Genomic DNA, 121,896 nt, shown 5'->3' with positions numbered 1-121,896 from the left:
GCATGTAGATGTCCAAGGCTGATATCAGAAATCTTTTTTCCTCACTCATACATCTTATTCACTTGAGGCAGTGTCTCTCTGTCTAATCCAGATTTTGCTTACATAACTACTCTTGCTAGTTATCTTGTTCTGTGGATCCCATCTCTACCTTTCCACACTGGAATCACCAGAGAGTCAGCGTGCCAACCTGGCATTTACTGAATTCTGGGATCTGGACTCCTGGGCACCTTAAGAGCCCAGGTTTTTGTTGACTCAGCTATAGCCCTAGCCTGATATGATTCATATTAATGGAGAATAAATCTTTTCAATAATTTAGCAGAAGATAGTCAACTGATGGGTTGAGGTTAATAAGAATAGTGAAGCCTTCCGATTTCCACCCCTCAACCTCGGTTTCTCTGAGGACTAAAGGTTCTCCCTAAACTCCTTTTGGCAAATTATCTGTTGGTTATTGCTCCTCACTCTCATTTCTTGTCTTGAATTGTCACACAATAATTTGAAGGACACCTCAATTAAAAACTTGATTATGTACCTACGTGAAAATATTTATATAAATGGTAATAGCATTGTCCTGAAGGACAGGAGTGAAGGAAAATGTAAAGTCAGAGAAAAGGAAAAATCAACACAAAAAACTGGAGGGCTTGTTTTTTTCCCACTGAGTTTTTATCGTTTTTGCATAGGCGGTGGTTTAGTGTCTGGGAACACGGAAGGAAAGAGACTGGGCAACTGGCCATCGGAGGTGTCGCACAGACTTCTGTCAGGAGGTGAAAGCATTTATAGTTTAGGGCACCATTAAGACTTGACTCTAAGGAATCCCAATGACTGTCCGTGCTGGGTCATTGGGAACATGACTCAAACTTACTGGGGGAAGTAGTCCAACTGGACTGGTGACTTCCTTTTAGCACCAAATTTGTTTTAAAAGATAAGTTTAAAGGATTCTCTAGAGTTTAAAAAGGAAATTTTAGTTTTTTTTGTGCAAGTTATATTTAGATGAGTATTGAATTGGCAGGTAGGAATTGGGACTGGGGTAAAAATGAAGGATCATGTTATGTTTAAACATGTTCATTTGGGTTTAATCTTGGGGGCTCTTGAAACAGTAACAGATCACTGAATATAAGAATCTCAATCCCTAGGTTAGAAATACAGGTTGAATTGTTATCAGGTATTGTGTGGGTCACATGAAAGATGGAGACTGCTCAAAGAGGGTGGGTAATTTAAAAAGGAGCTCTGGGACCTTATGAGGGATAGCAGCATTTAACAACACAGGAGACCAACAGACAACTGAAAAGAATCCAGGACTGTAGGTAGACAATTCAATGTTGAGCACATCAATAAGTGGAATGCTTCAGGAGAAGAGAGTGGTATGGTAGGGTGGGGTGATTAAGACAGTGCCCATTGTATTTGACAACTTAGATGCTGGTGACCTTGGTAAAATTATATTCAGTGGAATGCAGGAAGCACAAGCAGTGCCAGTAATACACGAGGAAGCAATAAGGACAGCGTGCAATAGTGTAGAATTATGTTGTTGTTGTTGTTGTTTTCTGTTTGGAGACAGTCTGATGTTGCTCAGGCTGGTTTCAAATTCACTATTAAGTAGAGGAAAGCCTCGAACTTCTGGCCCTCCTGTGTCTACCTCTCCAGTGTTGAGATTCCCGGTATTCTGCCTGTTTGTGCTGTGCTGAGGACTGAACTCAGAGCATTGTGCGTGTTAGGTGAGTTACATTCACAGCTTAAGGGTGACCTTCTGGAAGGATAGCTAGGAAATGAAAAAGAAAGTTGAAATCGTAGCTACAGAAGAACAGATTCAACGACATCTCGAGAGACACCATGATTAGAATAAGCAGATTTGGAGGGGGAGCTTGACAATACCAGAAAGGAAAGATTTGACAGATGGAGGATTTTTCTAGCTCCAGTTATGAAGGAGCTAGAAAATAAGAGCAAGAATCAAGCTCGGACAGGAGAAAATCATCTTCCACTGAGAACATTGGGAGAAAGATTGGAGTTGACTCAGCTCTGCATAAGTTTTCAAGAAAAGCTTGTGCTGAGAGGCAGGAGATGAGGTAATTTCTGTAAAACAGTTACTTTTCCTTTGTGGAGATGATACTGTGTAAGAATAAGATGGAGATAACCACAATTGAACATTTACAGAAGGACTTGAGTTTTAACTGATGCTCTGAGAATGAGAGGAGGTGGGAAGACCATCCATCCTTGGGTCACAGGTGCAAGTTTTGGGGGGAGGTGATGAACCCTGGTGACATCTATGTTCAGACAAAATATCAATACAGAAATGAAGGCCTGGCTCCTTTTTCAGAGTGTATATTCAGTTACGATATAAGGATAAATTGCAAATTATATAACAAATATTGAGATGTAGGTCAGTCATGGGTAAGAGCTAGAAATTTCTGAGAGTACAGAGAAACAGAAGCCTAGATGCTGTTAAAGAATAAAGATTTGCCCCTGTTCTAGTTTCTTTTCTGAAGCTGTGATAAAACTGTTGGAGATCTCTCCTGGAGCTTCCCTCTCCAGACCCCACTCTTCAGAAACCCTGTCAATAGTCAGCTCCTCCCCTGGGGCTGCTCAAGACCATCCCTAAAGGCTATTTTAGACCTGGTCTTCAGACCTGCCATATGCTCTCCCTCCTGCCTTCCCTAGAGTCACCTGGGAGTTGCTTTGCTTTGTTTATTAAACCTGGACTTATTAATTTGGCTTGATTGGCTTATTGCTTCAGTGGAGGATACCTAATGACTGGGGATCCAATACTTATCAAAAACTCCGTGACCAAGGCAATGTAAAGAAGGGAGAGTTTGTGTGGGCTTATGGTTCTAGAGGGACCCAGGTGTCCATTATGGTGATGAGACATGGCAGCAGGCAGTCGTGGTGGCCAAAGGAGGCAGCTGAGAGACCACATCCTTTGCTGTGAGCACAAAGCAGAGAGAATGTACCAGAAATGGGGTCAGGCTATAAACTCTCAAAGCTACCCTACCCTCTGATGGACTTCCTGCTCACCTGTCACCCTCAATAATCTGAGCTGTGCACTGCTAAAAGTTAGTTGTCTGTGGAGAGTCCTTGGGTATTCTCATTTGTGGTGGCCTTTCTCCAGTGGCCCATTTAATTCCCAAGACAAAGATCACCTTTAAGAATCAATCCATAGTGTTTTTAAGACCAAATTGAGTTCTAATTATGCTGTTGCTTGATTTTATATTGTTCTAAATTTGAATAGCTGTTTACTGCTAAGTCATGACAATTTATTTTTGAAGGGGATGTTAAATAAACCTGAAACTCCTATAGTAAAGGAATTGAGTATTTTTTAGGGGAAAAATAAAGTATGCTTTTGTGGCCACAAATGGGTCTCTGATTTTAGGTGGCAAGCTGGGTTTTATGAAGAGAGATATCTCTTCTTGGACTCCCACTGAGGACAAGGGCTTCTTGTCTGTATTTTTCTGCCAGACCTTTGGGTCAGGTGTCTGGGAGACAGCCTTGAACTCCTGGAAGGACTCAGTCTGTCCTCTCTCCAGTGGCTCCTGGCATTGTCTCTCAGGGCTCTAGGCTGTGGGCTTGTAAACACAGTGACTAGAGGTTGTTTACTATGCATTATTCAGCACCTCCCCAGCCAGAGGTGACCTCTGTTCTGTCCAAGACGCCTCCCAATGGCACTTGCACTACACTCCCTGACCCACCCTGCAATATCTGTCCTTGTCCTTCCTTCATCCTCTCTTGCCCTGCTCCTCCCTCCCTCCCTCCCTCCCTCCCTCCCTCCCTCCCTCCCTCCCTCCCTCCCTCCCTCCCTCCCTCCCTCCCTCAGTCATCTCCCTTTTCATTCTTTTGCTGCATTTCCTGGCACTTGCCCTAGACATTCAGGGTCAAACAAGGCTATTCATTCTCCAGTGTGATTGCGCTTTTTTATTAGCGATCTGTAAAGTTCAGCTGAACACGAACCCTTCCTAAGCTTCTTCCTAAGAATTCTGTTGACTGAAGTCTGCCACCTCTCTTCAAGGTTTTAGTGGATGGTCCTACCCCTTGAGGTTACCCTGAAAGGGTGTCATGAATAAAGTCACCTCTGCTGGAGATGTGTAGCTACCTGGTTTGGGATTAAGATGGTCAACTACCATCTTGTGACTTGTCAAGTACAGCTTGCTAGAGCTGAGGTCCTAAGCTCACCTGCCTAATTCCAGAGCTGAGCCATTTGCTTGTGGCAGATAAGGCCCCTCTGTGGGTACCAGTCCTAATTGCAGAGGCTCAACCGATGGCTGGTTCTAAACTGATCTGTGTCTTTATCACTTTGAGCACCACAGGTTCTGACTGCTGCTTTCCCCAGAAACCATGGTCTCCTGAAAGAGCAGGTGGACTCTGCACAGTGTATGCGTAGATTGCTTCCCCATGCTTCAACAAGGTCATTAAAATGGACACTACGGCACTGAGTGGAATTTAATGAAATGCAAAGGCCTCTCCTTCTGTCCCCACACTGTGACTCGTCCAAAGTCCCCTAAAAGAAAGGAGACAAATGTCCCAAATTGTGTCTGCATGTCCTCCTTTGCTCTTAAAACAGAATTATGCCATTGTTAAAGTTTGCTCATGTCAAGTACACGGCTGTGGTCAGAATCAAGGGGGAGTCTCTTTGGCTTGGTTCTTCTACATCCTTTCCTTACAGTGCTCTCGAGGACTCCTCGGGCCCAAGGCACAACCAAGACATGGGTGGGGCTGCCGGTTTTCACTGGGGTCCCACAGGTTCAGAGAGCGTTTCCTTCCCAGGGCGCTTGGGACCATGGTGCCATATGCCGTGCCTTTCTGTGTCTGTCATGCTGTTGAGGACTTGGGTAGATGCCTTTGGGGAAGGCACATTCAGGCAATGGCAGTGCTCTTAGAGGCCTTCAGTGTGACGGGATCTCCACTGAGTCTTTGGATGTGGGATGGCAGAGCGACAGTACTCCTTCCCTAGAGACAGATGGTGTATGGAAATGTGTGTGTTCATCATACAGTTAAGGGCTGTATCTGACCTTGGTGTTCACAACAGATGATTGTATTCTCACCTTTTAAATGTAGAAATATCAAAGAACATACATGAGAAAACAATTTACGAAAACCCACGAAGCAAACAACAAGATGTAAGTAAGGCAGTAAAAGAAAGGAAAAAAAAAGACATAAAGGCTCGGGAGATGTCTCAGGGGGTAAAGTGCTTGCTGCACAGTTACGAAGACCTAGGATTTGAACCCTAGCACCAACATAAAAGCTGGAATGGAATGTCTATATCTGTCTGTAGCCTCAGCTCTGATGGATGCTGGTAGAGACAAGAGGACTCCCAGGGCTTACTGGCCTACATATCTAGCCACAACAGAGGGCTCAGGTTCAGGGAGAGACCCCATCTCAAAAGTGAGAAGAAGGTACCTATTACCCAGCTCTGGCCTCAACATGTATACTTATAGGAGTGGGTATTGTACACATTCATGTACGTATAGGTATAACACACACACACATACACACACAGAAATGGGTAAATTATGTAATTATATTTTAATTAAAAAAATATTATAAAAGAAGAAAAGGGGCCGGGTGGCGGTGGTGCACGGCTTCAATCCCAGCATTTGGGAGGCAGAGCCAGGTGGATCTCTGTGAGTTCGAGGCTAGCCTTGTCTACAGAGCAAGATCCAGGACAGGCATCAAAACTACACAGAGAAACCCTGTCTTGAAAAATCAAACAAAACAAAACAACAAACAAACAAACAAACAAGTAAAAAACGAACAAGAAGAAAAGGGCATAAGCTTGTGAACAATAAATGAGTAGTGTTTAGGACTCCCAAAGTGCAACAATTCAAGAGACTGATGAATTCTGTGGTAGATCTCAGGTGTGGGTGTGGTAGACAATAATAGTGATTGGAGTTGAGGGGTTCCCTGGAACCATAAGGTGATGCTGAACTTGCTACAATTGGGGCAAAAATGTGTGACATGGTTCAGAGTCTGAACTGGGTTTTGTAGATGAAGGGACACAGGCCCAACCAGATAAACCACCCCTCTGTTAGGAAACAAGGGACACAATTCACGGCCCTGATTCCTAGTTGACGCATTCTCCAACACTGCAAACATTTTAGCACTTAGGCCAAAGCATGGACCCCAGGCTTAGGTAAAACTACCAAACATACATGTGTTTGTGTGCCATGAATGTCAACACAAGCATTCTGCTGGGATCAGGATCAAGTTTATTTACGTTATCAGGTTCTTATAGGTTCAATGATTCACTGTGCACCTCAGCACCATGCCATGGGAATCGGAAGGAGACTTGGAATTGTTCTTTCTTGATTCTCTTCTCCCTAGTTGTATCATCTTTCCTTCTACATAGGGTGAGTGTAAAGATCATCCCTCCATCCTAAGTACATTTGCGCTCTCTCTCTCTCTCTCTCTCTCTCTCTCTCTCTCTCTCTCTCTCTCTCTCTCTCTCTCTCTCGTTCTTTATGTTTTATTTGCTTTTCCTTGGAAAACGACTGATATCTGGGATGGAGATGGCTTAACAGACATTGGCTCTTGCAGTTAAAAAGACTCAAGTTCAATCCTGTAACCCGCATGGTGGAACTAGATAACTGATTCTTGTAATGTGTCATATTACCTCCATATATGCACTGGGGAGACAAACGTTTATTGAAGCAATTTTTCTGGTTTATGTAAATAGAAAAGCTGATAATCAAGTCTATTTTGGAAACACATTGACTTCTGTGTATGTATCTGTGTGTGTGTGTGTGTGTGTGTGTGTGTGTGTAGTGTATGTGTATACACGGGTGCAGGTGTATATGCATATGTGAACATGTGTATGTAGAGGCCAAAAAAACTAACAATGGATGTCTTTTTCTGTTGTTCTCCACTTTATATTTTGAAATAGTTTTTCTTATTGAATCCTGAGTTCAAAGATTCATCCAAACTACCTAGCCAGCAGAACTCAGGATCTTTCTGTCTCTGCCTCCCTAGCATGCCCAACTGGGGTTCCAAACATAGGGCCTTGTGATTTGAACCAAGTACTTTCATGACCAAGCCACATCATCATTTTCACGTGTTGACTATTTGATCATGATGTGTCCTCTGGCTGGCGGATGAGCCTCTGTGGTTTATGTTAACCTGATTTTCTGTTTCTGTCTAGATGGCGAGAAAGCTCAGTATATTGGAAATCCTTCTGATCATCTTCAATATAGTTGTATTGGCAGTAGACATCCTTTTATTGCTTCTTGTGCTGGAGAATCCTTCAGGTAAGGGTGATGGTGGGTGCCACACTTGGAGGATGGGCAAAAGAAGTCCTCTCTGGATGCCAGAAATGTCATTTTATTCATTCATCATCATCCCACATCAAGCTATTCAAAATCTTTCTCCATGATTCATTTAAGTCAACCTTCAAGATAAGTGTACTTTCCTTCCTTCCTTCCTCCCTCCCCTCTCCTTCCTTCCTTCCTTCCTTCCTTCCTTCCTTCCTTCCTTCCTTCCTTCCTTCCTTCCTTCCTTCCTTCCTTCCTTCCTTTCTCTCTCTCTCTCTCTCTCTCTCTCTCTCTCTCTCTCTCTCTCTCTCTCTCTCTCTCTGCAACTAAACTTTGGATGTAAATGATATTTTGGGCACTCTGAGCCCATCTGATGCAGTTTCAATAGAATACAAAATTAGGCTCACCTGATGCCCAGTCTGCAGTATAGATTCATAAGTAATGAAGCTCTTGATGAGAAGGAGCAGTACCAACTCCATCACCATGGAAATGGACATTAGCTCAGAGGAAGTGGAGGGCCAATGAAGCCAGACTTGTGCACCAATTAACATTAGCCTCTAACCTGTATCAAGACTGAACAGCTGAGATTTCTTCACAGATGCCTTTGAAACTTGCCCTCCCTTTCTCTTTCTCTCTTCCCCACCCACACACTCATGCAGGCATTTACACATAGAGAAGCATCAGAGTAACTTCTCCTCAATGCAAATGTTATATTTTAAATAGTAAAATAACATATATAACACTATATATAATATAAACAATTGTTTTCCTCAGGAAGCTGAGGTAAAAGTGGCATGCATTTTTTAGTACAATGGGTTACATAGTAGTGAGTTCCAGGCTACACTGTAATATGAGATCCCATGTCCCCTGCCCCCAAAGCAACAATAATAACATAAAATAAAGATCTATGTTACTGAAATTTGAATGTGGGGATTCTGTTTTAGAAAGTTCTTCCCTGCTGTAGATTAGACACAGTGAAGATGAGCTGTGCTTCCCCGCTGTAGATTAGACACACAGTGAAGATGAGCTGTGCTTCACCACTGTAGATTAGACACAGTGAAGATGAGCTGTGCTTCCCTGCTGTAGATTAGACACAGTGAAGATGAGCTGTGCTTCCCTGCTGTAGATTAGACACAGTGAAGATGAGCTGTGCTTCACCACTGTAGATTAGACACAGTGAAGATGAGCTGTGCTTCACCACTGTAGATTAGACACACAGTGAAGATGAGCTGTGCATTCCCGCTGTAGATTAGACATAGTGAAGATGAGCTGTGCTTCACCACTGTAGATTAGACACACAGTGAAGATGAGCTGTGCATTCCCGCTGTAGATTAGACACAGTGAAGACGAGCTGTGCTTCCCTGCTGTAGATTAGACAGTGAAGATGAGCTGTGCTTCCCTGCTGTAGATTAGACAGTGAAGATGAGCTGTGCTTCACCACTGTAGATTAGACACAGTGAAGATGAGCTGTGCATTCCCGCTGTAGATTAGACAGTGAAGATGAGCTGTGCTTCACCTCTGTAGATTAGACACAGTGAAGACGAGCTGTGCTTCCCCGCTGTAGATTAGACAGTGAAGATGAGCTGTGCTTCCCCACTGTAGATTAGATACACAATGAAGACCAGCTGTGCTGACTGCAGGGTCGCCTGTGCATTGTCTTCCCTCCTCTCTCTCTCACCCTCCCTTTTTCCTTTTATTTATTTATTTTTCTCTCATACAACCCATCATGACCACAGCCTCCTCTTAGTCTCCTCCACTCCCCTCAGCATCCCCCACTTCCTCTCTTCCCGAGATTCACTGTTCCTCCATTTCCCTTCAGAAAAGAGCAGGCCTCCCACTAATATCAGCCGAACACAGCATAACAAGATACCGTGAGACTAGCCACAAACCCCCATGTCAAGCCTGGACAAGGCAACTTGGTAGGACAAAAAGGGTTCCAAGGGCAGGTAAAAGAATCAAAGAACCCCTCCTCCTCCTGTTAGGAGTCTCACCAAAACCTCAAGCTAAGCAACTGCAGCGTGTGTGCCGAGGGCCTGGCTCACATCCTCGCAGGCTCCGTGACTGCTGCTTCCATTTCTGTGAGCCCCTATGAGCCCTGCTTATTTGATTCTGTGGGCTGTGATCTCCTGGTGTCCTCCATCCCTTTCACTCCTACAGTCCATTCTCTCTTTCTTCTTTGGAGGTTCCCCAGCACCACCTAATGTTTGGCTGTGGTCTCTGCATCTGCTCCCATCAGCTGCTGGAAGAAGCCTCTCTGATGACAACTGGGCTAGGCACAGATTTATGAGTATAGCAGAATATCATTAGAAATTATTTCATTGACTTTTTTCCAGTCATGTTTGGTTCTATCCTAGGCCTCTGGGACAGGCAGTGTCATGCATGGGGTCCCTCTTGTGGCTTGGGCCTCAAGTTAGACCGGTCATTGGTTGGCCACTCCTACAAGCTCTCAGCCACCATTGCTCCAGTATATTGTGCAGGCAGGACAGGTTATATAGATCAAAGGTTCTGTGCCTGGGTTGGTGTCCCAGTCCCACCACTGGAGGCCTTGCCTAGTTACAGAAGGTGCCTGGCTCAGGCTCCATATCCTCCAAATTAGGGTCACTTTCATAGGTTCTAGGAAGGTTACACAGTACTAGGTTTCCACGTTGCCCCCTAGATGCTCCCCAATTTCAGTTATCTCTCCCCATTCTCTCTCTCTCTCCGTTCTCTCTCCCCTTCACTCCTCTCTGAACAGTAAACATGACATCACTTTCCAGGAAAAACTGTAATTATCAAAGAGAGTTGGAAGGTCATTGTGGAGTATATCTTGAGCCCATTCCTACTTCCTTGTGACATTTTAAATAACAAAATAGATTACTACCTAGTGTAGGTATCTCTTCTTTTACTTAGTATAAAATTGAATTTCATGTACTCATTCATGTTAAAACACACTCTGATTCGTCTAGAGCAGTTAACTCTTTTCACTGTTGTTACACAATTGACTCTTCTATGATATTTTTTGAAGCTGTGTACCCATGAGTTGAAAACAGAAATGTTGTTGCGTGTTACAGGACTTCTTTCTTTCCCCCAAGACTGCATATATTTCACTGTTTATGATACATTCTTTGTCCATTCAACCTTCACTGGGCATGGAAGATGTTTGCACATCTTGGCCATTGTGAAAAGTGCTACAGTTAATATGCAAGTGTAACATTTGTTTAAGAGCTAGATAGACCTCTAAGTATTCAGAAGTGGTATTAAAGGATCGTGTGGTAGTTTTGTTTTCAATTCTTTATCAGTAGCACACAGGATTTAAGTTTTTCACATTCGCACCTACAGCCATCTTGTCTTTGGTTTGGTCATAGCCAAATGGACTTATGTGAGATGGTACCTTTGCTATGATGAGACAATGGTTTTGATTTTCAAATCCCTGGCAACCAGTGATGTTCAGCATCCTTTACATCTGTTGGCCATCAGTAGGTTTTCTTTGGAGAAATACTAATCAGTATCTTTATCTAATTTTAAAGCAAGTTAGTCATTTTGGGGAAAACTAACTTCTTATCAGGCATCTGGCTTACATATGCATATAGATTCCCACTTTCTCTGTGTGGCTGTATCCCTTCCTTGATGGTTTCTACTACTCAGAAGACTTGATTTTGTATAGTCCCATTTGTCTAATTGCTTTTGTTGCCTGCATTCTTTGCAAAGTCAATTATGATGTTATTTCCATATTTTTCCAAGATTTCAGACTTCATGTTTCAGACTTCATGTTTAAATAAATCATTAATCCAGTTTAACTGCCTCCCAGAGAGACATAAAATAATAGAAAGATATATGGAATCTTTTTTAAAACAGTAAACAAAGGCACTGGAGAGTCCCTGTTATACTCACAGTAACTGCTGCCTGGAACTGGATGAAATCCTGGTTTGGAAAGCTCATAAAGCCTCTGACTCTGTTATTGTTAAGTGGAAGAAGGCTCAATTAAGTTGATAAAGACTAAAACAATAATGCTAAATTTGAGTGAAAGTGTACATTTAAAGTAATATCAGAAATATTTTTCCATTCTGTTTTACAGATGACTGAAATGGGTGGAATAAAATTAAAGTTAAAGCCCAGTATGGTGACTCATTGTTAGCATTGCAGCATTGGGAGGCAGAGGCAGGAGTTTGCCATGAATTCAAGATCAGATGGGCTACTTAATGAGTTCCAGGCCAGCCTGGACTACGGAGTGAGAATCTGTTGAAAACAAACAAACAAAGAAATAAGTAGACAAACAACCCAAGCATAAACAAATAAACCAAAAATCAATTGGCTAATTCAACTGGATATACTCATGCAATAATGGAAGGGTTCAAACTATAAACTTTTAGCAAACAAGACAAATATAAGAACATTCAAAACCTCAGTTTAATAACTGAAACTCAAGTTTAGAAACCAAAAGGGGTAGAGGGAAATAGCAAGATTGGATTTTTTTTTAAAAATTGAAAATTATTGGCCTTTAAATGACATTATCTAGCAGAGAAAAACATAGGCCACAGGAAATATATTAACATTTTCAAATGACACATATGATACTACTGAACATCTAGAATACATAAGAAATACTACAACTCATTTAATACTGTTCTTTTTCTAAGTGGATGCAGTTATTAATATGACTCCTAATGACTTGTTGCTATTCCCATGGATCAATGCATTACTCAACCTTCATCAGAGAAGCTTCTTCCTGCACTAGATGGCAACACAGAGACCCTCAACTGGATGTTCAGAGATAAGAGATTGTGGAATGCTCAGCCCAAAGTGGAATGGACATATCACACTGCTCTCACAAAAGCTCAGAGTACTTTGCATAAGAGGAGGTAGAAAGATTGTAAAAGAGCCAGAGACTTCAAAGAAACAGTCAGTTCAGGACACAACACAGAGGTTGCACATGGGAACTCACAGTGTTCTGAGAGCATGCACAAGACTCATGTAAACTCAAGCAAGACAAAGACAAAAATCCCAGCATGGAGTGGGGGAGTGGGCACAGAATGCCACTGCTAGCCGAGGAGTTGTTGCTATTCAGTAGTTGTTGCTATGGAAGGGAGAGCTCTTTTTTTCTTTTTCTTTCTTCCTTCCTTCCTTCCTCCCTCCCTCCCTCCCTCCCTCCCTCCCTCCCTCCCTCCCTCCCTCCCTCCCTCCCTCCCTCCCTCTCTCTCTCTCTCTCTCTCTTTCTTTCTTTCTTTCTTTCTTTTTTCTCCTCTTTTCTTTTTTTTAAGAGAACTTTCTTTAATGAGATACCTTTGTTAGGTTGGCCACAGTGTAGGGCAGGCCTTTGTCCAAGAGTAGCTGGGCAACAAAAATGGATTTTATGGGAGGGGGAAAAAAAAGAAAAAACTCAAAGTTGGGTAGGTAGTGAAGAAAGAGTAGAAAAAGTAGTATGGGAGGAATCTGGGAGGTAAAATGATCAAAATACATTGTACAAAATTCTCTAAGAATAATACTAATGCAAAAATCATGGTTCATAAACAAATAGAAAAGCAAATTTTTAATAAACAAAGAATATAATTAGACCATACTCCATAGAAGATCTACAAATGACCCTAAGACTAGAAAGCATATGCAGCATCATTAATTATTTGGAGAAAACAAGCAATCAATGAGATTATTCTTCATTGAGCTGACTATATTAAAAAATATGTAGCTAGTGGTGATCTCAGTTCACAGAATCTTGGAGTCTTCATATAGTCCCAAGAGGAAAATAATGATGCAGTCACTTCCGTAGTTTGTAGACAGTATTAAAGAATGACTCAGCAGTTCCATTTTCAGACTTGTAACCTCTAAGAGAACTAAAAACAAAACAAAACAAACAAACAAGCAAACAAAAAACCACTTTCACACAGAAACTGCTGCAGAAGAGAATCATGTGTAACAGTCACACACATGGTGGAATCAACATAAATGTTCACCAATTATATTATGTTTGGATAATAGAATATGATTTGCTCACCAAAGGAAATGAAATAGCAATACAAGGAAGAACATTGGAAAGCCCATGAGAGACACATTCTGTTTATATAAAATAACCAGAATCGACAAATATAAGGAGACAGAAAATAGATGCATATTTTCCTGAAACCAGAAGAAGAGGTGAATAGAAAGAGACTGCTAGTAATTGTGTGATTTCTTCTGGATTTGATGAAAGTGTTCTAGAATTATTGGTAGTTAATGCTTTTCCAACTTTGTAAAAACTAAGGAGAACCGCAGTGTCTTAGTTTCTATTGCTGTGATAAAGATCGTGACCAAAAGCAACTTCAGGAGGAAAGAACCTGTTTTGTTTTAAACTTCTAGATAACAGTCCATCACTGAAGGAAGTCAGGGCAGGAACTCAAGCAGGGTAGGAACCTAGAGGCAGGAGCTAATACACAGGCTATGGAGGGGTGCTGCTTACTGACTTGCTCTTCATGGCTTACTCAGTCTGCTTTCTTATAGAACCCAGGACTACCAGCCCAGGGATGGTACCACCCACAATAGGCTGAGCCATCTCACATCAACCACTAACTGAGAAAATGCACTATGGACTTGCTCACAGACCTATCTTGGGACATTTTCTCAATTGAGATCATTCTAAAATGACTCTAGCCTGTGTCAAATTGACATAAAAAACTAGGTAGCACATAGAGAATTACATGTTTTAAGGGGTTGAATGTATGGTCAGAGGATTATATGTCTTAAAAAGTCAACCAACTAATTTAAAAAAATAAGTGATTTAACATTCAAAGAAGTGAACATCATGCACAAATACTGGTGTCAGCTACCAGTGATTAGATTGGTGAACAGACCTAGAATTTGTACCTGTGATTATACTACAAGTACCAACTTTGGTCTCTACTCTCTTTACAGGTTCCTTTACTCCCGAGTGTCCAAACATCGCTGTGTCAGAAAGGATAGACTGTGCACCCGGCCAGGTGGTGACAGAGGTCAGCCATGGGGTCCTTGCTGGTAGCCTACAGGGTTTTATTTTAAATAAATGAGTATGTTAATCAGGAAGGGAGAAATGGTGGGCGAGTCTTATGGGTCTGGAATTTCTTGTCCTGATGTTAATAAAATTAACATGTGCACTAAGGAAGTAACAGGCCAGAAAGTGAGGTGCAGGTGCAGACACGTTCCAAAGTCTGAAGGAGAAGAAGGGAGAGACCAATGCTGGAGCCACTGCCAGGTGTGGGATGACCTTGGAGAGGTCAAATGTTTGTGGACTAGCCTACCGTTCCTCTAGAAGTGGGCCAGCATGCAAGTGTGGTTGACTAAATACTTGTTACTCCATGTAACAAGAGCCTCTGAAGTTGAGTAACTGGCAACTCAGCTCCCAATGGACATGTGTGAAAGAACAGATTTCCCTCTTGGATGATGCCCATGAGAATATCAAATACTTGAACCTTGTTTTGTAGTTACTGTTGACTTATGTGGTAATAGTAGTGTATATTTGGACTTCATTTCTGTAGCCTATATTCTATTGTCTCTATCCAGTATTGTTATATTTAGGTAGGAATTAATACTGTGTTAAGTTTTAGGTTTTAAGAACTGATATCTTAGTATATCTTCTTACTATAAAGAGATAGACAGCCTCTCTTTTATTTTTATATCTATCTATCTATCTATCTATCTATCTATCTATCTATCTATCTATCTATCTATCATCTATCTATCCACCCACCCACCCTCTCTTCCTACCTATCTATGGTTTTTCAAAACAGAGTTTATCTGTAGCTCTGGCTGTCATGGATCTCACTATGTAGACCAGGATAGAATCAAACCCAGAGATCTGTCTGCCTCTGCCTCCTGAGTACTGGGATTAAAGGAAATCATACATTTTTGTGTGTGTATGTTGTCCTTAATATGTGTTTTATTGTGAAGTTTTGTCGTAGTGAAGTTCTTTCTGGGTATTTCATAGCTTTAGGGGTTTTGTTTTATTATTTGTTTATAATTTTTTATTTATTATTTGTTAATTTGATAAAAAAACAAATTTATGATTTGTTTTTTGGGGCAGGGTTTCTCTGTGTAGCTCTGGCTGGCCTGGAACTCTGTAGACCAGGTTGGCCTAGAACTCACGGAGATCCACCTGCCTCTGCTTCCTGAGTGTGAGTATTAAAGGTGCACATCACCGCTACTACCCAGTCATAGCTTCAGTTTTTATTGCAAATAGAATTCATTGTATTTCTAGCTGATGCTTATTTTGATTATAATGATGTTCTTACTAATGATTATTTTATATGTATTACCTTTAATTTAAATTATCATTATTTATTGTTTAATTGTTGATCAACTTAAACTTGCTAGCTACCATTTCTCAAAAAGTTTTTCCTAATTTTTTAATTTGAGATACTAATTATAGTTACATCCTGAACAAATAAATGGTGCCCCTGCTTTGTTTTAGCTTTTGTTTTTCATTCATTCATAAACTCCCTTGCACTTTGTAGTTTTGCCAGATGCATTCACATAAGTGATGATGTTCAGAAACCCCGTTGTTGCACAAACTTTAGGGAAAGTTCTTTTTTTTCTTAATTTTGAACCTCCTTTCTTCTTTCATTGAAAGAATTCACAGTGTTCAGGAGAGGACCAAGTTGTAGTAGGATGGTTGTCGTTTTCTTCTGGGAAACTGGTGTTTAGGGCCAGGGTTTTCTACTGACAATCGAAAGAGTTGTCCATGTCCACTCAGGCCGCCTGTCTGGGTCTGTAGCTTGCTCTGAGAGATGTGGAACTCCATGTGACCCTATAAACCTTACCCTGGGTCCCAGCTAATCCCAACCCCAGGCCAGTGGCTTTCCCCGGCCCCTGTATGGGTTATAGAATTGTCTGTGTGGCTGGGGGAATTATCCTCAGTCAGATCTGGTCCCCATCCTGGGCCTGCAACCTCTGCTCAAGGCCCTGGGAGTCGCTGACCCCTCACTCCTGTGGAGTTCCACCGGGCCCCACCCTGAATCTGCAGTGACGACTGCCTGTGGAAGCCACTGTCAAGTGTGAGATATGGCTTTTTATTTCTGGATAGCTGTGGTGCCTTCACCGAAAGAACATAGTTCGTAAGTGTGGACTGGCTTCTGCTATCCGTTTTTAAGTGGCTCTTCTGTTCTTTCACACTGCTGTAGTTACAATAGGGTTGGAATAGCTCTTATAAATCTGGAAAATCACTCTTATCTGCAGCGCACCACTACTCATTGCTTTAGTTTTTAAAAATTATTTAATGTTTTAATCCAGTTAAATATTATTTTTAGATGGAAAGTTTCTGCTTATTATTAGTATAGATTGGAAGTTGGTTTTGCAACCAGAAGTTTTCTTAAATTTACTTCTCAATTCTCCTCTTCTTTATGTAGAGCTTTTTGAAGTCTTATAATACAGTAATATTCTTTGAAAATAAAGATAAATTTAGTTTTAAAATATATATATATATATATTTCACTTCTTTTTCATCTCATGCACACACAAAGAAAATAATTTTTTCCTCTCTGAAATCTCAATAAAGTATTGAGATCATTTTTAAAGCCAATAATTCAACCACAGTAGCTTTTAGAAAATTAAACTATATAAAGTCCAATTTTTATCTAAGCATAGGAAATAGTGTGGTAAAATAATATCTATATATAAATAAGATTTCCTGATTTTGAAACAAGTTGTATACATTGTTAATAGAATTTAATCATCTATCAGAAACTCTGTTGCCACAATGCTGGCATCACACAGGGGTGAGCTAGCTGATTTCCAGGTGATTTCCTTGTCGGTTGTCTCTTCTTAAATTCTTTTAGCTATTTTTATCTAATGGCACAGAATCTATTTGGGAGATAAGTTAGGGACACGGTTTAGGGTTATATGGTATTATGGGGTAGGAGTGGGGAACAAGGAGACTGGTTGGGAGTCAACACCCATAGTCCAGACATGAGTTTAGGAGGGCTTTTTGGTTAGTGAGAAATGAGATGGAAAACAAAGGAAGCTATTATGGGGAAGCAATGTATGAAAGGGACACAGAGTTTGATTTATTGGTAATTACTCGTCTCCAGGGTTTGACCTTTGGTAAGTGGGGCTGAAAGAAACTGGCAGAACTGATTGCACACACAAAGATTATGTTTAACTGGATATTGATTTTCTTTATAGAGGCCTGTAGACTTTGACATAGTTTACTGCAGCGAAACTGAACTTTGGGGCTTCATGGACCTCAGTTTCAGAGGTGGTAGAGGTTCTCAGTGTCTGCCCCAGAGGCAGCTGGGATACCCAAAGTCCTTCTCTTCTAATCTGCAGGGTTTTTTTTTTATGTGAAAAGAACAAACAAGGTGGAGACTGTTTAATCTGGGATAATAAGTGCATATTTCAAAAGACTGTATGGCTAGAAATGCTAGGATTTTCTCGATAAATATTTACATTATAGTTATAAAAGTCATTCTGGCTTTTCAGACCAATTACATCTATTGACACCTAAAAATCTTGTCAGTAGTATTTGGAAATAAGCAATGGTATGACATCCTCTTAATCTTTATAGAAGAACCCAGACCAGATGCATTCTTTTAACAAGAGTCAGACATTCTAGCTGTGTACATAACAAATGGTGGAGTCCATTCATATTTTTCTTCTACTTCCAAATTCCTTCCCTAAAATCAAGGCAACAGCTTAATGTGTGCCCATCTCTTGATCTTGCCATGTCCATTGCTTTCTGTCTAACTTGCCCTGGTGCTTTAAGAACAGATTTACCTCTTACCTACCTAAAATGCCTCACCTAGACTATTAGCCTGGGAGAAATGGTTGGCTGTGTTTCCTTTGCCTTGGGAGATATTCTATTGGAACAGTCAACTCATCATGCCATCATTACTATTTTAATTGTCTAGACTTCCAACTAAACAGTTAGTTTAGTGAAACACAAGCTAAATATTACTTATCTGTGTTACCATTTTCTTCTCTGGTAAATCTAGAATGTGTGTTGTATGGCTAGATAACTGTATGAATAAATTGAGGATGACTACATGGATGAGTTTAATTATAACCTATCTCAAATCTTCCTTGTCATAACATGGGTTGTAAATTGGTAGGTAAGTAACACTTTTCTTTCTTTATTTTATGTAATGGTGGCCCTTTTCTATTGTTATAGGATGTTTGCCGATGGCAGTATAAATGCTGCTGGAATCCAGTGGCAGATACCAAAGTCCCTGGATGCTTCTTCCCTAGGAACTGGGGTTATGAAGTCACCAATGTCCTTACAAATACAAGCAAAGGTGAGCACTGCCCGATGGTCCCAGGAAGTCACTGTTTGTGGTCCAGCCAAGGTAGCTGCTAAATGAAAGCTAATACTGTCTCTTGCCCTCGTTCATTTACCTTAGGGTTGACTGCTCAATTGAAAAAAGTTGCATCTCCATCTCTTTTTGGAAATGATATCATTGATGCCCTCTTGACAGCTGAGTATCAGACATCCAATCGTTTTCACTTTAAGGTTAGTAAGGAGTTTACCGCTGGACACAACTCTTTAGATAGTGCAGAGGTCCCCTTTCTGAGGGCATCTCTGGAGGAGACAGGCAGGCATCTTGACTTGACTTGACAGGACACACTGTCTGGATGATTTCATTTCAGAAACCAAAATCTACAGGGCCAAGGTTTGGAGGCATTCCCATGGGCCACTGCTTCCAAGGCAGCATTATCCACAGCACTACAAGGGAGTGGTCTTACTCAGAATTCTATTTTCTTCTCTCAGATCACTGATTTCAATGAGATGCGCTATGAAGTCCCTCATGAAAACATCAACCTCATGAATGGGACTGCCGATGAGTCCGTTTTGAGCTACTATGTAGAGGTCATCAATAAGCCCTTCAGCATCCGAATAATGCGGAAGAGCAACAACAGAGTCTTGTGAGCTCCACACTCTTTGTCCATCTTTGAATACAGAGTCCCCATGTAACTCATCCTGACTTATACAGCAAGATGAGTAAGACATGGAAATGCATTTGATCCTCAGAAAAATGCAAAATTAGTACCGTGCCTAATTAACAATGGCAATCTGTTATGACTGTAAAGCAAAGAGTATGAAACTATAATGATACTGCTTACTAAGTTTCAGATATACATTTACAGTAAGTATCCACACATGCTTATTTATGGTTCTCATATGTTATGGACTAGGGAATTTTGTTGTTTTGAGTTACCAAAGTATCATTACCTCTGAATCTTACCTAACACCAATTTGGGCTTACACCACAAATTGCATGGCATGAAATATGAATACTAATGTCAAGAAAATCTGCACCCAAATCCTGATACTAGCAAGTCCCCAGTCACCTGTGTGCTATAAGGCCATATACCTCACTGCTTTTCCAGAGGGGCCTGGGCTAGCGATACTTAGCATCCACAGTCATATCTGGAGATGCACTTTGGTTCTTCCTCCAGTTATAAACCTGTGATGATGGAGTCCCATCCTATGATGCTCTACTAAATTCAAAGAGTTGATGATACCATGAGAACACCCTGGGGGCAGCAGGAAAATTGTTGCTGAAATCTGAGGTCACTCATCTCTGAGTGCATGTGGAGAGGCAGACACAGCTTTCTGCAGAGCCAGAGCTTCTGTGACTCTTATTCTCTCCCCATTGTCCAGGTTGGACACAGGCATTGGGCCTCTCCAGTTTGACCAGCAGTACCTGCAGCTGTCTTTCCGACTGCCCAGTTCCAATGTGTATGGGCTGGGGGAACACGTACACCAGCAGTACCTCCACAACATGAGCTGGAACACCTGGCCCATCTTCACCAGGGATGCCCTTCCCACAGAAGTGAGGCTCTGCCTACCCTGACCCCTGTTCATAGCTCACAGCCGAGAATACTCACCCTCCATTCCCAAAAATGGCTGACAAAAGTACAGCCATGTCTTATTTTTCACAATTTACATGAATTTGTTTTGAGGACTACTTGTTCTTAAGTTTAATAGATTTTTAAATTAGAAATACAGAAATTAAAAAAAACTTTCTTGGAAAAATAGAATTTAATGATAATAAGATAATATCAGAAAACAACCAGGCCTCTTGGTGCAAGCACATAATCACAGTTATTCGGGAGGCCGAGACAGGAGGCTTGCAACTAAAAGGCCACCCTGGCCTACAGAGTAAGTTCAAGACCAGCCTGGGCTAGAAGTAAGACCCTGTCTCAAAATTAAAACCATGAAACGGACTGAGTATGTTAGCAGTAGAAAGTTACATTTAAGTGTATGTGGGGTTCTGGATTCCATACCATTATCACAAAAAGACGAGAAGAAAATGCTTTTGCAAAAATGATGCTTTCTCGCTTTAGTAACTAAGGTGAGTAGAATATCAATCGAGGGCCATTCTCAGTGGAGTCAGTAGATGGAAAGTTCCTCGTTAACTGTTTTTGTATGGCATGTCAGCATGTTTCAAAGACAGCAGTATTGGCTGTTTCTTCCATTTCATGTAACATTTTGGGCTGTATTATTGCAGTATATCCTTTCTGAATAGTATTCTATAGAATACATGCACCATATTGTGTTTCCCCATTTACTATGATAATGCCATTTTGGTATAACATGATTAAATGTTGAGCAAGTATATTCATGAATTTTTGGTCCTGTGAGTCACATTTATTATTTATTTGTTTGTCTATTAGAGACAGAGCCTTGTTGTGTTGATCAAGCTGGCATGGAACTCATTGTGTATCATGGGCTGACCTAAAAGTAGTTATCCTCTTGCCTGTTTCCTAAGTACTGGAATTAAAGGTGTGTTTCAGGATAAATATTTTAAGCACATAATCCTGTTACTTCTGTTTTTCCTTTCTTGTTGACAGGGAATGGCTAATCTTTATGGAGCACACACATTCTTCTTGTGCCTTGAAGATACCAGTGGGGCTTCTTTGGGAGTTTTTCTGTTGAACAGCAATGCTATGGGTAGGAAGTATTTTTTTAATCTTCTCTGGATAGAAGTAGATTTAGATATGATGTTTTTATTTTTAAGGATTACCTTTATCATGAGAACCTCATATAATCCTCATGTGTTGCATGTAGTGCTTCTACTGAAACTAGGACCTGAGAGCCATTTAGCTGTTCAGAGATCCAGCTCAGACTTAGAGACACTTGACCTAAACCTCCTTCAGGGACTTCCTCTGATGGGATGCTTCTCCAAACATTGTGTGGATAACAGCATCCATTGATGTACACACTCCAAAGATACCTGTAGACTTGAGCATGTGTTGTTCTGTCTGCCTGTAGGCAGCAGACCGTGTTTGTGCAGTGTGTCTCAGCCTCACTCTACACCCATCTCCCTTCAGCTTTCTAATCAGTATGTGCCAAGAAGCACTATTGATTTAAAAATATAACTGTCATATATATATGTGTGTGTGCATATATATGTCAAACTTACCTGATAAGTTTCCACAATATTTTTCATTGGGATTAAACGATTCATATATCATAGAATTTATTCTAATATAGCCAGATAACAATAAAATTTTCTCTTTTTCCTCATAAGCAATATGAAACAAGACAAAATTTCACATTGATGGGTATCTTGTTCAAATTAACAAAATTCAGATAAAGTGAATGGATGTGATTCATTTTCTCTTGAAAATGAAACAGAATTTGTGACAACTAAAGCTATTCAAGCTTCCAAGAGGTGTATTTTCAAAAGATTCTAATCATTCATTTTAATCCTTCCAGAGGCCACACTTCAACCTGCTCCTGCCATCACTTACCGCACAACTGGGGGCGTTCTTGACTTTTACATTTTCCTGGGGAACACGCCAGAGCAAGTAGTTCAGGAGTACCTGGAGGTATGGCTCTGCCCTCCCTACTCTATTGCTACTTTATCATCTATTTGTTTGAGTTAACAAGAAGAAAGTTAAAATTATTAGTACATATTATGGATATAAATGCTGAGCTTACAAGTATTTCATTTTTTTCTTTGGTGAATTGACTGGATGTTTTTTGCATTACTGTAAGCACCATACAGGAAGCCTTGAGAAATGCCAGCGAAAGCTTAATTCTGCTTCCTAGGCATGCCCATTGTCTATCTCCTCTTGTTCCTCTGGGTATAATTATTCCAAGGACCCAAGGCCACAAATCCAAAAAGTGCATTCAATCAACAAATAAATAAATAAGAAGGAAGGAATTATATGAAATGGGAGAAAACTTATGATTAGGGGGCAGGGACTCTTAGAATGATACGGGACAGGGTTCTTCTTAGAGTATTGGCTTGAGGTGCTCAGAATTTTGAATACTTCAAGCATACAGTATTTTTTCACCCATCACACTCTTGAGTCATAAGGTATTACACTTTCATCATTGTCAAACACCACCATCTGCAGTTACATGAGTCATCTTTACACCATTCAAGCTCTGCGAAGCCAGGAATACTGTTGGCTTTGTGTCATTGTACTCTCGGTGCTTATGAGGGACCTTATGACACTGCAAACATTAAGAGATGATTGGATGAATAAATATTACTGTTTTTCAGGGCCAGAGTTATAGCTCGGTGGTAGAGCGCTTGTCTGCCATACATGAGACTCTGGCCTCTATTCTCAGCACCACTCAGCAACAGAACAAAGCACCAACCATGAGGGTTAGTGTTAATGGTCAAGGTGGCAGAACCTAGATTATCTAGGAGATGGGCCCATGGGAATGCCCATAGAGAACTCTCTTGAATAAATTAATTATATATCAAAACCTACCTTGACAGCAGATGAGACTATTTCTTAGGAGGATGGAGAGAACAAGGAAAGCGTTAGAAGTATTCATTGCTCTCTTTCTCTCTCTCCCTCTCTCCTTCCCCCTCCCCCAGATGCAATATGATCAGCTGCTTCAACCTTCTGCTGCTTTGACTTCTGTGCCATGATGGGCTGTAACTTGGGCCAGAATAAACCTTGTCCCCTTAAGTTGCTTTTATTAGAGGTATTTTATCACAGCAAAAAGAAAAGAAATTAAGACATCACCTTCCGACCCAATAGGACAATGACTGCTTTCCCCTTCCTCCATTTTTTTTTTTATTTTACTGTTGGGAATTCAACCAACACTTTCTTGCGTGCTAGGTAAACACTCTACCAACTGAGCTATATCTCCAGCCCATTTCCTTTTCTGTTTCTCAACCTTGCTAATGTTGCAGCCTTTAGTTCCTCATGTGGTGGTGACCCCTCCACCATGAAATTATATTGTTGCTACTTCATAACTGCAATTTTGCTGCTATTATGAATTATAATGTATATGTCTGATATATAGACTATCTGATATGTGACCCTCAAAGGAGTTTCAACCCACAGGTTGTGAACCACTGCCACAAAATGACATTATTAGTCCAACATATTCTGAAAATCCTATTTTGTACCACTGCTGCTGCTTTTGGGACACATTTAGTTATTTTAAATGATGAGAGACATGATATTTGGAGTTTTGCAGCAGGAGACTCTTTTTGTTTCTGACAAGACCTGGGGACTTTATAGAAAATGAAAAGGAACAAATGATTCAGATGGGCTTGCTGCTGCCATGTTCATTTGTGTTTGTTATAACTGCTCAGGTGCTTTTGCTCCTCTCTTCTCAGGTTGTTGGACGGCCATTCTTGCCTTCCTACTGGAGCCTTGGTTTCCAGCTCAGCCGCAGGGATTATGGTGGCATTAATGGGTTGAGACAGGTTGTAGATCGAAATCGTGATGCTGAGATCCCATATGTAAGTTGAGGCTTTTCTTATCATGTTTAAGATTCGATTTCATTTCTTTGCATTCCATTCAATTAAGATGGAAAAATAGGATGATTAATAGAGGCACACACAGCATCAGGAATTAGTATACTGAATTATTCATATGCCCATGCAAAGGGCATAGTTCATAGAACCAAAGGACTTGAATTTTAGTCTTATCATTTTACATCTCCATGCAGTCGTGGATTAGTTAACTAATAGTTGTATATTGTGGTTTCTGTCTTTAAAAAGTAAAAATTTTACACCTACCTTGGAGAGGGGTGAGAAATATTTTACATAATGCATGTAAAGCAGATAGCCCTGAGCATGAACACCATCAAACTCAGTTGTCATTTTATGAGTGAAATCAACACATGGTGATGTGGTCAGCAAGAGCTGAAGATGATAATAATGATTTACGGTAAGCTAATTTCACAGCTACCTTGTAAACTCCTTCCAGATTAACTCTGGAGCTCTGTGGTTGCAAAGTATTTATGATGTTCAAAGTTCTCCTGTAAATCAAAAGACAACTCCAAGTGTCTAATGTCTGATAAGCTCCTCACACAGTCAATGAAGTTGTGGAATTTCCTCAGGACTAACTCTTAAAGCTTCAGAACTTCAGTTTGGACATATGTCTATGTGGTTAGCATTTGGTGGAAACTATATGGGTGGAAATGACTGGCCTAATGCCAGAAAATCCAAGAGGGCTGATACAGTGAGCAAGTTTTCTTAGGAGAAATATTCCTAGCATGTTGTTTGGTACTGAGGGGAAATTGGTAGTATTTAATTTTACTTTCCCTGTGTATACTGTCTGAAAACACTCAACTTCAGGAAGAACCAGGCCAATGCTTTGCATGCCTGTATTAGCTTAAAAAGGCTTTCTCAGGCCTGGCTGGCTCTCAATTTACCACTGTTTTCCGAATGAGGAACTGTATGGTTCCCCTTTTCCAGGATGGCACTACTCATCAGAAGGGCCGATTTGTACAAACCGTTCTTGTCACTTGACTTGTAGTAGTGCTCCCTCTGCTCTGTCCCCCTGCTTCCGTTGGTGTTATGGGAACAAATGTGCTCTTCTGTCCTGATTGGGAGTGCCCCCCTCTGTGGGTATGTGTGGCACCTAGGACCTAACTAACTACTAGAGATCAGAGCAGATGATACCACATTGGGCAACAAGCCTCAAGCCATGTGAAGAACGTATGTGATACTTTCATATGATCATGGAGTATATGGAAGATTGGAAAACAAAGAATATCCAGAGTCAAGTGCCTATACTGAAGCTGCAGTCATACTTTACATCTTTAACCACTAACCTTTAACTTTTAACCTCTTTACATTCCAGTCACATTAATAATGGCATCTTGTCCTCACATGTTGATATGCAAACACACAAACAATACATGTAAGAGAGTTTGGTTTGTCAAATGTCTATATCTCTTTGTCACTTAACATTATTAATCATTCCTTTAGCAGTTTAATAGATCAAAAGACCCCTTTCTTCTCTTACAAACTTACATTTTGACTTGATGTTTGAGATCCAAAGTGTTTGTGGTTAAGTTCCCTCATATGTTCATTCAAATACACATTTCATGAGTACCTGCTACATGTCCAACATCCAAATCCTCAAATTACAAGGATAAACAAGATACATGCTTCCTATCTTAAGTCCCCCAAGGTACCTCATGACATACTTCTAGCAGGATGTGGACACATTGCTGCAGTCTGAGAGCAGAAGCATCTTTCACAGAGGGCTTATTTATTTCTAGGAGCCAGCCAAGCTTGGAGAGTTCCTGGACTATGAAGCTATACGGCTTCTCTTATAATGGTTAGGAACTGAATTGAAAACCTTCTAATCAGCAAGGTGATTATTTCCTAGGTTCTAACTGCCCAGAACTATCTTTCAGGATGTGCAATATTCAGACATAGACTACATGGCTGGAAGGAAAGATTTCACTATTGATGAGCAGGCTTACCCTCAGCTCGCAGAGTTTGCTAAGGACCTGCATGACAATGGACAGAAATATGTAATTATTCTGGTATGTTCAAACAATGTGGTGCCTCAGTTTTCCTTTCAAGTTGCAAAAGACACTTACCAAAATAACATTTATACTCTGCTTATTTATTAGAACCCTGGCATCTTTAAGGACCCTGACTATGCGGTCTATGACAATGGAAGCAAGAGCAGAGTGTGGATCATGAGCTCCAGTGGCTTTGCTGTTGGGGAGGTAACTTCTCAAGAGATTCAGAATAAATAATAGTTTGGGCAAAGGTTGTGCTTTTTATATGAAAATAAGTGGGAGGCAAGTTGCAATATTGATACTTTTGTGGCTTTAGTAGTTTTACTCTATTTTAAACTAATAGATAAGATAATAAAGTTATTAAAATTCTAAGAGATATAAAACACTAGCCCCAAACTCACTAATATTTTAGATAATAGAAAACAAATATGTCATTAGTAGAAAATTCCGTTAAGTTTGATTGCCTCTCAATTTCTCTTCCCTGAGATGTTAAGTTCAACTTCAGTAACATGGCAAGATGCTTGTGATGAACGTGGAATCTGGTTCAGATAAAATATTTCTTTTTTTTTTTTTTTTTTTTTTTTTTGGTTTTTCGAGACAGGGTTTCTCTGTGTAGCTTTGCGCGCCTTTCCTGGAACTCGCTTTGGCTTTGTAGACCAGGTTGGCCTCGAACTCACAAAGATCCGCCTGCCTCTGCCTCCCGAGTGCTGGGATTAAAGGCGTGCGCCACCACCGCCCGGCATGATAAAATATTTCTTAATTTACACAAAACTCATAGTTAAAGCCCAGGCTCGACTCTGTGGTGTCAGGTTCAGAAACTGGGATAAATGACCAAAGAGCTGATTTTCAGAACAACAGTGCTTGTAAGACTACGTACTTTCGCCGGGCGTTGGTGGCGCACGCCTTTAATCCCAGCACTCGGGAGGCGGAGGCAGGCGGATCTCTGTGAGTTCGAGGCCAGCCTGCGCTACCAAGTGAGTTCCAGGAAAGGCGCAAAGCTACACAGAGAAACCCTGTCTCGAAAAACCAAAAAAAAAAAAAAAAAAAAAGACTACGTACTTTCAGATGATTCTCATAGCTAAGCTTTTATTCCAATCATACATAAAGTTAACCCAGATGACTGAATTGTGTGACATTTATAAAAACTGCAACGTAATCTCAGAAATCTGTGTCGTAGTACAGCTTCTGAGTTGTTTACTTTGCAAAGCTATCTTTTCGGTGTCGTAAATGCCCTGTCCTCCATTCAGCTCTTTTTCCTCACTGACTTAGTTTACTTTAATTACTTGTCCTTCCACTGCTCTTAATTTCCTCTGAAGCTGTACAGAGTTCTTCTCCAAACCAAGCCTTTGCTTTTACTGTTAGACGTGAATCTCTAAAACACCAGATGGACCCATTTTCATGTATTAGTAGAAGTCAGAGGCCATAGTCAAATAAAAACTGTGGTTATCTAAAACTAATCCCCATTGGATGAGCCATTTCCGTAGGGTGGGGTATTTGGATGGGCTGCAATGAAGAATTTTTATAATTAAGGCAATTAATTGGGTGACTGCTTGGATTGACCAGCAAATACGAAGAACCATTTGTTCTAAGGCCTAGGCAGAGATAATAGTAGTAGAGGAAAGTTGTGGGATGTTGCAAACACATTGGGTTACAGTGGAGTTAGCTTGGCCTCTCTTACGCTGCTGTTGGGATTCTATTGCTAAACTACTCATTCCTTGGGATATGAAAATTACCCCATCCTTCTTTGGTGTCTATCAACTAAAACAAAGAACCAATAGCCCAAATAACCCAACATATTCAAAAAAGGAATTGTAAGATTTTTTTGTTAATTTATTGTTGTTATTATGATTATTAGTTTTTTTTTAAGACAGGATTTCTTTGTCCCTCGCTGTCTTGAAACTCACTCTGTAGACCAGGCTAGCCTGAAACTGACTGAAATTGGCCTGCCTCTGCCTACTGAGTGCTGTAGTTAAAGGCATGTGCCACCACTGCCTGACAAAGAACACATTTTTAAAAGAATTCTTTGCAGTTTACTAAATATAATGATTAATTGTGTGAGTACAAAATTATTCCAAATTCTCAAACTATAAATTTATAGAGAAAATCAGTAAGAATGTTATACTTCAGTTTATATTCTAGTAAGCCAGATGTTTTAATAATTTGGCTATGTATATATCTTTGTGTGTTTGTAGAAGATGCCTAGACAATAGATGTGGAAAAGACAAAGAGACAACATTGCACACTTTTGATAGGAGTAAGAGTAACTTTATTCAAGCATTTACAAAATATTGTTTATATGATGAAATCAACAATTATTTATAACAATTGCCCCAAACATGTTTTATATAATCTCAAATTATCAATATATTAAACATACATCATTATTATCTTAAAATATTTAACATTTGGAATTTCCAGAATTTATTTTAATTTTTAAAATTTTATTTTTTGAGAAATTTTATGTGGCTATATTATTTACCACCTCCTTTTCCAATCTCCAACTTCTTCCTGGCCCTTCCTAACTCCTTCTCAAATTCATGGCCTCTCATTCTTTAGTTATTATTGATATGTATTCATAAAGATTATGAGTATAATCTGCTGAGTTCATTTAGTGTTTTTCTTATGTACATGTGTTTTGGGCTGACCACTTGGGATTAGATGATCTGTTTTCGGGGTCATCATTGGGGAAGACTGATTCTTCCTCTCTCAGCAACCATTGATTGTAGCTCTTCACCTAGGAGTCGGCCCTTGTGAAATGTCTCCCATCCACGTTTATATGCCAGTTGGTGTTGTCATTGCACAAGTCTTGTTACCGCATCCATGTTGTTGATGTTTCACGGGTGCAGCTTCCTAGTCACAGACAGAAGACTTTATCTCGTATCTCCTAATTGGCCTTACATATGGAAAATTCACATTTTTAGATAGGAAAGGATGTATGACAGACTTTCATTTAATCAGTGAGCTTTTCTTCCTCTGGATCCTTGCAGGCATTTTACTGCATATTTGGATTTTGCTGGAAGAAAGGCAAGTCTGACTCTAAATAATAAGCAGTATGAGATTTCTGGTAAAAAGAAATAGCAGCGAATAATCAATGATGAACAGAACCATCATACACACTGCCACGGCCTTCCTCTTTGTTCTGCAGGGCTATCCAGGAGAGTCAGTCTTTCCCGACTTTTCCAATCCAGCCTCTATTCTGTGGTGGACCCAGCAGCTCACTCAATTTTACAAACTTCTGGAGTTTGATGGTGTGTGGATTGTAAGTTATCGTTCCAAACTCAAATATCCATTGGAAGTGGACATGTCAAAATTTCATGTAGATGTTGACACTGATCCATAGTAATATAGTTTGGTTGACATACTGGCATATACGATTTTTTTACTCCGTGCCCAGTATATATCTGGGAAATTGGGCTCCTAAAACACTACGTTCTTATTCTACATTTACCACCAACTGATTGTTTCATTTTGATAAAGTTCTTTGTTTTCTTAAGAAATTAACTTTTTTCTTTATAAACTCAATTTCAACTCACAATATGGCCTCATTAAAAGTGATGATTGCTAAATTTACTGCATTAGTTCATAAAGATTTAATCATTAAAAATAACTTACTGAAGGCTTTGTGGGTTTTGTTGTAGAGTATTGAGGAGGTTTCTTTGAAAACTTCAGATATTTTTGCTGGCAAGATTAGACATTATTTTTTTAATTCATTTTAGAAAAATGTATTTGACCTCAATTATATTCTTTTATTGTTCCCCAGTGGAAATAAGACAGAGAAAATTAAAAGACCAAGAATATCACCTTGTCCTCAGTTTTTCAAATACATTGAAGCAGTAACACCAGCAATAAAATATTCACAATTTGTAAGGCCAAGATCAACCTTTGAAATTATACATCTTAATTAGGAGATTGAATAAGTTTATAAAATTAAAATATGTTCAATATCTATTTAGAACTGTAATATAATTTTGATACAATTTAATCCAAACTACTTATTTTTATTAAGAATGACAAAGAGGCCAAGCGAAGCTGGAGAGGGTGTTTAAAATCCTGAAAGCAGCTAGGAGGAGACCTGGATATTCTGGCTTCTAGTTATAAGCACTTCCTGCCCAGCTAACTTTATGGCAATACATTTTTCCATCTTGTGGGTTTTGTCTTGAAGGAAATGGATGAACTGTCTACGCTTCTCCAAGGTTCCAACCTCAAGTGCGAATCCAACAACCTGAACTTCCCTCCTTTCACTCCCAGTAAGTGCTCCTGTTTGCCTGCGATCCTGGAACTGGACACATTCAAGTAACACGAGAGCCATGCAGCCTGGCCAGGAGCAATTAGCTTCCCAGCTCAATGAATCTCCAGACATCCCAATGATTCTTACTAAAGTCTATGTGGCACCCCTTGGCCACTAATTGCCTTTTACTGCAAAGAGCAACATGTGGTTAAAGTGTTAATCTGACACTCCCCCATGTCCCCACCCCCCACCCTGCTCCCCACTCGGTGGCACTTCCACAAGAGCTCTAGATTCTTTTTTCCACCTCACTGCATCCAAAGCTCTCAGGAGATTGTGTTTTGTGTTGTGTGAGAAATTTTAAACACTCTAAGGTACAAACTACATATCTGTAATTCATATTCTCTCTCTCTCTCTCTCCCTCTCCTTTCCTCCCTCCCTCCCTCCTCCTTCTCTCCCACTGTCTCTTTCCACCCATTTTTAGTAGCCATAGTTTAATGATTATTTATTTATTTTTATTTTATGTGCATTGGTATTTTACCTGCATTTATTTCTGTGTGAGGGTGTCAGACTCCCTGAAGTTGTAGCTACAGGCAGTTGTGAGCTGCAATGTGGGTGCTGGGAAATGAACCCAGGTCCTCTGGAAGGGCAGTCTGCTCTTAATCACAGAGCCAACTCTTCAGCTCTAGCCAAGGTTTAACACATCAATGGTCCCCTGTTTAATGGAGATTAACATTAAAGTAGCTTGATTTTTTTAAACCTTCTGAGAATTTTGTAATACCTCATGATAAGACTTTATTGAATTAAAGTAAATCTATAATTTTTCCTTCCTTTTTACTTCTCTTTTCTCATTAAAAATACAGGTCAAGCATCAATTGTTCTTTCAATGTCTTATTTATTGGTCCTATTTCAAGTCAAAAGTGATTTTCTTGCCTCCTGAAGAATATGTGTATTTGCATGGAAATGAGGAAGTGTATTAGTTGACTTTTTTGCTTGTGTGACCAAATTCCTGGCAAAAGCAGTTCCATGAATGAAGGGTTCATTCTGGGTCCCAGATAAGAGGAATGCAGTGCATCACAGCAGCTGTTTACCATTGACCCCTGTAGGAAGGCAGAGATGAACGCTGGTACTCACCAATTTTGGTTATTCAGTCTTAGCTCCCAGGCCATGGGATGGTACTACCCACTTTCAGGTCTTCACTCCTCAGTTAAACCTCCCTGGAAGCACAGATAAACCTTGAATTGTGTCTCTTAAATCCTGGATTCTAAATCCAGTTAAGTCTATAGCCATACTACCCTGAATGCACTGGATCTGATCTAATCCAGTCAAGTTGACAATGAAGATCAACCATGATAGACAGTGTAGAATATACTGTCTATTCTATTATGGCAAGAAGGAAACCCCAGAGTCTTAGTGGATTAACTCTAAGAAAGTGTGTACTTGACTCAAGTCACACAGTAGTGAGGTATGGGGGCCTGAATCCAAGCTGAGGATCAAAGATTTTGTTTCTTGCATTGTCTGGTTCTCCCATGATGAAGGTCTTTGGTTCAAGCTTTGTAGGTGAAGGGGGAGAAGGTAAAGAGGATTTGATAAGATGGACTGAGTCTCTTACCTAGGGTGCCTATATTCCTTTGCCAGAATCTGACCCCCTAGGCATACATCAACTTCCAGATAAGTTAATCTTCACAAACAAGCCCCAGAACTTATAGAATACTACTGGGTGGACAGGCATCTGGACAGTCTCTAACAACTTTATTGTGATTGTCCACCCTTTATATTCTCGGGAGACCAAGGTTTTGTTGCTTCTCACCTCCTCTCTGGTTCCTGAAGGAGTTCTGAATTTCTTTGAATTTAGACCATTTACACTTTTGCAAAATCTTCTCCACAATCACCTAACAACTTCATTCTCCTCTACTCAGTCTGTTTCCTACCCTTTTATATTGTCATTCTAGATCAATTTATCATTTTTGTTTCTTAATCTTTTAATATTATTCTTTTAAAAAATAATTTATTTGTATTTCGTGTGTATTCATGTTTTGCCTGCATGTATGTCTGTGTGAAGTTGTTGGATCCCCTGAAACTGGAGTTACAGTCAGTTATGAACTGCCGTGTGGGTGCTTGGAATTGAACCTGGGTCCTCTGGAAGAGCAGCCAGTGCTCTTAACTGCTGAGCCATCTCTCCAGCCCCCTTAATATTATTCTTGTTAAGGTTTTTGTTTGTTTGTTTTTGTCTTTCTATGTAAAACCTCATTATATCACTGTCTGCTTGCTCTGACACACATCTCATTCTGTCCCTGCAGCCTTTTGTCATTAACATGGGACCAGCCATGTTCCCGCCTGACTGAGCCACTTCTCATGATTTTATGTCCACATAGTACATGTTTTCATGATGATGACACAAGTACAACTACCTTTAGCGTTAGAAAAATGTTAGTGTTCTGCTCATAATTAACATAGTCCAGAAATATAACTTTCCTTACAGCTTACCATGCAGTTAAATTTCCTGCTCCAAATCCTTACCCTACATGGCTGGTGGGAAAGTTTTAACCTTAATTTGTTCCTTCTCACATGTCTTTCTGGAGTTATGCCTCCTAGTAAGGACTTACACAGGACAACACACCAGGTTTGCTTTCACAGAAAGGAGAAAAAAAATGAGTTTATAAGACATGGACTGTCTTAGCTTTAAAAAAAAAAGCAAAAATAAAAGCCACAGTTTGGATTCTCAGGGTTGGGATTTGAGTTCTCATTCATGAAAATATCCAGTGTCACATGACTCCTGCTTTACCTGTGAGATAAAAGAGGATATCCCCCTATTTACATCACTCATCCTTGAACATTGTACATGTAGTTCTCTTAGATTAAGCATATGCAGATAGACAGTAGGGGCTTCATGTTTATTTTCCTATCAATTGATCAGGGCCTTGAGCAGGTTTCTTAGATGCCTCTGCTTGCCACCATCCTTAGTGAGCTCCAGGGAATCAATGGCCAGCTCTGCTTAGTCCTGATGTAGGAGGCAGTAAAGAGTAACATTTAAAAAGTGGAAAGGGTTTTTTTTTTTATCAAGTGGGGGTTGGTGAAGGTATGATAATACAGAGGAAAAGGATTAGGTGTCTATTTTGTTACAGTTGCTTGATGGAGAATTGCCACACTGATGAATGTTTTCTCTAGGCATCCTGAATGGCTCTCTGTTGGTAGGAACCCTCTGCATGGACACAGAGTTTTACTCAGGCCTTCACTATGATGTCCACAGCCTGTATGGCTACACCATGTCAAGAGCCACAGACTTGTAAGACTTTGGTTGTCTACCTGGTTCTGGATTTGGGAAGGTGGGAAATGGAATGCGGGAGGTGACAAATAGATGGGATTCTCTTGCATAAATGTGTTGTTCAAATTTTATGTGATTATGAGAATACAGAAACTGGCATATAGCAATACTTAAGATGCACAAAGTTTGGTTTTCTGTGTCAGTTTAATTTTGATTGGTTTATGGCTCAGGCACGATGTCATTCCAATGATAATCACAGGCAATAAAATACAAGGCAGTTGAAGCTCCTGGCTGGACAACAGCCATGGTCCCACTACTGAATTGCTAAAGTTACCACAGACTGTAGCGAATAAAATAGTACAAAATGTGAGGTTAAATTTCCATGGAACATACTTGTAATAAAAATTATTCATTGGTTTTCTGAAATTCAAGTTTAACTGGGTGTCTTACTTTCATATGACATACGCTGTATTTCACCCTTCTCCCTTGTCTCTTTTCTTCTTGATCCTATCTTTTCAATTCTCTTCTTTGTATGTAACACACACACACACACACACACACACACACACACACACACCACACAACCACTCTTTCCACCAGTACTACCCATTATAAGGAATCAGGTTTATAAGGTAAAACATCGCATCCTTTTCAGACCTGGTGACAAAGATTTTAGCCATGACTTTGTGACTAGAGAAACAGCTACCCTTCACTCCACTCAGTTCTTCTTCTAAATGACAGTAAAATATAATCATTGTACCTAAGAGAGGAAAAAGTTGGGCTAGAGTTGAGAAGGTTTAACTTTTAGATTTGCAATGGAGACGGAGAACTGAAATGCATTGGGTAGCTGTTGAGACTCTTCAAGAGGTTTGGGACAAGGCTAGGCTGACTCTTCCCACGCTGCTTTCTTTTACACTAGTGTCAACTCTGTGACAGGGAGTCAGCCAGGGCTCTTTCATGGACACATCCCCATGCTTTCCTCACTTCACTCACCTCACGTCTCTATGTCTCACGGCCTCCCCTCAAACCATGGTCCTTTAGTTCTTGAGAGGTGTGTCTACATAGCATCCCGTGCTCTTCACAGCACACCTTCTTGTCTGCACATCCGTTAGTATCTGCCTTTTGTTTCTTTTCATCTGCTCTTCTACTGATAAGCCACAGCAATAACCCCTGGACTTCCTTCTTTCTACTCTAGGCCACCACAGCGAATCTATTCCTTACCATGGATTTTACTGCATTTTGTCAATTTTAACAATGTGTATTTTTACCTGTGCCTCACCTTGATTTGCTGACACAAATATACAAAACTGGAGCTGGAGAAATGGCCCAGTGGTTAAGAGTGCACACTGCTCTTGCAGAGGACTGTGGTTCAGTACAAGGCACCAATGTTAAGTGACTTATAACCTATCACTTCAATTCCAGGGTATCTGACACCCTACCCTGATCTGGCCTCCAGGAGCACTTACATTCATACACACACACACACACAGAGAGAGAGAGAGAGAGAGAGAGAGAGAGAGAGAGAGAGAGAGAGAGAGAGAGAGAGAGAGAGAAAGAGAGAGATATATGCACAGACATTTGTGTGTATATATATATATATATATATATATATATATATATACATATATATATATGTACACCAATATATATACCATAAGTATCTTCTGGCTGTCTCTCTCTTCAGTGTCTCATGCCAGTCACATAGCTCTAATTCCTTTTTCACACTAACCACCACACTCTGACTAGTATTTTAAATTCTGTGTCTTGGTTAGTGTCAACACCATTGTTATCTCCCAGACTCTGAAATGATAAACTTCATATGATCTTTAAGTATTTCTACTTCCACCTGAAATCAACCTTTGATTATTTTGTTTCTACTTTAGAAATTTAATCATAATCATCTCTTATTTTTTCCATAATCACTTTTTAATTAAACTCCTCACTATTTCTCTCATTAATGCCTATGTATTGCTTACCTCTCTGACTTTAAACTATCTCCAAATAATCTATCCTCTACCAATTCAAAGTATGGTTAAGGCCAGGCAACATCAGCATCTCTGGGAATGATATTAAAAGCTCAACATCTTGAGCCTCAATCTGAACCCCAGGAATCAAAACAGCCTTCACCAACACCTCAAGATGTGTTGAATGGATGTCAAAGTTTAAAAAGAACTGTTTATATTGCTGTCAAAGTGGTCCTTTTGAGTTTTCTCATTTATTTCCCCAGGACATTTTTTTTACATTATACTCTTTTCTATATGATAAAATGTCAGCCCCTAGAACAGACCGAGATACTTCATAACCTAGTCTCTCACTCCTTTGCCACTTCTCGTACTTTATGCTCAGATAATGCTTAATTTCTGTGTGTTCCAGACCTAAATACTTCTTCCACATAGTTCATGAGCTATTAGTCCCAAACTAGACAGCCTTTCTGATCTTGTCCATTTCCCAAGTTTGAAACTTACCTGTGTTGTCATTTCTGGAAACTTTCATGACTATTTTATATGTTATATTTTTTCATATTGCGATAAACAAAATTATTTTTGCTTTCATTTTATAACATGAAAATCACTGTTCCATAAGTTTAGATGCTCATTTTCTTCTTGCTGGATTATAAACTCCTTTATTGAAATCCTTAGCTTGAAGGACAGTACATTGAATATATGCGAATGGAGTAAATGCCTGGCTTGAGAAAAACAAGTGCATGATGGGACCTATTGGATCAAAGACAGACTTTCTGTTTTTCAACACTGTCATGACTTCCCATTACACTGGGCTGACCAGGAGAGAGAATCCTGTCTAGAAAATGCGTATGTTTGTACGTCAGTGAAAGCAAACTCTGAGAAGATCTCTGGTTCCTGATCACATTTCTTCTCTTTTCTGAGAGAGAAGGAATAAGGGAGTGAATGAGAAGAGGAATAAGGGAGTGAATGAGAAGAAGCAGAGATGAGAAAAGAGAAGAAATGTGATCAGGAACCAGAGATCTTCTCAGAGTTTGCTTTCACTAACATCCAAACCTATGCATTTTCTGGACAAGGACCCTTTCTCTTCTGGTCAGCCCAATGTAATGGGAAGTCAAGACAGTGTTGAGAAGCAGCCAGATGGTCTCTGCCTCTCCTGCCCTTTCTTTTTCTTTGTTCTCCCTACCCCCTGCTTCTCCTTTTTCTTTCTTCCTTCTTCATCCCCTCCTCCTCTCTTTTTCCTATCTTTCTTGGAAAATAGACCAAATAAACAAGACTCAGTTTGCTCATCTCTGAAATGGTGGAACTGCAGCGAGTTCCCATCAACCCCTCCCTGATCTAATATGCTTTACCTCTTAGATTACCTCTTAGATTTACCTCTTAGCAGGACAGTGAATGAGTCACACGAGTCAGAGAGTGTTGAGAAGGAAAAGAGTTCCAGATTGCTTCACTGCCAGTGTCTCCGTGTGATAAAAGTGTTATAAAATCATAATTGGTTTGGTTAGTGTGCTCTAAAAGTTCTGGTTAATAGTTAAAAAGCAATTGTGACTCGGTAAGAACTAGATGTCTTTATGACATACTTGGTCTTGGGAGAGCAGGTTAAATTTCTAGAAAACAGTAAAGATAAATGGACCTTGGCCTTTGGACGTGAGGTACTGTTAGATCTAAAAAGTAAATATCTGGGTCATCCATTAGTTACTTCTTCATACCTGACTTTGGTCTCCAAAAAGTCATAATTTTTCATTCAGTGAGGTCAGCACCTCAGAACTGGGGGCATTGATCCGATCAAGGCATAACACAACTTCAGTTGGAAAAATAGTTTGGGGACAGCAGCCAGAGGGCTAAGTTGAGTGAAATTTATCTCTCTCCAGGCTGAAAGGAGGCAGATCTCAGAGATCATAAAATGATCATAAATAGGCCAGTTCCAGACAAAGAAGGAAGAGAAATAAAAGGATCTCCAATACGTTGTTGTTGTCTTTTTCTCTAAACTGTCAATAAGATGCATGTTATATAGTCTATGCTACATAAATGCCTTCTCTCAACTGTAACCTCTCAACTGCTTTCCTGATCCTGTTTCGGTTTCACTTTGTGTAAGCTGAACACATCTTTCTCTTACCAATGGTGCTATAAAGGTAATGAGTGTAAAGAGTCCACACCAAGACACAGCTTGAACCTGAGCCAGGGTTATTATGATAAGCAGGATTATACACCAGGCAGTAAGGCCTGGAAGGAAAAAAAGAAAAGAAAAGAAAAGAAAAGAAAACACCACAAAAAAAACAAAAACACAAAAAACAACAAAACAAAACAAAACAAAACAAAACAAAACAAAACAAAACAAAACAAAACACCTAACCCATTGGAGTAGATGGAGCCAGAATCCAACTCATTGTGATATGTGACATATATTCTTCTTCAAAAGAGCTAGACCAAAATCAGACCCAACAAGATGCAGAATTCATAAAAACTGTAATCAGAAGTATAGATGCTGAAAGAAATTTCTTTGGAGGCTGGGACTGATCTGTATTATCTTATACAGGATGTTAAGCTTTACTCAGAACTGGGAAGCAACTCATAAAATGGCAGATTTGTTTGCAAGTCTAGTTTTTGATACTTGGATTTTGTTGTTTTCCATTTGGTTGAAAAATCCATTGCTGCATTTGGCATAAGCTGGGTTCTAGGTGGTCACAAGTCACCTCACACACAACTGGCTGAACTTTTTCAGGGCCCTGGGAACTGTCTTCTCTCCCAAGAGGAGCTTCATCTTATCACGTTCTACTTTCGCTGGGTCTGGCAAATTTGCTGCTCATTGGCTGGGAAACAATTCAGCCACCTGGGATGATCTCCGATGGTCCATCCCCAGCATCCTTGAGTTTAACCTATTTGGCATCCCCATGGTAAGCCTCATTCTCAACCTTTGTCCTTTGTTACTCTTTCTATTACCATTCATTAATGTATTTGTAAAACTAATGGACATGTCTCATGGTCTTTGTTTTAGCAAAATCAGTTTCTATGTGTGCTGTAAGATGGTTCTGAAGACAGAATGATATAAATGTTAACATTAGTTTCTCTTCCATACAGTCTCTGTAGTGAGGAAAGAATTATTTTAAATCAAATGTATGAGTATAAGAAAAAAAATCCTACCAGGATCATAACAATGAATAGGAAAGTATGAGATTGGGGACTGAATGATGAGGAAGGGCCTTTGATACAGGCAGCCTGTCTAGAAAGTTGGCTTAGTATATCCTAAAATGAGCATCCTCTTGTTTCTCTGGGGCTTGCTTTGAGACTTTGGGATATTTTAAGTGTTAAATAGTATCAGAAAGAGATTCTTTTTCCTTCTCTACATAAGAATATAGCAAATGATTTTTGCCTTTCTAGTAATCACTTTTTTGCATATGTGCTAATTCTCCAGGTAGGGGCCAACATCTGTGGCTACAGAAACAATGTCACAGAGGAACTCTGTAGGAGGTGGATGCAACTTGGAGCATTTTACCCACTGTCCAGGAATCACAATGGTCCTACATACATGGTGAGTTCCTCTAAGAAAAGAAGTAGGAAGTTCTTGAATATTATCTACTTGCTTTCAAAGAGGGGTTATAGAAAACTCCTACATACTAGCCCTTACTTCACAAAGGTAGCCAAATCTTGAGTGGCATGTCTAAAAAGCAGGGAATAAGCATGAAAATGTGAGAAGGATGAATATTTATATATTGAATCACTGTCAAAAACTCATCCACAAAGGTGAGCACTTTTGGCACATCTTTTGTGCTGGGAGTGGGGCATGGTGGCACATGCCTGTAAATCCCAGCACTCAACAGACAGAGGTGGGAGGATTGTTGCATGTTTTATGTCAGTTGGGCCTGCATAAGACTTGTCTCAAAACATACAAAGGTAACTCATGTGAGGCCCTGGGTTCAATGCCTAGTACTACCACCACCAACAACAAAAATCTATGCTGTTTCCATCACTTGCTATCACCTTGTATAAGATGGGACACTGGGAGGTCAATTTTTATATTAATATAAGTTATTAACATAACTATTAGCTATATCAATGTATTATGGTAACCTACATAATATAGTATATCAATATAAATATTAATATAATATGATGAGATTACTCATACATAAGAGAGAACAAGGAAGAAAGATTATGAAGGGATAAGTCAGTGATCTAAAATGTATTTTATTTTGTTATAACATTCTGTTTTTTATGAATAGTTTGGAAGACCAGCCTTCTATTATGTCCCATTATTCTTTCTACCATTATCCCTTTTTTTATCTAAAATAATATTTTTTGATGGGCAAGTCTACAAAAGTAGTTTAAAGTCCTTCTTAAGGTGTTTATAATGCAGCAGGACCAAAAAAGTGATTTCTTTTAATAAAATAAGTTACAATTGAAATATTTCAAACACAATGGCTTTGGTTTTAATAAACTCATTAAAGTGGCCTTGGAGACAACTAATGGATAAAATGCTTGCAGCACAAATGCAAGGGGCAATGTTAGGATGACCAGAACCTGGTAAAAGCTAGGCAGGTACGGCAGTGGTCTGTGGTTCCAGCATTCTGGAGGCAGAGGCAGGGACCTCCAAAACAAGCAGGCTAGATAGACTATCTTGAATGGGTTAGTTCCAGTTCAGCAAGAGATCCTGCCTCAATAAATAAGTGTACCAAGGAAGATACTGAGCATCAACTTTGGATCTCTAAACTCACACTCAAACAAGAGTGTGTGTGTGTGTGTGTGTGTGTGTGTGTGTGTGTGTGTGTGTGTGTGTGTTGTCTAGTTTTATTTGACAATTTGATAAAAGATAGAGACATTTTGGAAGACAAGCCTCAAATGAACAGCCTGTGGGCAAGCCTGTGGTGCATTTCTTGGTTGAGGATTGACATAGGAGGACCCAGATCATATGGGAGCTACTACCCATAAGCTGCTAGTCTTGGATGCTGTAAGAAATGAGGCTGAGAAAGCCATGAGGAGCCAGTAGGAGGTACTCCTCTGTGGTCTCTGCATCAGTTCCTACCTCAAGGTTCTTGATTTGAGTTTCTGCCTTGACTTCTTTTGATGATGGACTGTGATGCGGATGTCTAGGCAAAATAAACCCTCTTCTCCCAAGTTGCTTATGGTCATAGTGTTTTATCATGATAATTAGAAATCCTAACTCAGACAATGTATCCGCATACAGGAGAACACATATACACACATGCATACATAACACACACACACACACACACACACACACACACACACACACACAAAATAAAAAGCAGCTCATGTGAGTAAGTTCATTATCATTTTGGTTCTGGCTCTTGACTATGTGTGATGACATGTCTCTTCTGGGAAGATGTAGAGTCAATTCTTCAAAGTATTTTATTCGTGGATTCCTTTGTACATTTGTGTTCTGGAGAGAGGCGAACTATTTCTGAAGGTCTCAGTAGGTGATTTGGGGCAGAGAAGGTAGGTAGTGTTCACAAATCATGACCTGTCAAGACTCATGTAGATAAGAACACTCAGCTGCCCCAGGTGACTAGGGTAAAGATATAGTTATCTCCTAAACTAGCTCTTTCCAATGGAATTATAACTAGAACACTGCATGCCCTTTTAAATTTAAATTTGGAAGTTGAAACAAATAGGAGACACTCAACATATATCTTTTGTGACTCAATATATTCATATCATTATTATTTAACTAGTGTTCAGCATAAGGGATTAGTGGTTGAGCTACTTATATCTTGTTCAAAGTCTTCAAAACTTGGCTTGTAGTTTTGCACACTTCAGTTTGTGTGTTAAAGTTGTAGAAGTTGAGATAAAATATAATCCCACAAGGCAGTCAAAAAGCCAATGGAAATAATATTTTACATTGATTCAGCCTCAAGATTTGCACTTGAGTTAATCATCAACCAGTTGGGTAGAGTTGGATTCTGCAGTCTTAGAAACCACGTCTCAGGGTCTCAGCCAGCACAACATCCAGTACAGCTCTACATTTTTTTCAGCTGGAAACAAGATGATGGAGGCTGAAGAATACTCTTTTCTTCCGTGTTTAGCCTTAGTGTTTTCATGAACTCTATACTAGGGTTGTAGAATGGCTATATTTAGGAAAGGGTTGGGCCTCTTATCAAGAAACACAGAGGAATAGATTCACATAATTTTCTCCAAAATTCAGTTTCTATCATGTGATACAAGATGAGAAGTCAATTGTGATATATACATCTTTCAGGTCTTCTGAACTACAAAGAGTGAGCAAAATGAGTGCGTACTACTGATGGCAAATGTCTACCTCTAGGTCCTAGGAAAATTAGGTTGCTCTGCTCAATGGTTCTTTGTTTTCTCCTTGATAAAATCTGCTAAAATCAGTCTTTATTATCTTTCTACATGTTGTATTAATATACCAGGGAAGATATAAAGGCCATTATCTTTGGGGTGTAGAAAATGAAATTAACTGTGATGGCTAAGACAATTACAGAGGAAACTACACACACACACACACACAACAACAACATCAACAACAAACAACAACAACAACAGCTTAAAAACTGCAAATTCACTAAATTCCAGAGAAAAGAAAAGATTTGGAATGGAGATCATAGTTAGGCATTGTAAATTAAGTAAATGGATTTTTAAAAATTGTAAAAGTAAGTTTAGATCAAATGATTATTATTGTTCTCTCCCAAGTGAAATATGAAGTATCTCAAATATATATTGGCATGTCTCTGAAGGTAGCAGATCCCCTTTGGCTTCTTTATGGCCACTGAAACCCTTGTGGTATCTTCTTGCCACTTGGGATGTCTATAGTCTGCACTGAGAAGAACCTGTCAAGTGAAAATTGCCTCTTGAATACATGTCTACATTGGAGAACTCATGTGATCTCTGATGTTTTTCCAGCCAAGAAAAAAGGGAGCAGGACCAAGATCAATTGAGTTCTGAAAATATCCCAACCTTCTCCAAACTTTATATCATGATAGAAAGAAATATTCACTAATTGCTTGCATTTACTTTTAGGACCAGGACCCCGCTGCCTTTGGCCTTAACTCTATGCTGTTGGAATCCTCGAGACATTATCTGAACATCCGTTATACCTTACTGCCCTATCTCTACACCCTCTTCTACCGTGCTCACACACTCGGAGAGACAGTAGCAAGGCCCCTCGTACATGAGTGAGTTTCTAGACCTAGGTCTTCCATTCAGATCACAAGTTCCCTTTCCCTTGCTAGTGTAACAAGGTCCATTAAGATATGTGATGTGTTGCTGTCTCCTCTTGTAAATTACACTCACTTCACTGTGAATGTACTCTATGTTTTATAGGTTCTATCAAGACCCAGCTACATGGGAGGTGCATGAACAGTTCTTATGGGGGCCTGGACTCCTTATCACACCTGTGTTATATGAAGTATGTTTGTAATCTGAATAATGGAATAGGATGTTCTTGTAGCTTGATAGCTGATAATCTAACTGCTGAGTATATGGTTGTGCTTAAGTCTAAATATAAATATAAATGAGAACAACCATGAATGTTTAGAAAATAAGAATTCTTGGTTACAATGATGCATCAACTAAAACAGTTTCTATGCTGTAAAATTACCTTTAAAAACTATGTTCTTAGGCATGTGGCCATGCACTGGGCTTTGAATGCCTTGGTGTGTGTAGGTTGGTGCATGTGCACAAACTATCTATATATCCTCTTATCCAGGGGAATCAGGTTGAGAAGATAGAATAGGTTGTAAAGGAGTAAGGAGGGAAGTGGAGTACAGGAAGGAATGACCACAGGCAAGGGTAAAGAAGTCAAGTGTGGAGGAAGGATTGCTATGATACTGATCCTCTTGTTAAATACTGCCAACATAGCACTCAAGAAAAAAGATAGCTAACAAAGGCTCACTGAGCTGTTAGTGTCTCAGCTACAACTGGCTTTGCTCAACAAGTAGCTTTGCTTCCTGTGGATGTGGTTGGCTTAGCTTACTCTGAACTAATAGAGGGCATATCTCCAAGAATGAAACTCTCTGCTTCTTCTAGAAAATTCATGAGCACAGAGGCAAAATGAACTTTATTTCTAGGTATAGCTTGGCTTTGAATAAACTGTTTGGCCTTTCTGGGTTCATGTGATTTCACTGGTATACCAGGATAATCTCAGATGGCTTTTAGGATTATTCTGAGTACCAGGGGCAATGATGTGGAGGGGTTTTCTAAACTATAAAGAGGTGTGTGTGTGTGTGTGTGTGTGTGTGTGTGTGTGTGTGTGCTAATATTGCTTACTGATTTTATTTCTTTAGGGAATGGAGCAAGTAAAAGCCTATATCCCAGATGCCATCTGGTATGACTATGAGACAGTAAGTAAGGTGGTTTCTATTATTTCAGAGACCTCTTCTAGAAGAGGACAATTCTAAAACAGAATTCTTGGGAGTTCATGGTAATATTTCACAAGCCTTTACAGTCAGTAAAGTATGGGTATGTTTTGAGGCATCTTAGTCTATTCAGGATGGTATAATAAAGGACCTCACACTGCATAATTTATAAACAACAGAACTTTATTGTCCATAACTCTTGGAGGTTATAAATTCCACGATCAAGCTCTTCTCAACTTCATCAATGGGAGCTTCTCACCACTGAATTGTCATAACTCAACCGCTTGTCCAGAGGAATCATCTCTTAGTAATATCACATACAATATTAGGTTTCAACATATGGACTTTAGAGGCATATTAACATTCATGCCACAGCAGAAGACATTTCCAACAGCTGCAGTAGGTTTATAGGATCTCACTGGCTCAATCCTCTCAATTTGATTGCTATGCTGATAATTAGGGCTAATCATTGCATTAATTGTTGTCTGTGGAAGCAGAGAATTCAAGTTCAGTGAAATTACAGTGTGTCAGTCAACTTTAAGTTACTATAACAAATACCCAAGACAGTAAGCTTATAAGAAGAAAGGGTCTCTATATTTTTACTTTTAATTTCAGAAGTTCTAGTCCTTGTTCTATCGCTTTGGGCTAGTGGCAGGCTATTTTTGTGAAAGCAGGAGAAGGAACAAAACTACTTTAAACAAACAAACAAACAAACAAACAAACACCTCATGGCTACAAAGTGACAGAGAGTAAAATGAAGAGACCAGGGTCTTGCAATTCAAAGAAGAGACCAGGGCCTTACAGTTCCCATTAAGAGCAAAACTCTAATGACTTAAAAACTCATGCTAAACCCCACCCGTCAAAGTTTCTATCAGCCCCCAATAGCACTGAGCCAGGGACCAAGACTTTAACACAAAAGACTTTGGGGGACATCTAAGATACGAACTATAAAACACAGTATGATGAGAAGTAAACAAGAGGGGAGGTTGGCGTCTCAGCTCTTATCTCTACTACCCATACACCTTGGGGAAATCACCTCACTTTGGCAGTCTCCATCTTCTTGTCTCTAAAGTGAGGACTTGACTAAGGGGTCTCTATGGTCCTTCTTGTCTGCAGTCCTCTGTCTGGTCTGTTTTCCTTTTGTTGCTTAGGAACTGGCTATCCAATGGAGGAAACAGTTTGTAGACATGATACTACCAGGTGACAGGATAGGGCTTCACCTTCGAGGAGGCTACATATTTCCCACCCAGCAGCCAAACAGAACCACAGAGGCCAGGTAAGACCCAGTGTCTTCTAACTATTCTGATGCTCAGTGGGCATTCACGGGGGAGACAAGCAAAGCCCAGGAGTAGATGGGCCAAATGAATGCAGCTACTGTCAGCCATCTTCTCCTCATTTCAAGGGCCCAAAATTGTCTTCAGAGGGAGTAAATACAGTCTCACTTTCCTTCTCAATTTTATAGTTCTTCTATTTGGATGAAATCAGATTATAGAAATAGTCAAAATAAGCCGGGCGGTGGTGGCGCACGCCTTTAATCCCAGCACTTGGGAGGCAGAGGCAGGCGGATCTCTGTGAGTTCGAGGCCAGCCTGGGCTACCAAGTGAGTCCCAGGAAAGGCACAAAGCTACACAGAGAAACCCTGTCTCGAAAAATCAAAAAAAAAAAAAAAAAAGAAATAGTCAAAATAATCTTCATGAGGATTTCCTCAGGGACAGAAATTATCTTAACATGTATTCCCCAATACATGAGAAAAATTTAGAAGGAAGCAAAGGTCAGCATGACTTGGAGTTTCAGGGCTCAGATTCTGGAGAATTTGAGTTCAAACTCTGGCCTGACAGCGTCCTACATACAGTAAGCTTGGACAGCATCTCTGTGTTCATACTTGTTACTGATGAACTGGAGAAGATGACGGCCTGATCTTTTAGCACCTGTGTGAGGATTAAGTGGATTACTACAAATGACAGGATCTGGACACATTCTGGAGAGTGCCTGTTACAGAGTCCTAGAAGCATTGTTAGAATGACCACAAACCTAGTTTTCAGGAACCACCTCACCCTGCCATTGTTCTTACATTTTCTCTTTTCCACAGCCTGCTATCTCCCCATACCTGTGTTTCCACAGTGCTAGTATCTCCTCAGTTTCTGGGGTGGACTCTGGAAGATCCATCGCTATTCATTAAAGGGTAGACTCATCAAGGGGTGCATTCATCAAGGGGCAGATTCATCCATTTCTGCTTTTCTTTCATTGTCTAAAACTTGTAATTGTTCTTCCTCAGCCGGAAGAATCCCTTGGGACTCATTGTTGCCTTGGACTATAAGCGAGAAGCAGAGGGCCAGTTGTACTGGGATGATGGTGTGTCTAAAGGTAGACTTCCAAATGGAAACATAGTGGTGGTTCTTAGTGAAAATTCATTGCAAATAAAGCACCAACCCCACTATCACTGTTGTATATTTTAGTATCTTAGGAGGTTTTAGTAGCTTGGAAAATTAAAACTCATTCTGAAAATTCCATTAGGCAACTTCACATGTAGACCTTCCTATGTTATTGACATGGCCAATGGAATAAATAGTATTGCACTTGATTTCATTATTCTTTTCTACATATCATCATTATCATAAAGCAATACCTTTTAGTTAATAATTTAGCAAGGCACTGTTTCAGTTACCATTGAGAAAGACATATCTGGTGTAGGTCTTGTGTTTTTCATTGTAAGATTTGATATGACTAAAACATAGTAGCTTTTAGGCTGAGTGGATTTAGAATTTATTAATATTTGATACTCATTATTGCTCTGCATGGAAAGCATAGATAGAGATGAATGTGACATAAACTTTGACCTTGACAAACTCATGGTATAATAAGATAGAGAACCATAATGAAAATCAGCATATTTAAATGCTGGCAAGTGGAGCCACAGAGTGCCATGTGACTTCAGAGAAAGTAGTCCATTAAGGTTCTACACAGATTAAAAAACGTGGGATTTTGGATGAGCAGAACTATGTATGATTTCATCTGTTTGGATGAGCAGAACTATATGCAGAAGAATTCCCAACAAGGAGGATGTTCACTCCACAGTTTCATTGTTTCCCATAGTAATGATACATACATGTCTACCCATCTCTTTCAGGCACAGTGGTAGAAAGGAAGTACATTCTGTATGATTTCTCTGTTACATCTGTAAGTACCATTTTCAAGGAACATATGTTTCATGTTTCCTATTGTGATTATGTTTTGAGGTTTTGGTGTTCTATGTATGCTTTTATTTCTCTGAAATTCAGACTGAAGTCTTAAATTAGCACATGCTTTTTAATGTATGAAACATCTGAACTGTTTTTGCAGAGTGGCTGTGTAGTTTATAATTCTACCACCAATATCTAAGTGATGCTGTTTCTCTGGATAATTACTTGCATTTGAGGCTGTTGATGTTTTTCCTTTTAGCTATTCTGTGTGACCATTTCTTGTGACTTTAACTTTGTCTTATTATTTCTCCAATGACTAATTATGTTGAAATCTTTGCATATGTCTATCTGCCTTTTCCATATTATCTTGGCTGAAAAATCACCTCTTTGTCCATATTCTGATTTGGATGTTTTTTGGCATTGGTTAACAGCTCAGTTTTAATGGTTTTTAAATGTCTGTGATACCTATCCTTCATTCAATATTTTTGCAAGTAATTACTTCTATATGTAGGCTTCTCTTTTCTTCCTTTTAAAGACTTTCACAAAGCAAATATTTAAATTTGGATATACCTAATTATCTTTTTCTTCTGGATCATACCTTTTAATGTCATGTCTATGAACTCTTTGCCTGGCCTTAGAATCTAGTGTTCTCTGAAATTTTATTATCTATATCTAACTCTAAGATCTATATTGGACTAATTAGTATATGTCAGACTTAGATCAAAGTTCATCTATTTGCCTATGTAGGTCCAGGTGCCCCTGTACCTTTGTTGAAACAGCTCCCTCTTCCACTCTATTGCTTTTGAAATCCTGTCAAATACCACTAGGTCATATTTGTTTATAGGAAACTATATTCTTTGTACTTAGCAAAATGTGCCCCTCTCCCTCAGAGTCCAGTCCCACTGCCTTCTGGGCTTAGCTCAGCTTTGCTGCTTTTCAACTCTATTTCTATAAAAGAATCGTTTAATTTCTCTGTGTTTTAGTATTGTCATCTGAAAGAAATGGAGATTGTGACCTCAAAACTTGCTGAATCATCTAAATGGGATAGTATATGCAAGATGCTTAAGCATATTGTCTGGCATACATTAAGCATTCATAAAATTTAGCTTTTGTTATTAATGTTAAAATAAAAATTAAAAATTATTGTGGCGCTTTTATGTGTGTATGATGGTTGTGTGTCATTTGGGTTTTGTGAGTGCTTGAGTCTTTCTTTGCTTTGTAACTACTTAAACATGCTACATATCAGGATCATATCTTCTGAATAGTAGAATCAGAAAAGAGCCAGTTAACCAAAGGAAGAGAGTGCTGGTATCTGAAACAACACCTGTGCTAGGGGTGGTTATTGATGAAGTTAGAAAAGAAAACAGGCTAAGAAGACAGCCTGTGTGAGGAGATGTTGATGTGTACATTCAATCTCTAAAATGATTTTCTTCCCCCTCCCCCAGAATCGTTTACAGGCAAAAATTCTAAACAATAATTATGTGGATCCCAATGACCTCATGTTTACAGACATCAGAATCTTGGGGCTGGACAAAGAGCCAACTGTTCTTAAAGTCTTACTTAATGGCAATATCATCCCCATTTCAAGCTACAAGTACAATGCTTCAGCAAAGGTGAGAGATCATTCCATCTGCAGGACTCAGGCTGAAAGCACTGCCTGGGATTCTGACAGCTTTCCCTCTCCCACTTTCATGAGTTTGCATAGTCACAGAGACAATTTTCTTGCTGAGACAACTACCAACCATATCATAGGGAGGATCTAGGAGAAAAGTGTGCATGCGAGTATGAATACTTTCTCTTGTTGACATTAGGGCTCTAAGAGTTGGCACCCTAAGAGTTCTTTTCTGTTCATTTAAAGCTAGGTAAGATGGTCTCAGATGGAATAGTAAAAATGAGGTTCAATAAATTGTCCTAGTTCGGGGGAGTATTTACAGTTTGTTATTGTTAAAGTTAGAAGTACCCTTGAGACACAGCTGATGTTTTCCCTTGCTGCTATTTCTACAAAGCTATTTTATATTATCACATAAAATATAAGTGGGAGAAAACCTAAGCTATACTCTGATTAAGTCATCACTGAGTGATTATCTTACTTGATAGAGAGGATTTTAGTTATTGGCTTACTCACTTAAGACCTGAGAAGTTCATTGTTTCTTACATAAACCATCTTCTTCCAGAAAATACATGTAACATAGGATAGGAACAAAACTTCTAAGCAGAATGGGGTGCTGATCTTGGCTATTCTCTCCCCATTGTGAGATCTTATACATGTTATAACATCTGTATCATGGAGACAACCACATTACTCATAGCCCTGGGTCACTCTATAACATTAATGTGCACGACCTATAATATGATGGTCATAGTGTTTGGCTCACATGTATGCTCAGTAAAACTGATCTATTGATTACTGCCATCATTAGTCATATTAACAAGCACCATACCAAAAGGATAATAAGACTAAAAATGACACCCACACTGTGATACTCATACTTTAACGTGGCTAAATTGCTCCACGTTCCATACTTTCACAATGGGCCCAAAAGGTCAGGAATCAAACAACTTCCAAGTATTCTTAGGTGATATTGGAGAAAGCTTGGTCCTGACTTCCTGGCCATCAGCCAATAACACTGTCTCCATAGCTCTGAGTCACCTGGTTTGTCATTGGAGTCTCTTCTCTCCCTAGGTGTTGGTCATCAATAACCTCACAGGTCTGAAACTGGGACAAGAATTCTCCATTGAGTGGACTCTTGTAGTCAGTGACCTGGAGAAGTTTAACTGCTTCCCCGAGGATCCTGCAGTCTCTGAGGAGAACTGCAAGCAGCGGGGGTGCCTCTGGGAGGTAATGACCACAGTGACCAGGAAGTTGTAGGAATTTTGCACCAAGTAGTTGAACAACTGGAAAGCACTTTGAAAAGGTTGATGACTTGACGGTCATCGTGAAGGTGTGATGATATGCATTTTGTGAATTCCATGTGATGGGTGATCTACATGTTTCCCACAGATATCCTGCATCTAAAAAAATTATAGCCAGTCTAATTGCATCTTAAATGGTATCATTCAAAAATCCTATTTTGAACTATTAGAGAAGATAAAAGGATAAAAAGGAGGGAAGGAGGGGATAAAAGGGTAATACAAGGATGATTATGGTCAAACTTTATTATATAGATTTATAAACATATCACCACAAAACTTATTGTTTTTAGAACCAATACATGCTAGTAAAACAGTCTTACCATCACAGTATATACTGTGCATTGAATATTGTAAGTGAACAGCTTTTGTTTACTGGAAAACCTAAACAGAAAGTGTTAGTCTTGTCCAATCTGTTTGGATGATGGAAAGAATAAAATCAGAAAGAGTTAGCAGCTGCATTGGAAGCAGGAGACACAAAGAGGACCCTAACTGAGGGTTGTGGTACCTGATTAGGCTTCCTGTTCCATCATCATTCACATTTCACTCTTTACAGAAGGTGTGTGTGTGTGTGTGTGTGTGTGTGTGTGTGTGTGTGTGTGTGTGCACGTACTTGTGAATTTAATTGAACCTGGACCTTTGCTATGGCTTGTATAGCACTAGAAATCACTTAGAGAATACCAATTTTATTATCCTCAGGTAAAGAATCATGAAGTCAGAGATCAGGGTGTTGTGACAGGGTTGGTTCCTTTTGAGGATCGTGAATGAGATCTGGTCCATTATTCACCCTTAGATTCTGGTGGTTTGTTACTAGTGTTTCACGTTTCTTAGCCTGTGTAAGATCTCTGCTTTCATGACTTTATGGTGCTCTCCTAAGTGTATACATGCCTATTTGTCTGAATTCTCCCTGCTAACAAGTGTACTAGTCATATTGCATTAAAGCCTACCCTAATGACCTCATCTTAACTTGATCATCTGCAAAGACCTTATCTTCAACATGTCACATGCATACTACCAGGGCTTAGGACTCTCTCTCTCTCTCTCTCTCTCTCTCTCTCTCTCTCTCTCTCTCTCTCTCTCTCTCTCTCTCTCTCTCTCTTCTCTCTCTCTCTCTCTCTCTCTCTCTCTCTCTCTCTCTCTCTCTCTCTCTCTCTCTCTTGTTAAGGAACATTTCAACCTATTTCAAAGTTCTTAGAAGCTTACTCTTTGTTAACTGGTTTCTTCAGTGATTAGAGTTTCAAAATGTTGTGTAGCAGCTCACCAAGAATTCTTTTTACTATTCCAGCACACAACTACTCCTGGAGTGCCTACCTGTTTCTACGACACCATTCCCCAGTATGCTGCCAGTAACATTCAGTACCAGCCCACTGGCATCACCATGGACCTGGCCCTCCTGGCAGACTCAACATCTGCCCGGGCAGCAGCAGCTCCAAGCGTTGTCTCTGATCCTCTTTCTGGAAAGATCAGCTCTCTTAAACTGAATGTGACCTACCATACAGAAAACATGCTGCAGGTCAAGGTAATCCTCATGTTATAGTTGCTGGTTCTCAACACGGATGTTTTTGACTCAAGGCTCTGTACACATGAGATCATTGAAAAGACTGTTAATGGCCAGTCATGGTGGTGCATGCCTTTGATCTCTGTACTCAAGTGGCAGAGATAAGTGGGTCTCTGTGAATTGGAAGCCAGCCTGGTCTGAATAGCGAGTTCTAGGCCAGCCAAAGCTACACTGAGACTCTGTCACAAACAAAGAAACAAACTGTTAATGCAAATCCCTATGTTACAGATGTATAGACTAATTTACAAATAGTCTTATTAATAGAAAACAGGGAGCCAGATATATGGGTGAAAACCTGAGAGAGATCAGAGAAACAGGGAAAGCCACAGTTGACCTTACCTCACCAACTCCACAGCTTCCAAAAGCGAGATACTTCCTTTTGACCCATGCCTATATGCCTTGCTGTTCTGCCATCTGATTTGCTCTCTCTGTCCAGCTAAATCACTTCCTCTTCCTGCCCAGCTCTGTCACTTCCTGTCTGTCTGTACAGACCTCCAGACCTCTATGGTTGGTGCTAGGATTAAAGGAGTATGTCACCATGCCTGGCTCTGTTCCCCAGTGTGGCCTTGAACTCACAGAGATCCTGACAGATCCCTACCTGCCAAGTGATAGGATTAAAGGCATGTGCTACCATTGCCTGACTTCTGTGTTTACTATAATGGCTGACTTTTTCCTCTGATCTCCAGGCAAGCTTTACTTACTAAAGCACAAATAAAATATCACCACACAGATGCAGAAGTTGAGTCCATCAGAGGTAAAGATCAGAAAGGTAGTAGATAGCTAGTCAGGATGTGAACTTAGATCCACCACAGTTTTGCATATTCTATTATGATCAATATTCTATATCACACATGTCATTAAAACCCATCCCATCTCCCTGAAAAGCATGAGTCTGCTTTGTGGGAAACACACAGAAAAGACACTAACTCACTTCCAGCAGTTTTAGTAACTTCTGTAATGGGAACTCTCAACATGCATTAGTGTCAACTGAAGATACCATTAAAACTTCCTTTTCTCTTTCCCAGATTTATAGCTCCACTAACAAGAGATATGAGGTCCCAGTACCTCTGAACATCCCTCCTTCACCACTTGGCTCCTCTGAGAACTGCCTGTATGATGTCACAGTTAAAACCAACCCATTTGGACTCCAAATTAGACGGAAAAGCTCCAGTACTGTGATGTAAGCTCTGTTTATTTGGTCCTAATCAAAGCAAATGTAGATCTAATTACAATGATTCTAATCATGGCAAGTGAACCACTAATTTCTGAGACAACATAGAATTATGAGCATGTTTGTTAAAGTAAACATCAATTTCTCTTGATTCTTTAGGGAACTGATTTTTCTGCCATTCATTAACTCAGAAATAAATGATGAAAGATTTTCTAAAAAGATATGTTATTTGACTTCAGAAAAAGAAAATTTGTTCTGTTTATTGTAATGCTAACGAGGACAGAAAACTCTAATTGATAAGCATGACAGATTTCATAAGTCATGAGTCTGTTCTCAATTAAGCATCATTAAGAAATAGCTGAGGAAGCAGGAGAGAGGGACAGAGGTCCATAGGGAGAGAGAAATGGCTTCCTAGGATCATTGCTCCCATTCTTAGTATAGACAAAGCCTTTCCATGGTGTTAACTATGCAAGGATTGTCAGTCACCAATGATGTCATCTCTAGGTCTTGTCCTGCTGTTAAAGGTCTAGATTTTGCCTGAGAAGAAGGTCTCTGCCCCATTAGAGATTGTCACATACATGTGCATGTCTGTTTTTTTCCTGTGTGTGGCTTTTGGTGATTTAACTGTGTATTCAATGTTCGCTTTCTGTCTTCAGGAAATTTCCTGCAATCTAATAGTTGTTCTAAGAGTTTCACATTTTTTTATTACACAGTAGTTTTGTAGACCTTATTAATAGGTTCCCACAAGCTGGTGTACCAGGCTCTAAGAACTGGTAACAAAAGAATGAATGAGACAGGGTTTTTTTTTTTTTTCTCTCTCTCTCAATGAGAATTCCCAGTTCTCTTAACTGGAAATAAAAGGATGAATAAGACATTTTTTTTTTCTTTCTCTCCCTTAATGACCCAGCAAAAGGACTCTTAGTCTTGCAAACTAAGAATAGAGATGTAAATGTGGAAACTTGGAGCTGAATTATGGCCACTCTTATGACCTGGTTCATTTCACAACACTTGAACCAGGATCAGACGTCCAATAATTGGAAACTTCCAAGTGAATTAGGCACTAAAACATGTTTTGTGTTTTCTCTGGCTTGTGATTTGTAGTTCAGCATTGAAGTCTGCTTTTGCATTACAGTTGGGATTCTCAACTCCCTGGCTTCACCTTCAGTGAGATGTTTCTTTCAATTTCTACTCGCCTTCCATCTCAGTACATCTATGGCTTCGGGGAAACAGAGCATGAATCTTTCAGAAGAAATATGAGTTGGAACACGTGGGGAATGTTTGCTCGGGATGAGCCACCAGCGGTAAGGACAAGAATAAAATTAGCAATCGTGTTCTCTTTATCTAAACTTATTCAAATTCTTGTGTCCGTAAATGATTCTATATTCATCAGCTTTTCCTTGCACTGATAAATTATGCTTTCAGATCCAAAAGGGCATATGCTCTCATGCTCCTTTGCTTATAAAACATTTAATTTCTCTACTCCTGTGGAACACAACTTTTATTTATTTTAAGTGCTCAGCTGAAAATTTAATGAGATATTATCTATGCCCTGTAAAGATTTATAATGCTGGGGGAGACAGATAATAAAACAATGATAGCATGGTGTAATCAATGCTAAGATAGATTTATGTAATAGGGAAAAGGGCACCGAGTGTGGAGGGCACAGACTTTAGGCTTGTGGTAGAAGACAAGGTCCAGCAAGGCTTTTTAAAGAACACCACTGGTGAGTTCAATCTTCAATGTTGAGTATGGGTTTACTGTTTGCTTTGTGATATGGACACAATTTATTGGGTTTTTATTTGTAATTACCTTATAGTTCTTTCTTACAGTACAAGAAGAATTCCTATGGTGTTCACCCTTACTATATGGCATTGGAAGAGGATGGCAGTGCTACTGGAGTGCTCTTGTTGAACAGCAATGCCATGGGTAAGACGGGGATGCACATGTACATGCCATCAGTGACAACTGTGACCACCCTGTCAGAGTCTAGGATGTTACTATTAATAAGGACATTCAAAGGCAAGGAAAATTGGATGCAATGGCTTTCACTCAATCATCTATTAATTCAAGATTTATTAAATATTCCAAACCACATATTAAATGTGAAATTTTGGCTCTCTATGTTCCCTTATTTTCTGTGACACCTTAGCTTCTTTTCCATAGGGTGACATAAGTTGTTGGGATTGTATATTTTATTTTAGGCACATGGAGTCCATCTCAATCCCACTGCCTAAGAGAAGACTTTCCAGAGGAGGAAGCTGTTAAGGCATGAGGGTGAAAATGGAAAAGTTTAGGATAGATTCTCCATCAGGGTAACTTATGGCTACTTACCAATTTGGCTTTTTCTAATCTTTACAGATGTGACACTCCAGCCTACCCCTGCCCTGACATATCGCACCATAGGAGGGATTCTGGACTTCTATATGGTTCTGGGGCCAACACCTGAACTTGTAACTCAGCAATACACCCAGGTTGGAAACCTGTCTATTCACTGATAAACCATCACGTATTTGGTGCATATTGCTACCATGTTCTTAATGCTGAGATAAGATCCTTTGAGTTCATTTCACTCATGGATGCTCCCATGAGAGGACTGCTATTCTTCTTGCAATATAAAACAGATGTTCAAGGAGTTTTACAGTTTTCTATTTGACAATGGTTTTGTAGACCTCACTCAAGCTGACACACCAAACTTTAGTGTTATGAGGTACTGACAGCATATCAATAACCCATGTATGTCTTGATTGCTTGCTCAGTAGTCTATTGAAGATTTTCTGATGAAGATTCACTATGAATGTGTCAGGTTTTCTGAGTGAATTGGAGGCAATGGGAGGAAACCTCAGCTACAATGTTTCTATGTTTCACCTCCCTGGCTGTTCTATATTTGACTAAATATTCCTTATTCATCTTGAGAGCTCTTATAACTCAGTAGAACTGTTCAAATTTCTTCCTTAAGAAGTCTAGTAGCATCCATTTATTTCACTTAGACTATTTTAAACAAATGTAGACTTTTGTTTTAATTAATTAGTTGATCAATTAACCACTACTATTTTAAACTAATATAGACTTTTAAAAATAATTGTGGTGTGTGGCATGGTGATTAAGTGAATGTGTGCAACATGGAAGGTTGAAATTGTGATAATTAGCATTTTATTTTTATTCCAGCTGATTGGTCGGCCAGCCATGACTCCATACTGGGCCTTAGGTTTCCAGCTGAGTCGCTATGGATACCAGAGTGATGAAGAAATCGCCAGTTTGTATGATGCAATGGTGGCAGCCCAGATTCCCTACGTATGAACCTCTCCCTCTGTTTCTGGTTTTTTAGCTTACTTGTGTAATGAAAACAGGGTTCATACAAATTAAAGCAGTGGTTAGTTTAGTAGAAGAAAAGTAGCTGTGGCAATCGTCTTCTGTAGAATGCTTTACATTTTAAACATACTGCATGCTACCGTTTGGCATGTTAAACCTTGGTATGTAAGGTTCATAACTAAGAGCTGCATATGCATCCTTCAGGAGGCAGTGGGACGGTTGCAGTATGCTGTCACTCATTGCCTGCCACTGGGGATTGTTTGCAGTAGCTATGACTTGTTCGAGCTGTGACTTTAGAAGCTCAGAAATGGGCATCTTGTAGAGATGAGCTTTAAATGACAGTATGTAAGGAAGCAGTTGAAGATCTAGACTTTGCTTTCTTCGTAACATACATGTGCATATCCTATAATCTAGCTCTCCAAGTAAATCCTGAGAAACATAGCTGCTGTCAACAAGCAAAAAGACACGTGTGCTCTTTCTGCTCGTACAATTGTCAGTTCTCTGGCACTCCTCTTTCTCGGCTTTTAGATCATCTGCTGAGATTTTGGAGGGAAATTAAGGATTATAAAATGAGAATAAAGTGATCCTCTCACTGAAGATAATTTGATACTTATGTACAAGCTGCACTTTTGTCTTTTTATATACATTGTATAATGTACTTGTTAAACAGAGATGAGAAAAATAGAAGAAGAATGCAAGATTAAAAATTTCCATAGTCCTAACTTACCCAAGTCATCAATGTCATTAGTATGTTAGTTCATTCTTGTTTTAGTTTTGGCTTTTCTACCCGTCTGAGCTTCTCCAAATGCATTTCACATAGAGTCCTAAGGCAACACAGGAGAATTCCACTTTGGGGCTAAAAAGAAGTAGCTTGCTTTCTTTTTTCATCTGAATATTAACTTTACCTGTTGTTCAGTACTCTGGCGCTAGCTGAGTTTCAAGTGCAGAAATCTCTTTTGGGGCTGTGTAGAGGCAGTTAAAAATAATACACTTCTCTAGTGAATAAACTCTGTAAGATTAACTGAAACAACCAAACAACCACCAGGTCTACAATGTGCTGTTTAGGAGAGTTTTTACTATCTATCTTTGAGTGCACTTTGATGGGCTCACCACATATGAGATTTGAAGGGTTAGGAGGACAGGAATTGAGGAAGGGAAAGGAGAGAGGGAACAGTAGTTGATGAAGCAGATGAGGAATGTGGACCAGTGAGCTATGAGCAGGAATCAGAAAGTGATTTCAGCATATGAAATTGAAAAGTGGTGCAGGGGTGTGTGTGTTAGGAGATGGAATTTAGAAGGAGCCCTGGCCAGGTCAGAAGTAGTGGCAGAGCCTGCAGAGCACTGAGTGCACCTGCAGAACATCTGTTACAGGACACCGAGTGTACCTGCAGAACATCTGTTACAGGACACTGAGTGTACCTGCAGAACATCTGTTACAGGACACTGAGTGTACCTGCAGAACATCTGTTACAGGACACTGAGTGTACCTGCAGAACATCTGTTACAGGACACTGAGTGTACCTGCAGAACATCTGTTACAGGACACTGAGTGTACCTGCAGAACATCTGTTGTTATAGGACACTGAGTGTACCTGCAGAACATCTGTTACAGGACACTGAGTATACCTGCAGAACATCTGTTGCAGGCCACTGAACACCTTGCCTGTCGCTTCCTGTAGGACGTCCAGCATGTAGACATCGATTACATGGACCGGAAGTTGGACTTCACCCTCAGCTCCAGCTTTCAAAATCTCAGTGTCCTGATTAATCAAATGAAGAAAAATGGCATGAGGTTTATTCTTATTCTGGTGGGTATTATGACAGACTTTTGGCTCCTGTCTTTATGATTCCAAAATAATACCACTGGGAGAAAGTGGATGACAGCTACAAGAAAACTTCTTGTACATTTTGGAAATTTCCTGTGAACATTTAAATATATATATATATATATATATATATATATATATATATATATAATTTTTTTAAATTTAAGCAAATGAAGTAGGAAAGAAAAGTGAAAATTACTTTAAAGAAGTGAAAATTTTTTTTATAGCTTAGTGCCACTGGAAGCCATCTATTGATAATTTTCTCTTACTAAAGTTAGACCTGTGGAAAGAAAACAATGCATGTAGCAAATAAAATGCCCCCCTGCTCCTGGCTGTGCCTCAGTGGAACAGCTGTGTCTCGGTTGCATATCTTCCCAGGGAAGAAGGGGATGTCAAAGACTGCCTTGGGCTTCTCTCTGTGCAGTCTGGTGTGTTCATTGGTGTTCTCCTTGTTCAGCTCATGTTTGGCAATCATGTTGGTGAGATTTGATGGGTGTAGCTTCTGATGTTCCTAGGAGACACAATCTCACAGTGAAGTTCCTGATCCACTGGTTCTTACAGGCTTTCCACCCACTCTCCTGCAATGTTCCCTGAGTTGTAGGTGTTGGGGTGTTTTATAGATGTATCCACCAGGAGGGTTTGGAGGAACAGAAGGAAAGGGAAAGGGAGGGGAGAGGAGGGGAGGAGGGAGGGGAGAGGAGGGGAGGGGGGAGGGGGGAGGGGAGGGAAGGGGAAGGGAGGGAAGGGAAAGAAGTGTAATTAAAGTACAATCTCAAAAAGTTTGACCTCCTCTCTGCTCCCCCCTAAAAATCCATTTTGGTATCATCCTCAGAAGTGATGAATCTTAGGGATGTTATTGACATTTCATTGAACTCACAAGCAGATTCAGAATGCCAGCCTAGTTACTTGCAAGTGAATCTTCCGGCTTCCAAAATTAGAATATGGCTTTTGTTACTTGTTAATTCAAATATCTGTTGAACATTGGTGTTTGTAGGGAGAGGGTGGAATCTGAATTAGTAAAGAAGACAATGTTCTTTTCTTAAGAAGGTATGTATTTCAGTGGGCCGAGGCAATCAAGAGACAAATATTAGAAAAGTAATTTCAGATAGTGATGTTTTGTGTGACAGTTATGAACCAGCATACTATAGCGATGAGCTGGATCAGTATGAGATGCAGTAGGTGGGAGTGGCCACGTTAGATTTGAGTAAGTTGGACCACAGAATAAAATTAAGTTTGCTTTCCTAAGGCATACTGCTATTACACAGTAGAAATGGACCCTCCTCTTGAAGGTAATGTCTTACTAATCTGGTTTACTCCTGGAATTGTTTTCCAAATATAACCATACAGAATTTATGGCTAACCATCAATATATTCCTTTAATTCTTATTTCTCCTTCCCTTCTTCCTTTTTTAAATGGATTTATGCATAATTGGAAAAAAATCACTCATGTCATGTTGTAGTTCAGTTTCTGTAATCCCCTCCCCCATTATATTAGTTATACCTCTGGGTAGGTACATTCTATAATATATGAAGTTTTGTTTATTGATATAGATTTTTATTCTCTTTGAAAGAGATTGCCCTTAAGAACTATGCATCTTCCCTTGGGTACCTCTGGCAAAATGTTCTATTTTATTGATTTTGATAATATACTCAGTAAAGACAAGTCTAATTAAAAAAATAGTATTACTTCTTGGGTCACCTATTCTTTCTGCATTATGAATTGTCAGTTTTTGGAGTGGAATTTCCTTGGAGATATTTCACTCATATTTGTGATCTTAAAACTGTCACTACAGGACCCAGCCATTTCTGGCAATGAGACACACTATCTAACATTTACTCGAGGACAGGAAAACAATGTGTTCATCAAATGGCCTGACTCCAATGACATTGTCTGGGGCAAGGTAAGGCTTGAGAAAGGTACCTATAATCAATCTACCTCACAAGAAGTCCCTATAAATTCTGTAAATATATGCTGTATAATGAATACATTGCAAAACGAGCAGTCTTCCTAATGCTACCTAGCACAGTAAGCATTACGCTCAAAGTTACAGGTCAAATTCTCTAAAACATGGAATGCTGCAACTGCATACACATATTCTGATAGTCCCATTGCTCATATTTATATTTAGCAGAATGGTTTTTAAAACAAACATTAAAAATCCCTCAAGGCTCTATGTGCCTCTGTCACATAAATGAAAAACAAGCATTTAGTTTTGACCAATGATGCTTAATCAGGCTTAAAAAAATTCACGAAGTCTATCTTGTCACTTTGGATTCCTTTCTATGGCCTCAATCCTCATCTCATATGGATGATATGATATCAATGGTAATTTAGGCAGATTCCTGGACCCCAGATGATAGTAGCTCTCAGATTCAAGCTCCCCTCGTAACCTATTGTGCTCTGGCCTATCGTCCTGTGTGTACACTCTGACCATTTTGAACACTGCCTTCTCACCTAACCCAGTGGACTTACACTTCAAGACGTGACCTGACACACCTGACCTCTTGTAAAGCTCTCAATGACTGGTGTAGCTGTGTTATAGAAAGTGTTTCTGTGCCATTCCCCTCAGGAAGTGTTGCATATTAACTTTGTAAGAATTCTGTGAACTCAGAGAAAGCAAGCAGTGTTATGAATTACTGCGTGGGGGGACCCCCGAGGTATGCTGAACCTCCAGGGAAGCACAGTGGGCATGGCGGCAGCAGCGGCCAGTGATTCACGACCCGGATGCTGCATCCACGTGGAGAGTTGATTATAACAGAGAGAGATGAAGAGAAAGATAGGAAAGGGAAAGACAGAGAGAAAGAGAGAGAGAGAGAGAGAGAGAGAGAGAGAGAGAGAGAGAGAGAGAGAGAGAGAGAGAGAGAGGAAGGGGCGGAATTTTTCCTAAAAAGAGACTTTTAGGTCAGGATGTAGGGCGGCGCCAAGGGGTGAGATATCACGGGGCATGTCATAATATTAACAAGCAGCATTTCCTACTGAAATTTCAGAATATATAGATTCTAGAAGAATGCTCATTTAGTGTTTTCTGGTGATTTATCAATGTATACAATTAATGTACTGCTAGTTACAAACAAAATTGACTAATACTATAGACTGTTAATTCTACATATACTACTCAACAAGTATTGATACTGCTCAAAAATATTGAGAACAAGCCTGAAGGATTGAAAAGCTTGTATGGAGGAGTATTTTTTTTTTAAACAAAATCTCAGTTGTTCAATTTTTACCAATAGTCAATAGTGACTCAGGAGCCAGATGCTGGGGTGAAAGCCTGCTAGCTCAGAGAGGCAGAGAAAGCACCTGACTAACCTTCCTCCTCTGCTGACATCCCAGAAAATTCTCTCTACTAGCTTCTCAATCAAGTGTCCTCAAATTCAATGTCCCTCCCTTCTACTTCCTGTGTATCTCTCTATCCGTCCTCCTGACTCCCTCTTACTCTCTATGGCTTTTTCTTAATAATCCTATGTTCACTTCCTGTCAACTGGTTGTTTGCTCTGCCTCTTGACCTATGATTTACTTTATTTAATCCTGTTTACATTATTTAAGAAGAAAGCCCTTGGATTAAAGGTATGTGCTAGGGTTGAGCCGCACCACAATGAGAAGCAGGTTATTCCAGTAAATAACACAATCTTAGGGTTAACAGTATGATCAAATATCCTGCAACAGTATGTAATGAGACAGGAATTTAGGAGGGGCCTGACCTTGGTCAGGCAGCAAGATGGAATGTCAACCAAGCATGTCTTTAACATCATATTTCACATTTATTTGTAAAGAATAATTTTTATAGGTAAAAATAAAATATAAACAAGAGCCAAGGACTCATTTGAAATATTATTGTGCCAAAGGTACACTTAAAATGTAGTTTGTTACTTGAGTTCAAATCTTAAAATGTGAGAACTTATGGAATAAGCGAGGAACCCCTGGGCATTGTCAGCTGGGTGAATTCCATACGTTCAGCCTCTACACTTCAGTTCAAGACGAAGATGGAGGCAATGGTAGAGCTGCCTCCATTAGAGCTTTGCGGGCAGAACACCTCATGGTTTGTGTGCAGTAACTTTTAAAGGTTTCAATTTTTTTCTTGTTTGTCTAGGTTTGGCCAGATTTGCCCAATGTAAATGTGGATGGATCCCTTGACCATGAGACTCAAGTTAAGGTAAAGGTGAACAAAAATTTTTGGAAGTATCACCCTAAACATCTGAATGCTTGTGTTTTCTCTTTTTTTTCTTTTCTTTTTTTTTTTTTTTTTTTCGAAACAGGGTTTCTCTGTGTAGCTTTGCGCCTTTCCTGGAACTCGCTTTGGAGACCAGGCTGGCCTCGAACTCACAGAGATCCACCTGCCTCTGCCTCCCAAGTGCTGGGATTAAAGGCGTGCGCCACCACTGCCCGGCTTTGTGTTTTCTCTTAGTGGACGAGGCACTTTCCCTTTCTGGTTAAGTAACTGTAACTTGAGTCTGCTTGCTATAACTTGACCTGGTGGTCAGTTTTAGCAGAGGAGATGCTCAAATGAAAAACTTTACAGGCAACCAAACTGGAAGGATCTAAAAAGAAATCCATGAAATCCCTTATATATGCACTTACTAGCTTGTGATTCAAATATAATGTTGCTTGAAAATAATGAACCAAAGTCTAGAATATTTTCCCTGGTAGAGAACTAGCACAAGCAAATGGTTTCTGGTGAATTCCTTGAGGACCAAAGGCATCACGAGCAGGCTAGAAGGAGGAAAGTTCTTGGTTTCACACCTTCTACCCCATCAAGCCTACACACTTGGTCACCATTCAGTGCGTTTCTCTGTCCCACCCCCACCAAAGACAAATAGGACCTCCTTAGTTTGAGCAATCTATAAAAAACAAAAACAAAAAATAAACAGAAATAAAACAAAACAAAAAAAAAACATGCATCTTTACAGTTCAACTGTTTAGATACTGGCAAATAGTTTTCTATTGTCCACAGTTAATGTTTAGTCATAAAACAAGTCCTATGCTTACAAGGGGCTTTAAATCTACCCTACCTCTTCCTAAGAGATTAGAGGGCTTTTCCCTCTCTTTCCAACTTTGTGTCCATTCGAAACCATGCAGCAAAAACAGTAGCAAAACCAAGATTAGATCAGAGACTGGACAGGCCTAAATGCTTGCCCATTTCCCCTTTTGGCTTCAGAACGAGATCTTCCCATGAAAGTGTGTGTTGTTCTTCCAGCTATACAGGGCCTATGTTGCTTTTCCCGACTTCTTGCGCTCCAGCACATCTGCATGGTGGAAGAAAGAGATAGAGGAGCTCTATTCAAATCCTCGGGAGCCAGGGAAGAGCTTGAAGTTTGATGGGCTGTGGATCGTAAGTGCACCTTTAATTCTTTGGACATGTGAGCAGTCAGAACTCAGGGAAATAGTTTACAAACTAGTGGAATAGGCAGCTAGGACTAGATAGCCAGCTGAAAGGAAGAAAATTTAGTGTCTAGAACCAGGAATAGCAAAGATTATTGTTGGCCTTCCCAGGGACATGTCCAGTAGAGGAGTCCATTGTGGAAGTTTGTCAGCTGCTGAAGATGCTAATACATGGGCAACAGGGATGCTAATGCATGGGCAACAGGGAGGAACATCCTGTTACCTCATATTTCCAATCGGTTAGTCTCTTGACTTTGTTTCCCAGCTATCAAGGCCACTCTGAAACCTCCAAGTACACCCAGCAAGACAGGGCAGGCCTGGGAATGGACAAAGCATGAACTTGGGAGCCCAAAAGACATTCACTATTGGACTAGTATAGATGACTACTCTGAAGGAATGTCTTTAAAAGCCTGTTCTAATGTGTGTTGCACAGGTTTTCTGGGCAGGGATTCTTGGGATGTTTCTGGGAAAAGTCTCTAAAGGACTCCTCCATTTGCATCTTCCTAGGGGTGGGAAGCACATTCATTAGTGTCATGATTTCCTCCCATACATTTAGTCCCCTGAAATCCTAAGCAAGTTCCAGTCCAGCTCTGAAGAGCTGCCAGACCCTGGGTCAGATAGAAGAAGCTCACAGTTCGCACAGAGCTGCTTTTTGGCTCACTGGCTACTTGAACCTTCAGGCCACACAAGCATATTATAGATTTGTGGAAAAGCACAAGTTAATCCAAACAGATAAGTCAAACAGTGAAGAAATGTAGGCAGCTTTGAAGAAGAGATTCTGAAAACTATGAGATGTTTATCCTACAGAAAGAAAACTGTTGTTGGGTAACAGAACAATTTATAGTTAGTCTCAAATGCTTGCTGTTGCTTGTAGTCTTACTTAATTAAGATTATCTTATTTAAGATAGACCAATTTTATTTTTACTCTGCTGGCAGACAATGAACACTGTCCCTCAGGGCCTCTCCTGCTTCCACTTGAGCTATACATCCTGTAATGTAAGGTTTTATTTCCAGCCTTGTTTCTGAGTTACTACAACTGCTCAGAGTATATTCAGCCTATGTCAGCCCCAGAATAATTTCCAGGTTAGGGCCATAAGAAAAAGTAGAGAAAGATCATAATTGCCACTGACTATAAATACAAAGTAAATAATCTATGAATAGAAAAATTAAAACAGGTTTGTTGGATAGGGGGATAGACTGAGATAATTTTGTTAGGTTCAGGATCCAATGTTACCTCAGTGTTTTTGCTATTTTTTTTTTAATTTGAAAAGGCCAGGTAAACGGGAAGGAGTTTTCACTCCACTAAGGTGGCATGGGTTTTTAGATTCCATTTTTTTTTGTCAAGCATAAAGGGGGGTTAAAGGTCATTTCTTTGAGGTTAGTGTTTTATGAAGAAATGACATACTGCCCCTGACTTGACAGAATCTTTTCTTTGCTTGCTTACTTCAGGATATGAATGAGCCTTCAAACTTCGTGGATGGATCTGTCAATGGCTGCCGCAATGAAATTCTCAATAAACCACCCTACATGCCATGTATGAGTTCTTTCCTGCTCAAGATCCTCTTTCTTTTTATTCTCATATAAAGCCAAAAGTTTTGGAGTGCAGGGGTAAACATACTCTCAACATGGCATAAAATTCACAAATAATCCCAGCACTCGGGAGGCAGAGCCAGGCGGATCGCTGTGAGTTCGAGGCCAGCCTGGGCTACCAAGTGAGCTCCAGGAAAGGCGCAAAACTACGCAGAGAAACCCTGTCTCGAAAAACCAAAAAAAAAAAAATTCACAAATAGAATATCTCCGAATGTATTCAAATTACTAAGTTAGTAATTAAGTATTAAAAATAATGACATGTGTCATAAAAGAAGCTAAGCAATACACTTGATTGCATTCACAGCTAAAGTTGTAAATACACCCCTCTATGTGCAGGTGTACCTCTCAATACACAGGTTCATTTGAATAGAGCATGAAAATCTAGTCCCCAAGCTTTCCACCCATGTTCAAACACTTCATGAAAGATGCTCTTTGTGCTAACTACACCAGAAACTGGAATAAGAGGCTGTGGTCAAAGACATCTCAGAATATTGAGTCCTCTCACCACAAAGAAGCCCAAGGAATGAAGCCCCTATAAACAGTTCATCAGCAACTAGAATCTAGGTCTTTTAATGTCTAGATTATTGATCACATCTCCATCCGTCTCCTCCATTTATCCATCCATTCACCCAACCATCCATTCATCCATCCATTCATCTACCCACCCACTCACTTACTCCTCCATCCTTTAATTTAATATTTTTCAGTCAAGTGCTGACAAGTCAGAAAGATTTAGAAACATCAATATAGAATTAATTTGCACAAGGCCTATTTATTCCCTTGAGAACATTACCATCTAGAGGAAGAAACATTCCTAACAACAAAAGAGTTTGTCATGGTGAAAAATCATCTGAAACATTGAGTTAGAGGTGGACCAAAAGAGGATGTTTCATGGAGCCTGCATATTCTTCTTAGCCTTAATTATGAAATTATAGGATGTTGCTTTTCTATATTAAAAATCTCAAGTAATTTGACTTGGTATGATAGACATGCCAACATATAAATCAAGATGTCTGGAAATTAACTCAGTATTTCCCCTCAGATTTGGAAGGCAGGGACAGAGGCCTGAGCAGCAACACACTGTGCATGGAGAGTGAGCAGATCCTTCCTGATGGCTCCCGGGTCCAGCACTATGATGTGCATAGCCTTTATGGGTGGTCCCAGACCAGACCCACCTATGAGTAAGTATGCTTTTGTTACTGTTAGCAAAGATAAAGGCTGGCATGGGGATGCAGGAGGCCTTGGTGGGTTGGGCCACAGTACTCCACTGGGTGAGGGAGACACAACATGCAGACTCGGTGGTGGGCTGTGGTGTGGAGCTGCGGAAAGTTACTCACACCATGCAGATACTGCATGCACATGGAAAGTTTTATTATTAAAGGGAGAGAGGAGAGAGAGAAAGAGAGAGAGAGAGAGAGAGAGAGAGAGAGAGAGAGAGAGAGAGAGAAGGAGCTGTGGAAAGTTACCATGCAGACATGGCATCCACGTGTAAAGTTTTATTATTAAAGGTGCGGGGGGGGGGGGGGGGAGAAGGAGATGTGGGGCTACCTCTGGTGAGAGGGGATGGGGGGAGAGACGGGGGGGAGTTTTTTATTAAAGGGAACCAGGGGTGGTTCAGAATACTAACAATATTTTCACTATAAGCACAGTTAATAATCTTGTTTGTGAAATTCCTAGATATTTCAGGTTCACAAATGAGAAAGCAATAAGGTTCTTCTAGTCAGAGGTCATATGTGCTTAGGCCATTAGCCCGGCCCTTTGCTGCTTTATCATCTTATTTAAAATACTTCTATGTAAAAGGAATAATGCCTCTAAGCAAATTTTGTTAACTGGGCTGGAAGTTTTGACTCTCATCCAAGTTAGGCACCTTTCCCATCTGGTGTCCCTATAATTTCCATCGTGCCTCATTATCCATTTAGTAATATGACAAGTCATATTTTTCTTTAGGAAGTAAGACATGCTTTTTTTTAGTTCTTTGAATATATTTACAATATCTTGTGTAAACTCCTTCTCTACCAAGTCCCTTCGGCAACATTTTCTATTGGCTACTTTTTTCTTATGTATCTTTCATTTTTTTGTTCTAATTTTTGCATGATGTGTTTGTTGTTATTGTTGAATATTGGGCATTTCTAATAATAAATTATAGCTCTCCCACTTTCCTTAGGGTTGGCTGCTCTTTCTGTTCTTATTTGATCAGCAACTTTTCTGGATTCTGTAGCCATTTATTTCCCTCCCTTCCCCTCCCTTTCTCAAAGGAAAAGTACTTCTCTGGTCTTTGAGGGAGGAGGTGATTCTCCTTCCTTGAACCAAGACTTGTTGAAAACTGGCTGCTACTCTCCTTCAGAGCTGAGGCGGTGGACCCACCACCTTCCTATTGATTGCATACAAAGGGATACATTTGGCCTTGAGGAAGACATTCCTGATTCTAAATTCCACACAACCAGCTTTTAAAAAAAGATTTGCAAGTCAGGCAGTGGTGGCACACGCCTTTAATCCCAGCACTTGGGAGGCAGAGGCAGGTGGATCTTTGTGAATTTGAGGCCAGACGGGTCTACAGAAAGAGATCCAGGAAAGGTGCAAAGCTACACAGAGAAACCCTGTTTCGGAAAAAAAAAAAAAAAAAAAAAAAAAAAAAAAAAAAAAAAAAAAAAAGATTTGCATCTTAAAGGGGCAGAGAACGAATTCCTAAGGTTGGCTTTAAAAAAAAGAGAGAGAGAGAGATTACGCCAAGAAAGTTAGTTCAAAGGCTTAGAGTCTGGAAGGTGACTGTCTTAATGAAGCATACTCCAGTCACAATGGATGCCTGGCCTCTTAAGTCCTTTACTGCTTAGAAAGGTGAAAAAGAAAATCCTCGCCTATTTAAAAGACAAAAGGACAGCCTTCCTTTTCATTTCAGCCTTCTTTCATGGTTCTTGTCTGGAAATGTCCTGGAACCTGGGCATGCACAATGTTTAAGATGCCCGATAATATGCATTCCTTTTACGAAGTTCTGTATGAGTCTAATCCTCAAAAATTACTTTTAAAATTGAGCCAAATGTTTTACCTAAGCTGAAATCCCAGCCTTAGCACCCATGAGGGTGCCAGCGGAGTGTTGAAGTTTTGGCAACTAATTTTTTTTGTTGTTTTGTTTGTTTGTTTGTTTTGAGACAGGGTTTCTCTGTGTAGTTTTGGAGCCTGTCCTGGATCTCGCTGTGTAGACCAGGCTGGCCTCAAACTCACAGAGATCCACCTAGCTCTGCCTCCTGAGTGCTGGACTTAAAGGTGTGCGCCACCACTGCCCAGCTTTGCAACTAATTCTTTAGAGGTGGGATTTTTTTCTCAATCTTGATCTGAGGTTTGAGTCATGGAACCCTCAGAAGAGACATTGTCTAGAGGACTGAAGTATTTGGGGGAGAATACTTTTAACAGACCGGAAGGGGGTTCAGATTTCTTAGTTTACTGTAAAACTGCTGGCCCTTTGCTGACAAAATGGCAGGGAATGGGCTGAGGTGGGAGAAGCCTTAAGGGAGAGTGTTATAAACCTCACTGTCTTGACAAGATTTAACAGTTTCTCTTAGGAAGATGATTTTTATCCTTTATTGACCAGTGGCCCCTGAGTTCTGAAATGCTTGCTTTCAGCAGTTCTGCCTGTATAGTTGATTGCTTTCTTGAAGAAAATATTCATAGACATCCTCTTTCACCTTTCAGACTTTGGTCTAAGACAGATTTTTCTGTAAACATTCATATATATATGAATATGAATATGTCTCATTTATATATATATATACATATATATATATATCTCATATGTATTTATCAACATATCACTAAGAACCTCTTTCATGCAGGAAACTCCCCTGCAATCTAAGCACAGCAGTGATGGCATCATCCCCACCTCCCAGAGTTGTGAAAAATTCCAGATTGTTCAGGTTTTTTTGTTTTTGTTTGCTTGTTTATAGGGCAAAATGGTATTTTCTGCTCTCACACTCATTTCTATTCAAAGGCTCTCATCCTCAGCCCTCTTTTTCTCTTCTCAGGGCTTAGAGGAATATATCGTGTTTTGCAGGAGCTATCAGCAGGTTGAGGTGATGCACACTGATACCATGGTTTTCCCAGCAAAATTCTTGTCATCTTTTCTGCTTTCTTTGTCATTTTTTCAGTGTTCTTTCATAATGCCACTTCATTTATACAGCCCCAGGTTCCTCTCATCAGATGTAAACGTTTGGGATCACAAAGAGAGAGAGACCACCACTCCAGCTGAAGTGTTAGGACAAGGCACAACTTTACTCTTGATCTAAAGGGTGTGCTCAGCAGAGTGAGCACACTGGGGTGGTGTGTAAACATGGCAGCTCTGTGGTATGGTTAAGGGAACATTTTTATTGTAGATATGAGAGAGAACAGCCGGAGGCATCTGAAAGAGTCTGGAACAGAGAGAAAAGCAGACTGGACATAGCCAGGTCTAGAGAGGCAGGAGAGAATGGAGATAACAAGAAACAGAGCATAGCATGAGAGGCTAGACCATGGGAGAACAGAGACAATAGAATAGCTGGGTTTTAAAAGGATGAGTAGCTGGGAGGAGGGAAGGACCAGGAGACTGGTGTGGGGGTTTTGATATGTATAGCGAGTACTTTTGAGTGGGCACAGAGGGATCTTGGAGGCTAGAATGGACCACGCTAAGCTATTGGTGCCACAGGTACTTGTTAATGGGAGAGCCACATGTCCCTTTGCCAGAGGTAAGGAAATGACTCCTTTTAGTAGAGGGGAGCCAGTTTCACAAGCTCCTGAGGAACTATGACTTTTAACCAATTGCTAGAAATCATCTGATAGTCCAGTTTGAGCACATTTCTGGATATTTGGATTGCATTTTGGAGTTTGGGGAATTGGAGTTTCCTTTGGAATTGACAAGTAGTAAGTATACTTGGTTTTTATTCTAACTCAGGTGTTGACTATACCTTTTCTCATTGGTTGTGGTCCAACCTCACAGTCTTTCATGATTGGCTAATCAAGAAAAAAAAGTAGCACCAAAGGAAATGAAGGGGAGGGGAAAGAGATGGTCTACCTTAAGTTCCAAGAATGCGGGGGGAGGGGGGCTTTGTGTAAAGCAAGGTTTTACTGGGAGTGGGGTGGGGAGGTGATTGAAACACTTGAGTAAAAGTCTTACAAGGAGGGGGACTTGAATTCTTAGTCACAAACACCTCTTTACAGTGTTCTGTAAGACAAGATTAATATTTAATATTTCTTGCACTCTGACCAAGCAGAAACTGGTTCTTCCAGAAAACAAGCTTTTCTTCCCATGAAATAAGAAAACAGGTATTTTATATCCTCAAGTGTAACCTTACCTCAGACCTCCAGGAGGATAAGTGGGAGTGAACCCCTTACTGTCAAGGAGCCCCTCCTCTGTTTGGAAGAGCCAAACAACCAGAAGGAAAAGTATAGCTAACAAATAATCCAGAAGGACTTCATGGAAGAAGTGGCAGTTGAGTGGTTCTTAGAAGAGCAGGATTTTCTCTTGTCAGAGAGGGGGTTTGCAAAGCTCAGACTGCAGCACAGAGAAGACATGAGCCATTGCTTTAGCTTCTGACTGAACCTTCTTGCCAACTCCTCCTCTCTCCTCCAGGAAACTTTATTGGTCACAGATCCCATCAACTCCATCTCCTCCCTCAGGGAAGCTCAATCTATAAATGATCTTTCAGGGATGTAGCAGGCTTTCTTCATGACACAGAGACATTTTATTAATTATGAGTGCTTGGCCTTAGATTAGGCTTGTTTCTAGCTAGTTTTTTTTTTAACTTGAATTAATCCATTTCTATTAATCTATGTGCTGCCCAAGGCTCGTTTACCTCATATACTCACTGTCCACCCTGCTTTCCTGCTTCCTCTGTGTCTGTGTCTGGCCCTGGCTGGCTAGCTGGCTGGCTGGCTCCCCTTTTCTCTCTGCCCACCAGCCCTGCCTATCCCTACTCTGCCTACCTATTGGCCATTCAGCTTTTAATTAGAACAGTCAGGTACCTTAGACAGGCAAGGTAAAACAGCAACACATCTGTACATAGTCAAACAAACTCAGCATAAAAACAGATGGAACACATCTTCACATAGTTAAACAAATAGTCTATTCCTCAGCCCAGAGAAGCTTGATCCTCTATGAATGGCTTTTGATTGCTTCCTTTCTGTTTGTTGTATTGGTTTAGAACTTGGGCCCTGGTTTTTAGATTGGTGGTTCGCAGTCGTAACGCCAGTTCCTAGTTAGCCACCGCCACAGCCCCTCCTGGCTTGTAATTGCCATTCAACGGCAAAACGAGTCCACAAATGTTTGAAGCACTGTGAGCACTTAGCAGTGTTTCTTTTCTTTTAACCATTTCATCAGCTCCGGAACTTGAACTGCTCTTGCTGACCTTGACCCACATCCTCCTCAAACTGTCAAATCCCTTTAGTATTCGTGTGTGTGTGTGTGTGTGTGTGTGTGTGTGTGTGTGTGTGTGTGTACCTTTTAATAGCTTGGGAGACTATACTCTTAAACCTCCATGGTTCTCATACACCTTTATGTTTCCTGCTTTATCAGTCACCTATGCTGACCATACAGACTCTGTCTGGGCTGACCTCTCAGCACATACACTAAAGCCTAGCTTAAACCTACTTCCTTCATAAAAACTTTTTAGCCTGGTCTATCACTTCTATTCACTCCATTCTCTTACCTGGTGACCTTACGGAATAACCCAGAGTTTGGTGGTTCTGTACACCCAAGGGCAAGAATCATGTTTTACCTCTTTTGAAATTAAGTTAATTTATTTGTATGTGTGTGTTGGAGAGAGAGAGAGAGAGAGAGAGAGAGAGAGAGAGAGAGAGAGAGAGAGAGAGAGAGAGAGAGAGAGAGAGAGAAGGAGAGAAGGCACACATGTGCCATGGTGTGTCTTAGGACTTTTTTTGTGAAAATACCTTCCTTTGTCAGGTTTCCAGTACATTTGTGGGCCAGAGATCTTTCAGTAAGGGAGTGTTCATTTGTGTCTCCTGATGTGTGATTCTTTCTTTAGCAAACCTAAAACCACTAGTGTGTTTTGAAAACACACTAGTCCTAGTTATGTGTGTGACTATAGATAAAAACCATGTTTACATAACTGTCTACATACCTTTTACACCTGTATGCCTGTGAGCACAAAACATACTCTGCATTCTAAAGTATAGTGGAGTATGTTAATAATACCCCAAAGCATATATACCATACTTCAGATCCCAGGTCTGTCTATGTATTCCTTGAATGATCCTTGGTAACTGTGCTGGGACTCAAGTAGTAGGAACTCAAGAAAAACCCCCATTGTAGAGACTGTGCAATGATACATGTGGAATTGATTGATTGATGTGTTCCTGGGTATGGAATTTGTTTCCTAAATACTTGTTTTACCAATCTCTCCAGCCCCTCCTCTGACCTCCACATATAGCTTGCTAATTGGGCCTCTTATGAATAAGATCCTCTACCAGAAAACCTACAGAATCAACTAACCTGGGTTCTTAGGGGCCCACAGAGACTGAGCCAACAATGAGGGAGCCTGCATGGGTCTATCCTAGGCCCTCTGCATGTATGCTATGGTGTTGTAGCTTGATCTTCTTGTGGGACTCCTAACAGTGGGAGCAGGGGCTGTCTCTGACTGTTTTGCCTGCTTTGGGGACCATATTCTTCCTGCTGGGTTGCCGTATCCAGCCTTAATACAAGGGGAGATGCCTAGTCTTATTGCAACCTGATATGCCGTGTTTGGTGATATACCTGGGTGGCTTGCCCTTTTCTGAAGGGAAACTGAGGAAGAGTGGATGGGGCTGAGGAGGGACTAAGAGGAGAAAAGGGTGAGGGAATTATCATTGGGATATAATATGTGAGAGAAGAATACATTAAAGCAAGTTTAAAAAAGAGAGTAAGTTTCTCACTTTAGGTGCAGGTATACCTCATGTGCCCTGCTGTGAGGTTGTCTGGGACTCTTGTCATGCATGACTTCTAGCTTCTTTACTGGAAGATGTTCTCTGACTCTTAGAGCAACATGCACAGAGCTGCAGCTACTCTCTGTCGTGAAATTCCATGGCTGTCCTCTTCAAATTTTCCTCCTTGTTTCCCCACCAGAGCTGTGCAGGAGGTGACAGGAGAGAGAGGGGTCGTCATCACCCGCTCCACATTCCCCTCTTCTGGACGCTGGGCAGGACACTGGCTGGGGGACAACACAGCTGCCTGGGACCAGCTGGGGAAATCCATCATTGGTGTGTGGTTGTGCCCAGGGGCCTCTGCTGGTGGTGGGGTTGGAACTGTAGTGTGTACAACGTGGCTATACTATGTATATTTAGATTGGCATCTGGGTGGCAGTGAAGTCAATAAAAGTTGACTGTTCTGTCAGTGTGAGTTTTAGCTTATGACCATCTCTCAATATATTCAGCAGGAATTGCCCAGGGCTGTTAATGAAGTAAAGGAAGAGGCAGGTTGAGCTTTCTCTCTCCGACCTAAGGGTTGTCTTCATTTAACATGACCATTTTATCTCATTGCAGGCATGATGGAGTTCAGTCTCTTTGGAATACCTTATGTAAGTTGTATCAGAACTGCTGCACCTTGCCCAGATTTCAGTGTATATGTGTCTGTCTTGAAAGAATACCCAGCTGATACTCTGATTTTGCTCCTTCTCAGACAGGAGCAGACATCTGTGGGTTCTTTGGAGATGCTGAGTATGAGATGTGTATCCGCTGGATGCAACTGGGTGCATTTTATCCATTTTCCAGGAACCACAACAATGCTGGGACTAGGGTGAGGCAGCCATTGTTTATGCTGAAGTTGTATTATCAAATGTCAAATCACAGCTTATATCAAAATTGCAGGGGCTTTATTTTCTTTATTGTTCTTATTTCCTGACAAATCATGAAGACTACCAGGATATCCATGTTTTAGAATATCCACAAAGTTCAGAACTCCAAGGTTATCAATAACTCTTAATAGTGCAAGTTTCTCACCTCTTGGAGGCATTTTTGCCAAGAAAAGTTATTTTTCTAGCTACTGCAATGAACTACAATATGACATGTTCCTTTGCTTGACAGAATATTAAGTTGATATTTTGCTCAAACCATCTTTGATAAGTCAGTGCTACATAGGGGCCTATTGGTAAAGCTTCACACACACACACACACACACACACACACAAAGCCAAAGCTAGACTGTGCAAAGGACCTGAGAATTGGTGATAACGAGGAACAACATCTACACTAGTTTTGTAGGTGACAGAGGGATCAGTAGGCTGGAAATGGAGAGAGAAGTGACATGTGACTTAATCACGTAGTAAGTGTCCAGCCATCCTCTTCTGAGATCCCTGGGGTGCAGTGAAGAGCTTACCATATGCTCACTCACCCCTCCAGAGACAAGATCCTGTGGCCTGGAATTCAACCTTTGAGGAGTACTCAAGGAGAGTACTGGAGACCAGGTACTCCCTGCTGCCGTATCTGTACACCCTGATGCACAAAGCTCACACTGAGGGCAGCACCGTCGTTCGAGCGCTTCTCCATGAGTGAGTGTCGTCTCTTTCCCCAAACAGTGAGCGCGCGCACATCTGGGAAAACACTTCGCAATGGTTGTAAGCCAAGGGATGAGTTTTTCCATTGTGGATGTTTCAGGTTCACAGATGACAATAACACCTGGGATATAGACCAACAGTTCATGCTGGGTCCTGCTCTCCTGATCAGCCCCGTTCTGAAGAGTGTGAGTTCCTCATTGTAGACCAGATGCCTTCCAACCACATGACCCAAAGACACAGTGAAAAAGAATATTTTATTTAAGACTAAAAGAAAATATTGAGCTCGTCTGTGCGTGCACATGTATAGGTATTAGAAGACAACATTTAGGACTGAAATCTTTCCTCCTACCACTTGGCCTTAAGAAATCAAACTCAAGTTTTCAGGGTTGGTGGCAGATGCTTCTACCCACTGAGACAACCTCACTAACTCCAGGGAAAACATTTTGAACATTTTCTTGTCTTGCTTATTTCATTATTTTTAAGTAGATAACTTCCAACAAAATCAAAAGGATGTTTGCCCCCAAGATATTAATGAAAGCTTTTCAACACTGATTTCTCATTTGGGAATTCTGTGATCCACTACTTTTATAATTTCATTAATTGAAACATTTTTTTCTGTATATTTGAAGAGGAGTTTTCAAAGTGTGTTCATTAAGATTTCTTAAATTCTTGACATCACTAATAAAATTCCATCTTAATCTTAATTCTTTGGAAGTGTTTTAAAAATCAATATTGCTTCCCAGTTGGGATATTTATAGTATCATACTGATTTTATGTTTCAGAACACATTTGAGATATCTGCTTATTTCCCCAGAGCCCGGTGGTATGACCATAGCACGGTGAGTTATAATTATTTTAGGAGGAATCAGATGGCTCTGTGCAGGCTAGAGAGGTGGCTAAAACTTTTTCCTTACTTCCCAGACCAGAAACATTTCTACCCTAGCTAGATCTGTATAAATGGGGTCTGCATTAGGGCACAGGAAACATCTGAACACCTGTTTCTCCTGTTGGCCACCCTATACCTTCTGTAGACTTACACAGAAAACACTAGGTTTTCAAAGGTTTAAGCAAAAATGAAACTAGATTATTTTTTCTCATTTTTATAGTGCTTTGCTGATCTTCCAACATGCTCCCTTAGTAAGGAAGAATTTGTAGTAAAATATGTAACTCATTTCATTGATTTCTCCTTCAGCATTTCTCATCTATATGTTTTCTTCTAGGGATCTGGCCAAGAATCAATAGGTGAATGGAAAACATTGGCAGCTCCTCTGGACCACATCAACCTTCATGTCAGAGGAGGCTACATCCTGCCTTGGCAAGAGCCTGCAATGAACACTCACTACAGGTATGATGAAGCAGTGTTTGGTAACCTGGCCCTTTACCAGGACATATGGATAAATAAGAAAATTGCATAGAAACTAAATTGCAGAGTTTCATTGGTTGGATTCTGTGGGTGACTTCTGATAGGAGCTAGAGGAAGACAAGTTCATGAAGCTATTCCCTGGGAGATCTTTCACCTGTGGTCTTGAGTCAATAGCACAATTCTCCTAAGCAAAACTTTTCTTGAGAATAGAAACCTATGATTCTCCTCATGTTATTGAAAAGGGGGGATATTAACAAGCACCTTCACTTGCAGAGGTTGCACAGGAATATAGCATCAATTTCCAGGTACTTTTGATGAACTCACAAAGAGATTTCACAACACACACACACACACACACACACACACACACACACACACACACACACACACACACACTCATTAGGAAAACATGTCAAAAGCATATAAAAATGGCGCAGAAAAGCAGTCTCCTCTCAGACATGATTTTATCAGAACAGAGCCAGAGATGGCTCTTGAATAATAAATAGGATTTGTGGATTTGCATGTGTGAAGACAAAGAGAGATATTCAAAGAAATAAAGGTGAAAATGAGTTGGGTACATAAAATTGAAACAGTTAACTCATGGAAGGCTCTGAATGGTATCATCAGTAGTTTGGGTTTTATTCCTTGGCACCTGAAAGCTGTTGAAGTTTTAATTTTCTGGGATTTTCATACTAAGGAATTGTACTACTGCAGCAGGTATGTTGGAAAGTGTGCCTATTTGAGTTGTGAAAGTTAAAGTTGACAAATGTTTAATTAATCTTTAAATGATATTCTGTTGACTTGTATCTTATATTTTAATCTTACTTTATTTTTGTCATTTTATGTACATATTTAATACCCGGAGCTTTGAGTTTTATTTCTGGATAAAGAATATTTTCAGCAGATGTTCTTTGTTCTTACAGCCTACAACCAATTAAAAAATAATGATTTTTTTTATATAGTCGACAAAATTTTGTGGGATTGACTGTTGCTTTGGACGATAAGGGGAAGGCTGAAGGTCAGATGTTTTGGGATGATGGACAAAGCATGGGTGAGTATGAACCCCCAGCGAGGCTATATGTCACTCAGAGCACTCTGTCATAGAAGCTCACCATGTACAGGTGGCATCCAAAAATCTGTGTTGTCTATTTCCAATAAGATAGTGGTGTTGAGGAGACTTTGGCTAGCTCAGATATTCTACTGCAAGTTATTGTAGACCAAGTATGGTTCCCCAGTCTTGGAAGTTCATGAGCCTGACATGATGGATTCAGCCAGTATCCTCACAGAAATATCTCACTCTGATAAGACAGTATAGATGGAGATATCAGGCTGATCATGAAGTCATCCTCATGGGGCAGGGTCATAGCTCTACTCAGGTCAGCCAACGATATCAGGCATCTTTTCCCTTATAAGTAGGGAAACTCAGGAGAATCTTGGTGACACAAAAATTGAGAATTATGAGTTGCCAGGATGCTTAATACTTGGTATGTTTTCTGTCTTCAAGTTGGGTTTTCACTCATTCTATTGTAGATAACTGCCACCCATCATTATCATCAGAGTACCCTCTTGTTCAGACATTTCTAAAGAATACTGGCATGCTGCTATTAACCTGTTCACACTTTTATTACTATTTGCAAAATGACACACTTTCTGAAATTGTAGCCTATTTTCCTTCACTAATATACCTAAGGCTTTCTTCCTTGGTTTTCTTCACTCTCATTGAAGTGTGAAATATTCACAAAAGCTTTAAGGGTACAAAATTAGAAAACATACAACCACATTTAGTTATATTGCTGTATTGTCTTTTGTTTTTCTGTTGTTATATACCTAGGAAAATGCTTGATTTTTTTTTTGTTTTTTGAGACAGGGTTTCTCTGTGTTGCTTTGCACCTTTCCTGGAACTCACTCTGTAGCCCAGGCTGGTCTCGAACTCGCGGAGATCCACCTGCCTCTGCCTCTGGAGTGCTGGGATTAAAGGTGTGCGCCACCACCACCTGGCTTGATTTTTATATAGCTGAAAACATGGCAAATTTATTTTGTAAATCTAGTTTCTTTTTACTGAATGAAATAACACACACACAGCTGGATATTAACATGTTCTCCTTGTAAACATCATTACTATGATCATATCCCATGAAGAAAATATTGTAATGTTTATCTAACTGTAATTATTTTCTCTATATATGATGTTAATTTTCATTGTTATAAATTGTATTTTGAGTATTAGCTTTATTTGCATTTTATATTGTTTTCCAGAGTATATGACCTTAGCTGAAATTTACATAAAAATATCCATTTAAGAATATAGTTCCTTGAATTTTTATTAAAAAATTTAAATTAAAATATAATTATATCACTTCCTCCATTTGTTACTTCCCTCTAACCCCTCCAATATTTCCTCCTTCATTCCCTTTCAAATTAATGGCCTCCTTTTCCTTTACTTACACACACACACACACACACACACACACACACACACACACACACACACACAATTTATAAACACCTAAACAGAATCCGGTGAATCTGTTTCTTATGGCTTGTGTATATGTGACTTCAAGGTTGTCCACTTTGTATTATACAGCCAATTAGTGGGGTCATCCCTAGAAGAATCTATTTTGTTTTTCAGATCTCAGCAGGCATTAGTAGCCTGTGCTTCTTGTCTAGGGGTGGTACCTCATGAGATTCCCTTTTTGTGTTAGCTAGTATATTGGTGTTATCATTGTTTAAGTCTTGTTGAAACAGCCTTGTTGAAATAGCCATATTTTTAGGTATCTTGGGCATAGCTTCTTTTTGGTTCTAGGAGAAGCAATCTCACAGCAGATTTTTTTGATCTGGCACCTACAATCTTCCTGCCCCCTCTTCCAGATGTCACCTAAGAAGCTGTATTGTAGATGTAGGTTGAGGTTGGGCTATCCATGAGCCACTGGTCTCTGCATTATGACCATCTGTGTTGTTTTTTCTTTTTCTTTTTCTTTTTTTGTTATGGTGTCTGTTTGCTGTAAAAAAAGAAGCTTTGTTGGTGAGGGTTGTGAACTACATTTATCTGTGGGTGTAAGGATAGATTTTAAGATGCAATTAGGAATTACGCTGATCTAGTAAAGTGATGGTAGTAGGTTCTCCTCTAAAATCCATCAACTCATTAGGCCCAGGTAGTTGTCTAGGTTTCTAGTACTAGGTATAATTTCTAGCCTATTGAGTAAACCTGAAGTCTAATTGGACAGCAGCTGGTTGCCACCAAGCCACTATTGTACCTTTAGGGATATCTTGTCATACTGGCCATTGTTCTAGTTCCTAGATGTCACAGCTGGATAGGAATATTGATTATTCCCCTCCCTTGATAGTTCACTTAGTACTTACTGGTGCTCTGAAGGCTGGATCACGGGAAGGAGATTTTCAAATCTTCTGAGTCCTATGTCCAAAGTATGCAGTGTCTTCAGAAATAGTGATTTGCCTTTAGCCTCTGAGAAACAATCAAGGGCAATAGCAATAGTCTATTGTTAGACTACTCTGACTCAAGTGGGGGTTTCTCATGCTGGTACTGGGATTTTTGTCAAATAGTTGTGCTATCTAGTTGATGTTCAGTTGATGCAAGACACAGTCATGTTAGAAGAGGGAACCTCAATTGAGATAATGTCTCCATGAGACTGGCTTCTGGGAAAGCCTGTAGTACATTTTCTTAATTAGTGTTTGATGTGGTAAGGCCCAGACTATTGTAGGTAGTGGTCCTGGGTGTATAAGAAAGCAAATGCCAGATAATAACCTGAAATGGAAAGTGGAAGAAAGAACAGAGGGAATTCAAAGCAAGCCTGGGCTACATATAAGTTCCAGGATAGCCTGAGTTAGAGAATGAGAGCCTTTCTAAAACAAAAGGAAACAAACAAACAAAACACAAAAGGAAAGTGCTTGCTTAGTATCTTTATTGCTTCTCAGGAAGATGAAGAATACCTTGTCAGTCATTGTGATCAGTTTTAGATATTTCAGACTCAACATGAGATTATCTGCTACAACTGAAGCAGGTAACTGTTTATTTTCTTCTTGTTTGCAGACACATATGAAAAGGGAAATTATTTCTTGGCTAACTTTATAGTAACACAGGTAAGATTACCTTATTGAGTTTATAAATGATATTACCTACAGATTAGACATCACCTGCTGTCTGTATAAATATAACATTTACATATTAAGAAGTGTTTCCTGCCTTTACTTCTCTAATTTATGTTGTTGACAATGAAATAAGGAAGGAAAATAGTCCTTATTTTACATTTATCCATAATACCATTACTATGTGAAAAGAAGTTTGGAACTCATGTTAACCTTGGGGAAAATGGATCCCTCAATGTTCAGCTTATTCCTAGAGATAAGAAGCTTTCTGGCTCTTAAATTTTGAAGTGTAGATGTTATATAAATAATCCTATGTAATACTGCTGTAGAGTTGATAACTTCATAGCCTCATTGTCATGTGACAGCAAAAGTTTACTGAGATCATGAATTTACAGAGTTCAGGTGATCTTATCAACACTTAACTGACCTTGGCTGGAATATATATATATCTGTAGATAGCCATCTGTCAATTGCTCAGCTTGGATGAGCTTGATTAGACTTACATAGTTGGTGGTCAGCTGACCTTATGGGTGGTGTCTAATAATGATTTTTTCATGATTATGATATAGCATAAAGTGAAAGTTGAGGGGCTTGAGAGAGGGCTCAGTGGTTAAAAGTGCTTACTGCTTCTGTAGAAGAGCCATGTTTGGTTCCTAGCACCACTTCAGGCAGGTCACACCCACCTGTAACTATAGTTTCAGAGAATCCAATGTTTTTTTGCCTCTGAAGGCACTTGCATGTACATGGTGCACATAAATTCACACAGGCATGCACACACATACATAAGTAAATAAGCACATCTTAAAAAATTAGAAGTGAAAATACCAAATTATTATGTAAAAATTACATTTTTATCAAATTGATAAATTTCTCATTAGCAAAGTAAAGCATACATGACCAAGACCAGAAGCAAAAGTGGGTCAGCATATCTTATTCAGAAAGGTAAAATATAAGAGTTACATGGGAAATGAAAATTATAGAGGAATAAATAAATTAGAGAAAAGAATACTTTGCATGTTGGATGATTCCATTGACAATCTGTCTTCTCTTGACAATTAAATAAACCATTCTATGTCAAGTCCAGAATTTGCTTATCACTTACCCATTGACTGAAAACATGGGCTACTGTAGAACAATTGATCACCTCTTTGTAACAGTGCTTCAAATGGTAGATGTCTGTTCATTACTCCTCTGTGCTCTCTTACTATTGTGTGTACCTCTGGGGTAACTTGGCATTTTCTTTGTTTTGTGTTTATCTGGTTCCTAGATCTGATCACTCTGAGTGCTAGTTAATCTAGATTTCTCTTAAAACACGGTGGCTGGGATCAAGAGCATGATTTAGACTTCTGTGTTTCTTTTCTTTTTCATTTTGGTGAAATAGAATTTTTATTGCAAATAGAGTCTTCTCTTACACTATATATCCCAACCACAGTTTCCCATCTCTCCATTCCTCCTAACTCTGCTCTATCCCTAGATCCACTCCCCTCCATTTCCTTTTCAGAATAAAGCAGGCCTCCAAGAGACAATAGCCAAATAGGACAAAACAAGATACAGTAAGACAAGGCCAAAGTCCTCATATCATTATGTTGAAGCTGGGCAAGGCAACCCAGTAGGAGGAAAAGAGTCCCAAGAGTAGGCAAAAGAGTCAGACACGCCTGCTCCCACTGTTAGGAGTCCCATAAAAATACCAAGCTAACAGCCATAATGTATATGCAGAGGACCTGGTGCAGACCCATTCAGGCCCTGTGCTTGCTGCTTCAGTCTCTGTGAGCCCATATGAGCCCTGCTTTGTTGATTCTGTGGGCTATGTTCTCTGGGTGTCCTTCATCCCCTCTGACTCCTACAGTCTTTCCTCCCCATCTTCTGTGGGGATCCAAGATCTCTGAGAGGAGAGGCCTGATGGAAACCTCCAATTTAGACTCTCTCTCCTTATAATGTCTGGTTGTGGGTCTCTGTGAATATTTCTATTAAGTAGCTTTCAAAGTTGAAATAAATTTAATAATAAGCTCTCCTAAATCAATAAGATACAGTTTAAATAGTTCCTTCAAGTTATATATTTTTTCTTGATTTTTCTTCTTGGTTCTGCATGCCCAGTCAGTCACAAAATGTGCTGTTGCTTATTTATTTTTAATAACATTTTTATGTGTATGTGTGTTTGAGAAGGTCAGAAGAAGGTGTCAGATCCCTCAGAACTGTAGTTATAGGTGGTTGTGAGCCTAACATGGTGATAGGAATTGAATTTGGGTTCCCTGGAAGAGCAGCAAGTACTCTTAACCACTGATCCATCTCTCTAGCTCCATATTTATTTGTTTTGACATGGAATCTCATCCTTTCCTGCCCAGACTGATTTTGAACTTGCTGTATAGCCAGAAGGCCTTCAAAGTGTGATACTTCCTCCTTAGCCTCTCCGGGGTCTGGGATTACAGTCATATACCATTGCATTTGACTCTGTTTGTTTTTAAAAATGGAATGGAATATTTTTATTTCTCTTTCTAATGTTATCAGAATCAAGCCACATGCAGCTTTGCTCTATTGTTTCTGTCTCCCTTATTTTTTTCCATAGAATTGTCATAACTTGGTCTTCTATCTAGTTTCATTTCTCTGTTTACTTAGAACCTGCTACACTATTCCCACATATATTGCCTGCAACTCTTAACTGCCCTAAGACTCTTGGAGTTCCATGTATTCATTAATGCTTTTTATGTATATTCTATTTCCACAGCTACTTTTCTTCAATTTCCGTAGTGCCCTTAGTAATTTTTGCTATGATTTTCATTTTGCTTTAATTATGTAACATCTCATAATTTATCTCATTTTAACTTGTATTGATGTTTATATATAATACTTCAAGGTTTAGACAATTTATTGTGTTCTTTGCAAATGTTCTTAATTCAGTGACAGTTTACTATGTTTCTGTATTATACCAACATACCATCATTATACCCCATCCATGTCACTTAGCTCTGTGAAAATGAATGACTTCACCTCCTATTATCTCAATTTCCTCATCTGAAAAACAGAAAGAATGATACTTTATTATACGAATTAGTAAGAGTACACCAAAAATAATTTCCAGAACGTTTCTTGGTTCATACATCACCTTTGATATTGTATTAGGATTTTCCAGTGGAACAGAACTGATAGAATCCACACACACACACACACACACACACACACACACACACACACACACAATCACACACAAACATACACACTCAGACACACACACACACACACACACACACACACACACACACACACAAGAACACACATATAAAGGGAATTTATTAGAGTGGCTTACAGGCTGTGTCCTGCCTAGACTAATAATGGCTATATCCTGACTAAAAAGCTAAGAATCTAGAAGTTGTTTGGTCCACAAAGATAGATATCTCAGCTGCTTTTCAGTCTGTTAGAATCTCAAAGCAGTAAGGTTTAATATTAGTAAATGAATGCCACCTAAATAGGATAGATAAATTTGCCAGAGAGAATGAAGGAAAGCAGGAAAAAAGAAAAAAGCTTCCTTTAGGTTTTTATGTGGGCTGCCACTAGAAGGTATGGGCTAGATTTAGGGTGGTTCTTCCCACTTCAAATAAAACCCTTCAGAGGTGTGTCCATTGACTTGAGTTTTCATTGATTCTAGATGTAGTTGGCAGTCAAGATTATCCATCACAGACATCATCAAATTTATCACTCATGGCTGGTACTTGGGAACTATGTCGTCATGAAATATTTAATAAAAAAAATAGAAACAAGGGCTGGAGAGATGAGTCAGCAGTTAAGAGCACTTGACTGTTCTTTCAGAGGTTCTGAGTTCAATTCCCAGCAACCACATGGTGGCTCACAACCATCTATAATGGGATCAGATTTCTTCTTCTGGTGTGCATGAAGACAGAGCACTCATATGCTTAAATACGTGAATAAATAAATTTTTAAAAACAGTACAATAAAAGTCATTAAAATATTTTCACATTGTAATGTATAACACAATTTACTGTCTATTACATGTGTGATATATGTTTTTTTCTTATGAATTATTTATAGGACACCTTGAAAATCCAGGTCATACATAATCAGTATCTGAGTAACTCAAATCCACTGAAAGTTGGATACATTGGAATCTGGGGTTTAAATTCCTCTTATGTGGCACATGTTAGTCTTACCTACAACAACCAGCCATTCACTGAAAACAATTTCACAAGTGACCCCTACAATCAGGTATGTCTGAAAGGAATGCCATCATCAACTCACTTTATTATTCTATTAAATTATCTCTGCTATTAATATCTTATATAGGTGATACATATTAGAAGTGGTGTGCCTCCATGGAAATACGTTTCTGAAAAGTTGTGAGGCCTGGATTGTAAAGTATACAACATTGGTGGTCTTCTGTTCCTAGTCTGGTATTGATGATCTGTAGTCTGATGATATCCTCTCTGTTGTGCTCACTATGAATTTGATTAGCTTTGAGTACATTGGGCTCCTAGGCTACCTAACAAAACATAGAAACATTTTTGCTTAGAGGCTAAAGACAAGGAATGGTTATGAAAGTCCCTCTCTCCTTCCTGCAGTGTGCCCATCCCTGGGCAAATTAATGGTTCTTTGAAGTTTTAAGTTGGTGCTTAACTGTTACTATTATTAAGTGACTATGCTTCATTCGTAGCCTAGGATATGCTTCTTTGATGAACAAAACAGAGTCCTGTAAATCCCAGACTATAAAAACTATTAAAGTGACAGCTTTGCCCCAGATGAAACAATGTTCTGCAAGATGGGTTGCTCATAGGACAGCAGTCTGTGTAATCCTAACTTTAGAATCCAAACAGTAACTTCACACCATGGATTAATTATAAACGGATGCAGTAGCTCAAGCAGAATGGATTAGAGAGGTGAAAATGGTTAGCTGGAGTTCCCACTTCTACATGGGGAAAACAGTGTCCCTACCAGTACTGGGAATTTGGAAAATGAGGATTCTGAGCAACCAAGTAGATTTTTCCCCCTGTGGTCTTCTTAGATACATATTTAGATACAATAATATGTTCCTTGGATTACTGGTTTCAAATTTACTCTGAAAGGATTGCTTCTAATTAACCTAGCTGCAGAAAATGACCAAGTTCCATGTTGGGAAAACACTATAGCATATTTAATGCCTATTATTTGCTAGGCACATTTGGAGTGATGGTAATAAGGGCATGAAACCAGTCTTATGTCAGGAAAGGAAAATGTCAATGACAAAATGACAAAACAAAGTAAATATTAATTATAACCACAACTGTAAATATTTGAGAACAACAGAGCTTGGACATAAGAGAGTATGAAAAAAGAATGTATGGCACTGGTTACACACAGAACACCTCACCATGGTGATCTGAGACCAATAAAAGCTGAAGAGATTTGTGTCATTTACTCTTTGGGAAGGAATGAATATATATATTTTTGCTAATATAAAAGTTGAACAGTGACTTCAATATAGTGTTTGATAAGTTCTAATATATCAATGTAATCTTTTTTTTGGCAGAAACTAACAATTCAACTGACTGAAAAGAATATGAACTTAGAAGAGCTGACTGAGGTTATTTGGGTATATGGAGATCCTGCACTTCCCACACCAATGACAACCAGTGTATTTCCCACAACCTCTCACCCATCTTCTACTAGCACTGAAATAACTACACCTTTCCCTACAAGTCCTATTACTGACAACACTAGTGATGTGATTCCATTCACAACCACAACCCCTGAACCAACTACTGAAGACACTACAACCAGCACATTTCCTGACATAACTACACCTTTCCCTACAAGTCTTACTACTGCTAACACAAGTGATGTGATTCCATTGACAACTACAACTTCTGAACCAACTACTGTTGACAATTCAACTAATACCACATTTCCTGACATAACTACACCTTTCCCTACAAGTTCTACTACTGTTAACTCCAGTGGTGTGAGTCCATTCACAACTACAACTCCTGAACCAACTACTGAAGACACTACAACCAGCACATTTCCTGACATAACTACAACTTTCCCTACAAGTTCTCCTACTGTTAATTCTAGTGATGTGATTCCATTCACAACCACAACCCCTGAACCAACTACTGTTGACAATACAACTAATACCACATTTCCTGACATAACTACACCTTTCCCTACAAGTCCTACTACTGCTAACACAAGTGATGTCATTCCATTCACAACCACAACTCCTGAACCAAGTACAACCAGCACCACATTTCCTGACATAACTACACCTTTCCCTACAAGTCCTATTACTGACAACACTAGTGATGTGATTCCATTCACAACCACAACCCCTGAACCAACTACTGAAGACACTACAACCAGCACATTTCCTGACATAACTACACCTTTCCCTACAAGTCTTACTACTGCTAACACAAGTGATGTGATTCCATTGACAACTACAACTTCTGAACCAACTACTGTTGACAATTCAACTAATACCACATTTCCTGACATAACTACACCTTTCCCTACAAGTTCTACTACTGTTAACTCCAGTGGTGTGAGTCCATTCACAACTACAACTCCTGAACCAACTACTGAAGACACTACAACCAGCACATTTCCTGACATAACTACAACTTTCCCTACAAGTTCTCCTACTGTTAATTCTAGTGATGTGATTCCATTCACAACCACAACCCCTGAACCAACTACTGTTGACAATACAACTAATACCACATTTCCTGACATAACTACACCTTTCCCTACAAGTCCTACTACTGCTAACACAAGTGATGTCATTCCATTCACAACCACAACTCCTGAACCAAGTACAACCAGCACCACATTTCCTGACATAACTACACCTTTCCCTACAAGTCCTACTACTGCTAACGATAGTGATGTGATTCCATTCACAACCACAACTCCTGAACCAACTACTGTTGACAATACAACTAATACCACTTTTCCTGACATAACTACACCTTTCCCTACAAGTCCTACTACTGCTAACACTAGTGGTGTGATTCCATTCACAACCACAACCCCTGAACCAACTACTGAAGACACTACAACCAGCACATTTCCTGACATAACTACACCTTTCCCTACAAGTCTTACTACTGCTAACACAAGTGATGTGATTCCATTGACAACTACAACTTCTGAACCAACTACTGTTGACAATTCAACTAATACCACATTTCCTGACATAACTACACCTTTCCCTACAAGTTCTACTACTGTTAACTCCAGTGGTGTGAGTCCATTCACAACTACAACTCCTGAACCAACTACTGAAGACACTACAACCAGCACATTTCCTGATATAACTACAACTTTCCCTACAAGTTCTCCTACTGTTAATTCTAGTGATGTGATTCCATTCACAACCACAACCCCTGAACCAACTACTGTTGACAATACAACTAATACCACATTTCCTGCCATAACTACACCTTTCCCTACAAGTCCTACTACTGCTAACACAAGTGATGTCATTCCATTCACAACTACAACTCCTGAACCAACTACTGATGACACCACAACCAGCACATTTCCTGACATAACTACACCTTTCCCTACAAGTTCTACTACTGTTAACTCCAGTGGTGTGAGTCCATTCACAACTACAACTCCTGAACCAACTACTGAAGACACTACAACCAGCACATTTCCTGATATAACTACAACTTTCCCTACAAGTTCTCCTACTGTTAACTCTAGTGGTGTGATTCCATTCACAACCACAACTCCTGAACCAACTACTGTTGACAATACAACTAATACCACATTTCCTGCAATAACTACACCTTTCCCTACAAGTCCTACTACTGCTAATGTTAGTGATGTGATTCCATTCACAACCACAACTCCTGAACCAACTAGTGTTGACAATACAACTAATACCACTTTTCCTGACATAACTACACCTTTCCCTACAAGTCCTACTACAGTTAACTCTAGTGATGTGATTCCATTCACAACCACAACCCCTGAACCAACTACTGTTGACAATACAACTAATACCACATTTCCTGACATAACTACACCTTTCCCTACAAGTCCTACTACTGCTAACACAAGTGATGTGATTCCATTGACAACTACAACTTCTGAACCAACTACTGTTGACAATTCAACTAATACCACATTTCCTGACATAACTACATCTTTCCCTACAAGTTCTACTACTGTTAACTCCAGTGGTGTGAGTCCATTCACAACCACAACCCCTGAACCAACTACTGAAGACACTACAACCAGCATATTTCCTGACATAACTACACCTTTCCCTACAAGTCCTACTACTGCTAACACTAGTGATGTCATTCCATTCACAACCACAACTCCTGAACCAACTACTGTTGACAATACAACTAATACCACATTTCCTGACATAACTACACCTTTCCCAACAAGTCCTACTACTGCTAACACGAGTGATGTCATTCCATTCACAACTACAACTCCTGAACCAAGTACAACCAGCACCACATTTCCTTTCATAACTACACCTTTCCCTACAAGTCCTACTACAGTTAACACTAGTGATGTGATTCCATTCACAACCACAACTCCTGAACCAACTAGTGTTGACAATACAACCAGCACATTTCCTGACATAACTACACCTTTCCCTACAAGTCCTACTACTGCTAACACTAGTGATGTCATTCCTTTCACAACCACAACTCCTGAACCAAGTACAACCAGCACCACATTTCCTGACATAACTACACCTTTCCCTACAAGTCCTACTACTGCTAACGCTAGTGATGTGATTCCATTCACAACCACAACCCCTGAACCAACTAGTGTTGACAATACAACTAATACCACATTTCCTGACATAACTACACCTTTCCCAACAAGTCCTACTACTGCTAACACTAGTGATGTGATTCCTTTCACAACCACAACTCCTGAAACAACCACTGTTGACAACACAACTAATACCACATTTCCTGCTATAACTACAAATTTCCCTACCAGTCGTCCCACTGCTGACACTAGTGATGTAATTAATTTCACAACCACAACTACTGAAGAAAGTACTGTTGACAATGCAACTAGTACTATACTTCCTCCAACAATTGCACCTTTCCTTAACAGTACTTCAATTGTTAGCACTAGTACTGTGGTCCCTGTCACAGTGACAGCTATTGAAACAAGTACTGTGGATGCTGCAAACTCTACTGTGGTGCCATGATGTCACTCAAGGGTCTAGTACAGTGGTTCTCAACTTTCCTAATTCTGTGACCATTTAGCAGAGTTCCTCATATTGTGGTCAACTGCAACCATAAAATTATTTTGTTACTCTTTTACAACTGTAATTTTGCTGCTGTTATTAATAATAATGTATATTATCTGATATGTGTCCCCTGTGGAGGTGGAGACTCAAAGGTTGAGAGCCATTGCTACAAAAATTTGTGAATGTACTTAGCATAGCTTGGCTTCCAAAAATAGTTTTTGTCTCATCTTAGATATAGATACTCCAAGAATGACAACAACTGTAGATGTATAAGGATGTATCCATTCCAAACATAACTTCTACCAAAGAAGGTATACATGCTTATCCTGATGTCTGAATGCATACCACAATTATTTCCTATGTTTGCTATTATACCTATGGCCTTATTGGTTAAATGACACATATATCCATGGCCTTCACTTGCAATATTAGTACCTCATTACCATACCACACCACATTCTGTATTATTATAGTACTATTGCTATAGGTTTTGTAAAATAGTCCCACTCCTACTGTTTTTTTTGGGGGGGGGGTGGTTACAAGGCCTAATCCAATACTGGAGAGCCCTAATGATACTGAAGTTACCTCACTGGCAGCAATTGTTTACATTGTAGATTCTTTAACTAATGATGTGAAAAGTAGCATTTTATTTCCCTATGGACTTTTTCCCCCCAAATATTCTATTTTGCCTGTCTATGCTGTAGCTTACTAACACCATGTTTGCTTTCAAGGGGATTCCAGCTATTGGTATAGACATTGAAACTGCTACTATTATAGATGTTTATAAATCTCAACTTCAATCACTGAAGTCATTAAATTATAGACATAGCAATTTTACTATCAAAGAAAATAAATATAAGATTACAGGTGCTAAAAATATAAGTTCCCTAGCCTTGCAATAATTACTCTGATAAGTGTTAGTAACACTCTACAGCTTCCATAAGCATATTGAGCATTCCTCATCTCAAATGCTTGGTACTAAAACTGTTTCAGATTTTATATTCCACATGTCTGAACATTTGCATCTACAGAGTGATATATCAAATCCAAACATGACATTCATTAATGTTCATGTATACTCTAGACATATAGAGCTTGAAGATTATTTCATATAACACTTAAAGTAATTATATGCATAAAACAAAGTTCATGGTGTGAAGTTTTCCACCCGTGGCATTATGTTGGTACTAAAAATGTGTTATATTTTTGGATTATGAATAGTCCTACTTGAATTTCTGTTTATAGATACCAAACTGCTCTAGAATTTTGAAATCACTCTTCTGAGCTAGTTTTGGGTCCTCACTGTTCCCGCAAATGACTAACTCCAATGTGCCTACAAACTGGAACTTTCCCAGACCAAGGTATGACTATAGTCAGAACCCCAGGAGGCAGTCTATCTTGGATTGGAGTTTCTGGTCACCTATTCTTTTACTTTGTTGTTTTATTGTCAAGTCTCTCCTTTGGTATGTTAGAATTTCCTGAATGGTTCTGATCTCTCATAAACAAATTTACCACAAACCTTTGATCTACTGCTTTCTTAGACCACTCCCTACCCTCATCAGTAGACTCACGGATATTACCCAATCTAGCCAGTTGGGCACTATTGAAGGTTTGAGCAGTATTCTCAAAATGTAGTTATGAAATCTGTGGGTGCACCAGACCATTTGTAAAGTTAATAGCATAAAATCTGTTTTCATAATACCAAGTTGTTATTTGTCTCTTTCACTCTTGTTCTCTTACTGGTACATAGCGGCATTTTTCAGAGACTCAATGTGGCATTGCAATAGATAAATATAGAAGCAGCATGAAGGTACTTTTCTATTAAGATATTGAAGCCTGCATTGGTGGTTCAGTGGTAGAATTCTCGCCTTGGGCCGGGCGTTGGTGGCGCACGCCTTTAATCCCAGCACTCGGGAGGCAGAGCCAGGCGGATCTCTGTGAGTTCGAGGCCAGCTTGGGCTACCAAGTGAGCTCCAGGAAAAGGCGCAAAGCTACACAGAGAAACCCTGTCTCAAAAAACAAAAAAAAAACAAAAAACAAACAAACAAAAAAAAAAGATATTGAAAAGACTCAAAAAAAATAACACAATACCATTCTTTTACTCTTTGTTTTTGCCTTTGAAAATATGCTTATTTTTCACAAAGATATTATTTATGTTAACATGTAGTAGACATATTGTTATTTTTAATTAATGAAAATAAATATTTATAAAATATTTTGTGAGTGACTCAAATTAAATTTTGCATGCAGTAAATATTAACAGGTATAATTCACATAGGTGACATGGTATCTTCACTGGTTTTGAATATAACGAGATCCTGAGGCCAAAGAATTTGAAAGCCATTTCCTTATGTTTACAGTGTTTCTTATTTCCATCCTCATGTACTGGTCAATTATACCAGCAACAGCCCCAGAATCTCTGATTTACTCTACTTGAACACCCTTTCCTCTTCTACAAACATCTTTCTGGTTTTCTGACCTGCCATAACAGAGGTACTATGTTTTGGACCATTCAATGGCACTCCAAATGAAAAACATAGATTCGTCAGTTAATCTTGTCTCTTGGAATTGACACACAAGTTACAGCCATTTGAACAAAGATGTGACTTTATGTTAGGGATTACATGGCTCTTGCCTGATCCTTCCTACCCAAACAAGACTCGTGATTTTCTCCATAGACTGTCATGGACTCCTTTACTTGTACCTTCACTAAGAGATGTCCAATGTGCTGCGTTTTTGGAAGTACAAACAGGAGTGAGCTGTGGGCTGAAAAGTTTGTTTTGTTGTCTGTGGTGTGTATGAATATGGTCACGTTTTTGTATTTGTGCACATGTGCATGTGAGAACATGTGTATAGGTGCCAGAAGTCAATATAGAGTCTTTCTTAGTCACTTTCTACCCATTTTTAAGACAAGATCTCTCAATGAATGGAATTGAAGCTCATTTATTAGGTAGACTTGCTGGTCAATGAGATCAGGGATTTTGCCAGGTTTGGGTTATAGCTGATATTCTAGCTCTCACTTCTTCAAGGAAGTTTCCAGGCCCAGGCTACCAGTTTCAAAACATCAGAGGGCTACTAATGGTACATCCTCCACCCCTATAATCAGTACACCTTAACTAAATGTGTCCTTTCTCCCTACTTACCTCACATCCTCTAAATCACAAGTTAACCAGATTCCTTTCTCCCTTGCTAGGAATTCAGGATCGCCCTCCCACTACTCTCCTCCTAGAATCAGAGATGCCCTGACTACAAGCTGCAAATGTATCATTATGCATCAACTCTGAGACATAAAGTTCCTCCTCTGAAACCTATAAGAAGGAGCTTGCCTCAACCCCTGCCATAATGCTCTCTGTTCATTATATTTTTATGGTATTAATACCTTTTAATAATCTCTTTCACAAAAAGATAATCTGACTCAGTATCCCCCTTGAATTCAAAGTCTAAGATCTTTCAGTGTGCCTAGATAAATACACCAGCGAAAAATTGATTTTAAGGGTTTAAAATGGTTTAAAATTTCCAACCCATAAAAGTTTCCTTATACCACACCTTCCAGGACATCAGCATCTGATTCAGTACTTCCTCAAAAGTTTGCCTACTAAATTGTTGGGTAATACTATAAGTTGTTTAGGAAGATGTCCTAAAGAGACATGAACTTGGAAAACTCTTTGATTAAGGTGACAAGACCTTCTGCTTACATGTCTTATATGTCATGAGGCTGGGAAGTAGTTCTAATCAGTCCAGGAGTTGAGGGTTTTTTTTTTTTTTAGATTCTGAGAGTGAAGAGCCTTAAATATTGTCATATTCCAGCAATGATAGTCGAAATGATGACCTTATTACTTCTCGTGTCCTCAGTACATGTCACCAGTGTGAGAAGAGGGACCACTTCATCAGGAAGCAGGGCTACAATGTCAGATCACAGCCATTGGAGCTGTGAATAGAGTTTACTGAAATCATATTCTTGATCACCAGGGCATTAAGATCCTGCCGAACACCTTGGGACAACCAGAGTAGGGGTGACTTCTCAAGGACATAATGAGCAAGGCAACTCATAGATTGGCAAAGTGATTTGAAATCTAATTAAGAATTAATAGACATGGCATCCAGAAAATCCCAGGTAAGCACACTCTCTTGGACTTTAGTAACCATTAAAACTCCACAAAATGTTTGTACTTAGTCTATTCTTTCCCCATAGAGTTCTTGAACAAGCATTACACCGTGGGGCTAAGGACTTACTTTTCTCTACTTTGGTTTTTACTTATCCTCACAGCTCAATTCACAATCCTTCCCAGACAGGCTCTTCACACTGAATGATTTACAAGTGACAATATAACATATGGATGGATAAGCAATAAAAATGTTATATTAAGGGCAACCAAAGCCTCCAGATGCTTTAACCTGGCAATTCAAGAGGCTTCCAAGCTGCTTCTCATGGGCCAAAGACACAAATGAAAGAGATTGCCAAAGGAAGCAAGTTGAATTCTCTTTAATGTGATACTTCAAAAATTTCTCCCTATGTACACAGAAGCCCTGCCTTTATGAAAAACTGCCCTTTACTCTTGAGTATACTTATAGCATACTCACATTGCCTCAGAAAGAACTGGTTACAAAATACCATTAGAAAAGAGAAGTAATAGCTTTTCCCATGGCCATGCACATGCCAAGGGATTTACAATGCTCTCCCTTTGCACTCAAGTCCCATCCTACTCATAGCATCAATTTGAGAGAAAGCAGCACACTAGAATTCTTAGAGAGTGAATCCATCATCTAACACTCAGACTTGGAGGCAGACTTTCTTAGAAAACATGTGATCATATCAATGGTTCTGAAGCTTTAAGAATAACTTGAACAGTGATTGTGGACAAAACCTGAGAGCCTTCAGTGTCATGGTTTGGTTTATGGGAAGTGGCACAGACAGAGGTCATTTAGAGGGGTCATATCGGGGGTTGTTTCTATAGTTCATGATAAGGGAGTAGGTGGCATAAGGAGACAGAATCATACCCCAGTCTGCAGCATGGCAAGGAGCCATGAGAGTGTACCCTGCAGGAACAAGATAGCAACCAGGGTCAGGTTCCTCAGGGTAGCAGTACTGGAGCCAGAGAGGGCCATTGGTGCAGCCCTGAAGCCTGCAGGGGTCTTGTCCTGAGGTTCCACTTTACCTCCAGAGGACTCTAAGCACGGCCCTCGAGGAGTTGGGATAATATCAGGAATCCAACCTGTTGTATTTTCTACTTCCTCCTGCAGGAGATGGGACAAATGAGCAAATTCAGAAATATTCCTCTTTTTGTTTCTTTCCTTGAAATTTTACTCTATCATCCCCATCCTCCAGGCTAACTGAGATGCTCCAACCACCTCTACAATGCAGGGCAGCGATGGCTTGCCTTTCTGCGTCCTCAGGCTCCCTCCCCCAATTCAGGGTTCCTATTATTGTCATTTGCTTCCATCTTCCTTCCTCTTGCCTAATACCATCCCCCAGCCTTGCAGGGTGGTCTCTCCTGGGACACGCACATCAATGGTCTTAATCAACACTGTCTGCTGGGACTCCTTGCAAGCTTTCTCAGCTTTCTTAATGTTCTCTGGAGTCCATTCAACATTATTCAGGACCATCAGGTTCTCCATAGGATTCCTGTGAATAGTAGAGTTAGGACAGGGACATGGCAGTAATCGGCATTGACATGCCTCTCTCACAAAATAGGTTGAAAAGCACCTTCATTTTTGCTAGCATGTATTCCATGCTGGTATAAACTACACGGAACATTGTAGAACTAAGCTGTCATTCTTAGTAAGTTTGGTAAGAGAAACACATCAGAGAGAACTTAGGACATTGAAAAGAGGCTGTTCTTTACAGATGTGGATCTTCATGTAGATGACATAGGGTCTGAAAGGTGGGTTGGGTTGACTTCAGAGAACTTGCAATTACCCTTAAGTTGTACGTGTGTGCCTGTTAAGAAAGATATTTTCCCTGCCTCTTGTTAGAGTCTATAAGAGTGGGCACTTACTTAAAGGTTGGGACATGAGTGTTAAGGGTTTTTAAGTGCAGCTGGAAAGATAGTAATTTGTACATAAGGGATCTGACTTTCAAGGGTCAGTTGTCATCTGCTCCTCTGAATGCCCTTACTGACACAGAAGCTTTCTTACAAAACTCTTGTGTTCAGAGCTTTTTGAACCAACACTAAAAGGAGCAAGGGTGAGGATTTGCAGGGGATGAGTGACCACCCACTGAGGGCTCCTAGCTCACCAGCCCAGGAGGAATGAATGAGACTCCTTTTGCTCCTTCCCCAGGTCCTTTCAAGGTCTCTTCCCACACTTGTGGGTTTTAGCTTCTAGAATGACTTACTCTGATGCTTCTTCCCCCAACTCATTGGTTACATAGATAATGTCCGGGTATCCCAGGCAACTGGAGATGTTAATTCTGGGATAGTAGAAGAAGAAGACGAGGCACATCTCATTAATGGTGCTGGCACCTCCCTGGAGAAGGTGAGAGAGGGAGAGACAAGGATACAAAAGCATGCAGAGAGGGAAAAGGCAAGCAACAAATTGTAAAGGCTGTCACTCTTCCAGAGAGCTCTTTCTCTTCCCAAACACAAGAGTTCAGCTCTCTGTGCCTTACCACCTCTTCCTTTCCTTTCTTCTATTTCCAGTCATGGAACAAGTATTGATATTGTTTCTAAAAAACACTCCACATATCTCCCTTGTTCTCTACATCTCCACTGCTACACCCCCCACCCCACCTTGGTTTGGAGTAGACTCCCTGCTTTGCACTTAGTGTCAGACATTCACCTGCCTGTATTGCAATCTCTCTCTCTCTCTCTCTCTCTCTCTCTCTCTCTACAGCTCCATATCATTTGTTTATATAATATAATTAATATAATATAACGTAACATAGTATAATATAGTATACTATAATATGTATCTTGTACTCTCTCATCTGCCTAGTCAATGAACTCCAGTAGCATCTTACTGTCTTTTGATAATAATTTATTTGATGACAAATTAGTTGATTACATATAACAAATCCCAATCTATTCCCTTCTCTAATTGACCTGCAAATAATTTGACAGCTTGACCCTGTTGTCTGATAGTTGTAGGCAGGACAGCATCTCGTGTGCTTCAAGACCTCTTCCCAGCTCAAATCCCTCCCTGAAGGAGGTGAGAGACAGAGATACCATAACACATCCTTTCATGGTCTTCATGGGTCAGTGACAGAAAGTGTAGGGAATCTCTCCCTATCTTGGATGCATGGAAGTTAAGAACGTGAAAAGTCTCACAGAAGAGAAAAAGGCATAAGCTGAAACAATCAGTTATTAGATAGTTAAAGCCAGGATGCATCTCTCTTCTCGGGCTATAGTCATAGTCATTGACATCGCTGTGGAGAAAGACACTTACAAAAGTCATGGAGTCACGATCCAGCGTCTGGTAGTTACATTCTATCAGCAGCTCATCCCCCTATTCACAGTGAGACATGGGAGCCAAGGGTAAGTCAAAGAGGAACTGGTACAGCCTTAAACTTTTGTGGGCTAACAATGAGCTATGATCCTGCTTCCCCCTTTGCTCCAGCCATTGCCCCCTCTCAGGTTCCCACCGGCTTGATCACTGCAGGATGAGGTAAATCTCGAGTCTCTTGCAGATTGAAGTCATAAGAGTAATCTTTGCATATTATTTGGAGTTGGGTTCCATTTCTAGAGGGAGAGAAGAACAGAAAGGCAGAACTGAGAAGATGAAGCAATGAGGCCCAACCATTAAAGATGCAGTATGTGGGTTTGTCCTGTGAATGCAAATAGCCCATGAAATAAACACAAAAGATTCTTCTTCCACAGCCTCTTCCACTCATCTCTAGTCCAGCTACTCATTCTCAGCCAGATATAATATGCAGAATCTGTAGCTGTTCCCATACACAGAAGGAAAGGTTTTAGTCTTTCTGTTACCTGTATTGCACAGCTTGCAGGGAGCGCCCAGCTAAGTGGGTATGGATCAGGTAGCCATATACGTATATGTCGGGTACTGGGGCCCCATTCATCTGTAACACAGAGAAGGCATACCGGATTGGTCAAGAACTATGACCTCTAGCTTTATTTTTCTTTTCCTCATGCTTGATACCATCTTCTTCTTGGTCTGATTGAGAGTTGCTCTCTTAATTTTTTGTCTTTAAATTTTATTGATGTTTTTCTTTAACAATTTCATGTATGAAGTGTATTCTGATATATTCCCCATTCTAATTTCCTTGCTAACCCTAATACTCACCCTCTTCCCTACAAGCCCCTGTCTCATATTCACAATTTTGATATTTGTTTTTTTTTTTTTTGTGGGGTACTCATTGAGTTTAACCAGGATCACCTGTGTGACCATGGGCTTGGGACTATCTGTTGGATCCAGCTGGGGTCTTCAGTGAATACATAATGACCGTCTTTCTCCGATGACCCATCAGAAGTCATTAGCTTAGCAGGGAAAGGCAGGACCCACCCCATAAGCCCTGATCCATGGCTGACAGGTGATAGGACCAGTCTTGAGCTGGCTCATTGCATGCAGCCACTGCTGCTCTGAAGTCATGACTTCATTGGCTCTGTCATGCTCGCCTCTTTCCCTGCCTTCTGACCACTATGTTCTGTCCACCCCCCTTCCAGATGTTCCCACTCACTCTCCTATTTCCACTGACCCACCCTGTCCTTATTGCCTCTAAAACCCTGACTCATTCCTCTCTTGCATGATTTCTGCTCGTCACTTTCTTTCTGAACACCAGGCTTCAATCATTCTTCAAATCTGTGGCTCAGGCTTGTGAGTTTAGTGATTAGACCAGAAATCTGCTGGAGAACAAGGAACCTCAAAGAATGTATGTCTCTCAGCTTCACCTCTTCAAACTTCTCTGTTTTGCATAGCCCATAGGACAAGAAAGCCTCAGCACCCGGGGGTATAAAGTGAATAGGGAAAACCGAGATGCCCAGCTGGAGGACTCCCATGTCATATTTGCGAAGGTGTGAAGTGTAGTACAACCGCATCCCCGAGGTATCATATATACCTGGAATAGAAAGAAATACTCTCCTCAGAGGTTGGGAATAGGTCACAATGTTCAGGAAAGCTGGAATAGTCTGTTACTAAAAGGATCCAACATGTATGCCACATGTTCCCCCATATCCAGAAATACCAATTGACTCCACCAGCTGCTTTCCTGTAAGTCCCTTGGATACTTACCAGGATGGTTCTGAAAATTGCTGTAGTGAACCTCCAGTCGAATCCACTGAGGGTCCAAGGGGGTTCCAATAGAGATACCTACATCATCTGGAAACTGATAACTCTGTGGAGAGAGGAAAAACATGGCGGTGATGTTTGAAAGCCTAGAGACAAGATGCTTGGATCCAACCTCTGGCTCTTCCCTGGTTTTCTAAAATTTCTTTCAGAACTTTTATACCCCCGGGTCTCCCATTAGCCCATTGCCTAACAGCATGCACCCCCTTGTCACAAAATGCCTCCATCTCAGGACTCACAAGGCCCCCAACAGCCCATCCTGCGATGACATGAGAACAGAGGGAGAAGGCGGGATCTGACCCGTAGCATTCCCCAATGCCTGTGGGGAGCACGCTAGCATTGCCACATGCATACACGAGGATGTGATGCACCATTGTCTCGTTGCGTTCCACCAGCATGGGTTCAAACTGAACAGAGAAGGGAAGGTAGACAATAGTCAAGATTTTCTGTCACATTCTTATCCTCCCCATTCCTCCTCTAGCCCCTGCCATAGCTATGCCATTCTCCACTTCTCTGAGTTCCTCCTCATCTGTCCCTCTCCCTGAAATATATCATCTTCTCTAAACTCTATTGGACTCTTCTCTCAACCTTCATCTCTTTATATTCGTTTCTTAGGAGCACAGCTCACAGTGCTAAGTTACCAGAGGCACTCCAAGGGTTCTGACTTTCTTTAGTGACCTCAGTCAATTTACAATTTGCATGTATGTATTCACACCCTTTGAAATCCATTTTTTTGAAAATGGCCCCCTATATTGTGAAACTTATCAAATTATATTCTTGTACTCGACCTAAATTAAAAACACTTAAATGCAAAGTAGATGAATGAGTTTGTGTTTATTCTGGCTTGAATTTTCTTTCTTTCTGACTGCATGGCCACAACACTTCCTTGCTCTGACCACCCCATTGCTAAAAGAGAACCATTCTGGATCATTTGACGGGACCTGAAATTGTTCTTTTCAAAATCTTATTAATTACTATCCTCTGTCAGAATCTCATCCACATAAACAAAATAGTGTTGGCAGTTATAGTTTTGGCCTAGAACATTTTGTAGTTTCCCACCCTACAAAAATCCACCTGGCATTACCCCACATCTCCTTCCCTGTTTTCTCCTCACAGCAACCTCTTGAACCTCCTGACTCCAACATGCCCATCACTTTGCTCCAGTGCCTGCCTTGGCAGACTTTATCATCTGGTTCACATACCTTGTAGATGTGATGCTTCTTGCTGACAATAGGGAGCGGGAGGAAGGTGCAGGCATACGTGGTGTCATCCTCTGGAATGAGGAACTGGGGAAAGGTGCACACAAGCTGGGGGGAATGGGAATGAGGATCCCCCGAAGCAGGGGAGTGGACAGTCTAGGGAGCAGGGTTCACTTTAGGGCTAGATTGGTACTCCTCACAGAGCCAAGGGGACTCATAGTCACTTATTCTAAGGAATGTGTGGGTATTGGGTGGGTGCAAGGTGAGGGGTCTGGAATGAGCAGGGGGATAGAAACAGGTGGAGGCAGACGGGTGGTGTGGTGGAGGTCTTACATTACTGATCTTCAAATCATAGATAATGGTGTCCTCAGGGGCATCTTCATCGTCGTATTGTAGCATTTGTAGCAAGAAGATTGATTTGACAAAAGTACGCTCCCGATTCATCTTTGGTACGTCATCTAGGCCATAGGCAGCCAGGACCCTCATGGTGTCACTCTAGGGGTACCATGAGCATTGAAGGCCCAATACTCAAAAGCACCTTGTATATACCTACAGCCAGGGTTCTATATGTACCACGTATCTACACAGTGGAATGAGAATAACTTGAGACAAGAATAGTTTGGCTTTAGTTCTATCTCTGAGGTTAACTCATTTGTCATGCTTAACCCCTTTCCATGTTTCCTCTTCGGCTATTTTACACCTGCAGAATAAGAGGGTTGAACCAATCTTGAAATCCAAACACTGATGTTCAATGGAATTGGTTAGAGTCCTTTAAGAGGGGGAGAAGAGAACGGGCACTTAGCCATTGGGTGGGACCATGCCAATTAGTGATTAGAGTATTCAAGAAGTGATACAATTGGACAGTACCCAGGAAGACTAAAGGATAATAGTCCCATGAATTTGTGACTGGCTGCATGAATTGAGGTGACTATATCTTCCTTGGGGAAGCTGTTTGTGGCTAAAATTTTTCTCTTTTCCACATATTACCGTAATGTCATGGTCATGTGGGTCACAGGATCTGAAGGGTCTGGAAAAGCGCATGGTAGTAGAGACAGAATCTTCTGTGAGCTTTAGTAGTTCAGCATCCTGGCTCCCATCCTGTTCTAGAGTATCTTCGTCCAGAAGGTGCTGATCCTGGGGTTCAGTCATCATTAAGAAGTAAGAACCAGGATCCCAAGCAATTAGGATTTGGGGCAGCAGGTGTATGCTAACATGACAGAAGCCAGCTACTTTCATTGCACAAATGGGTGTGTTTTCAGAGGGGACAGAGCATGTCTGCTGGAGTTTCACCACCTGACTTTATTATTCTCACTTTAAATCTTAGCTTCATAAAATTTAATAATCCTTCATTGAAGCCTTTAGAGGCCAGCTTGTTCTCTGAATGATCAGTACATTTCATCCTTTCTCGAATGAGGCTCTGATTATACATTTTCTTATACTGTGATGAGCACTATCCTGTATAAGTGCAGTTCAGAACAGTGATTGTGAGCTTAGAATGTGTAAGTTTTGGAAGACAAGTGAGCTATTACTTCATTTGTAAAAGGCAGATTATAGCAGCAGTTCTCAACCTGTGGGTTGTGACCCCTTTGGACATTGAACAACCCTTTCACAGGGGCTGCATACCAGATATTTACATTAAAATTTGTAATAGGAGCAAAGTTAAATTATGAAGTTTCAACAAAAATAATTTTATGGTTGGAGGCCACCACAATATGAGGAACTTTATTAAAGGGTTGCAGCTTTAGCATGGTTGAGGACTACTGGGTTATAGTAATCCACCTCAGCGATGCTATGGGCTTTAAAATGAAGATAGTTTGGAACAATGCTAAAATTGCTTCTCTTGCTATCATTGCTATTATCAGACAATTTCATACTGACGTCTACCTGAGTGGGCCTAAAGGATATTGAATACAGAGACTTTCTCTTATAGCTTTGAATTTTCTCCAGTGATCTGCTTTTCCTCTGCTCATAGCAGATAAGTCATATTAGACAATTTCAGTATAAAACTTCTTCTTTCTTAAAAGTCTTAACAGACAAGTGGCCTAAATGACATAAATTACAATGGTGGAACATCTTTGTAGGGAGAGATAAACAGTCAACTGGCATTCAGTGCATTTGGGTATGTTGGAGAATGAAATTCTTTTCTAGACACAGCCTTCCTCAACCCAGAGAAGGAGCTCATCTTCGGGGTGGAAGTTGGAGACAATGGATATGGAGCCATCCTCAACCTAACTCAAGAAGTTACTCATTCCCAGACTTACCGAGAAGTAGACATTGCCATCAGGAAGGACTCCTCCAACTACCAGATCACTTCCTACAAAGGTGTAGCGATTTGTGATGCCCAGGCCAACCCAGCCAGTTGTTTGAACTTGGAGCTCAAATGTGATGATCTCAGTCTCATAGTCAAAGTCCCAGCGCAGAAAAACAGAATGGGAAGGATCCAGAAACCTGGAATAACGGAGGGGAGATGTAGGGCCCAGGCGCTTGCCTTGTGAAAAGGCTACCAGGACCAAAAGTAAGAAAAGTCTGAAGAGGAGAACACAGGCCATGGCTGCCAGGGCCCGGAGCATCTTCCCTGAAGAATGACACTAAAGAGCTCTGGACTTATATGTATCTCTACTTGTGTTTGGCACTGTGCCATGGAGGAGGGAAAGAATAGGCCTCTTCTGATCTGATTATCTACTGTGTACAGAGTGGTGCCACTTACATAACTTGAGCCAGAAGTATCCAGGGAGGACACAGAGTGGGATTGTCTCACCTTAAGTCAGGGACCTAATGGAATTATCAAGAGAGTCATGCAGTCTTCCATACCTACTCCTTGGCAGGGTCATGCTCAGTGAGAACCTGTAGAGTCAAGGAGGTTCTCAGCCCCACCCCATTCCTCCACATCTACCCCACTAATACCCTTAGTAAATAATATTCTTCTGGACTGCAGCCTCCCCTTCTCCAGTTTTATGGCCTTTGTCCACCGTGTCCACATGTAGAATGGGGGAAGTGGTACAGTGCATGAGGGAGGTCTTAGCCTGAGAGGAAAGCTGTGGTTTCAGTCTCCTGTAAGGAACCTGTGCTACTAATCCTAGGAAGAACATTTAGAGGTGAAAGACTTCTAGATGGACAAGCCTGGGGCAGCTTTGATTTCAGCAATTCATACAGAGGAGCGAGAATGGGGGAGGGGGTATGAAGAGGGAGAAAAGGAGAAACGGCTATGAATTGGCCCGTGGGATGCTTTGTGCATACCCCTCCTGTAGCCACAAACATGAGTCGCTTTTCAAAGAAATCACAATTCAGTTAGTCTGCCCTCCAGGCTCAGCCAAGTTTCCGCTCTTTCAAGTGCCTTCGTGTTATAGAAACCACAGAAAGCACGAAGGGAAGATTTGAATAACAGAGCAGAATGAAACGCCAGGCCTGCTTAATTGCATGACCATTTGTTCATTTAATTTTTAGATAAGTGAGTGAGAGGGGGTAGCACCTGCAGGTCATGGCCCCACACCCTGTCAGCGGTCCAGGGGCATGGGGAGACTACAAGGAAGCCTGCCTCATCCTCACAATGTCCATGATTTCCTCAAGCCATGGACACTCCCAGGACAGCAAGCCCCTGAGTGCTTTGCCATGACCCTGTGTCATGGTGGAGGACATTAGTGTCATTTGCTCACTCATTGCTTCTCAGAAAGAACAGAAATCCACACTCTGCAAGGCCTACTGTCTCCTGGTGTCTGACATAGCTGACCTGGGCAGATACATCCTTCTACCAGACCCCGATTGCTTGACCTTTACTAGACAGCAGAGAAGACATGTGCTGGACAACACACCTACACACAGAAGTCCAGTCCAAAGAAGGGCAAGACGACACTCTCTGAGCTGTGTATATTTTTCCTATGTGCATGAAAAGTCTTTGAATTGCCCATTGAGCTCAAAACTGCTAAAGCTGTTAGCTACTGTTGTGTGCGCTTGAGTAGTGATTAGAATGTAGTTGGGGGTGGTGGTGGAAAAAAGTCCCTAGGAGGCAACCATGACCTCCAACACTGGTCCTGCAGAGGCCAGGAGGAGCTAGCTAGCCATCTGATCTGGAAGCAAGAGGCTTAACCTGGCTCAGTAGTGCAAGCTGGGCAAGATAAGAGAGGACAAGGCAGATCCCTGGAGGGACTGACCTTGAGAGGCAGGAAGGTTAGCCAGGGAGATAACAGGAGTATAGGAGACACTCAGATCCCAATCTCATTAGAGGATTAGGCTGAAGAGAGGTCAGGAGGGAGCTAGGATAGACAAACTGAGAAGAGCCCAGGGTCTTTTGTCCTGGAGTCTGTTTGGCTAATCAGAGCTCTGCCTGAGGAAAGAAACAGGGCTTTCTGGGAAAAGCTAGGAGCCAGTGACTTCAGACCCAAAGAATCTCATCTGTATCCTCTTCTTCCTGGCTCTTACGGCTCATAGGGAACTTATTCAATTTAAAAAAAAAAAAAGATTTATAGAGGCTTGGACAACTCATTTTTTTGAAAGTAAGTGCTCTAGAAAAATAAAGGGTGAGGATGTTATCAAACTTGGGGGGGCAAAGCTGAATGATAAAAGAAATAAAAAGGACACAGCTATTCCCAAAATATGGAGAAAATTTTTATTGTAGATAGAGAGTGCATAGCCAGAGGCAGAGACATGTGGGAGAGTCCAGAGTGAATAGGACCCTGAGCCTGGCCTTGTGAGGGGAGGTGAAGGGGGGAGGGTGACGGGTAGACAAAAGGGGGAAAGGCTGGATAGCAAAAATGGCTGGATTATACAGGGAAGGGCAGCTGGGGAAGGGTAGCCCAGCCCCTGGGCTGGAAAAGTTTAGGGGGTGTGAAATCCCAGTCATACCCTGTAACAGGTAGGGACTAAGGGATGCTGGGAGACCTGGAGGCCAGGTCCACTTAAGTTAAATAGGCACCTCGGTTAGCCATTTGGGCCAGGTTTGAGAAATGACAAAAGCCAGTACCCCAAGCTGGCTTTGTTCACCAGTCCTCAAGAAGACAATCAAAAGAGCCAAATCAATAACGAAAAGTAGAAAAAGGTTTATTTAGTGTGGACACATTGGGAAAGGGAAGAAGATACCCAGGGAACTCCACAAGTCAGTTGGTGTTTCTGAAGTAAGATTGATATTGAGGAAGCCAAGGGTAAGCAGTCTAGGTAAAACTGTGGTCGTGGCCACCATCGACCTCATTCCTTAGGTTTGTTAGAGTTTTGTGAAATCTCATTTCAGGAGACAAATTCCCACTCTGACTGGTGTCTTTTCCTTCTCCCAGAATGTGATTCCTGGGGAAATTCCCATTTCTTTGGGGTTCTTTGTTTCAATAGCCTGATAGTCAGAGTGAAAGGCACAGGTGTCTCTTTAGAATTTCTTTATTTCTGCCAGGTCAGTTCCCAAAAGGGGAATCTTTTCTTTGACTCTGGACAAAGCTCTTATTTCTATTTTGCATTTGTATTCCCAGAGTCAGACCGATAATTGGAGATGGATGTCCTCTGTCCTACTCCCTAATATGACCCTGCAGTAGCCCCCGCCTGCAGTTGAAGCTTGGAGGTGAGAGATGTCTTTGCTCAGTTCTGTTACCATTACTTGATTATACGGAGAGAGTTCAGTCCCTTGAAAGAGCTGAGTCTCAAACTCAAACCACTTCCAGGAATATTTGATCACCACTGAGACAGTATAGGGCGGGCCCAGCCACTCACTGAGTTACTTGGTGAGCGTGTGATGTGCAGGGGTGTGGGAGAGAGAGCAAAGCTCAGATAACAGGAAAGGGTGTAAAATTTCAGCTTGAGGTTTGCATTTTAGAGTAAAGATGAGCTATGGTCGGTTTCCTGAGGAAGTCACGCCCTTCGAACGTCAGCCCCAGGACTTAAGCTTCTGATTGCCACTGTACTGGTTTGGACCCTCTTCTCTTGCCTGATGTTCTGCTGGAGAGAGCCTGAGGGGTCAGGGATGTGGCAGTTTTCCACCTTGTGCCTCTGTGTACTCACGGCTTCTGTGACTACAGGTCAGATGGCCAATGAGGAAGCCAGAGAGTGGAGGGAGAGGAAAAGAGGCAGGCCGCTTTAGCTTAGCAACCAGAGAAGCTGCCCCTAACTCCTTTAAGACAGTCATCTGGCACAGTTTCTCTCCCAGGTCAAGGCTTCTGGTCTCAGCAGCCTTGTGTCTGAGTAACTCAACAGATTTTCTTCAGGATTTAGCTCAGTTGGCTACCCATGGGGTTTCCCAGTCTCTCTGCTTTCATCTCGGCTTGTCTGTGTTTCAGACTCCACAGGAACTTTGCTGGAGCAGAAGCCAAGGTGGCGTCTGGTAGCACGTGGTCAAGCTGTGACCCTGCGCTGTATCTTGAAGAATTCCCAGTACCCCTGGATGAGCTGGTACCAGCAGGATCTCCAACAGCCACTACAGTGGCTGGTCACTCTGGGGAGTTCTGGGGACAAAGAAGTCAAATCTCTCCCCGGTGCTGATTATCTGGCCACACGAGTCACCGATACGGAGCTGAGGCTACAAGTGGCCAACATGACCCAGGGCAGAACCTTGTACTGCACCTGCAGTAGAGACACAGTGGTAGGCTCTGCTGGCGCATTGGAACAAAAACCACATACACAGACTGCCCTGCCTTCCAGCCCTTGCTCCTCTGTGAGCCTTTCCCAGCCTTCTTCCTTTCTACCCCGACTCCCTCACCCCGTTGCCCTAGCAAGAAGTGGACTCTCCCTGATTGACCATTTGTTCTTTTTCTGCCTGAGCCATACAGTAGCTTAACCCCAGGCCCTGGAGAGCTCAGAGCACAGACTTTGAGACCTCCATGGTGAGCTTGGAAGATGTCTTTTATCCTCCTACACATCTGTTTCTGATTCTGTTGGATGTAGGCAGCAATGTGGCCCTCCCAGAAGGCAGCTGCGAAAACTGAGCAACACAGTCCAGGTGGACTCTTCAGTAAAACGTGAAGCAGAGCAACATGAAAACATTTCCTAGGCATTAGCTTTTCTTTCCCCAAGACGCATAGTGAAAAGCAGGTTGAATGTGATGACAGTGTCACTTCCCAAAGTAGGGTTGGGTTAAAACCCAGAGAAATTCCAAGAGCTCAGATAAGCATGGGCTGAATTGTTGAATGGGCAGCTCCAACTACACCAGTGGTTCTTAATCTGTGGGTCGCTACCCCTCCGGGGGTCGAATGACTCTTTCACAGGGGTCCCCTAAGACCACCAGAAAACACAGGTTGTTACATTATGATTCATGACAATAGCAAAACTATAATTATAAGTAGCAACAAAACTAATTTTATGCTTGGGCGTCACCACAACAAGAGGAACTGTATTAAAGGGTCGCAGCATTAGGGAGGTTGAGAACCACTGGACCACACCCTTGAAACAAATACCCTTGCTTCTATGATGCCCAAGTTTTTATTACTCACACATTTTGACCCCACAAATCCAATCTTAGTATGTTCTTTGTGTCCCTTTATTAGTCCAATCTATTTTGTATTAAGTATGTTATTTTAAATAAAACATTGTTTCAACGTGCCATTCAACATAGCAAATAAATATAAAAGAAAACTAAAATCTCCTTTCCATGTCAGACTTCCCAGCTCAAAGCTACTAAATGCAGATTTTTTTCTTGCCAGTTACCAGTTTAGTCAAAATAGTTACAGAAAAACTCATGAGGATTGTGCCTAAAGAAAATATTTAAAAAGCAAATCATGGTGAACTGAGGAAATAGCTTAGTTGATAAAGCCTGAGAACATGGGTTCAATATCTAGAATCTACACACAGGCTAACACACACCTACACACACACACACACACACACACACACACACACACACACACACACACTCACACGGGATGGGGGCAGAGAGAGAGAGATAGAGACATATTGATCACCACTTCCTCTGTATCAGAGGTGTATTCACTGTTGTGCTAATTTGAACTCATCTTTCAGAAAACAAGCCCCTAAGAAAAATATAAGAGTCTAAAATGTACATTTAGGGCTCAGTAAATGTTGGAATAGAAAGCCCAAGTCTGAACTGGATTTTCAACCTAAGCAAGGCTCTGTGGATAATGGAGGATCATTCCACTAGGGGGCACCCTTTGCCCATAATTCTTGTGTTGCTGGTTTATTTGGTAGACCCAACAGGACATCCTTGCTCCCACATCTATTTCTTTCATCCATTCTTTCAGATCTCCAGAAGTTCATCTGCCTGTGACATTGACTTGCCTCATACTGGAGCTGGCAGGCTAACCTGGGCTCCAGATCCTGGCCATGGGTTTCTGTTTCTGAACTTTTCTAAAACTGTGCTGTTGAGGACAGTTTTAATAAGACTCTCAGACATTCTTTCTAGAATGGTAAAATCGAGAACTTTGCTCCCGAAGTGGTGCCAGCTACACCTGAGGACTATTTTTCAGTCCTCCAACTGTCACAGTAGCCTTCACTGCTTTTTTGTGGTCTTGGTCTGGACTCCATCTCCACACACCCCTACCTTCTCTCACATATGTTCCCACACTTTCACAGAGCAGCAAATGGAAATTACTACCAAAATGTCCTCCCGGTGACCACATGACTTGACACCCACATTCCATGTGTTCTGTGTCAAAATCAGGAGAAGAATTTAGGACAGATGGATCAGATAGAGACAAAAATCCATCATCATCCTAGATAGATTTAGTTATCTATCTAAATAACTAAACAGCAGGAGTGAGTTGTGGGGTTCAGATCGCAGGAGCTAGTTAGGTGCTTGTCTCTAGTAAGGGATGGGTGGGTCACAGGGTGAATTAGAGGTGAACCACAGATGGGAGATTTGGAGTTGAAGAACTTGCAGCTCAGATGAGAGACGGGTGTGCAAGTAAAAGCTTCTGGATAGCTCATGTCACTGTAGACTTTGGTGTGGATCCCTTCCTTAGTGTTTTCCCCAGCACAACCATAGATTCCGAATATGAAATCTTACAATTACCTACTGCACTGGACGTGCGCAGATTCTGACCCATACTGGTACACTGCCAGCAGAGTCAGAAAAATGCATTTTAATTTTAATTAAGTTTTTTAAAGACAGGGTCTCATGTAACCCAGGCAGGCTTCATATAGCTGAGGCTGTTCTTAAACACCTATTCATGCTGCTTCAGCCTCCCAAGTGCTGGGATTGTAAGTTTGTGCTCCTATACCTAGCAAAATATCCTTTGAAAACACTAAACTTAAAAATATGAATGAGGTACTATGTGATGACTCAATGCTTGTATACATTTTGAGATGTTTAAAAGTATATCTACATCCCGAGTCACTTATTTTTTTTTTTATAGCAAAATCATGCCAAGTTCTTTCTTTGAGGTTTTTGAGAGATGAAACTTTTTTTTATTTAGTTTTCGTTTCTTTTTTCAGTATTACTTTTTAACTTTGTGTGCGGCGTAAGCCGAAAAAGGTAGCTGGAGGGATAGCCGTGGGTGCTGGGAACCGAACTCTTATACTTTTGGTTGTGAGCCTAGCCTTTAACGGCTGAGTTATCCCTCCAGCCCTCTTTGAGGTTTTTGAGATACACAGTGCGTGGCTGCTGGTACTCACCCTCCTGTGCGATAGCACAATGGGGCTTCCTCCTACATGAATAGAACTCAGCCTACACTGATCTATGTCTTCCCTCCTCTCCTTTTTTCCTACTTTCCCAGCCCCTGGTAACCATCATTTTATTCTTTGTGTGGCTGAATGGTATTACGTTGTGTATATGTGCTACATATTTTGATCCATTCATTTTATTGAAACCCAGTCTTCATTTCTTAGCTATAGCAATAATGATGAAAAAACAGGAGAGGTCAGATGTCTCTTTGTCGAACTGGTTCATTTCCTTTTGATCCATGCCCAAGAGTACTGTAGTTGCCTAATATGATGTTTCTATTTGAAAAATTTTGAGAAGCTTCCACATTGATGTCTGTAATGGCTTTGTATATTTACATGTGCATCAGTAGTTTACAGGGGTTCTTTTTCTCCACATCCTTTGCATTTGTTATCTTACTTCTTTTTGACCAGAGCCATTCTTCCTGGGATGAAGAAGCATCTCATCATGATGTGATTTACATTTCCTTAATGATTATCAGTGCTGAAGAGCTGAACACTTTTTCACATACATATTAACTATTTGTACATCACAAAGCAATTCTGACTTTAAATCCAAGATTATCAGTGCTTCATTGCATTATCTCTGCAAGGATGAGGGAAGTAGGCAGGAAAACATCCTTGGGAACATCTTTGCCTCTTTCCTGAGAGCCAGTACTAATCATATTGCTGGTGATGCATTAGGAAAAGCAGGTGAGGTCAGAGTGTACACGGAGGTCACAGTTTGCAGTACAAGCAGGTCAGGTGAGTGTCCTGCAACATAGAGGGTAGAAGAGGCCAAGATAACCACCCTACAGGTTGTCCCATGCTTTGTGGATGCCTGCATGTAAAACAAACAAACGAAAAACCCCAAAACAACAAAAAACCCTCCTGTTTTCAGTCTATGAGAAAAAGTGACTGAACTCTGGGTGTGAGGGAATCCATGTCAAAGATAGACAGACTTTCACTGACATGAATGAGGTGATTCTCTGGAACACTTACCTTCAAATCATTCTATTTCCCTCCTCTCAAAAAATGTCCCAAACCCATCATTATTCCTTTGTACTGAAACATCTAATAAATCAGAAATATTTCTGAAAAAAGAATTCTACAAATTCACTGAGGTAGTTGGCACTTGAGAACAAACGACCTCACCTGCTGCTATATGAAGGCAACATCATCCTTGGGATGAATGAACATTAAGTCAAGGAGATTAGACAGAGATGTAAGGAAGGTGGGGAAATAGATTTTTAGAATGAGGTCAGTCACTGGTTCAACAAGAGACCATTGGTATCCATTGGGAACTGGAGAACTGTCCAGTGTATTTGCATGAAGATGGTAACCAAGAAGGTTAAAGGTGGTTCCAAAGACAAGCTTTTTGCTTTGCAGTTTTCTTAGCTCAGTCCTTAGAAGTTGAAGCAACAATCCCTCTCCTCTTTGACATTTAAGGACTCCTCTTTCTATCATTCTGGGTTAAATGCAGCAAGAGCATATATAGCCAAATTATATCAGAATATCCATTGGCTCTTTGATTCTCATTTTGTGGAGTTTAAAATAATGTCTTCTCTGATCAAGTGCTATGTTTGAATATTTGTGTCCTCTCCAAAACTTATATTTAAACTCACCTGAAGTGCCATAGTGTTAGAGATGGGGGCTATATCTTCCATAGATGTGAATAGCATCTTATAGAGGGACTCCAAGGAACTAAATGGATCCTTCATTTTATTAATTATTTTATTTATTAATTTTTTGCCATTGTGCATTTTCCCATTTGAAGATGCAGCAAAAAGGCCATCACCAGATACCAAAGGCTTGTTTCATCTGTAGTTTCCAGTCCCACTTTTTTAAACAAAGTATCCCAAATGGATTAAGACAGTAGGTATAAGGAAATGGTAACATGTCCTCCCAATCAGCCCTTGACAGAGATTTGAGTGCCTTCAGTGCGGTAATACTATTCTGCACGAGAATAGTAAACTGTCTTACTCATTCTCACAACCCAGAAGTGTCACTGGTCTCATCTTAAATCATTATAAAACGTGGGACCAGAATAGTATGTGAGGATTTGTATCTTTTCACCCTTAACCACTACCACTCTTGAACTGCCTTCACGACTTAGGCATTCTTCCTCCCCTCTCTCTAAATTTATCTCCAATAAAGGAAGTCTTAGAGCTTATGGTAAGAAAGAGAGATGACACCCACATCTTTGCAATTCAGACACCTCTGCAGCAGTGTGTCCTGCTGAATGAAGTTTTCATAGTAGTTTAAGCTGAAAAAACATTTTTGGACGGTGAGTTGCCATGAGCTCAGTTCTATTTGTTTCTCCCATAACTAAAATTTTACTTCTTAAAACATGTGACAGTAAAGCTCTCATACTCTTAGGTAAGAGTTCCTGGAACCCAAACCGTGTGTGAATTGCTAAGTGCAAGTATGTTTTTTCAGCTTAAGCATACATATGTGTGACAGTTGTGTAGCTTGGTATATTTGTGAGTGTCCTGGCAGTGGGAGCAAGGGCTGTCCCTGGTGTTTTGGCTGGCTCTTGGGAACCCATTCCTTATGCTGGGTTGCCTTGTCTATCTTGAATACAGGGGGAGGTGCTTGGTCTTACTGTAGCGTGATGTGTCATACTTTGCTGATGCCCTTGAGAGACCTGACCCTTTCTGAGAAGATATGGAGGAGGGGTGAATGGGGGGCGGGTAAGAGGTGGGAGGAGAAATTGAGAGGAGATGGAGGAGGGGGAGCTGAACTCATGATGTAAAATAATAAATAAACTAAATAAAAAATAGTTGTGTGAATATGGGACTTAATGCTGTACCTTCCACAGCCCCGTCTTTAAGTTCTCACTCCAATTGATTCCTCTATCAGCTCATTCACTGTCAGACAACCTTTTCCCAAATGATGTGTTCAACTTTCTGAAAATATGCCTAATTTAGTGCCAGTAGTAGAGAGTTTGATATCTCCAAATGATCGTGAATTGCCCCTTTCAATAATTCTATTACCAGATGGATTAAGAAATTATAAGTCTCGAATTTCCCATTTTCAGTGATGGGGGGAGAGAAAGGGAGATGTGTGAATGATTCCTTAATCACTGAGTGTACAGAAGAAGTACCTGGCATGCCTATCACACTCCAAGGAGCCCATTTGTTTTAATTGTGAGGTGGAATGTGGCACAAGTTTTGTTTCATGGTTCTGAATTCTTCCTGTTGTGGGAGCTCAGTTATTTTTTATGGTTTCTTCAATCCAGGGCATGTAGTGAAAGATGCTAGCATAGATGCCAACATCAGCTCTCAGAACACAGCCATCTGCATAAGACAGGATTCCATAAAGCACACCGTTGCAGACTGCTGGGGCAGCGGACACTTCCTACCAGGAAAGAGAAAAGCAGGTCATCTTTCTGGCAGAAGACAAGGAATCAAATGAGGAAAGCAAGGCTTCGAGAATCCATTACCTTGCAGGGTAGCCTTCGTCCTGGCACGATGCCCACACAGATCATGTTTTCTTTGATTTCATAGGCTTTATAGGCAGAACGACATTCAGCCTTAGAGATTATAGAGATGTTCACAGTCTGCAGTGAGTCAGGGTCCTTGGCTAGAGGAAAGAAATCACACATGTCATGAGCTCTTCTAAGCACTAACGCTTCCTTTTGCTTTCCTCTATTTGCAACATTTGTTTTATTATTAGGGAAAGAGTTCAAACTCAGAGAAATGAGAACAAAGAAGTTTAGATACTAAGTATACAGGAGATCATCAAATTAACAACTCGTCATAATGCAAATGTCCATCTCCTTAGAAGGGTGGTTTGTATGTGTTAGACACTTCTGCAACAAAATGAAGCAAATTGCTTTAAAAATTCGCCTGGAAATTTAAACATTTGGAGAGTATCTTTTATTATACAAGTTTTAAAGCTTGAGGGAATTTAGAAATAAGGTGTCAAATTTTTTTATTTGTCAGGTGGTAAAAATAATTATTTGGTAAGTAAATAATAGAATAATAATGATAATTATAATAAAATAATAACAATATCACCCAAGACACTAGTAAAAGAAAAGGAAAACCAATCAGAATAAGTGGTATAGTAGGATTTAATACCATGTCTTCTGGTTCCTAATTCAAGCTGTTTCTTTTACATCAAAGTCTCACAAGCATTGTCAATGATGAATACCCATAAGAAAGGGTTTCTAGGGTGGAGGGGTAGATGGGAGAGAGGAAATAGCTGGGGGGGGGAGTTGGGGGAGGGACTGGTAATAGAGGAGGGAGGAGAAACTTTGCTTAGGATGCAAAATAAATAAAGAAAGAAATAGAAAGAGAGAAAGGAAGGAAGGAAAGAAAGAAAGAAAGAAACAAAACAAAATCTACAAGCAAGCAAGCAAACAAACAAACAAAAACCCAAAACAACAAAAAAAGTAAGTACTTCTCTTCTGTCATGGGATGAAAATAAGGAGACTATTGTGTCATCTATTTACTGGTGCCCTTCTTAGGGATTCTTGGGCAAAAGTTTTGTATTTTGACATTTCACTTTTCTTAATTTGAATGTGTGTTTATTTCTCATGCTTTATTTGAAAATATGACTCTAATTTTCAAAGTAAACATTGAGCTTCTTTGCTTTGCTTTCTAGTATAACAAAAATTTCACAGCCCCATTATTTCTTTTGAGAGTTATTTCAGAAATGTTTACTTCATGAGTTAGACCAAAATAAGGCACATGGTTTTTGTGGGGAAGTCACTTTTCTTTTTTATACCCAGTGAGTGTAACCCAGTTTATTATTTTCTAGTGGTGATAAGAATATTCAAAATTTCTTCTTCTAGGAATTTTTGTGTTTTGAAGTATACAATATATGATTATTTATTATGGCTGCTCCACCGTGCATTCGAACACCAGGCTCTATGCCACTTGGTCAGCTTCCACCCATTCCCCTTCTCTCTAGTCTTCAGGTATTTGTCTCAGTCCTACCTAGTCATGCTCTGTCTGACTTGCCACAATATTATGGATTTGTTTTATATTTGATGTCTTATGCATTTTCAGATTTCAAGGATTTGAGCTAATTATTTGTTTAAAATGGTTTGAAAACTTTTGATGTAGGGTTGTATTTCATTTTAGAGTAAAGAAGATTGAAGCTATGAGACAAAATAAAGTTCGGTTACACATCAACTTAGGCCTAGACATCTACATATATTCTTATTAAAACTATTTCTTTTTTTTTTTTTTTGTTTTTTCGAGACAGGGTTTCTCTGTGTAGCTTTGCGCCTTTCCTGGAACTCGCTTTGGAGACCAGGCTGGCCTCGAACTCACAGAGATCCGCCTGCCTCTGCCTCCCGAGTGCTGGGATTAAAGGCGTGCGCCACCACCGCCTGGCCTTAAAACTATTTCTTTTATATTGTAAGTAAAGAAGATAAGAAGGTATAGCAAAGAAAAGGCTTGAATGAGGTGGAGGAAAAGGAAAGAAACATTGACTGTAGAAACTTGAAGAAAATGTCATGAAAGTAGAATTTCAGAAGCTCAGAGTCCTGAGAGAATGCCAGCTAAGTCAGAAGTCATCATGTAATGCTTTGAACTCACTGGTGTCACATAGATTGTAGGCCCAGGTGGAGACAGAGCACATGGTATTCACAGGGATAACGTGTTGAGGCAGTTCAGCCATTTTTATGTAGTTACTGGGTCTAATTCTTCTTTTCAGTTTGATTAACATGAGGTCATACGAAATAGAAGAGATTGAGAAGTATGGATGATGGATTATTTTCTCAGAGCTGGTCACTTCCACATGCTCTTCAGTAACATCTGCCGGGTTTGTGACCCCAAGAATCACCCGAAGTTTCCTAGAATGATAGGGGTGTTCATAAAAGTACTTTGTCAATGTTTCTGCAATCATACGGACCTTAATTAGCCTTCCCTAAAGAACAGTCCCTGAAGATCTTCTATGTCTCATTTATTGAGAGTCATATGCATGTTGCTGGGTCTATATCTAACTTGAGAACTCATAGAGCAAAATGGTCTGAGGTTGTTTTCACTCACGGTAAATTGCAGTGTGCAGCTGTGATCACCCAAAGAGGATGGATCAGGACTCCAGTGCATGGCAAGTAATCAGACTTCAGGTAGACCAAGTATGGGGGAGTGGGACCAGCTATGTGGTCTGGATTATAGGCAAAAGTACCTGGAAAGGGCAGAATAGGGTTTTTTTCGTTAATCACTTAGAAAACCCCTGAAAAAAAAGCCAAAACAACAATAACAAGGGAAAAAACAAGATAAATTTATTTCACTAGCTTCAAACCGTTGCACCCCTCCTCTTCAGCACTTTTAAATGGTGAATCAAAATTTTAAAGTGATTTATTTTGTTCAGAAGAAAATGACAAGTGAAAGAAACACCTACTTTAAAAATTAAAAAGTGTTTATTCCTTTAGTTGTAAATAAATATTCCTCAATTTGAAATGTGGATTCTCTTAGGCCTATAATGAAGCTCAGTGGGTAGAACACTTGCTGAGCAAGACTGACAGCCTGAGTTTGATTCCCACAGAACACATACAAAGATGTACGGAGAGTACTCTCCCCATAAAGTAGTCCACTGACTCTCACAAATTTACCATAGCACACAGGTTTCCTCATCTTACACACACAATAATAAAGAAATGCCTTTCAAAAATTACAAGCTCTCTCATTTTGTACAATTTAATGGGAACTGTTATCTAGCTAAGTACTAAACCACTTTACCAATTTTAGAGTGTTAACATTTGGTTGTAAAAATGCCCCTTACAGGCTCACGTGTTTGAACACCCAAATGCCAGCTGGTGGCTTAATTTGGGGAAGTTGATCTCTAGGGAGCAAGCTCTGAAGTTGATAACCTATCCCCCTTACTGTCCAGTCTCTGATCTGCCTGTATGTGAGCAAGCAGCCCCATGTTTCTACTGCCAGAATGGCTCCTGCCACTATGCCTTCCCCACCGTAATAGAGTGTACCCTCAGCTCATACGTCAGATGAGCCTTTTCTCCTTTGTTGCTTCTTGTCAGTTCTTTGCTCATAGCAATGAGAATAGTAACTAATACAAGGACTTTCCCAAGTCATCCATCTCTTCCAACTACTGCACAATGAACACATGCCAGTATCAAGACAAGAACAAGACTAATGCTTGCAGAGTCTGAGGACAACCAGGGAGTAATTAATTAACATTAGTGTCAAGCACTCGTATATGCCAGGCTCTGCTTAGAAGCTTGAGCTAGCCTGTGAATAAAACAGATAGCCCTGCTCTCAAACATCTGAATTGGTCAACGCATATAAAAAATAATAGACACAAAACATAAGTAAATAAATAAACTGGCATGCTAGATGGTGATTAAAGCCTCAGGGATAAAGTTAGGCCAGTGAAAGATGGAAAATCAATACTAGTCATGGGGAGGGGGAGGGGGGTGGTCAGCCCATGAAGTAAAGCTTCATGCAACAACCAAAGGTCAGGGTTGACCTAACAGGCAAAGATCAATGCCATGGAGACAGAGTGATTCGATCATCAGATATGTGGGGCCAGAGATTCCAGACAGAGGAAACAGCTACAGCCAGAACAAGAGGCCTAGGTCCTGTTTCAGGAATAGCACAGACGCCAATGTGGCTTACATGGTGTGAGTGAAGGGTGGTGGTGGTGGTGGTAGAGAGTGACATAGAAGGTGTAGTGGGTTCTATGCAATACTGGGATCACAAAGACTTGTATTCTAAATGAAGGTGGGACCACTTCAAGAGTTAAAAAAGGCAGTTATGACAGCACCCTTATAGAAACCTTTGAAATAGAGCACGTAGAAATGAAGGGGTCTATTAGGTGAAAAAATGGATACTCTAGCCAAGAGATGTTGGTTTGGACCATCATGAACACTGGATGTAGTGAGATGTGATTGACTTAGGATATATTTAGAAGACAGATCAGCCGGGCGGTGGTGGCGCACGCCTTTAATCCCAGCACTCGGGAGGCAGAGCCAGGCGGATCTCTGTGAGTTCGAGGCCAGCCTGGGCTACCAAGTGAGCTCCAGGAAAGGCGCAAAGCTACACAGAGAAACCCTGTCTCAAAAAACCAAAAAAAAAAAAAAAAAAAAAAAAAAAAAAAAAAAAAAAAAAAAAAAGAAGACAGATCAAATAATGTTTTCCTAACAAGTGAACATGGGGTGTGAAATTGAATCATGCCAGGAGATGGTCAACTTTAAGTCGGCTGCTGTACTCCTTAGTTGGATTCCTTTCTTCATCCGGGTCTTCACTTTCTCCTTTGCACCATGATGTCGATCATGTACCAGATAGGTCCAGAAACAACTAATGTGGAATGGATCTCAAGTAGGTGTCTCAATACCCATGCCTCCCCCAAAGCACATAAGCAACCAACTTGAAGTGCAGAAGGCAGGTGTTGTCAGAGGGAGTATCTAACTGGGTAGGGATAGAGGCAGTACTGAGAGTTAGAGAACCAGTCATCCACTAAGTCTGAAAAGATGCCTCCACCATTTTTCTATCTTCCATGCCCTCCCCAGGACTCCTCTTTAGCAAATAGAGACAGATATGCAGATACTCACCAAGTAGGGTTGAAAGAATGCTGAGGAAGACAAACTTCATCATGATGTTGAAAGCCTGTTTATGAGATGGAGTTTAGTTAAGTGTCTCTGTGAAGCTAAAGAAGAGAGAAGGGGATGAAACACAAATGTTAAACCAAGAGAGAGATCCAGGTGAGGAAAAAAAATCAATGAATTATTTCCTGGCAAGATTGGTATCCCTGTCAGAGTACAGGGTAGTGTCAGAGGGAAGGGACAACTTATCATGAGCTTGGTCTCTTCCACTGTCTAGATCTGAGTTTTGTCCTCCTTGGAAGAAGATACTTAATTTAAGAGAGATGTTCACAGTGTCTCCGCAGCCCCCTGATCTTTGACTTGTGCAGTCAGACTGCTCTCTGAGCTGTGTGCATGCTACAGACCCCTCCTGTCTCTGTGATGCTATCCCATTGGTATGACACTGTTCTTTATCAGCACTCTGGTACTGACACTAACCCCTCTGCTGGGCACTTAACACCTCTTTGAAGTACTTCAGTTATCATGATACTCTTAATGTGCATATTTTTAAACAACCAGCCATCATTCTACACTACACAGACCTCACCAGAACTGGAAAATGTTGTATTTGTTGGGACTACATACTTTTAAAGTTTCCATTTCTACCTTCAAGGAGCCCCCAAGCTGGACAAAGTGATAGGTAGTGAAGCAAACAGGTACTACCAAAGTATTCAGAGATAGGAGGAACTGATGTATGGTATAGCCTAGGTAATTATATTTGTAAAACACATGTGCTAAAAGATCTGTATCCAAATAAATGTAAGGAAATACTAAAATTCAATAATAAACAAGCAACCTGACTGGGAAGTGGGAACTGGGATCTGAGAAAGTTGGTGACCTTGCTGAATGTTTTGATTTCCTTGGATTGTGAAAGTAAATACCACAGTCTGGGTAGCTTGAGCAACAAACATTAGTTTTCTTATAGATCTGGAGGTTGGAGCTCAGTTCTCCAATTACTGACAAATTTGGTGGTGCTAGCTCTCTGTCATGGCTGAGAGATGGCTACCTTCTTCTGGGATTTCACTTGGCCTTTCCCCCATGTGTACGCGCACAGCAAGGGAGAGGAAATAACCTATTCTTTTTCTTATAAGAATCTAATACTTAAAGAGTTCCCAAAACATGGAAAAGAAATGATTGAGAAACAATTTTAAAATGTGTAACACCCTTAGCCATGAGGGAAATGTAAACTGAAACTATTTTGTGATTTCATCTTATCCAAATCAGCACAGTCAAGATAATAAAACAAATGATAACACATGCTAGTGAGGATGTTAGGGGAGGTGAACACTTATGGTGGGAGTGCAAACTGGTACAGCCATTGTGGAAATCAGTGTGGAGGCTTCTCAGGAAGCTGAGAATTGATCTGCCTCAAGATTTAGCTATATCTCTCTTTGGCATACACCCAAAGGACTTTACATCCTATTACAAAGATACTTCCTCATCCATGTTCATTGCCGCTCAATTTGTAATAGTCAGAAATTTGAAGCAGTGTAAACATCCATCAAGTAACAAATGGATAGTGAAAATGTGGCACATTTATACAATGGAACATTATTCCACTGTTAAGAGAATGAATCATGGAATTTGTCAGTAAATGGATGGAGCTAGAAAAAAGTCATTCTGAGTGAGATAACCTATACCCCAAGAGACAAATCTTTCATGTTTTCTCTTATATGCAGATATTAGTTTTTAACTTTTCTTTTCTTTTTTTTTTTTTTTTTTTTTTTTTGGTTTTTTTGAGACAGGGTTTCTCTGTGTAGCTTTGCGCCTTTCCTGGAACTCACTTGGTAGCCCAGGCTGGCCTCGAACTCACAAAGATCCGCCTGCCTCTGCCTCCCGAGTGCTGGGATTAAAGGCGTGCGCCACCACCGCCCGGCAGTTTTTAACTTTTCTAAATGTGTGTTTTAATCTAAATAACAATGGAAGTTGGTATCTAGTAAGGGACTAGGGGTGGTGTTTCCAAGAAAGGGAATATAGAATATAGTGCTATAATAAGATAAAGAGGAAACTAGAATAGGAGGAAAATTTGGGGTGGAAGGGCAGGGTAACAAAGAGAATATGAGCAAGGACAACTAACAAGTAGAGACCTTTGGCGAAATCAATAGAAACATACTAAAACATATACACATATTAAATTAATTTAAATAGAATTACTTTTTTTTTGGTTTTTCAAGACAGGGTTTCTCTGTGTAGCTTTGGAGCCTATCCTGGAACTCACTCTGTAGACCAGGCTGGCCTCAAACTCACAGAGATCCACCTGGCTCTGCCTCCCGAGTGCTGGGATTAAAGGTGTGCACCAATCACTACATAATGGAGGAGATAATGTCCCAACTAGACATCTTATGCCATCAAGTTAATGATTCTGTGTCAGTAATAGTTTACATTGTGTTGAGTCATTGGCCAAAAGGGTCCCATAGACTCCTTCAAACATCACAAGCCATTGCCAAGCCTATTGGTTACTTTCCACATCCTAATGCCAAGGACTTATTGCTGAAATTACTACTTATTTATGTAATCAAAATGGGGCAATTGAGCTAATGCACAAATAGAAGCTTCACCAGTACTGACTAGCATTCAACTAGAAGAGGAAAGTCATCATTGATATCACTGAGCTGCAAATCCTGTGCCCTACAACAGAGCCCTGATTGTAAGATAGACTGGTGCAATAGTGGTGGAAATGTTATGGGAGTAACAATCACTTTTCTATGGGATTTAAGGCCCACTCCATGAGATGGAACCCATATCTGACACTGCTAAAGTAGCTAAGAACCTGAGTCTACACAGGTTCTGGACCTTAAGGGGAAACCTACCACTATTATGCTAATGGATATAGAAAATGACTTCTGATGGCATATTGCTATACACATAGATCAGTGCATCACTAAACCCTCATCAAAGAAGCTTATTCTTATAGTAGATAGTTATTAAGACAGAAACCCACAACTGCAAATGTTAAGAGAGTGAGAAACTTTGGAGTACTCAGCCCTATATGGGATGTCTTTATCAAACCCTTCCCCTCAAGTCTCAGGGAACTACATTGAAGAGGATGTGGAAAGATAAGAGCAAGAGGCGGTTGATGACTCTGAAAGAGCAGTGTCTTCCACATGTACTGGGGCCAATACAATATAAGTTTGCAGAGACTGACAGCATGCATAAGATTTATACATGTTCAAACTAGACAAAATACTAGCATTCAAAGAAGTAAACACAAAGTCCCACCCCTAACCAAGAAGCTATTTTCAATTGATAACTGCTGGGCAAGGAAAAATCTCTTTTTCCCACTGGAATGCTGATGGTTTATTAACCACACTTCAGAGCAAGCCCTATGCCCAGGAGTACTGGCCAGCACAAAACTACAAAATGGACTCCATGATTTATTTGGGGTGGGGGTTATTTTGTTTCATTTGTATTTGGTCTTCCTTCCTTCCTTCCTTCCTTCTTCCTTCCTTCCTTCCTTCCTTCCTTCCTTCCTTCCTTCCTTCCTTCCTTCCTTCCTCCCTCCCTCCCTCCCTCCCTCCCTTCCTTCCTTCCTTCCTTCCTTCTGTCTATTTTATTGGATTTTAGCTTTTGAGAGAGAGAGAGAGAGAGAGAGAGAGAGAGAGAGAGAGAGAGAGAGAGAGAGAGAGAACGTGAAGTGAAATTTGGTGGGTACAGAGATGGGGAGGATCTGAGAGGAGAAGAAAGAATATGATCAAAATATGTGAAAGATTTAAATAAAATAACATTTTAAGAAAGAACACTAGCTCTGAGGCTGGAGAGATAGCTCAGCAGTTATGATAACTTACTGCTCTTGTAAAGGACCTGAGTTCATTTCCCAGGGCATATGTCAGGTGGTTCACAATTACTTCAGTTCCAGGGACCTGACTTCTAGTCTCTGCACTCATATACATATTCACACACAGACACACAGGTATACATGTGATTAAATATAAAAATCTTCAAGAAATCTATTCCTCTTCCCTCTGTAATCTCATTTAACTCTGGTTATGCAGAGACAACATAAGGTGATGCTGGAGTTCAGGGAGTTCAAAAGTTCTCTCAGAAGCTAAATATCATACTACCATATATGCAAACAACCACACTTCCTGTTTTAACCTAGTGAATAGAAAATATTTACACAGTGATAGCTGCATATGAATATTCATAATTGTTAAACCTTGGAAGCAGACAAGTTGTCCATTGATAGGTAAATGGATAAACAAAGTGTGGTATATCCATATGTAGAAATATTTAGTTCAATGATTTTAGAAACAAAGCTAGCAAACCACAAAAATAATAAAGTGTATATCTCTAAGTGAAAGACATGATTCTGAAAACAGTATATCCCGTATGATCCCCTTATATGATGAGCTGGAAAAGGTTTGGAGGGAGGCTTGTGTGGAGAGGTATAATACAGGGAATTTTTATGGTAGTGAATTCCTTTTGGTATGACACTGGAATGATATATACACAACTAAACACTTGTCAAAGTCTGCAGATGTGCACAATATAAAATGAGGCCTAGCTAGAGGACATCCATTGTCCTATTCTGGTCTTCAAATGCATGCAC

At 40.3% G+C, this 121,896-nt stretch overlaps 3 protein-coding genes across 5 annotated transcripts; 1 reads left to right on the top strand and 2 right to left on the bottom strand.

Annotated features, from left to right (window-relative positions):
* Window positions 1-7,117: 7,117 nt before the first annotated feature.
* On the top strand, window positions 7,118-88,793 carry LOC102915457 (putative maltase-glucoamylase 2). Its single transcript, XM_076566443.1, has 52 exons — window positions 7,118-7,223; window positions 14,088-14,164; window positions 18,313-18,436; window positions 18,542-18,651; window positions 18,910-19,064; window positions 19,804-19,975; window positions 20,997-21,096; window positions 21,865-21,977; window positions 23,738-23,863; window positions 25,774-25,905; window positions 25,996-26,094; window positions 29,033-29,146; window positions 30,050-30,134; window positions 33,281-33,398; window positions 38,061-38,232; window positions 38,751-38,867; window positions 42,335-42,489; window positions 42,638-42,722; window positions 43,600-43,656; window positions 44,823-44,947; window positions 45,947-46,035; window positions 46,799-46,848; window positions 48,296-48,463; window positions 49,534-49,689; window positions 51,046-51,279; window positions 52,344-52,498; window positions 53,622-53,790; window positions 54,319-54,415; window positions 54,848-54,960; window positions 55,655-55,780; window positions 57,478-57,606; window positions 59,418-59,525; window positions 61,716-61,778; window positions 62,820-62,954; window positions 64,454-64,538; window positions 65,637-65,775; window positions 72,678-72,811; window positions 73,094-73,128; window positions 73,230-73,346; window positions 73,949-74,097; window positions 74,204-74,288; window positions 74,886-74,942; window positions 75,324-75,448; window positions 76,429-76,517; window positions 79,515-79,564; window positions 83,612-83,785; window positions 85,083-85,456; window positions 85,574-85,794; window positions 86,140-86,368; window positions 87,305-87,701; window positions 87,819-88,036; window positions 88,250-88,793. The coding sequence occupies exons 1-52, from the start codon at window positions 7,118-7,120 to the stop codon at window positions 88,749-88,751; spliced, it is 7,314 nt and encodes a 2,437-aa protein (XP_076422558.1). The 3' UTR covers window positions 88,752-88,793.
* A 4,467-nt stretch (window positions 88,794-93,260) lies between these two features.
* Window positions 93,261-101,810, bottom strand: LOC102908219 (DBH-like monooxygenase protein 2). The gene is made up of 13 exons (XM_006997105.3): window positions 101,491-101,810; window positions 100,217-100,363; window positions 99,563-99,724; window positions 99,233-99,316; window positions 98,270-98,437; window positions 97,977-98,079; window positions 97,637-97,803; window positions 96,716-96,807; window positions 96,373-96,469; window positions 96,177-96,236; window positions 95,128-95,258; window positions 94,299-94,416; window positions 93,261-94,028 (listed from the first exon to the last, which is right to left on the bottom strand). Exons 1-13 carry the CDS (start codon window positions 101,797-101,799, stop codon window positions 93,786-93,788), a joined length of 1,881 nt encoding a protein of 626 aa, XP_006997167.2. The 5' UTR covers window positions 101,800-101,810; the 3' UTR covers window positions 93,261-93,785.
* A 10,092-nt stretch (window positions 101,811-111,902) lies between these two features.
* Window positions 111,903-117,687, bottom strand: Prss58 (serine protease 58). Of its 3 annotated transcripts, none has more exons than XM_042273122.2 (6): window positions 117,622-117,687; window positions 117,318-117,372; window positions 114,796-114,934; window positions 114,343-114,599; window positions 112,236-112,375; window positions 111,903-112,150 (listed from the first exon to the last, which is right to left on the bottom strand). In XM_042273122.2, exons 2-6 carry the CDS (start codon window positions 117,358-117,360, stop codon window positions 112,001-112,003), a joined length of 729 nt encoding a protein of 242 aa, XP_042129056.1. In that variant the 5' UTR covers window positions 117,361-117,372; window positions 117,622-117,687; the 3' UTR covers window positions 111,903-112,000. The 3 variants fall into 3 exon arrangements, with proteins under 3 accessions (XP_042129056.1, XP_076422549.1, XP_076422548.1); XM_076566434.1 differs by having other exon boundaries at window positions 117,318-117,412; window positions 117,554-117,678; XM_076566433.1 differs by having other exon boundaries at window positions 117,318-117,373; window positions 117,559-117,675.
* Between the last annotated feature and the right edge of the window lie 4,209 nt (window positions 117,688-121,896).

Source organism: Peromyscus maniculatus, chromosome 3, assembly GCF_049852395.1.
Source record: "Peromyscus maniculatus bairdii isolate BWxNUB_F1_BW_parent chromosome 3, HU_Pman_BW_mat_3.1, whole genome shotgun sequence".
Lineage (NCBI taxonomy): Eukaryota > Metazoa > Chordata > Mammalia > Rodentia > Cricetidae > Peromyscus > Peromyscus maniculatus.
Note: the sequence above shows the minus strand (reverse complement) of the source record. Positions and strands in the feature narration are given on the sequence as shown.

Bases quoted from the DNA above. Each gene is read 5' to 3' on its own strand.
- LOC102915457 (XM_076566443.1), top strand. From the start codon at position 7,118: ATGGCGAGAAAGCTCAGTATATTGGAAATCCTTCTGATCATCTTCAAT. The intron at 30,135-33,280 runs GTAAGTGCTCCT...TGTTTTCTCTAG, and splicing joins CTTCCCTCCTTTCACTCCCA to GCATCCTGAATGGCTCTCTG. The intron at 64,539-65,636 runs GTATGAGTTCTT...ATTTCCCCTCAG, and splicing joins TAAACCACCCTACATGCCAT to ATTTGGAAGGCAGGGACAGA.
- LOC102908219 (XM_006997105.3), bottom strand. From the start codon at position 101,799: ATGCTCCGGGCCCTGGCAGCCATGGCCTGTGTTCTCCTCTTCAGACTT. The intron at 100,364-101,490 runs GTAAGTCTGGGA...ACTGAACCCCAG, and splicing joins ATGGCAATGTCTACTTCTCG to GATCAGCACCTTCTGGACGA. The intron at 96,237-96,372 runs GTGGGAACCTGA...CACTGTGAATAG, and splicing joins ATCCTGCAGTGATCAAGCCG to GGGGATGAGCTGCTGATAGA.
- Prss58 (XM_076566433.1), bottom strand. The intron at 112,376-114,342 runs GTGAGTTCAAAG...TCTTTCCTCTAG, and splicing joins CTACAATCTATGTGACACCA to CCAAGGACCCTGACTCACTG. The intron at 112,151-112,235 runs GTAATGGATTCT...CTTTCCTGGTAG, and splicing joins GACGAAGGCTACCCTGCAAG to GAAGTGTCCGCTGCCCCAGC.